Here is a 126,217-nt window from a genome sequence, read left to right on the forward strand (position 1 = left end):
CAGTCTCTTGGGGGGAATAAGTTACAGTAATGAAATGGCACTCTAAATTAAGCACTATGCTAGCTACAGTATGTACTTAGCCTACATGGATTGGCGACACATCTGTGAAAGTACTACTCTCGTTGACTAAAGACAAATGTATCTGTCAATTTCCTGTAGTTGCAGGTGAAACCATTACCACAACCTCATTGATAAGATGCTTCTGTTTCTCCACCAATTCTGTGGAAGAGTCACTGAAAGTTGCAGCTGTCAAGATGAGGCAGTGTACAGAGTTGCCTGTATTGGAGCTCCCCCTTCAGGAACAGCATATTGGGTATCTTCCATCAGATGAGGTGATAAGAAAACAAGCGTTCAAAATCTGGTGATGGTGTGAGAAGCCATGCTATGTCTGTCCAAACTGCCCAAAATCAGGTATGTATGTATGGTCAAGAGTGTGGAGCATGCAGTACTGACCACCAATGATCATTTGTGTTTGACTATGGTGGTGCATGTGTGATCACAGAGCAGTTAAGGTTGCTGTGGTGAGGAGAGGGTCAAAGGTGAATGTAGTAGAGGTAGTTTATTGACTCATAGCCTAGCTATGGGAGATTAATGACCTTGTTACCCTTCAGAAATTCCCTTTCAGATGTATCACTTATAAACTCAGCAAAAAAAGAAACGTCCCATTTTCAGGACCCTGTCTTTCAAAGATAATAGTAAACAGTGTTTAAACCCCATTGTAAAGGGTTTAAACACTGTTCACCATGCGCGTTCAATGAACCATAAACAATTAATGAACATGTACCTGTGGAATGGTCGTTAAGACACTAACAGCTTACAGACGATAGGCAATTAAGGTCACAGTTATGAACACTTAGGACACTAAAGAGGCCTTTCTACTGACTCTGAAAAACACCAAAAGAAAGATGCCCAGGGTCCCTGCTCATCTGTGTGAACGTGCCTTAGGCATGCTGCAAGGAGGCATGAGGACTGCAGATGCAGCCAGGGCAATAAATTGCAATGTCCGTACTGTGAGACGCCTTAGACAGCACTATAGGGAGACAGGACGGACAGCTGATTGTCCTCGCAGTGGCAGACCGAGTGTAAAAACACCTGAACAGGAATGGCAGTTTTCTGCCATGGCCAGGGAAGAGCCCGGATCTTAATCCCATTGAGCACGTCTGGGACCTGTTGGATTGGAGGGTGAGGGATAGGGCCATCCCCTCCCCCCAGAAATGTCCAGGAACTTGCAGGTGCCTTGCTGGAAGAGTGGGGTAACATCTCACAGCAAGAACTGGCAAACTTGGAGCAGTCCATGAGGAGGAGATGCACTGTGGTACTTAATGCAGCTGATGGCCACACCAGATACTAACTGTTACATTTGATTTTGACACCCCCTTTGTTCAGGGACACATCATTCCATTTCTGTTAGTCACATGTCTGTGGAACGTGTTCATTTTATGTTTCAGTTGTTGAATCTTATGTTCGTAAAAATATTTACATATGTTAAGTTTGCTGAAAATAAACGCAGTTGTCAGTGAGAGGACGTTTATTTTTTTCTGAGTTTAGTAGAGGTAGTGCATTGACTCATAGCCTAGCTATGGGAGATTAATAACCTTGTTACCCTTCAGAAATTCCCTTTCAGATGTATCACTTATAACTGAAATATCAAAATAATCAGACAATTTGACTATTTAGGATATTGAACATATGCTCCCCAACAAGTTAGCTTTAAGGAAGCATGCAAAAATAACAGGATTCACAAGTTCAGTTGTATGATGTGTTTTTCCCCCCTCTGTGAAGAATTCTGTATTTATAACGTCATTTTGTCACGCGTTCTTTGAAGGCGGCAGCGAGTGCACTTATGCCTTCCTTTGTTAGGGTGAGTTGGCAATTTCCTCAGAGATGGAGCAACTGCAGGCAGCCTTTTTTCTTGGATAATGTCCCTGACACCTGGACCTAACTGCTGTTTCCATTTGCTCACAGTCTGGAGTCGGTGGTAAGATACATGTCATAAGTCTCCTGCCACCCAAGAGTCACTCGCTGCTGTTCTTCAACAGCAGCACACTCTCTCGACAGTCTACAGGACACAGAGGTCTGGGGGGAGGGTATTATTATCTAGAAACTTCTGTCCACCTGCACAAGAAATAACCGAAAAGAGAGTACTGAAGACGTCTTAGTCCCCCTAAATGGGCTCTCCTGCCGTTCTTTTTGTGCTTGTGTGATCCAGGCCTTACAGTGGCTCCTAACATGGAACATGACATGACAATCTAGTTACAGCGTTCCATGGCAGTGAGCTGAAAAGGGTGTTTATTGCGGAGATCTGACAGAAGCATTCTACATTGTAATTCATCTGTTGATTTTGACCTACAGATCCCATCGTGATCATGAATTATGTGTTCCATTTATTCAGCTGTTATTCCTCTGGCTTCACAAAAGTCACTAGACACCTAGGAAAGTAAAAGCAATTTTGCAACCCTGCAGCCATAATGAAAATATCAATCAATTAAACTGAAGAAAAAAAAACATGCATGAAAAATCCTTCTATGCAATCTGAAAACCTGCATGATAATAGCTATGCAGTTCAACCAGCACAATATCACTATCATTATTCATGTAACATGATTGTCATCATTACTACTCTAATTCCTCCAGCCCTGGCAGAAGAGGGCATTGTGGGGGCTGAGGGCCCATCTGTGTGCGGTCTTCAGATAAAGTGATGTAGTGCTGGGGTCTGGACAGACAGGACCAAGGAAGGGCTGTGGCTCTGTGTTGCTCAATGTGGCATGGCACTCAGGGCACTTCAACCCCCATTCCCTCCTTACAGGTACCCGACAGCCCACCACCGTGCGCTACTCATTTACTGCTACACTGGTTTTCATAATTAGCGCCGCAAGGCCTCATTAAATCCGCTCTAATGAATAAATATTGTATTTCATAGCCTGATTACCAGATCAGCTCAATGCTTGCACGTCGTAAACAATTATTTCCCTAAATATTCATCACCTCAAAGTGGATGATCATTGGTATTTAATACCAGTATTTTCAAGTGCATCTTTATTATGCTAATAATAGATTTTTAAAGATTTGTTTCTGGGGGAGAAAAAGATGATCCAAAAAATATGAAAATGTAAATGTAGGGAACAGAGATGATAACCTAAACACAGCATCACTGTATGGATTTGTGGAGAACTGTTTAAAGCAGTAAAACGTGCTTCTTTCTTTGCACATCTCCAGATGTCTACATTTATAAACCGAGGATGCTATTCAGACCAAATCTGTGGCATGCCTTGATCAGCTTATGTGAAACGGCCTCCAAGATTTGTCCAATGTCAACGCAAGCCAGAGCCATTTTCTACTGCATATGACAGAAGGCAATGGACTACTACATACTTGTGACCAAACATGTATCCTTTCGTAACCCAGCAGGACAAGCTTCCAACTGTTTTCCAAATATTGAACAAAGCAGCGCACTCCGAATTAGAGTAGCTACTCCTGTAATAAGAGAAAGTCTTTCGCCGAACACTCAAGCATTGACTGAAATGTCAAAATGTAAAGTGTCAGTGTTAATGAGAGCATGCTCACTGGATACGGTGCAGGTCAAATGCAGTACATTTTCAAAGGCTTAATAGCAATGAACCACCAAAGATTCACCGCACATTTCCTGTGTGGTACCACACTACTGAAGAGAAAATACAGGCAATAACTTCTTTGCTACTTCGAGTGACAACTGAGAATATTACTATTTGCACTGTAAAACATAGCTGGAAAATGAAAGGAGAGAAAGAGGAGAGCGAGAAAGTGCTTTAATAGAATTGATTTACAGGTATGAGATTCCCATTATACACTGCTAATTGTTTCCACACCATTAGTGACAGTTATCTAATGAAGGATATAACCAGGCACTGTCAGATATCACAGTTCCTCTCAGCCCGGGGGGGGGTCAATGGCTCACTGTGTCCTCTCCACCCCAGGGGCATTGTGGGACAGTGACAGACTACCAAATAGTCAAGAGTAACCGTGACAACATTTTTGACTTTCCAGCAGCTGAGACTAAAACAGCAGATAAGCCTTATTGAAGTTAAAAGCTCATTTTCTTACAGAAAAATTTATGAATCTTGAGTACAATTACCGTAGAGCCCAACTAGCCCTTACACATTTGATATATATATATTTGGGTTTATAACAACTTGCAGGTTAAAAGTGAGATCACAAGCAAACACAACTATAAACATTGAAGATATTCATCATAACAGTATAAACAGTGAGGAAGACTCATCAAATTACGTCGCGTAATTGATGGTAAAACTTTATACATTTAAAACAATGTAAGACAAGAAATACAGAATCAGGAACAATAGAAGAATGAACTGTTTTGCATTATGGAATATAGAGATATTTAACACAACGCTTGTCAGTCAGGTCCAGAATCAGGTGACGCCCTCCGTGGTTTACTGGCTCTCGTCCATTTCCTTTTTAAGGCTGCAGAGAGAGAGAGAGCCATGTTTGACTTCCCAACACAGTAGCAATCACAGTCCTTATACGATTGAAGCGCTTCAGCGGAAAGAACATTTACCTTTTTAAGTAGGCATGGGCGTTGTCATAGCCGTGGTATTTAGCCAGGTAGACCAGGACTCCAGTGGCACAGCGACCCTCTCTGGCTCTACAGAAGCTGCAGTTGCAGATCCCCCTGCATGTCGGACACTCCCACTCCTGCAACATACGAAGGCGAGTTCAACCAAGACTGCACAACAGTCAAAGAATGGGTCACCGGTTGATGGCTTGGGAGTAGAACAGTGCAGTACTTACAGGATCCAACAGGGCATCTCGGACCTCCTCTCCGTAGCGGTTACGGAGACATGGGCCACAGAACTGACCCCTCACCCCCACACACTCCGGGTTACGGCAGTTGGTCTTGGTGTCGATCGTCTTCTGGCGGCACTGGTGGCAAGTGGATCCCTAGGTCAAGCAAATCAGAGGGGTGAATTTGCTGAACATGGCAATACGAATGTGAAACCTTGCGTTTGAGAACCACTGTAGGAGAATGGGAACTTACAGTGGAGCTGTTGTACACCTTCTCCCGCACATTGTTGGCGATCAGATCCAGCTCCATCTGGGAGATGTCCTCCACAGGCCGCACCACATGAGGAATAGCTAGCCCCGAGCTGTAGTTACGCCGATGAGGCGCCTTCTATAAACACATTCACAAATATATCAACCGAACGGGCAATTCCTGGAGTTCAGATTCACTATTGTTGAACGGACAGATCAGGAAACATCAAAATATTTAACTTTACAACAAGGGTATCGGTGTGCCACTCACCGCCTCATCCACTTCCTCATAGTAGCGGCTCCTGCGCACCAGGTTGAACTTGTCCTCCTCTTCCTCTGGAGGAGGGCTGGGGGGGCCATCCACCAGGGTGCGGGAGCGAGTGTGGGGCCGAGAGGTGCGTTCAGGGTTCCTCCTACGGGGTCCTGAGGCTCCCAGAGACTGGCGGGGGGCACGGCGAGGCTAGAGGAAATTAAATCATACCCAATCAAATACAAAACAAAACATGATAGCTAGATATCAAGTCAAATCTTCAGTTTCCTGATATGCGTTTTATAGTACAGCCTCATCCTCCATCTTGTCCCACTTACCGTATTCATCATAGGCAGGGATGATCTTCTGGGGAAGCCAGGTATTTTGTTGAGTTCTGCCATCAGCTTTGCAAGCTGAACAAAATATTTCAAAAAGAAAAAAATGAGCACTCAAATGTCACTCAGCAGGCAACTGCCAGAATGACTCCTGTGAATGAGCCCGTCCTACCATTGCTTTGTTCTCCTTAATGTTAAGCGCTCTCTTGTCCATGAAGTTGCCTCCCTCCTTGGAGTCAGACTCTTTTTTGGGCTGTTTAGAGGGCTCTGCTGCAGTAGTCTTCTGGGTGGCCCTCCTGGTGGGGAACTTCATGGCCACCTTCAGGGTCTGGGACCGACGGCCCTTCCGCCGTGGCCCCAACGACTCCTCCGAGTCAGAGTCCACTCTCTGAAACACACGAGCAACATTCTGAAAGGTTATTGTTTATAGTAGCCACCATTGTGTAATAAAAAAAAATTAAGCTGGTAATATCAAGATTTTTTTTTATATTTTCTAAATTTAAAAATAATCACCATGGCACTCATTTTACTGCTGAAAGCATTCTCGAACCCAGTGAGAGACTCTTCCTCCGAGCTGGCCTCAAACACCTTGGCTCTCTCCGCCACCTTCTTAGCTTCTCTGAAGCTACTTTTCTGCACAAAGTGAAACCACAAACTTCAGTTTCATTAACAACTAACTCACTAAAATGAGTGAATATGGTAAAACGTTAATTCTACCTGGGTGGAAACGTAACAATTCGGCTTACCGTGTTGGCAAAGCCACCGTCCGAGCCAAAACTATCACAGCTGTCATCTGAGGAGGAAGAGGATGTCTCCATGGGTACGTTACGGAAGCTCCGCAAACTCATCCTGGTGGAAGGAGGCTGGGGGGCCTGCTGGAGCGACAAGCGGAAAAGGTTAGGAAAAACTGGATGACCATAGACAAACACTGTGTACTATTGGTTTTAGAAACTGCCTGTACACTGCTGCCCTCCTAGACAGGGAGAGAAGCAGCAATACCTACGGTGGTAGGGGTGTGACTGCAAGATTCATTCCGGACACCACAAGGTAAGTCAGCTAACGTAGAGCTATATCACGGCTAACACAAATGGATCTTACAAGGTCAATGAAGTTAGCTATAGAAAAAGGAGTTGCTAGCTACAGTAGCCAAGTAAGATTCACTCACGTTGATTTAGGATACAACCAACATTTGAAATGAAAACTTGTCAGGATAAAATATTAATCTGAGTAGCCAAATCTGTGGTGTAACTAGTTAGTAGCCACTGAAATGGTTGATTAAAAACTAGTTAACGTTACTTAATATATATTTTTAAACTGTTTAGATTCACACATGGTAGCTAGTTAGCGAAGCAGGATACTTGATTTGAAGCAAAGGCAAAGCAACGGTTGCATTGCAACTCCAACGAGACTGCAGGCAGTCTGCAGCAGCTTTTGCGGGAAGTATGCAACAGCTTGACTAAAATGTGAGCAAGAAAAGTTAACGTTAGCTAGCTACAAGTTTACCACAGGAGAATTGTAGGTTGCTATCATTCTCTGCAGCTATCTAGAAGTACCCTGTAACTTTGATATAGCTATTATATGTAATTATACATTCCTTACCCTGGAGCGAGATGGACTCATTTTGTTTTCTTTAAAAAGTTTTCTGCAAAGAAAGTCAATCTAAACTCGTGTTCACGCTTCTTCAGTCCTTTAATGAATGCAGAGAAACACCTCCAGACTTGCAGATGGGGCAGAGAAATTTCCCGCGCAGGAAAACGTCCTAAAAGGTATATAAATTTTTTATATTTTTAAATACGAGCTAAAAGGAAAATGGAACACACAAATCTGCGACAACAAATTAGTAAACATATTTTTAAATGCGGCTGTTCAACACATTTTTATTTTACAAATATTTGAAAATACTATGTCATATACTGATCCACCAACTTGTAACCTTTCAAGTACTACGCCCTGGCGCGAAATCATAGCGTAGAACTGTGCATAAAGGGGCGGGTTTATAGAAAACTCCCGCGTCCTTGCCACCAGGTGTGGTGGTCGTGTTCTTGGATAATAAGAGAATCGTATGAACTTCATATATGTTTCTTTAAAAAAAAACTCTACATATAGTTAAAACCTATATAAAACATATATTACGTACATTAACTTTTCTATATTGTAATAAAAGGCACAATTATCTCTCATAAATAGAAATATTACAACAATGTAGTCAATACAATTTACAATAGCCTTATATAAAACAGTTCACATATACAACTACACATTATATGTAGGCTTACATGTTAAATATAAAAGATATGTGAGTGCATACAGTACAATTCAGAATTCAGCCCTAAAAGACTGAATTGTGTGCATTCCCTAAATCACAATTCTCACAAGCTCAAATGACTCCTAAAAAGATCCCTGGAGAGAACGTTTAAAAATGTATATTTTTGAAGTAGTGTGAAGGATAATTTTCAAAGTAAACCTGCTGTCCAGTCTATTCAGACATGTAAACAGTTTCAAACAGCAAATGATCCTCAGCTTCGACCACTACAGCCACCTCTACCCCCTCTCCTCGGTCTTCCTCTGACCTGTTTATTGTCCTGTCGCGGTAACCTTTTCTGGCGCTCCACTTTGATCCATCCCCCCTCACTGACTTTAGCCCCCTCTTGCTCTGTACTGGGGTTTTCCACTGCTGGTGATATGCCCGGTATCACCCTGGGCCGGTTCTGAGCTACTACACTGCAACTATGGGACCGAGGCCTCCCTGTTTGCTGTGAGGTTCTGCCATACTTATTCTGGTTGAAGTTTCCCCTTGTATTAGACCATGCACCTCTGTTGTGGCCCCCTGTCACAGTCAATGAGTTTTTAAAGTAGCTGCTGTGCCTGCGGTAACCTTGCACTGCCCCAGCACTGAGCGGGCGTTCACGCTCCAATGCGCTCTCTGAGGTGGTGCTGGAGGGGCTGCTGCCCTTTGACCCCAGGTAGAGGGGGGAGAGCATGGCGGACAGGCCGGTGGTGGGGGATGAGCTGCGGGAGCACCAGGGAGAGAGGGAGCTGCGGTTGGGAGACCTCCGCACTGCTGCAGCGTAGGAAGAGGCCTGGTCTCCATACGCAGAGAGGAACTGAGACAGGGTGCAGGTCTCTGAGCCACCGGTGGGGGTCCGGGCACCATGCTGCTCTGCTGCTGACTGGTTCTTCAGCTGCCTCTGTCTCAGATTGTACATCCATCTGGGATCCACATCTGGAACAAGAAAGAACATCTACTGGTAGGATCGGCTACATAGAAGTGCTCATACGTTTGTTAATTCTGTATTTAAGACAGTTTTAAATGCACCACGTGTCAATTAAATCTGCATCCAAAGCACAATAGAAAGAAAAGTTGACCTTTTGAGTCTGATCTGCTTCTGGGGTTCCCTTCCATGTTCAACTGGGTTGTTTCTATCAGCAGCTCCACAGTCTTGATCTCATCTCGTCCACCGGTGGGGTTCCACATCACTGCATGGCTATATCGCGTAGACCTTGGTGATCTCACATCATTCTAGTGGCAAGTGTAGGGACACAACAGTCACTGTAGGCGATTTTAAACATCAGATCACATTTACACGTCAAATTAAATTCAATGTATTTTTTTTACGTACCATACAGTACACTGTGAACCTACATTTTACTGTAGAATTTTTATGATTGGTAATGACTAGCCTAAAGGTGGTGTAGTATAGGCCTATGTAGTGCAATGGTTAGGTCATTGTAGGACTGTCTCCCTGTAGGATATGTTTTGAATGACTCACCTCATAATTAACAATGCAGTCAACAACCTGATTGTCCCGTAGTCCAACTACCCATTTGTCCATCACAAATGGGGGCTGCAAGGAAATAGTTTGATAAATGGTAATTAATCATCATACATAAGCTAGCTAGCACTGTGCATCTTCAACACTGCAATGACATCAATTCAAGGAATAATGACATTTATCTTGAGATACAAAGAGGGACTTTAAATGTCATAACATTTAGCAAAAGGGTACGCTCCTTCAATGGTCATAAAAACCTTCAACAAAGAAATGTAAAGGACAAGTGACTGTTGATTTTAAGTCCGGATGCCCTTTCAGCACATGGCATGGCGTAATGCTTATGATCACACACCTTGGTCATCTTCAGGACATCCACATCCTGTCTGTTGGCATCAAAGGTCACATCCTTGATGTACGTTATTGCAACTTCATCTCCGTCAAGTTCCATGTACATTTTCCATTTGCAGTCCTAAAAAAGAGAGATTGTAGGTCTTACAGTATATTTATTTATCCCTGGCTGGCTCCAAACTGTTGCTTTCTGCAAAAAAATATATAAAATAGAACTGCTGTCAGTTGAGAACCTAACTTCATTTTTTCCTAAACCAACAGCACAGCCTAGAGGTAGTTCCTTAGAACTGAACATTTCTGTAATGTGAATGTATATGAAATTCTGATCAAATTTGACAGAAGGACAAGTTATGTTATACTTTTAGATTTGAATTCTGCTTTCACCTAGTATCCTGTGTGAGTTGCGTTCAATTAAGACATAATGTTTGAATATTGAGTGCTTTCCCCACACTTTTTTTTTGATGTGCTCTCAGAATCACAGAGGATGGCATGTCTCTTGAATTATCATAGCATGAAGGATGACCTAACAAGTGGTCAAACATGAATAATAATAATGAGAATATTAACAACCTATGCTTGCAAAGACATTTATTTTACTTCAGGGGTAAACATAAGTTGCTATGGTAGATATCTAGTATTATTTCCTGTAGTGGATATGGTTTGCAGAATCTTGACACATGGTGCTATTTTTTGTGAAAAAATACAGTGTAATGCTAATATTATTCCAGTTAACTGAAAGTAAACTCAGTATTTCAATATTTTCTGCTCAATGGACATAGGGATCAAATCCTCACTAGGAAATACAAATCTGAGCAAACCCCAACGCCATACTCCTTCTGAATATTGCATGCTGACAAAGCAGTAATGATTTTGCCATCCCCAAAAGCCAGCCATGAAGCCACAGGTCACTGCTTAACCACACAGGGTTCACGGTGTGGACCAATCTATTGTGTGGAAGGATCACAGAAGAAGACATCAAAGAAGTGCCACTAACACACTCGTCTGAGGAGCCTCAGCCCACTCCTGCACCGTCCCCAGGGGCTGGCCGGGGCTCAAAGGGGGAGCAAGTGTGAGGAAGGCTCTGGCTCCGAGACACACCAGGCAGCGGCCCTGTGTCGGCCCTGGCCAGTCGCACCAGGGCCCCCAGGTCCACGCTGGTCTAATCACTCCAGCAGAAACAATGTCTGATAATGATGCCCAAGACCGGAGTGCGTCTGCTCTAATGACAACTCATACATAATTCAGCACCTTTCTCTTGGCTGCGCGGTGATATCCTCATTAGTAGGGGACCCTCAGTGGTTGTCAGATGGTGGCCGCACAATCGCAGGCCCTCATTTTGTCTTTGAGAAGTGCAGCTGCTACCATGACACCGCCAGCAAAGAGAGGCGGGAAAAAAGCAGTGCGGGGTTTGTTTTATTTAGTGCAAAAAAAATCTTCCAGTTTGTAAAAACAAGGCTGACACAGAACCTGACACCAGGCAGGGGAAAATAATTAGCTCTCATTTTCTCAGCCTCCTGTTTCCTTCTCCCTGCTGTGTTTTCTACCCACTAAAGCACCACATGTCAGAAGAAATGGGAGGCAATTAGCAGGCTCGTTTCAGCCCCGCCGAACTCACTGAAAGGGGACTATTTATGATGGGACAATGAACAGCTGAAAGATTAAATAACATTTGCCTTTTAAAAAGAAAATGACTTCTGGCTAAATGGGCAATTTTTTTTATGAAATTCAAAAAGCAAGTGGAGAAGCAGCCTCTCTCCAACGTTTGAGACCCTAACAAAGGACGATGAGCAAGTGGGGGTGGATGGGATTATATGAAATATTTATTAATCTGTTTCTCTTGTAAGGATATGTCTTGAAGGCAAAGCAAGCTCAGTGAAACAGTGGTCAGTGTTTGCTTGAGTTTGATGGGGAACATATGGGCATCTTTACCTAGAGAAACAGCATCTTGAAGATGAGCATTTCCATCTTGACATACCAGTTTCAATCTTATCTGACAACAAGTTTGCTATGACTATATGCATTTGAACCAAACCAGAACTGAGACTAAATTATTTTACAGATACATTTGAAAACGCAGGGACAAAATATCAACAACAACAAAAAAGTCCCAAGACATCTTGGTTATTTGTCATATAATATTTTCAGTGTCCATTGAAAACCTACCGAGTGACCTGTTCCTGCTTTCCAGTGGTACCCAAACACCAGCTCCAGATTAACAATCTTCCTCCTCTCCTCCTCCTCCTCCTCCGCCCACGCATCCTGGGGAACAGAGATTTCCAGACGGTACATATTGTAACAGTAAACAATGACAACCATTTCATAACATTAAAGAGAAAGGACATACAGTACCTTCATTAGTGGAGGGAAGTGGAAGAGCCCAATGTAGTCATTGGTTAGCTTCTCAATTTCACTCTGTTGGAGAAAGCATGTTATACATAGACTTCAAACGTCAAAATAATTTGTATGAGCATATTGCTCAATTTCAATAATTATACCACACGGACACATTGTGAAATGGCTGGCGAGTTCATGCTAGTGTGAAAGGTAATATGGTACCTTGAGGTGCATGATGTGACCTTTGGACCTGACCCCCAGGTCTCGCATGTCTGTTTCCGTGAGCAGCAGCAGCCTCTTGCCAGTGATGTGGTTTTCCTTAAACAGATCACCATACAGCTGCATGCCATATGCCCCCTCTTCTGAGAACACGGGGAAAACAAATGCAAATTAAAACACATACACGCCAAAACGATGGGTATATTCATTTGAACATACCTACAGTATAAGAAATCTATATGGTGACTTTGAACATACCTGCCCCAAATATCTGCTGCATCCAAAAGTACTGTGGGGATGGAATTGGAAAAGCATTACTATTCATAGTCAATGGAGGCATAAATGGTCAAGTAAACTAAATAAGTAAATCGATTGATACGTGTTGATACTGACCACATGTTCCTCTGTCCAGGAATGAATATGAAGGTTGGGAAGGAGCTGTGAAAAAAAGAAAAAAGAAGAAGACAAAACTGAATGAGCACTAGGGAATACTGCTCTAATGTCACGTAGTACAAATGTGCACAGCTCAAAGAAAGAAATGCTGCCTATTCTTCATGTTTGGACTCTGACACAGATTTTGCATTCATGTGTGCAAGTAAATCATTATGAACATCGGTGCATTACATACAGTATACATTATATACAGGCTTACTTCATTCCAAGACATGTTTACCATGTCTTATAGCAATGGTTTTTGCAGCTAGTATTCTGCAATCAAGATGACTGGGTCCTAAAATGTCTAGAAACTAAAATGTGTCCAATGCCCATCTGACTGGTCTTTCATGATGCATTTTTAAAGAGAAATCATTTACTGTTCATTAAGTATAAACAGGCAGAAAGTAGCCAGACAAAATGCAAATTTCATCATTATGATCACGAGGCTGCTATGTGGTGGCAGAAACGATGCACCGGGAGAATTGAGGGGAAGATGACTAAATTAATTACTAATCGGAGCATTCTCTATTTGCTTCCCACGGAATCGTATAACAGCCCAGAGCCTGAGATGAATGGCAATCTCAACAGATCGCATTCAAAAGAGGGCCGTTTTAGAATTAGCGCGATACACTTCTTTGCAGCCTCCGTCTGAAGTCCCTCGCCCCCAGCTGCATTTTTCGTCTACTCCAGTGGTATGGTTCGGAAGTAATCACATAAAAAAAACACCACCCCTACACTACTGCCACAGTTCCATAACAGATTTTGCCTAATTAAAGTGACATAATATCGCGATTACAGGAGTCATATTGTATGTCACAAATTACTTCAAATCGTTTAATAAAATCCTTAGCATACTGTTGACAAACGGAAACAGATCTTAATTGATGACAGGAGGGGAAGGATGGGGGGATATCAGTAGAAATTGCTCAGCCTTTGGGATTCCTTTGGCGGGGAAGAGGAGTTCAGTAGTTCACACAACTCTGCCCCCATGTGGAATGGGAGTATACTGTAGCAAGTTGATTACACTATAGAGGCGGAAAAGCATTGGAAACCTGTTGGCTCGTGGCTACACCACAAATTCAACATGACTTTGTCAATCCCCCGCAGGGGCAATTAAGCAGACATTGTCCGTAAGTGTAACATATACAATACAAATTGATGTTCTGCGCCAAGTATGAGTGGTGCCCAGTTAGCTAATGATAGAAGTCACACCATTGATTATATATTTATTTGAAACCTTGAGGACTAATGTGTGAACATGGGTCTAATGCAAATCAATTAAAATGGAATATGACTGATTTCAGGTCTTACATGTTAAAAACAGTTATTCCAGACCACATCTGAAGTTATATTTCTAACACCAGTCACATTTTCTTTATTTTCTCCCAGCACAAAATGTTTCTTATTGTCTTGGCCACATTTGGAATTTTGTGGCTAACAAACCTTTGTTGTGACATTATTGTAACGTTTTTGAATTAGTTGTTAGTTTCAAGGTAACAACAACAACAAAAAACTGGGAAAACCAAGAGGAAATGTGAGAAGACAAAGATTGAGGATGATAGTGGGAGAATGGCATCCCTTAAGAGGGCAAGAATGAGATGAATGTTAGGAGAAGTACAGCATTACCATAACGAGACACATACATATACAGAGGAGGAATGGAGGGAAAAAGAGAGGCAGAGGAGGTCAAAGAGAGAGACGGAGGAAGAGGGTGAGCTCGAGTCAGGTAAACACTTTGGGGGGGAAAAGGGAGATGGTTTGTCAAAAGAATGGCAGAAAGTGGAAGCAGTGTGAGACCTACGCCAGATTGAAGACAGGAGGAGAAATGGAAGTGAGTGAGTGTGAATTATCAGAGGTGGCAGGTGTGGTGAAGTCCTCGGAGCCTGAGGCTTGCACTGATGGTCAGGATAAAGACGAGTCTATGACTGTAGGAGGGATATTTTTGGAGGAAGTGGACCGCTGCCTTTTGTCTGATCCATTTGTGGTTTCAGTGTGTGAAAAATGTGTTTGGTACTGTGGAATCGGTGAAGGTAACCCGAAGTGGTCTTGTGATAATTGTTTGTGTTTCTGCTGGTCAGAGGGAGCAGAGGCTTCGCGCCAAACTAATTGGGACAATAGATGTGACTTGAATTGCTCCCAAGAAAAGGGCGCCATTGAAAGGAGCGATTACTGGGGTAGCAGTAAATGTGAAGGTTGACCAACTGAAGGGGAAGATTCCCAGTGTTTGTGATGCTCGTCGTTTGGTGCAACACAGACAAGGTGGCGTGGGTGCTGAAGCAGAAGAGTCACTGGCTGTTCTTTAGAGTTTTCATGTTGAGTCTCTGCCCAACAAAGTGAGGTTAGGATATTTTAGTTCTCGCAAAAGCTTGTTACAGGTTGTTACGTTGTAACAGGTGTCAAGCTTATGTGCATGTGGCAGCAGTGTGTAGGAGGGAGGGTCCTTGGTGTGAGCAGTGTGCAGAAGGGCATGAGACAAAGGAACGTGTAACATTGGGGAAAAAAGCTGTATGTGTTGATTGTAGGAGTGCCCATGGAGCTGGGGATCAGAAGTGTCCAGGGTTACAGTAGAGCAGAAGGTGTCGTATGCTGAGGTAGTGAAGAAAGTTGAGGAAGATGGGTCAAAGGGGAGGGATCCTGACAGGATTTGTGTGAGTAGTAGATCTGTATCAGTACAGAGGGATTGGCCAAAATATGATATATGCGTCAGTAAGAGTTGCCGGGTTCAAGGGTTTGTTGAGTGGTAGTGTGTATCGTCCTTTCAGGATGTTGGCCTGAGGTAGGACTAGAAATGTTTAAATAGTGGAGTAGGGTGGTTGGGTTTTAATGAGAGTAGGGTATTTTAAATGCATTTGACTTTTTCAAGCAAAGTATAAGGGAGTTATACTACAGTCTAGTTGGTGGCGGTAATGCAACATTTACTGGATGCCAACCGCCGTTAAACCTCATCGAAGAAGAAGGAAATGTAAGAAAACAGAGAGAGTAAAGAACCAAAGCAGGAAGTTTAATGAGAAAATGTTTATTGAAAAACAAGGAACAGTAGAGGTTGCAGGAAAATATGTTCATGTCAAACAGCAGTCTGTCTAATAGTGTCTCTTTAATGGTGTGCCATAACTCTATCGGAATAATCCAAGGAATTGGACTAATCCAAGGTGCTGAAGTTTGCATAGATCATATTGCAACTCTGGGTATTCGATGTCCTGAAAATACCTTACAAAGTGGTTGACTTTCACATCAGGAGGTGTATCGGTTGGTTATTGTCTATGTCAATGGATGGGTTTCGGAGTGACTAGGTTTAAGAACTACACAACAGAATACAAAAACATACATCAACTAAGTAGAAATAGGTGGAACCTGTAGGGCCAGAGTCAGACAGAAATATCCTCCATATTGGATATGTTTAGAAGAGATGAGGTCCCATATGACCATAAATAGCAGAATTTACAGGGCATTTGGTGATGGCACTTGTTAATGTGAGCTTCAATAGGCTCAGTTTGGGTATGGTTAAACACACTTTTGTCAGTGGTCAAAACTGTTGGTGCAGATGCATACATGTTTAGCTGAAAGATAATCATTAGCTTAGAGAAGCCATCTAAAGAGTATTTCATATCATCTCTCCAAAGAGATACTGTTATTACTTCCTAAATAATTGAATGAAAGGCCAACCTACCACTGAATAACAGAGTTAGTGGAATAAAGGTCCTTAATAGTTGCCTTTTGTCTATGAGAACTTACCCCTGTCAAGGTGTTGTAGTCTAAGGTACTCCTCACAAACATCCTGATTATATGCATCTATAACATGCAGCTGTCAACCAGCACGCGAAGCGAGACTACACAAACACCTGTAGTGCACTTTTCACCAATAAGCCATGGTATGCGGGCCTGAAATCCAAATATTCCAAACACTGTATATACAGAAAAAGAGCACAGGAAGTCTGTAGTTTAACATGGATATCGGGAAACTTTTTCTCTCTCTCCTGCTGACATGAGTCAGGGTCAGCTGAGGGACACAACATGTACATTCTCGTCCTGGTGAGAGACTCAATCAGAGCAACTGCACTCCACCACATTCAGAACAAATTGGCCAATCTTAATGTCAGCAAAATGTCATAAAAGCTTTGCCTCCTCAATGCAAGTTGCTCACATGATGCTTTACAGCATGGCACTATACATCCAGTACATTAGGCATTAATGACATCCATGTGAGCCATGTAGGAGGAAGGTTTCTAATACATTGTGTTCATACGGTGAGAACATCTCTGTGCTACAACAAGTATTGTATCTTTGGATATGCTTTATTGTTTTTCAAAAGAACGTGTGAAAAATGGATTGTTCCAACAACAAAAACAGTCAAGGAATAAAAAGCTATTAGTAATGAATGATCTAATGTTTGAAGATGGCTTCCATAACACCATTAATGTGAAAAGGAATATGCATGGGAGCTTGCTGCAAGACCACAGTTTAGACACAGGCCAAAGTGATTGATGGACAGATGTTACGGATGTTACCAATCAGGTTGCTCTAATCACTGTCGTCTGACATCCCCAAGGCCATGTTGATTTTGCGGCCCTCTCTGACACTGCTGGACTTGGAAGAGTTCTGCTTGGCCTGCATGTTGCCCTGCATGCCAGAGTGCAGGACGGAGCCCCCCATGTCCAAGGCAAACATGTCCCCAAAGCCCTTCATCATGGCCTGCAGACTCATCCCCTCCACCTCCCCGTTACTGGAGGATGTGATCTGACACGTCATCTCCGAACTGTTCGACTCCTCCGTCTTAGACTCATAGAACGACTCAGTGCTAATCTGAGCCGCCACGGGTAGGAACAGCAGAGAAGGAAAGATGGGGGAGAGAGGAAAGGAAGGGAAGAAGAGGGAGGAAAAGAGGACGGGAAAGAAAAGGAGGGAAGGAAATCAGTCTTTGACCACACACTGTACACCAAGACGAATGATTAAATGTGTTTTGTTTTTATACCCATTATAAAAAGGTGACTGTCAAACACTAGAAGAGTAGAGTTGAGAGATATAGTAAATTGGATTATCAGAGAAGGTTGGACTGAAACAATTGGAGTCTACAGGACAGATTAAGTTAGGAGAAAGGGAGAAAACAAAGAGATAGCTAACACGGTAACATCTCTCAGGATGACAGTACTGATTCTTACCCAAAATACATCAGTGCATGTATCAATTTAAACTAATGTCAAATTGATGCCAAGGCAAAGCACTATAAGACATTCCCAATGCATGGCTGTAGAATGCAATTATACAATGGACAAAACAAAGTATTAGTGCTACAATGTGGAAGTGCGGTAAACAAATCCAACCAACACATCCAACTAGAAAGGCAATATTTAGGTTAAATGTGTTGCATGCCAAAGCAATAACAGAAACAGGAGGCCAAGGCTGAGTGGGGTGTCCCTTTGAAAGCTTCACATAGAAAGGGTATTATAGGCAAATACACACAAGCAGCGATGCGTGACAACATTGGCATTACCAACGTTACAATCACACTGACCTCTAATTATCACCGATGGCCAATGGGGGCTCAGTGACATAGTTCCACACAGAGTAGCACCATGAGCTAATACCTCTACTCAACACAACAGCCCATCGGTGAGACTCAAGTGAGCCTAGCCAGAGCCTTATTTTTATATTTTCCCTCCATTCCAGACTGAAATCTGAAGTAAACTGAATTATTTGCTTCCTCTTGTGACCAATAACACAGGCCGTGACACATGGACCAACACAGTGAAGGTGGTGCTAAGCTGGGGTGCTGTTCATGTTCAGGGACGAGACGGTGTGTGGGGGTTGTGTTGAGAGACCTACCGGGGTGTTGGACTGCTCGATGAGCTTGCGCTCCCACATCTTCAGGCGACGTTCTCTCTCCTTCAGTTCCTGCTCTTTGGTGCTCAGATCCCTCTCCAACTTCTTCAGTCTCTCGAGTGTGGCCTCGATCTCACAGCTAAAGTAACAGACAACATAGGGATGCGTTTCAGTGGCGTCAGTTTAGATAAACCGAGGGTATGGCAAAGTGAGGTGGGGTGTGCGAAGTTGAAGCTCATTTGCTGCATTTATAGAGATTTAAAAACGCTCAAATGTTATTTGGAGAACAGCAAAAACAAAATGACCCCAGCAATTAATTATTATTCGCAATATTAGGTTAAAAGGTCTGTGGAACGGCGTTTACAATGTCAACCACTACTCAACTCCCACTCATCATTAATTGACACATTTACTTGTGGAACGGCGCATACAGTGCAACATGAAATAGATGCATAATTCACTCTATCAATTCACAAGCAGGCCGACTTCAAATGCAGACATCAATGTGAAAGTTAACTAGTGCATACAACAGCTGACCGCGGAAGCAAACTATGCAAGATAAATCCTACACACGCATTGAAATAAAAAAGGCATAGGTCTACATCAAATGACTTATTTACAATCGTCAAGGACACATGAAGACAAACAAACTCGTTCAAAGAATGTCAAAAATGACAAAAGCCCCTTTACATGTCAGTGTCAAACCTATGCGTTTCGTGTAGTCAAATTTTCTTCTGATTGCCCCGTAATGTGGGCGCCCAAGCTAGTTTTTTTTGCATTTCTCTGTCTGCATTATTCGCCAGGGAAGGGAAAGCATTGTATCAACAAGGCTGCTCAGAGAATATTGAAACGTTGTGTGTCAACAAGGCGGCTCCGAAATATTAATACAGCCAACGAGGGGGCGGTCCGCAAAAAAGTTTCCCCGGGCCATTTTCGTCTCCTTCTGAAATCATTGTGTTGCCTACAAAGCAGTTGCGATATCTGACTGCTCATTATGTCAACAACAAAAAACAGCCCTACAGCTACACTATAGCCAGTACTTGACGTGGACTGAAATAGGTGCCGGTACTGTTTAGGAGCTCCACAACATTTTTGAGTTAATATTCTATAAGACGTGCAGGACCTCTAGCAGTAGAAGCACAACTTAGCAATATTTAATGACGTTTTGCAAGCATGATTGAACTGTTAGAATATCTCATTTTAATTCAGGAAGGTGGACAAACTAGACAGAGGTGGGAATGCATTATATCAGAGACAGGTAGGGATTACGAATGAAGGCTGAAGATGATGATGTAGGCCTAAGTAGTCATTCATGATTTGCATTATCTGAATATTAGCATTCTGTCACTTCATGAAAATGCACATTTGGCATAAACAGGGCATGTATTTTGGGCAGATGCTCTAAATAGCAAGTTGTTCAATTGTGTCTATTTTCATACATGAAACCAAAATTGCACTAGCCTACTGGGCAAATGAATGAAAATATCAATTAGGCCTAGAGCTATCACAACCTATATTTTAATATCAATAATATACACTGAACAAAAATATAAAACGCAACAAGTGTTGGTCCCATGTTTCATGAGCTGAAATAAAGGATCCCAGAAATGTTGCATATGCACAAAAAGCTTATTTCTATAAACTTATATGCAGAACTTTGTTTACATCCATGCTATTATTATTTCTCCTTTGCCAAGACAATCCATCCACCCAACAGGTGTGGCTTTTCAAGAAGCTTATAAAACAGCATGATCATTACACAGGTGCATCTTGTGCTGGGGACAATAAAAGGCCACTCTAAAATGTGCAGTTTTGTCACACAACACAATGCCACAGATGTCTCCCCTAAACAGATGCATATCTGTACTTCCAGTCATGTAGAATCCATAGATTAGGGCCTAATGATTTTATTTAAATTGACTGATTTCCTTATATGAACTGTAACTCAGTAAAATCTTTGAAATTGTTGCATGTTGCATTTATATTTTTGTTCAGTATAGGTTTTGGTTGCGGATGATCACCAAAAAGGAGGGCTCCCTCAACTCCCAATTCCCAATTCAAATAATCCCTGTTTATCAGATTACAGCAAGGTTTAAAAGCACGAGTTCAATGCAAACTCACACTCTCTGCTTTCTAAAAGTGAGAGAAAAGCCTGCAGGCTGGCAGCTGCTCTCCGAGAGATGTTCAGCATGGTTCTAAAGCCATCCAGCCACCCAATACGCTAAACAGCCATTGGGATTTAAGTCTACTTTTTTGTTGTTGTTGCCTACTTTATATTTTTGGTCTTGAGCTAAGGTATGACACCCCTGATGTGTTTAGTAACCAACATCATCCACCTCAACACTTATAATACTGGTGTTAAACTGTTGATTTGAGGTACTTGTGCTTAACTCAGATTCCAACACATATCTCTCCCTGACATCCATGAAATATACACAAGAGTTCAAAGTTATGCATGTGTTTCTCAAGTTTGGATTCTGCCCTTTTAGTGACAGCTCTAAGGCCACAGACAGTGGAGGAACACTTACCTTCCAGTGTGTTTGCTAATGCGGTTCACACACTGAGTGGTCGGGTCTGCTTTGCCCAGCAGGTGGGGCTGTGTGGTGCACCATGGGTAGCCATGCTGAGTCAGAGGCCAAGACAATCGGCTCCCAAAGTAACTATTTATAAACAGGCACGTGACACAGACAGGAACTCCTGCCCTGTTCCTGCATCCTCCCACACTCCCTCCCATCCCCTCAAAGACTTTCCACTAATACTTGAAACTTCCCTCATAATTGATTCTCTTGCTTGTCGCTTTCCTGACAAACACACTCTGTATTTCTAGTCCTATCCTGCTCATTTACAGGTTTTCTAATACCTCTCACATTTCCTCCCCCAGCACTCTAACCCTTTCTTTTCCTCCCCAACTAACTTCCCCTCTCTGCTCCTCCTCCCTGATCTAGACAGGTGCCAGAGAAACAGCGAAAAGAGGAGTCCCTTCATGCTCTACCCATTTGCAAACTGCCTTAATATAGACTGCAACAAGAGCCCTCTGAGCCATTGTTACAGAGCAGTGAGCAGCTTCTAACTGACACTATTACACAAATGAGTGCATTGATAGCTAATGAGACAGACAGCCACTGTTCACTGGACTAACAGTCTGATAAAAGAGAAGAAACATAGCATGAGGCCAGATTTAATATAGCCAACACCAGGAGCCATTTGTCAGCGGAGGCTACCGAGGGGAGAACGGCTCATAATAATGGCCAGAACAGAGCAAATGGAATGGCATCAAACACCTGGAAACTATGTGTCTGATGTATTTGATACCATTCCACTGATTCCGCTCCAGTCATCACCACGAGCCCATTCTCCCCAATTAAGGTGCCACCAACCTCCTGAGATGCAAATACAGGACACCTACTCATAGTTTTACTTTTTTTCAAGTGCCAGAATTGACAATACCATTGAACCTTCATCAGTGGGACACTTACTTATTATAATAATTTGTTGGGTGCTTATATATGTACAAGTTTGTATTGTAGACATGTGAATTGGAAGAGTGGGGTTGCGGCTAGGGTCAGCCAATACCAATGGTGACACTGGAGAAATTAGGGTTAAGAGGCCTTGCTCAAGGGCACGTCAACAGATTTTTAAAATCTTCTCGGCTCTGGGATTCGAACAAGTGACCTTTCGGTTCTGGCCCAACGCTCTAACTGCCTGCTACCCTGAGAAACTATAACACATCGCTCCTGCAACCTGTTTGCCTCTGATGCAAGAGGAGCTCAGGCCGCACCACTCTACTCTTCTCCCGTTTCTTACTAGCTAGCGACTACGACTGTACTTGGTGTGCAACATTTCCCTCACTCTAACACACATGCTCTTGATCGACTCTCACTACTGAGCTGCTCACCTGCTTGGACACGTCTCTATGAAGAGTTGTGAGCGTAGAAAAGCCCAGAGAGAGAGAAATCAGTAGCAGCTGACACCCAGGCTGTGCTGAACATCACTAATCCTCCAGCTGCTCATGCAGGCCAATTAAACACTTGGACTTGAAAAAGATGTTGATTATTTTTTAGACCTTATGGGTATAGAGAGGAAGGAGATCCAGATGGGGGATTCTTTAGATATTTGATGCCTTTATGTTATCAGTGCAATTATAAAAGATCTGTATGCACACTCCCAAAAATCCCTTCAGACATTTAGTGGCCCACAAAAGCAGCACTTGCGCATAGATGGGCCTATTGATTTGAAACAGTTCTGGCGTATCCTTAGAATATAGCGGTGTTGGTCTAGAAGAGATGGAGAGGATTGCAGTCGTACAGTATGATCTCAGTACCTCCATTCTGCCTTGTTGTGTAGGAAGGAGTTGCACTGCTCTGGAAGCTTGCTGTCATTGGACATGGTCTCCAAGGTTGTAAGGATAAGTTTGAACATGGGTCTTTCCTGGGTGGAAATGAAACAAAACAGTTTGATATTCATAAGCAGACATGTAGTATATCTATCTACTCAAGACTATTGGACTGGCCTTGTAACTGTATGTAACATAACATTACTCTTTAGTATTATCCATTGTAGTACTGACTTGTGTGTACTGTGCACAGTGGCTATGTGTGAGTATGCACAGTTGAAGTCGGAAGTTGTACATACACTTAGGTTGGAGTCATTAAAACTAGTTTTTCAACCACTCCACAAATTTATTGTAAACAAACTATAGTTTTGGCAAGTCGGTTAGGACATCTACTTTGTTCATGACACAAGTCATTCTTCCAACAATTGTTTACAGACAGATTATTTGACTTATAATTCACTATATCACAATTTCAGTGGGTCAGAAGTTTACAAACACTAAGTTGACTGTGCCTTTAAACGGCTTGGAAAATTCCAGAAAATGATGTCATGGCTTTAGAAGCTTCTGATGGACTAATTGACATCATTTGAGTCAATTGGAGGTGTACCTGTGGATGTATTTCAAGGCCTACCTTCAAACTCAGTGCCTATTTGCTTGACATCATGGGAAAATCAAAATAAATCAGCCAAGACGTCAGAAAAAAATTGTAGACCTCCACAAGTCTGGTTCATCCTTGGGAGCAATTTCCAAACGCCTTTAGGTACCACGTTCCTCTGTACAAACAACAGCACGCAAGTATAAACACCATGGGACCACGCAGCCGTCATACCGTTCAGGAAGGAGACGCGTTCTGTCTCCTAGAGATGAACATACTTTGGTGCGAAAAGTGCAAATCAATCCCAGAACAACAGAACAAGGACCCTGTGAAAATGCTGGAGGAAACAGGTACAAAAGTATCTATATCCAATGTAAAACAGAGTCCCATATCGACATAACCTAAAAGGCAACTCAGCAAGAAAGAAGTCATTGCTCCAAAACCGCCATAAAAAAAATCCAGATTACGTTTTGCAACTGCACATATGGACAAAGATCATACTTTTTGGAGAAATGTCCTCTGGTCTGATGAAACAAAAATATAACTTTTTGGCCATAATGACCATCGCTATGTTTGGAGGAAAAAGGGGGAGGCTTGCAAGCCGAAGAACACCATCCCAATCGTGTAGCACGGACGTGGCAGCATCATGTTGTGGGGGTGCTTTGCTGCAGGAGGGACTGGTGCACTTCACAAAATAGATGGCATCATGAGAGAGGAAAATGATGTGGATATATTGAAGCAACATCTCAAGACATCAGTCAGGAAGTTGAAGCTTGGTCACAAATGGGTCTTGCAAATGGGTCTTCCAAATGGACAATGACCCCAAGCATACTTCCAAAGTTGTGGAAAAATGGCTTAAGGACAACAAAGTCCAAGGTATTGGAGTGGCCATCACAAAGCCCTGACCTCAATCCTACAGAAAATGTGTGGGCAGAACTGAAAAAGCGTGTGCGAGCAAGGATGCCTACAAACCTGACTCAGTTACATCAGCTATGTTGGGAGGAATGGGCCAAAATTCACCCAACTTATTGTGGGAAGCTTGTGGAAGGCTACCCAAAACGTTTGACCCAAGTTAAACAATTTAAAGGCAATGCTACCAAATACTAATTGAGTGTATTTAAACATCTGACCCACTGGGAATGTCATGAAAGAAATAAAAGCTAAAATAAATGATTCTCTCTACTATAATTCTGACTTTTCACATTCTTAAAATAAAGTGGTGATCCTAACTGACCTAAGACAAGGAATTCTTACTCGGCTTAAATGTCAGGAATTGTGGAACACTGAGTTGAAATGTATTTGGCTAAGGTGTATGTAAATTTCCAACTTCAACTGTATGTGTGCGATAGCATAGAATTACATATAATTCAATAGGATCTCTGTGTGCGTGACAATGTGGGTATGTGTGAGGACGTCGTACCTTGGGATCAGTCACCCAGCACTTCCTCATCAGCTCAGCGAAACTGTCTGGGCAGCTACTGGGAATGGTTAACCTCTGGAACAGACAGACACAGACACACACACAATCACTAAAAGGATTGCAGTCATCTCAGCTTTCAGTTCCGAGGTCAGAATATGAATTTAGAGCATGTCAGGAGGCAGGTCAAATATACGGATGACTTATGTGACTGGAGACCTGGTGAGTGAGACATGCAAGAGATGTCCATATAGTCAACAAGCTTATCACCTCCGTTCTGAGAATGCGGATATTGCATGAGTGGGATCAATTGGCTTTGGCCCATATGACGATCCCCCAACTTAGTTATACTAGTGTGTGATGACTGAAATGATTCCTGTATAGATACACTCGCTCATTAAGAAAAACTGTCAGGAATCTGTCTCTTCACAAAATCTATTAGCATAGATAGAGGAAGCTACAGTACATCTACAGTCAATCTGTTCCTATAAGACTGCATAATGAGGAAAAAGGAAGTGCAGCTGTACCTCACTCTTCTCCACCACCAGCCAGGCGACTTGTAAACCCTCCAAGCCTTTAAAGGGAATCTCCCGGGTTAGCATCTCCCACAGAACCTGACACAGGGAAACGAGAAGGGTCATGGTCAGTCAATGAGCAAATGCATCTAGGTCTTTCTATAAACTAGGGTACCAGAGGATTTCCTACACTGGATAACTTATTACAGCTGATGATAAGTCATTGATAATAATCTGCCAATTTTCTTCATGTCATTACATTAAGATCAGTGTCGGTCGGTGTCGTTTAAGATGAGGGAGGACGATTATTTTTTTTATGAGCATGGCCTTATTTCTATTACAGCATATTGGATGACAGTCATTCACATTCCATTCACCCAGCTCAATGTACTATCGATAGGTTCAGGCTACTTCATGATACTCAAATGTTCCCTATACCCATCATGAGGTTGCTACAACCTCGCTTATGAATTACATTTTTGTAGGTGCACAGTTCGAGATAAATTTGAGTAATCAAGGTCAGACAGTAACACATTCAATACCACCTTGCACACTCTTTCCTGCATGTAGATGATCTATAATTCCTTCTCGTATATACAGTATGCGCTCTCCTCTCAACTTTTCCCTTCGCTTGTGGACTTCAGTGCACAACACATCAGCTGTCTGTGACCAGGCAAAAAAAACTTGCCAAACCAAACCTTCATATCATAACCGCTAACCTCTACACACAGCCTACACCATTGTCACAATGTTAGCTAACGCTATAGTCAAAATAGCTAATAGAACTAACGCATTAGTAAACTTTCTACAATCATGCAGTATAGTGTACAGTCAGCAAGCAGTTTAGCTTACTTTGACTTGGAAGAATTCCAGTGTTGGATAGCCAAAGCCAGCTAGCTAACATAATGTAGCATCCCTCTCCGAGTGTTTGAGTAGGCTAAACTAGCTAGCTGCATTCACTAAGGGAAAGTTAAAAAGAAAAATACAAGGAAATCTCTCTCTCTTGCTTCTCTATCATTTTTGAAGAAGTTAATTTGTTAAAAAATGTTCAACTATTCTCTGTCTCTCTCGAGTAAACTACTCAGCGCATTTTATGCACTGAAGTGCTAGCTAGCTATAGTTTATGATCTCAGTACTAGATTCATTCTCTGATCCTTTGATTGGGTGGACAACATCTCAGTTCATGCTGCAAAAATTCTGATAGGTTGAAGACCGTCTTCTGGAATTTGACATAATTACTGTGTAAGTCTATGGAAGGGGGTGAGAACCATGAACCTCCTAGGTTTTTGTATTGAAGTCAATATACCCAGAGGAGGACGGAAACTATCTGTCTTCCGGCTACACCATGGTGCTACCCTACAGAGTGCTGTTAAGGCTATTGTAGATCTTTATTGCAAAACAGTGAGTTTTAATTAATTATTTGGTGACATGTAAACATATTTTGTATAGGTCTATCTAAAATGGATAACTTTATTAATGTTTCACCATTTTTATTTTTATGAAATTCACTGAGGAGGATGGTCCTCTGAGGGATAATAGCTATTTTCAATCAAATTCAAGAGTTCATTGAAATGTTTTATGCTTTATTATGGTTGGTGTCTTGACAAATGTGTTCAAAATCCTGCGACATAAAACATAACTTTTCTGTCCTTGCATTTATGGCAGTGTAAATTGTCGTTATATCATATATTAATCATTAATCAGTTAAAATAGACATTGAACTTGAACTCTGTAGAATCCTGGATCTAACTCTCAGGGTGTTGCACCACGCTGTTGCGGTAAAACCACGTGCGGTTATTATGAGGACGACATCTAATGTTGGCTTCACCTTGGCTTTCCATACAAATCCTTCCATTAAAAAAAGGAACCTGGTTTTTGGTCACTTTCTCATGATAAAAACAGCGATGGTGAGATTCAAATGGTGAGATTAATGCTACCGCTGTTCATGTGCGCCTGCATCGACCACATAGGATACAGAAAAATCCCCATGCATCCAATCCATTTAGTCAGGCAATGTCCACATTATTCTCACATACTGTATTTTAGAATGTAGTAATAATTGAAATACCAATGTATTGGCAAGGCCTAAAAAATACATTATTCTTAAAGTGGTAATGGCCTACTTTATTGACACTTTTTGGGGGGAGCGGGGTTCTACATCAGGCCCTGTATTATGTACAATTATTTAAATGTTACAATTGTATAAACAATTGTACAACTGTGGTCATTGAAAATTGCAATTAAGTGCTTGAAAAAGTCCCTGAAAGTCTTTGAATTTGACTTGTCAATGTCTGTATGAACCCTGCTGAAAGGATGTATAATCCTCGGCCTATTTTGTTGAATACTATAGGTGGAGATATGGGCCAATTTGCAAATATTCACTTGTATTCCTCCAAGTGCACATGTGGAATGCATGAAAGTCCTTTTTATTTTTGTTCAAACCATTCTGAAATGTTTATCCAATGTCACACACCGGCCCCATTATTTATAGAAAGACCCATCTATGTTAGACCTGCATGTTAGACCTCAGGCCCTGCTCTTTGTTCACTGACTATTTATGTCACTCAGGAGTCAGGCCCTTGACTGGCTGGGTGACTCAGAGCGTCCCCTATATGCTCTGTCACTCTACACTTCACACCTTCTCCATCGCCATGCAGGAATGTAGCGAGCAGTCGCACACGCAGACAGGCAGATACACAAACAGCCACGCACGGCCATGCAGACACACACACACACACACACACTGAAATATGCCCAGGCTTCAAACTCTCTACTCAGGGATGAAAGATGATAGAAATTAGGCAGAAAACGTATGGAACTGCTGCTAGCACTTCTACAAAAGGTCAATAATGCCGCTCCCGACTACTTTTCCAGTGGTAGTAATGAAGGCATGAAAATGTCATCTCTGAAAAGTCTGTTTTTTCAAGTGCTAGGTACTGGTTGATTGACAGTCTACTCTCAGCCATGCAGTTGCAACAGTGACATTAGAGCTTTTTCTTAACCATACTTGTTCTTTGGCTTCCTCTACAAACGAAGCAACTTCCTTACCAAGCTGATTCAGTCCCAAGTCAAACAAGTCTCTCTCTGATGGTTTCTGTACTAAATAAAAGTCTATGTATGAGCCAATACATATGAACATCACAAGCAGATTGTCTTGCAGAATCAGCTGGAGAAAAATAGCCCAGTCTCAGTAACTATTGGATTGAGTATGAACAGCTGATCTGTGGTCAGTGTGTGTCCTATGTGTTGGTCACTCACCACGCCGTAGGAATAGGTGTCACAGGTCTCAGACACGGGCAGGCTCTGGATGACCTCCGGGGCCATCCAGGGGAACGTGCCTACCAGGGACATGTGTGTGGTGTGGGAGTGGAACCGGGACGCCCCAAAATCACAGATCTACACAGGGAAACAGATACCGGTGAAGGTCCGGGTTTTAGCAAGAGTTGGGAGAAAAAGGTTTTGGGTAAAACCAGTATGCAAACGTATGATCCCATGTATTCAGCAATGTGCAAACAAATGTACCTTAAGAACTCTGTCTGCCGTCACAACCACTGCAATAGAAAACATGTCTGTCAAGTCAGGAAAAATATGTATATTCAGGTTTCTTCTAATTCAGTTTATGTAATATTTGCCTCTGGCTCTATCCGTTAGACCAGTGGTGTCTTTTGTATAGACTCAGACACATAACAGAAGGCTAGATGATGAAGATGAATCTGAAATCTTACCATTCCTGGACTTCAGGTCTCTGTGGATAACCTTGACTGGGGCCTCTGAGTGTAAATAGTGCATGCCTGATGGGGAAATAAAGCACATTTCCTCTGACCAATCAACGGGCAACCAGGCTGATATAAACAAGTCTGTGTTCATCTGTGCTCTCCTCAATGCCTCATCCATGCCTTCCTCACAATGTCCATTACTTATGTAAACTAAGGACACAGATTAATCACATGTAGGCCTTCGTGTTTTGACTTCACTTGTTCTCAATGAGACCGTATTGTTCTCAATGAGTTGGAATAGACCCCGAGCGTACATATCTGAAATATATTCTACTGCTGAGTTGCTAACGAGCCAAAACAAATGTGGAATCTCAGTCCGTGTTTAAGTTAAGTCAAATGGCTTTGCAAAAATTTGACAAGAACACGTACCCTTGCATGTTTTAAAGGATCTAAGACAATGAATCATGACTGTACCTTTGGCAATCTCCATGGCCCAAGTCATGACATGTTCCTGGTCCATCTTCTCACTCTCTGCACTGGACAGGTAGTCATACAGGGATCCTCCACTGGCATAATCTGTGGTGAAAACACATACCATTATAAGACTCCCAAAAAGCATTTACATTGCTCTGCACTATCAAATATGTCTTTATACTATAGTTAAAGGTCCAATGCAGCCGTTTTCATCTCAATATCAAATCATATCTGGGTAACAATTAAGTACCTTACTGTGATTGTTTTCAATTAAAATTGTCAAAAATAAACAAAAATAGCTTTTCAGCAAAGAGCAATTACTCAAGGAAGAATTCTGCTCGGACTGTATTGGAGTGGTCTGAGTGGGGAGGGGAAAACTGAAAACGAGCTGAAATTTCAGGCAGTCTTTTAGAACAGCTCTTAAATGCTGACCAAACCGGCGGCATTACGTCTGCATAACCAGGCGCTAAAATATAACTTGGTTCTAGTTTAGATGCTTGACGTGCTGCAAGTCCCGCCCCTGGGTGATTGAAAGAGGAACAAGGTCCACACTTCAGCCCAGTTTATGACGGTAATTCACCTTAAAGTTGGTTGCCAACCACCATATAAACTGAACAAAAATATAAACAGATATGCATCTGTTGGTCACAGATACCTTAAAAATAAGGTAGGGGCGTGGACCAGAAAACCATCTGGTGTGACCTGATTTGCCTCATGCAGCGTGACAAATTTCCTATGCATAGAGTTAATCAGGCTGTTGATTGTGACCTGTAGAATGTTATCCCACTCCTCTTCAAAGGCTGTGCGAAGTTGCTGGATATTGGCAGGAACTGGAACACGCTGCCGTACATGTCAATCTAGAGCATCCCTCCCATGTCTGGGAGTATGCAGGCCATGGAAGAACTGGGACATTTTCAGCATCCAGGAATTGTGTACAGATCTTTGCGACATAGGGCCGTGCATTATCATGCTGAAATATGAGGTGATGGCGGCGGATGAATGGCACGACAAAGGGCCTCAGAATTTTGTCACGGTATCTCTGTGCTTTCAAATTGCCATCAATAAAATGCAATTGTGTTCGTTGTGTGTATCTTATGCCTGCCCCCATAACATAACCCCACTGCCACCATGGGGCACTCTGTTCACAATGTTGACATCTGCAAACCACCATACACGCCGTCTGCCATCTGCCCGGTACAGTTGAAACCGGGATTCATCCGTGAATAGCACACTTCACCAGTGTACCAGTGGCCATCGAAGGTGAGCATTTGCCTTCTGAAATCTGTTACGACGACGAACTGCAGTCAGGTCAAGACCCTGGTGAGGATGATGAGCATGAAGATGAGCTTCTCTAAAACGGTTTCTGACAGTGTGCAGAAATCCTTCAGTTGTTCTATCCCACAGTTTCATCAGCTGTCTAGGTGGCTCATCTCAGATCATCCAGCAGGTGAAGAAACCGGACGTGGGGGCCGTGGGCTGGTGTGATTACACATGTTCTGCGGTTGTGAGGCCGATTGAATGTAGTGCCATATTCTCTAAAACAATGTTGGAGGCAGCTTATGGTAGAGAAATAAACAAATTCTCTAGCAACAGCTCTGGTGGATATTCCTGCAGTCAGCATGCCAATTGCACGCTCCCTCAAAACTTGAGGCATCTGTGGCATTGTGTTGTGTGACAAACCTGCACATTTTAGAGTGGCCTTTTATTGTCCCCGGCACAAGGTGCACCTGTGTAAGGATCATGCTGTTAAATCAGCTTCTTGATATGCCACACCTGCCAGGTAGATGGATTGTCTTGGCAAAGGAGAAATGCTTACTAACAGGGATGTAAACAAATTTGTGTACAGAATTTGAGCAATATAAGCTTTTTGTGCATATGGAACATTTCTGGGATCTTATTTCAGCTCATGAAACATGGTACCAACACTTTACATGTTGCATTTATATTTTTATTCAGTATACATTTCTTTGATTGTTTATACTGTACGTTATATACAGTGCCTTCAGAAAGTATTCACACCCATTTACTTTTTCCAAATGTTGCTGTGTTATAGCCTGAATTTAAAATGGATTAAATTGAGATGTATTGTTACTGGCCTACACACAATATCCCATAATGTCAAAGTGGAATTACATTTTTTGAAAATGTATAAAAAACTGTCTTGAGTTAATAAGTATTCAACCCCTTTGTTTTATGGCACGCCTAAATAAGTTCAGAAGTAAAAATGTGCTTAACAAGTCACATAATCTGTTGTATGGAGAGGAAGGAAACCACTCAAGAGATTTTAAGATTAGGCCAATGGTGACTTTTTAAAACAGTTTGAGTTTAATGGCTGTGACAGGAGAAAAGTGAGGATGGATCAACAACATCGTAGTTACACCACAAAACTAACCTAATTGACAGAGTGAAAAGAAGGAAGCCTGTACAGAATAAAAAGTAACAAGGCACTAAAGTAATACTGCAAAAAATGTGGCAAAGAAATTCACTTTTTGTTCTGAATACAAAGTTTTATGTTTGGGGCAAATCCAATACACACACATTACTGAGTACCATTCTCCATATTTTCAAGCATAGTGTTGGGTGCATCATGTTATGGGTATGCTTGTAAGGACTAGAGAGTTTTTCAGGTTAAAAAAATAAACGGAATGGCGCTAAGCACAGACAAAATCGCTCAGCACAGAGGAAAACCTGGTTCAGTCTGCTTTCTACCAGACACTGGTAGATGAATTCACCTTTCAGCAGGACAATAATCTAAAACACAAGTCCAAATCTACACGGGAGTTGCTTACCAAGAAGCCAGTGAATGTTCCTGAGTGGCTGAGTAAGGGTTCAACTTAAATCTACTTGAAAATCTATGGCAAGACCTGAAAATGGTTATCTACACTCTTAGAAAAAAGGGTTCTAAAAGGGTTCTTCAGCTGTCATCATAGGAGAACCCTTTTTAATATAAGGTAGAAACCTTTTTGGTTCCAGGCAGAACTTTTTGGGGTTCCATGTAGAACCCTCTGGGGCAAAGGTTCTGCATGGAACCCAATAGCCAAATAACCTTTTTAGGTTCTAGATAGCGCCTTTCTAAGTGTAGCAATGATCAACAACCAATTTGACAGAGCTTGAAGAATTTTGAAAAGATTAATGGGCAAGTGTTGCACAATCCAGGTGTGGAAAGCTCTTAGAGAAAGAGACTCACAGCTGTCATCGCTGCCAAATGTGCATCTACAAAGTACTGACTCAGGGGTGTGAATACTTATGTAAATGAGATATTTCTGTATTGCATTTTCAATATATTTCCTAAAAAAAAAATCAAAACATTTGTTATGGGGTATTGTGTAAAAATCACAAAATGTGGAATAAGTCAAGGGGTATGAATACTTTCCAAAGGCACTGTACATAGTCTTAGCAAGAGTTTTGGCAGCAAGTTGAACCTATTATAATATTTAGCTACCTACGTTAGTTTAGCTAGCTAGCTAGCGGTCTCAGCCTCCTAGTTTCCTAAATGACAGTTGCCAAAGAATCTAGTGTAGGCAATAAAAAATGTCAGTAAAACCAGCTCTAGCTTAGTTTACAAGAAAGACTGATGTTTATTTTCTACAGGAAAATGTATTTTATGCACACGTAGTGTACAGCAGCAGCGAAAAACGGAAACAGTCATTTCCAGAGAGTTCCCTGCAATTTCCCCCCCCTTGTGCGAGAGAAAGGCCTATACAGGGCAGACACTTGCTCGTTAGCTAATGATAGGATGTAGCCAGCTTGCTTTCAATAACGTTAAACTTGAACTGGCTAGGTAACGTTAGCTAGCCAACTCATTTAAACTCAGACAAAAATATAATAACTAACCGGGATTTGCAAGTTAGGTAGCCAGCTAGCATTCGGGGGCTTCGTTTGCTAACCCAAAAACAACATGCCTGTTCTTATAAAAGTGTGTGTATGTTCTAGGGCAAAAATAAATGAAGGATTGTGATTATCTACTAAATATATAGCTATGGCAGCATAGCAAAACGTATCAGCAAGCATTCAGCAACGTACACAGCTGGTTGCATAGTAACAGCATCCGCGTCACCAGCCTGAATCTATTCGGTAGTTGCAGTGCCTGTTTTAGCATAAAAAGTAATTTTTTAAAATATTTTTTTCTCGCTATATGTTTATAGTGTGATTATATTTGATTTCCTTCACAGGCTATGTACAAAACCTGATGGATTTGTTTTTTAGCAGCGTCATGGGAACCCCCCTACCATATCAGGAATTGTTACAGAAGGCCGGTGGCAGTGGCTGGATACCAGTCCCGCTTCAGAGTAATGGAGGACACTTGAATCGGGTTGGTCACATTTGATCTGGTCAATTGTCAAATTACTATGTCCTGGAATTCACCTAACCACCTGTGTCTTGTATGTTGTAAGGATGTGCCCCCTTCCACTGTGCCAATGGACTACTCCTGAGCCAGAGTGAGTAATGCCAACCAGTCAGTGCCATGCTGGCATGTGTCCCTTGTGAATTAGTAGAGAATCAGGAACTCTGACTGGCTATGTTCAACCGTATAGTTACTGTTGGCTTCCATGACTGTGAGCGACAGTCTTTCTCTATCTCTCTCCCTCTGTGAAACCGGAGCTGTGTCGGATATAGGAGCCGAAGCCAGGCTCCTTCATGACTAGTATCTGTGATGAGAGAGGTCTGGAGCAAACAGGTCAGAGAACACCATATACCCTACAGGAAGGTATAATATTTGCACATTGTTATTTTAGCAGAATACTCCTAATATACTTAAGGAACAATGGTTTCTTAAGTATTATGTTAAGTATGATTTTTTTCTCTACATGGAACTGTTACACTTGAAAGGTATAAAAAATACTTTTTTTCAAAATAGGGCTACTTAATGTTAGATCCCTCACTTCGAAGGCAGTTTGTCAATTAACTAATCACTGATCATAATCTTGATGTGATTGGCCTGACTGAAACATGGCTTAAGCCTGATGAATTTACTGTGTTAAATGAGACCTCTCCTCCTGGTTACACTAGTGACCATATCCGCATATCTGTGCATCCCGCAAAGGCAGAGTTATTGCTAACATTTACGATAGCAAATGTCAATTTACCACAACAAAAATGACTGCGTTTTTTTAGATATCACAACCTCTTTCAATAATGACAGGAATGGAAGTCTTTATTTCAGTGAGATTGCTAAAACGAACACGGCCATGTTTAGTTTTGCCCAACCTAGATTGAGGCACAGACATGGTCTCAATGGGGATAGCTGAGCTGACTACATTGACTATGCTAGTGAAGAAAGTCCACTAAGCTGTCTGAAAGCAGTTTGCAACCAGCGATTGAATTGTGAGTGCTGTAGAGCAGAGCTTCTCGTCAGGAAATCTATGCAGCGTACTCAATCACTTTTTATAGCTACTGTTTACAGGCCTCCTGGGCCGTATACAGAGTTCCTCACTGAGTGCCCTAAATTCCTATCGGACTTGTAGTCATGGCAGATAACAGGAAGGCCTGTACATTCACATTTTGGGTGACTTTAATATTTCATATGGAAAAGTCCACAGACCCTCTCCAAAAGGCTTTTGGAGCCATCAACGACTCAGTGGGTTTTGTCCAACATGTTTACGGACCTACTCATTGCCACAGTCATCCCCCTGGATCTATTTTCTACACAGTGGAATAATTATTTTGGATCTAAAAGGTTTTTCCTCATAATCCTGGACTCACAGACCACCATCTTATTACGTTTGCAATAGCAACAAATAATCTGCTCAGAGTACAAAAATCAGTTAACCACCTAATCTGAGGATCTAAATGTAACATTGTAATACCTTAGTGTAATACAATCCAAAAATGTATTTTTGATACTGTCGCAAAGCTAACAAAAAAGCAGCATTCTCCAAGAGAGGATGCCTTTCACTTCAGCTGTGATGAATTCATAAACTTCTTCGACAAAAAGATCATGATCATTAGAAAGCAAATTACGGACTCCTCGTTGAATCTGCATATTTCTCCAAAGCTCAGTTGTCCTGAGTCTGCACAAATCAGCCAGGACCTCGGATCAATGGAGATGCTCAAGTTTTTTTATCCTACATTTTATTTGTCACATCCGCTGAATACAACAGGTGTAGACTTTACAGTGAAATACTTACAAGACCTTAACACTTATTTTTTCTTAACTGCATTGTTGGTTAAGTCAAAAATAGATAAGTTTAAAAATTTTAAAATAACAGCAAAAAATAACTAAAGAGCTGCAGGAAAATAACAATAGCGAGGCTATATACACGGGGTACTGGTACAGAGTCAATGTGGGGGCACCGGTTAGTCGAGGTAATACGTACATGCAGGTAGAGTTAGTGACTATGCATAGATAATAAACAGAGAGTAGCAGCACCGTAAAAGAGGGGGTGGGGGGCAATGAAAATAGTCTGGGGAGCCATTTTATTAGCTGTTCAGAAGTCTTATGGCTTGCGGGTAGAAGCTGTTAAGATGTCTTTTGGACCTAGACTTGCCATGCGGTAGCGGAGAGGACAGTCTGACTAAGGTGGCTGGAGTCTGACAATTTTTAGGGCCTTCCTCTGACACCGCCTGGTATAGAGGTCCTGGATGGCACGAAGCTTGGCCCCAGTGACGTACTGGGCCGTACGCACTACCCTCTGTTCTGCCTTGCGGTCGAGCAAGGCATTGCCATACCAGACAGTGTTGTAACCTGCCAGGATGCTCTCGATGATGCAGCTGTAGAACCTTTTGAGGATCTGAGAACCCATGCCAAATCTTTTCAGTCTCCTGAGGTGGAATAGGTTGTCATGCCCTCTTCACGACTGTCTTGGTGTGTTTGGACCATGATATAGCTTGTTGGTGATGTGATCTTGACACATTCATGAAAATAGTCATGGCCTCTAAACCTTCAAGCTGCATACTGGACCATATTCAAACTAAACTACTGAAAGAGCTACTTCCTGTGCTTGGCCCTCCCATATTGAACATAATAAATGGCTCCCTATACACTGGATGTGTACCAAACTCACTAAAAGTGAGTAATAAAGCCTCTCTTGAAAAAGCCAAACCTTGACCCAGAACATGTTAAAACCTATCGGTCTATGGTGAATCTCCCATTCCTCTCAACATTTTTTGAAAAAGCTGTTGCGCAGTAACCCACTACCTTCCCGAAGACAAATAATGTATATGAAACGCTTTGGTCTGGTTTTAGACCCCATCATAGCACTGAGACTGCACTCGTGAAGGTGGTAAATTACCTTTTAAATGGCGTCAGACCAAGGCTCTGCATCTGTCCTCATACTCCTAGACCTTAGTGTTGCTTTTGACACCATTGATCACCACATTCTTTTGGAGAGATTGGAAACCTTAATTGGTCTACGGGGACAAGTTCTTGGCTGGTTTAGATCTGATCTGTCGGACAAATCAATTGTAAGTTTCGGTGTTCTTCAAGGTTCCATTTCAGGATCACTATTGTTTTCACTATATATTTTACCTCTTGGTGATGTCATCAGAAACGCAATGTTAACTTTCATTGCTATGCAGACACACAGCTGTGCATTTCGATGGAACATGGTGAAGCCCCAAAATTGCCTACCCTGGAAGTCTGTTTTTTAGACATAAGGAAGTGGATGGTGGCAAATGTTTACTTTTGCAAATCTGAACATTTGCAGAAAAACTGATCCATGCTTTTGTCACTTCTAGGTTAGACTACTGCAATGCTCTACTCTCCGGCTACCCGGACAAAGCACTAAATAAGCTTCAGTTTGTGCTAAACACGGCTGCTAGAATCTTGACTAGAACCAAAACATCTGATCATATTACACCAGTGCTAGCCTCTCTACACTGGCTTCCTGTTAAGGCTAAGGCTAAATTCAAGATTTCACTGCTAACCTACAAAGCATTACATGGGCTTGCTCCTACCTATTTCTCCAATTCTGTCCTGCTGTACATACAGTGCCTTGCGAAAGTATTCGGCCCCCTTGAACTTTGCGACCTTTTGCCACATTTCAGGCTTCAAATATAAAGATATAAAACTGTATTTTTTGTGAAGAATCAACAACAAGTGGGACACAATCATGAAGTGGAACGACATTTATTGGATATTTCAAACTTTTTTAACAAATCAAAAACTGAAAAATTGGGCGTGCAAAATTATTCAGCCCCCTTAAGTTAATACTTTGTAGCGCCACCTTTTGCTGCGATTACAGCTGTAAGTCGCTTGGGGTATGTCTATCAGTTTTGCACATCGAGAGACTGAAATTCTTTCCCATTCCTCCTTGCAAAACAGCTCGAGCTCAGTGAGGTTGGATGGAGAGCATTTGTGAACAGCAGTTTTCAGTTCTTTCCACAGATTCTCGATTGGATTCAGGTCTGGACTTCAACTTGGCCATTCTAACACCTGGATATGTTTATTTTTGAACCATTCCATTGTAGATTTTGCTTTATGTTTTGGATCATTGTCTTGTTGGAAGACAAATCTCCGTCCCAGTCTCAGGTCTTTTGCAGACTCCATCAGGTTTTCTTCCAGAATGGTCCTGTATTTGGCTCCATCCATCTTCCCATCAATTTTAACCATTTTCCCTGTCCCTGCTGAAGAAAAGCAGGCCCAAACCATGATGCTGCCACCACCATGTTTGACAGTGGGTATGGTGTGTTCAGGGTGATGGGCTGTGTTGCTTTTACGCCAAACATAATGTTTTTGCCAAAAAGTTCAATTTTGGTTTTATCTGACCAGAGCACCTTCTTCCACATGTTTGGTGTCTCCCCCAGGTGGCTTGTGGCAAACTTTAAACAACACTTTTTATGGATATCTTTAAGAAATGGCTTTCTTCTTGCCACTCTTCCATAAAGGCCAGATTTGTGCAATATACGACTGATTGTTGTCCTATGGACAGAGTCTCCCATCTCCCACTCCCATTTTCAAGTCTTGCCATAGATTTTCAAACCGATATAAGTCAAACTGTAACGAGGCAACTCTGGATCATTCAATGTTGTCTTGGTAAGCAACTACAGTGTATATTTGGCCTTCTGTTTTAGGTTATTGTCCTGCTCAAGGGTAAATTAGTCTCCCGGTGTCTGTTGGAAAGCAGACTGAACCAGGTTGTCCTATAGGATTTTGCCTGTGCTTAGCTCTAATCCGTTTCTTTTTATCAAAAAGAACTCCCTAGTCCTTGCTAAAGACAAGCATACACATAACATGAAGCCACCACCATGCTTGAAAATATGAAGAGTGGTGTGTTGTGTTGGATTTTCCCCAAACATAACACTGTCTTCAGGACATAAAAGTTCATTTCTTTGCCAAATCTGTTTTCAGTTTTACTTCAGGGCCTTATTGCAAACAGGATGCATGTTTTGGAAAAGTTTTATTCTGTACAAGTATAGAAGTTCCGGCACCTACAGAGATGGCCGCCTCGCTTCGCGTTCCTAGGAAACTATGCAGTATTTTTTTTTTTTACGTGTTACTTCTTAAGTTGGTACCCCAGGTAATCTTAGATTTTATTACATACAGTCGTGAGGAGCTATTGGATAAGAGCAACATCAACTCGCCAACATTACGACCAAGAATACATATTTTCCGATGCGGATCCTCTGTTTTGCCCACCACCCAGGACAATGGATCAGATCCCCGCCGGTGAACCAAAACATCGACGCCGTAAAAGGGGCAGACGATGCGGTCTTCTGGTCAGGCTCCAGAGACGGGCTCATCGCACACCGCTCCCGAGCATACTACTCGCCAATGTCCAGTCTCTTGACAACAAGGTAGTTGAAATCCGAGCAAGGGTAGCATTCCAGAGAGACATAAGCGACTGTAACGTTCTTTGCTTCATGGAAACATGGCTCACTCAAGACACACTATCGGAGTCGGTACAGATCAAATCAAATCAATTTATATAGCCCTTCATACATCAGATGATATCTCAAAGTGCTGTACAGAAACCCAGCCTAAAACCCCAAACAGCAAGCAATGCAGGTGTAGAAGCACTGTGGCTAGGAAAAACTCCCTAGAAAGGCCAAAATCTAGGAAGAAACCTAGAGGAACCAGGCTATGAGGGGTGGCCAGTCCTCTTCTGGCTGTGCCGAGTGGAGATTATAACAGAACATGGCCAAGATGTTCAAATGTTCATAAATGACCAGCATGGCTGGTTTCTTCTTCAGCCAGCTGGTTTCTTCACACATCGCGCCGACAGAAACAAGCATCTTTCTGGTAAGAAGAAGGGCGGGGGGGTATGCCTTATGATTAACGAGACGTGGTGTGATCATAACAACATACAGGAACTCAAGTCCTTCTGTTCACCTGACTTAGAATTCCTCACAATCAAATGTTGACCGCATTATATACAAAGAACATTCTCTACGATTATAATCACAGCCGCGTATATTCCCCCCCAAGCAGACACATCGACGGCCCTGAACGAACTTCATTTGACTCCATGTAAAATGGAAACCACATATCCCGAGGCTGCATTCATTGTAGCTGGGGATTTTAACAAGGCTAATCTGAAAACAGGACTCCCTAAATTCTATCAGCATATCGATTGTGCAACCAGGGCTGGTAAAACCCTGGATCATTGTTATTCTAACTTCCGCGACACATATAAGGCCCTCCCCCGCTCTCCTTTCGGAAAAGCTGACCACGACTACATTTGATTGCTTCCAGCTTATAGACAGAAACTAAAACAGGAAGCTGTGGATTGATGGCAGCATTCCACTGCGCGAACCACTTCTTTTAATCAGCACAAGGTGACCGGAAACATGACCGAATACAAACAGTGTAGCTATTCCCTCCGCAAGGCAATCATACAAGCTAAGCGTCAGTATAGAAACAACGTAGAGTCGCAATTCAACGGCTCAGACACGAGAGGTATGTGGCAGGGTCTACAGTCAATCACGGATTACAAAAAGAAAACCAGCCCCGTCGTGGACCAGGATGACTTGCTCCCAGACAGACTAAACATCTTCTTCGCTCGCTTTGAGGACAATACTGTGCCACTGACACAGCCGCTACCAAAACCTGCGGACTCTCCTTCACTGCAGCCGACGTGAGTAAAACATTTAAACGTGTTAACCCTCGCAAGGCTGCAGGCCCAGACGGCATCCCCAGCCGCGTCCTCAGAGCATGCGCAGACCAGCTGGCTGGTGTGTTTACGGACATATTCAATCAATCCTTATCCCAGTCTACTCTTCCCACATGCTTCACGAGGGCCAGCATTGTTCCTGTTCCCAAGAAAGCTAAGGCAACTGAGCTAAACGACTACCGCCCCGTAGCACTCACTTCCGTCATCATGAAGTGCTTTGAGAGACTAGTCAAGGACCATATCACCTCCACCCTACCTGACACCCTAGACCCACTCCAATTTGCTTACCACCCCAATAGGTCCACAGACGACGCAATCGCAACCACACTGCACACTGCCCTAACCCATCTGGACAAGAGGAATATCTATGTGAGAATGCTGTTCCTCGACTACAGCTCAGAATTTAACACCATCGTACCCGCCAAACTCGTCATCATGCTCAAGACCCTAGGTCTCGACCCCGCCCTGTGCAACTGGGTACTGGACTTCCTGACGGGCCGCCCCAGGTGGTGAGGGTAGGTAACAACATCTCCACCACGCTGATCCTCAACACTGGAGCCCTCTCCTGTACTCCCTGTTCACCCACGACTGCGTGGCCATGCACGCCTTCAACTCAATCATCAAGTTTGCAGACGACACTACAGTGGTAGGCTTGATTACCAACAACGACGAGACGGCCTACAGGGAGGAGGTGAGGGCCCTCGGAGTGTGGTGTCAGGAAAATAACCTCACACTCAACGTCAAAAAAACAAAGGAGATGATCGTGGACTTCAGGAGGGAGCACCCCCCTATCCACATCGATGGGACAGTAGTGGAGAGGGTATTAAGTTAAGCTCCTCGGCATACACATCACGGACAAACTGAATTGATCCACCCACACAGACAGTGTGGTCAAGAAGGCGCAGCAGCGCCTCTTCAACCTCAGGAGGCTGAAGAAATTTGGCTTGTCACCAAAAGCACTCACAAACTTTTACAGGTGCACAATCGAGAGCATCCCGGTGGGCCACCTGATACGGCAACTGCTCCATCCACAACCGTAAGGCTCTCCAGAGGGTAGTGAGGTCTGCACAACTCATCACTGGGGGCAAACTACCTGCCCTCCAGGACACCTATACCACCCGATGTCACAGGAAGGCCATAAAGATCATCAAGGACAACAACCACCCGAGCCACTGCCTGTTCACCCCGCTATCATCCAGAAGGCGAGGTCAGTACAGGTGCATCAAAGCAGGGACCGAGAGACTGAAAAACAGCTTCTATCTCAAGGCCATCAGACTGTTAAACAGCCACCACTAACATTGACTAGCTGCTGCCAACATACTGACTCAACTCCAGCTACTTTAATAATGTTAAGATGGATGTAAAAAATGTTTCACTCGCCACTTTTAAACAATGCCACTTCATATAATGTTTACATACCCTACATTACTCATCTCATATGTATATATTGTACTCTATACCATCTGCTGCATCTTGCCATCTTGATGTAATACATGTATCACTAGCCACTTTAAACAATGCCACTTTTATATGTGGACATAACCTACATTACTCATCTCATATGTATATACTGTACTCGATACCATCTACTGCATCTTGCCTATGCCATTCTGTACCATCACTCATTCATATATTATTATGTACATATTCTTCATTCCTTTACACGTGTGTATAAGGTAGTTGTTGTGGAATTGTTAGGTTAGATTACTCGTTGGTTATTACTGCATTGTCGGAACTAGAAGCACAAGCATTTCGCTACACTCGCATTAACATCTGCTAACCATGTGTATGTGACAAATAACATTTGATTTGATGTCATTTAGGTTAGTATTGTGGAGGAACTACAATGTTGTTGATCCATCCTCAGTTTTCTTCTATCACAGCCATTAAACTCTAACTGTTTTAAAGTCACCATTGGCCTCATTGTGAAATCCCTGAGTGGTTTCTTTCCTCTCTGGCAACTGAGTTAGGAAGGACAGCTGTATCTTTGTATTGACTAGGTGTATTGATATACTATCCACAGTGTAATTAATAACTTCACCACCATTTGGGGCATAAAATCATCAAAGCTCTGCAAATTTTGTTGTGAGGATACAGAATCAATAGACCATTTATTTTGGTATTGCCCTCAGGTAGCCTGTTTCTGGTCTCAGGTTCAGGAATGGCTGAAAATGCATAGCATTGATCTAAAATTGACCCTAGAAATAGTACTGTTAGGAGATCTGGAGAGACCGGGTCAGTCAATTACTAATACTCTTAGTAAAAGTATTTATCTTCAACACGCAATCTGTAGATTCTATTCGATTAGATAGATTGAAATTGTATGTTAAACATTATAGCTTAGTTGAAAGATGTGTTGCGTAGAAACACGAAGTGGGTGGCCAGCAGAGATACATGAGATGGTCTGAGTGAAGCTGAGGGTTGGTATGTGGAATTGGAGACAAGTGGGAGTGGAGTTGCTGTGTGAGAGAGAGAATGATGGTCAAAAGATAGAGAAAAACAAGTCAAAATAAAACGTAATAAAAGTACATTTGAATGACATTAAGTGGCAGTGTTTTTACAACTAATGCCGGTTTGCCTGAGGCTGATGCCGTGCAGGTGTTTGTACACATGCATATACACACACTCTCATTAAAATAAATACATACAAGAACACACACATACATGCAATAGTGCTGTTATGATTTCAGTTGTCCTTGATGTCCTTTGTTTTAAATGTATTATTTTGTTTTAATTTTTTGTATTGTTGTTTTGTATTTTTTTCTCTTTAGTTCATTATCTTGGTTGTTGGTGCATTGGGATTCATTGTATTTTTATTTTCTTTCTTCTGGGGGGAGGGGGGTGGACTGTGGGAGGGGTCTTGAATGGTTGAGGGACAGTTATTGGAGAACTGTGGGGGGTGTCACGCCCTGACTTTAGAGATCCTTATTTATTCTCTATGTTTGGTTAGGTCAGGGTGTGACTCGGGTGGGAGAATCTATGTTTTCTATTTCTTTGTTGTTTTTGCCAAGTGTGGTTCCCAATCAGAGGCAGCTGTCTATCGTTGTCTCTGATTGGGGATCATATATAAGTTGTGATTTTCCATTTGGGTTTTTGGGGAGTTCTTTTCTGTTTAGCTGTTTTGTTGCCTGACAGAACTGTGCGCTTTCGTTTTTTCTACTTTGTTATTATGTTGCGGTGTTCAGTTTAAAAAAAATCATGAACACCGTGGTCTCCTTCTTTAACCCATGAGAGCCGTTACATTGGGAAAAAGGAAACTATGACAATATTTTATGTCACTATCATGCACAAGCACCCTCACACATAAGGATGGCTCTGTTGCGGAAAGACTGATACATGTTTGATAGTGTCTTGATGCTGTATTGTTTGTCCTTCATGTTCTAATACTTTAATGTTACCCCCTCGTGTTTTTGTAATAAATAATAATTTAAAATTAAAAAACAAAATAACTTTGCCATGCTCAAAGTGATATTCAACGTAGGCTTTTTTCTTCTTCTATCTACCCATTTACCAATAGGTGCCCTTCTTTCGAGGCATTGGAAAACCTCCCTGATCTTTGTGGTTGAATCTGTTTGAAATTCACTGTTCGACAGAGGGACCTTACATATAACTGTATGTGTGGGGAACAGAGAAGGTAGTCATTAAAAAATCATGTTAAAACACATATTGCACACAGAGTGAGTCCATATAACTTATTATGTGACTTGTTAAGCACATTTATACTCTTGAACTAATTTAGGCTTGCCATAACAAAAGGGTTGAATACTTATTGACTTAAGACATTTCAGCTTTTCATTTTCTATTAATTATTAACATTTCTAAGAACATTAATTCCACTTTTATACTATGAGGTATGTATGTAAACTTCAGACTTCAACTGTGCATATATATAAATAAAACTCCCAGTCATTTATTGGGTAAAACAACCCACTAAATTACTGGGAGTTTATATACAGTTGATGTCGGAAGTTTACATACACCTTAGCCAAGTACATTTAAACTCCGTTTTCCACAATTCCTGACATTTAATCCCTGTAAAAAATTCCATCTCTTAGGTCAGTTAGGATCACCACTTTATTTTGAAGAATGTGATATGTCAGAATAATAGTAGAGCTATGCTAGCTAACTGCTGTCAGCTTGGTTAAACACATGGTCAGCGCAGGTTTTAGCCTACACATAAAACTGAATTAGCTGACCATCTTAAGATGGCAAGTCAGTCAGGAGAGGAGAAGCCCTGAACATCGATCTCATAGCAAAGCTAGCTTAGCTTACATCACTATACTCACTACTGGCCTTGGTGTGATTGAATGGCAAAGACACACCTAAGAAACACCCACATCAGACCGACACACACTCATGACCGCTAGCATTTCTTAATGAACATTGATGGAAAACAAGGCCAAATCAGGAAATGCAGTCACCCTATAAACTATCAATGTCAAAACTATATCCCTGTAAAAACTATTTTTCTATCATGTTCAAGAAGAATCAGACCATATTACTCCAATGAATACTTTCCCCAGACCAGTAGTGAAGGGAAACACACGAACATAGCAATAACAGAAGCATCATGTGGAAGTAGGATGCTTTGATAGTCCATGCAACACCACCGTATAAAAAGGCCACAAGCACTGCCAATAATCATTGTTAAATCATTAAGACACTTCGGTACCGGGGAGACACAGAGACAGACAGACACACAGCTCTCCTGTCGCTCCATGAACTATAGAGTGGCCTCACCTGACAAAGACAGATGGCTAACATTTACATTATCTGATATCAACTAGACTAGTGGGAGTCTGATGTTTGCACAACATACATTCCTATCTCACCACAGATAATAGTGCAAACAAGAATCACGGTTAAGGGAAGGAACCAGGCCTGTACTTGTAATTAATAATATGAATTGACCTGACCATATTATGCCCTAATATAAATCCAGGAAGGATGTAGGTTATAGATCTAATCATTTACATTATGTGGTTTAGAAATGAACTCCAAGACCTCTTACAGATTTCATTGTGGTCTTAAGGGTTACTCTCAACCCCAATTTCAGCCTTTGCCCAACCCCTTAAAAAAAATGTATTCAGGTGTGAATTGCTCATAAATATTAATTTTGGGGGTGGGTAAATGTAGTTGTACCTGTTCCCAACACTTCCTCACTAAAGCATACTTACCAGAAGTCCACTGGCACTATAATAATAATAATAAAACTACAGTATGTGCATCATTAGCAAATGTGGCTCTGGACAGGTAGCTCACAGTGTCACGTCGGTATGAAGAGATCGGGAGACAGGCGCAGGAATGCGTAATAGGGTTTTTATTACCCAAATTACAGCGTGCCGTATAAAGGCCCCCGGGTCGAAGACCAAACAAACACGTATACAAAACATAGGGTAGAAACCCAAACAAAAGAGTGAGGAGTACCTTGAATAAATACACAATCGCACAATGATTATCACATTGGACAAGACAAGGAATCATCTGCACAATATACGAGCCACGAAAGCCAAAACAATATAGCACAGATACTCACACAAACCAACGGACATTGGAACAATAATCGACAGGACAATGGTAAACAAAGGGCACACTTATACAATTACTAATCAAAGGGAATAGGGACCAGGTGTGCGTAATGACAGTTCCGGAGGGATCCGTGACAGGTAAGTTCCTGACATCTATTGCCACTTGCCAACACAATCTCACACTTAATTCGTGCAAATATGTACAAAAAGTATTTCAGCGGAATTTGTGTGTTTAATGCATTTTTGTGTGGCTTAGTTCGTGTGAAAAGACACATTTTTGTTTGACTTAATTCGTAGGAAAAAAATGTTTGGGGGCAAACTTCGGAACAATCTATTGAATGTTATTAGAGCAATGCATGATGGGCAATGGTTTTCTACACTATCATAGTAGGCTTACTTTTTTAAATTATTTTTTTATTAATGTCAATACTGTTTTCTATGCTTGTTTTCTGTTTAACACTTTGGGACACTGGTACACTTGCAGTCAGAGAGGCCCTTTTTTCATGTAGGCAACAGTAGGCCTACACAATTTTCTTCATAACGCATTTAATACAAGGCTACACTTTTTGTTACACCATTTCTTTCATAATGCATTTTATACAAGGCTATGTTGAATTTTATGAGGGTTTCCAGATTGGAGAATATATAAACTACTGTTCAGAAGATTGCGGTTACTTAGAAATGTCCTTGTTTTTGAATTATTTTTTTTGTCCATTAAAAAAATAATAAACAATAGTATGCAAGTATAACACCATGGGACCACGCAGCCATCATACCGCTCAGGAAGGAGACGCGTTCTGTCTCCTAGAGATGAACATACGTTGGTGCGAAAAGTGAAAATCAATCCCAGAACAACAGCAAAGGACCTTGTGAAGATGCTGAAGGAAACAGGTACAAAAGTATCTACATCCACAGTAAAACGAGTCCTATGTCGACATAACCTGAAAGGCCGCTCAGCAAGGAAGAAGCCACTGCTCCAAAACCACCATAAAAAAATCCAGACTACGGTTTGCAACTGCAAAATAGGGACAAAGATCGTACTTTTTGGAGAAATGTCTTCTGGTCTGATGAAACACAAATATAACTGTTTGGCCATAATGACCATCGTTATGTTTGGAGGAAAAAGGGGAGGCTTGCAAGCCAAAGAACACCATCCCAGCCGTGAAGCACGGGGGTGGCAGCATCATGTTGTGGGGGTGCTTTGCGGCAGGAGGGACTGGTGCGCTTCACAAAATAGATGGCTTCATGAGAAAGGAAAATGATGTGGATATATTGAAGCTTAATGTCAAAACATCAGTCAGGAAGTTAAAGTTTGGTCACAAATGGGTCGTCCAAATGGACAATGACCCCAAGCATACTTCCAAAGTTGTGGCAAAATGGCTTAAGGACAAGAAAGTCAAGGTATTGGAGTGGCCATCACAAAGACCTGACCTCAAACCTATAGAAGATTTGGGGCAGCACTGAAAAAGCGTGTGCGAGCAAGGAGGCCTTACAAACCAGACTCAGTTACACCAGCTCTGTCAGGAGGAATGGGCCAAATTTCACCCAACTTATTGTGGGAAGCTTGCGGAAGGCTATCTGAAACATTTGACCCAGGTTAAACAATTGAAAGGCAACGCTACCAAATACTAATTGAGTGTATGTAACTACTCCAAGTCTCAGAGCGAGTGACATTTGAAACGCTATTAGCGCGCACCCCGCTAACTAGCTTACCATTTCACATCGGTTACACCAGCCATTAGGCTTGAAGTCATAAACAGCGCTGTGCTTGCAAAGAGCTGCTGGCAAAATGCACGAAAGCGCTGTTTGAATGAATGCTTACGAGCCTGCTGCTGCCTACCACCGCTCAGTCAGACTGCTCTATCAAATCATAGACTTAATTATAACATAACACACAGAAATACGAGCCTTTGGTCATTAACATGGTTGAATCTGGAAACTATCATTTTGAAAACGAAATGTTTATTATTTCAGTGAAATACGGAACCGTCCGGTATTTTATCTAATGGGTGGCATCCCTAAGTCTAAATAGTCTTGTTACATTGCACAACCTTCAATGTTATGTCATAATTACGTAAAATTCTGGCAAATTAGTTTGCAATAAGCCAGGCTTCCCAAACTGTTGCATATATCTTGACTCCGCGTGCAATGAACGCAAGAGAAGTGACAATTTCACCTGGTTAATATTGCCTGCTAACCTGGATTTCTTTTAGCTAAATATGCAGGTTTAAAAATATATACTTCTGTGTATTGATTTTAAGAAAGGCATTGGTGTTTATGGTTAGGTACAGTCGTCCAACGATTGTGCTTTTTCGCAAATGCGCTCTTGTTAAATCATCCCCAAGCGTTGCATTGATTAAATGCAACGCAGGACACGCTAGATAAACTAGTAATATCATCAACCATGTGTAGTTATAACTAGTGATTATGATTTATTGTTTTTTATAAGATAAGTTGCCTTGGTTTCTACTGCATTCGCGTAACAGGCAGTCTCCTCGTGGAGTGCAATGAGAGGCAGGTGGTTAGAGCGTTGGAATAGTTAACTGTAAGGTTGCAAGTTTGGATCCCATGAGCTGACAAGGTGAAAATCTGTCGTTCTGCCCCTGAACAAGGCAGTTAACCCACCGTTCCTAGGCCGTCATTGAAAATAAGAATGTGTTCTAAAATGACTTGCCTAGTTAAATAAAAAGGTATCATTTTTGTAAACGTTTTTTTTTTTTTTTTTTTTTTTTTTTAAATCGGCAAAAATCGGTGCCCAAAAATACAGATTTCCGATTGTTATGCAAACTCATTATAGTTGCAAAATCCATGCTTCTACACCTGCATTGCTTGCTGTTTGGTGTTTTAGGCTGGGTTTCTGTACAGCATTTTGAGATATCAGTTGATGTACGAAGGGCTATATAAATAAATTTGATTTTGATTTGAGCTCCAATAACTTTCAAAATATTGTTCCGAAGTTTCCCCCCCAAAATTTTTTATTTTCCAATGAATGTAGTCGCACAAAGAGTTGTGTATTTTCCTAAGAATTAAGTCACACAAAAATGTGTGTATTTTCAAAGGAACTAAAAACACACATAATCTGCTGAAATATTTTTGTATATATTTGCACAAATTGAGTGTGAGATTGTGATGCAACTAGCAGTGTAAGTTCAAATCCCCCATGGTGCGCAAAATAAATCTTTGAAATGTGGACTCACATTTAATAAGGTATTCACATTTATTGCGGTATTGTGTTGGGAAGAAAAGTGCAATCATCACCTTGAAAATGAAGATCAGGGGCTCAATTCAATCCAACCCACATTGCAGTATATAAGCAGTAGCTTTTTATCCAATGGTCAAATTAACTCACATATTTGTCTTGGGTACTGTATAAAAACTACACTACACTCTTAAAAAAAGGTGCTATCTAGAACCTAAAAGGGTCTTGGAAGAACCATTTTTGGTTCCAGGCAGAACCCTTTTGGTTCCAGGTAGAACCCTTATGGGTTCCATGTACAACCCTTTCCAAAGAGAGAAACCTCAAACCTACAAATTTTCCATGTATGACCTCAAAAGGGTTCTACCTGGAACCAAAAACAGTTCTAACTGGAACCAAAAAGAGTGATCTTATGCGAACAGCTGGAGAACCATTTTGGAACCCTTTTTTCTAAGAGTGGCAAATTTTTAGATAAAAGCAGTTCAGGAAGTTGTATTATCATACAAAGTGTTGCTGTCCATCACAGTATAGCCCCCTCAAAGTGAGTATGAATCCTAAACTCAAAGGAATAACGATATAAGGTGTTATGACATAAAAAACATTTGCTTTCCTGCAGTAAATGTAGGTAGTTATTGACAAACACGATGCCACGTGGGTCAGCCGAGACAAATGTAATCTCCTGATAGACATTGTTTGTTAGATAGCTGAGACACCAGCTCCTGATATATGAGCAGACAGGAGAAATGTATAACTGAGCTGATGAATGTGGAAATGGCATGATCAGAATGGTCATAAAACACTTTCCTTCATCTGGTGCTAATTAGATTCTGCTTTGATAAATAGCGACAGCAGCTCCTTGACAACCAGCCGACCCAGTGTTTCCTTTGGATATTGCGGTGTGTGTGTGTGTGTGTGGGGGGGGGTGTATAAGAACTGAAAAGCTCAGTTCTGGTGACCTTTTAAAATAACATTCTAATCCAAAGCCGACACCATGTAAAATGTAATTTCCACCGCTAGAAATGAGCCCAATATCATATTGGTAAAATGATTTGTTAAAGTCATTTTGGACCATGCATATTATCAGGTATGCTATTAGCAATAAGCATTATCATCAGTAGCCCAACTGATGCAGCATGGTGGCTATAAATATAAAGGCTGAAGCATGGGGCTGCCTATCTACATTTAGCCCATCAGGCTAATCATTAGCCAGATCTCAAATGTGATCTTTTAAATAGTTAGCATCCTATTGATTGATTTTATGTCCCAAAAAACTTGCATAAACAGTGAATATAATATAATGGGGTAATCCGCCACCTGGTATAACACCCCCCTGCCTGTACTTTTTACAGAAACCACATGTCACCCTGGTTGCCACTACTCTTGCTGAAACAAAAAATGTAATCTGTCTCATCACAATGTTTTAAGTCACTCCAAGAAAATTATTTTACCCAAAGTTACCCTACAATTGACCCGTGTTACATATAGCCCCACTCTCCCCTGTGCACTCACAGTGCATTGCTGAGAAGTAACCTGCTTAACCATGCAGCTGCTAAAGTCTCTGGGTCTAAAATGGTGCAGTTGGCACATATTTAGGGGTTGAGAAATATATCAATCGGGAATGGAAAGCTGGGAGCCCCCTCTTTTTAATAAAGGCCATTAAAACTGCTGTTTTCATAAATTGCAATAATTGTTGTGCATTGACTGCTTGTCAGAATCATGTTTCCATCCCTACGGCACTCGTAACTTGAATGCACCTCGAGATGAATATTTATCTAGCATAGAACACACAACAACAAGGTAACTATATAAACTATTATACTATGGGGTAGTCTGATTTTTTTATTCATTACTCCTTTTGTTTGCAGAGGAAAAGGGCTGTTCTATTATCTTCAAAGTGCGCTTCGGCAGAAATATTGTTTTATGTTCCTTTTTGTTTTGGCGAGGCGGCAATGGTTTTGTCATGGAGCAGAGCCACAGCAAAACGACTGCAACGGAAACACTGAGCCAACCCCATCTCTCGCACCCATGTAACACTGGCTGGAGGTTGTGAAATGTAAAGTCGGAGAACACTGAACGATTTGAACATTACTGCCTCGTAGCGACTAAAAGGCAAATATGACTGTATTATAAGACATAAACAGACAGAGGAAACATCAAAGGGGCATCTGTTTTCCTGTCCGAGCAACACCTGATTTTAACAAAGATATTTCCCAATTCCTCAATCCATGAAGTCGCACAATGCTTATACAATGTGATTCCCTTTCTTTTTTCCCAACTGGAGCTGTGTGTTTCCATACAACAACATTCCATAATCTATGGGATAAGAGCAGGAGCAGGTGGAGTAAGCATGGGACATGGGAAAGAGTACATGTAGTTAAATGTCATTTGTGGAAATCATCCTAAAAGTAGTGGTTGGACACTTCCAAAATAACCTGATTGCTTATGTCATTGTGAGGCCAAACTGCAAAAACTTAAAGGAAAACACCACTTTTGTTTGTTTCATTAGTCCACTGTTGATACAGTCCCAACATGTTTTTCATGTCAGCAATCAAGTTTTCAAGATATATAGCTTTCAAAACAGAGTTGACACATCATCACTTTCTGCATTTTGAAAGTTCTATATCTTGAAAATTGTGTTCATGAAACAAATACCAAAATATTGTTTTTGAGAGTTATTGTCCTTCAAGCTTGCCAAAAGAAAACTAGTTATAGAGAACAAAGATAGAATCATGTCTGAGGCAAGGCTGCAAGTAAGAGATGAAAGGTGAAAATCCACAAAGTATAACTCAATACAGTAAATATATACCTAGTGAGCACTATTTCTATCAACGGCAGTGTCATTCACCACTCAGTGGCTGAAAAGTTCATAGCTAACATCCTAACCATGGGAGTATTGAGTCGGCCAATGACTGCCATGTGATGTGATACTCAGAATATGCGCAGGGAGGAGTTTCTCATACCACAGGGTGAGGACTGTCACATGGTATGAACTCTAAAAACATCTCAGTCGCTAACATTAACAAAAAGCCAGCAACATGTAATCTTACTGAACCATAAAGCCATCTACTAACTAATGTGTTAATATAGACCACAGCACCATTCAGTTCTAAGCAAACAAAATAGCTGTGAAACAAGTATGAACAGATGGTGTTTGTTGGTTTTCCATTAACCCGATAGATATAAATGTGGTCTGAATCTCCTGAGGAGATAATAGCTGTGGTTACTATTGCATGACAAACTAGCAAGATTAGGGTTGTCGAGACTTACCAGTGACGATTCCATAGTTGGGTGCTTCAAGGATCGCCCCATAAAACTGAATGATGTTCCGATGGCTTAGTACACTGAGGATTTCAGCCTGAACAGGGGACACACCGGCAAACATAGAATTCACAAACAAAACAGACTGAATATACAATGCCTTCAGAAAGTATTCACACCCCTCGACTTTTTCCAAATGTTGTTGTGTTACAGTCGGAATTTTAAATGGATTAAATTGAGCAGGGAGGTTTTCCAATGCCTCAAAAAGAAGGGCACCTATTGGTAGATGGGTAAAAAAAATAAAAAGCAGACGTTGAATATCCCTTTGAGCATGGTGAAGTTATTAGTTTCACTTTGATTGGTGTATCAATCAAACCAGTAACTAAAAAGATACAGGTGTCCTTCCTAACTCAGTTGCCGGAGAGGAAGGAAACCGCTCAGAGATATTACCATGAGGCCAATGAGGACTTTAAAACAGTTAGAGTTTAATGGCTGTGAGGCTGGATCAACAACATTGTAGTTACTCCACAATACAAACCTAATTGACAGAGTGATAAGAAGGCAGCCTGTACAGGATAAAAAATATTCCAAAATATGTATTCTGTTTGCAACAAGGCATTAAAGTAATTCTGCCAAAAAATGTGGCAAAGAAAATTAAGCAATTCACTTTTTGTCCTGAATTCAAAGTGTTATGTTCAGGGCAAATCCAATACAACACATTACTGAGTACCAATCACCATATTTTCAAGCTTTGTGGTGGCTCCATCATGTTATGGGTATGCTTGTAATTGTTAAGGACTGGGGAGGTTTTCAGGATAAAAAAAAGACATGGAATGGAGCTAAGCACAGGCAAAATCCTACAGGAAAACCTGGTTCATTCTGCTTTCCACCAGACACTGGGAGAGGAATTCACCTTTCAGCAGGACAATAACCGAAAACACAAAGCCAAATCTACACTGTAGTTGCTTACCAAGAAGACAGTGAATGTTGCTGACTGGCCAAGTTACAGTTGACTCAAATCGGTTTGAAAATCTATGGCGACTGAAAATAGTTGTCTAGCAATGCTCTCCATTCAATTTGACAGACCTTGAAGAATTTTGAAAAGAATAATGGGCAAATATTGGACAATCCAGATGTGAAAAACTCTTAAAGAATAACCCGGAAAGACTCACAGCTGTAATCACTGCAAAAGGTGATTCTAACATGTATTGACTAAGTTGTGTGAATATTTATGTACATTTATTTGTATTTCATTTTCAATTTATTTGCAAACATGTATTCACTTTGTCATTATGGGGTAATGTGTGTAGATGGGTGAATTTTTTAAATATTTAATACATTTTGAATTCAGGCTGTAATATTACAATATGTGGAATAAATCACTGGGGTATGAATACTTTCTGAAGGCACTGTAGCTGACATCTAAATTGTGTAGAATTGTGTAGGATATCAGTAAAAATATTTCTGCAGGCCCCAAAATAGGCATATTAAATAGAATAAGTATGAAAAGGTACACCATATATACAAAAGTATGTGGACACCCCTTCAAATTAGTGGATTCGGCTATTTCAGCCCGTTGCTGACAGGTGTACAAAATCACAGAGCCATGCAATCTCCATAGACAAACATTGGCAGTAGAATGGCCTCACTGAAGAGCTCAGTGACTTTCAACGTGGCACAGTCATAGCATGCCACCTTACCAACAAATCAGTTTGACAAATCTCTGCCCTGCTAGAGCTGCCCCGTCAACTGTAGTTGCTGTTATTGTGAAGAGGAAATGTCTAGGAGCAACAACGGCTCAGCTGAAAAGTGGTAGGCCACACAAGCTCACAGAACGAAACCGATGAGGGCTGAAGCTCGTAGTGCGTAAAAATAATCTGTCTTCAGTTGCAACTCTCACTACAGAGTTCCAAACTGCTTCTGGAAGCAATGACAGCACAGGAACTGTTCGTCGGAAGCTTCATGAAATGGGTTTCCATGGCCGGGCAGCACCACACAAGCCTAAGATCACCATGCGCAATGGCAAGCGTTAGCTGGGGAGGCGTGAAACTCGCCGCCATTGGACTCTGGAGCTGTGGAAAGCCTTCTCTGGAGTGATGAATCACACTTCACCATCTGGGTTTGGCGGATGCCAGGACAACGCTACCTGGCCCAATACATAGTGAACACTGTAAAGTTTGGTGGAGGAGGAATAATGGTCTGGGGCTGTCTTTCATGGTTCAGTCTAGGCCCCTTAATCTTAAGGCTACAGCTTACAATGACATTTTAGACGATTCTGTGCTTCCAACTTTGTGGCGACAGTTTGAGGAAGGCCCTTTCCTGTTTCAGCATGACAATGCTCCCATGCACAAAGCAAGGTCCATACAGAAATGGTTTGTCGAGATCGGTGTGGAAGAACTTGACTGGCCTGCACAGAGCCCTGACCTCAACCCCATCAAACACCTTTGGGATGAATTGGAATACCGACTGCGAGCCAGGCCTAATCGCCCAACAGCAGTGCCTGACCTCACTAATGCTCTTGTGGCTGAATGGAAGCAAGTCCCCACAGCGCTGTTCCAACATCTAGTGGAAAGCCTTCCCAGATGAGTGGAGGCTGTTATAGCAGCAAAGGGGGGGACCAACTCCATATCAATGCCCATGATTTCGGAATGAGATGTTTGACGAGCAGGTGCCCACATACCTTTGGTCATGTAGTGTACATCAGATGTATTTTTGTCACTTACAAGAAATCTCCAGAATCAGAATCATCCATTCTTTAATTGGGCCTAATATGATCCCTCATTTTGCAATAGTCGTTCTTTAAAGCATACAGCATGTGAAATTCTGTGCACAAAGCGAGGGGGAGTATAATGACTATGACTGATGGGTACCAAAAGTCACCACAACCCACTAAACGGGGTAGCAATTAAAATGATTACTACACCGACAATTAAAAAGTATATGAAAAGCCTCGGCAATTAGGACTCCTACCTCATTTTCGATCTTGAGCAGCTTTTTCACCGCCACCTCTTTGTCCTGAGGGATCCACCTGGCTCGGTACACGCTCCCGAAGCTGCCGCCGCCGCAGTTCTCGTAGAAGTGGATGTCATCAAACTTGATTTGCACGAAAGAGGCACTGAGAGGCAACATCTCATAATAACACTCAGCCCCAACTCAACGTCTGTCTGGAGGACCACAGGGTAGGAGATAGTGGAGGAGGAAAAATAAGCACAGAGCTCACTAAAAAGCAGTTAAGAACCGATGCTCAAATCTGTCATAGGCTTGTCCCCCCCCCCCAAAAAAAACCTCTGATTCCTCAAAGTAAAAGTCCTGCACCAGTGACACAACTGAGAGCAGCTGTACACTTGAGCAGACCATTAGAGTGTGTGACTGGGAAGCTGGATGTGCTGCTAACAGTACCCCAGGGAGGCCTCCGTGTCATTGGCTATGTCTGCCCGGAGTGGCACCGTGATATCCCTGATCTCAGCCAGTGATTTACGGGACATTCAACGAGCCCGCCTGTCCCAGACCTACGCCACACAGTCACCAGTAAGCACGAAGTGAGTGTCCCAGGATCCTCTGCTTGTATAAGGACTATGGATGGCATCCCTGGCATGCATTCTCCCTCTACTGTGATCACTAAGCACAAAATACGCACGGCCAAAGTCACCGACTGTTCCAGTAGAGTCTAGAGTGGTCTGTACAGTACATGTAAGGCTACAAAGCTAGACACAGCAGAGCTCTTAAAGGGATTGCATCCTCTAGTCTCCCATGAATCACTGCAAACTTTTCATGACACACTATCACTACACACTTTTTTATTTAAACAAACCCAAAAGGTGCTACACACCTCTAAATCTATATTCAAAGAACAGGGACCATGTCTTCCTAATGTATATAAATGAAAGTGCGATAATAGGTAGAGGGGACGCCAAACCAACTTTTTGCCCACAGACAACAATTAACGCACACTTTCCTTTGTTTTTAAATATCAACCCAAGTGCATCTTGTAAAGAAAGAATCCCTTCATTACAGGAAATTGTAGCTCGGATATTGTTCAGAAGTTTCCCATTTACAGCTCAGCAATTATGGCTTTTAAGAGGCTGCTACCTGGACCTAAATCAGGATTGCTATCCAGCTCAGCAGGAAATGCCTCCATTGTCACAGAGGGGAGCCAATTCTCTCTACTGATTTACGGCTATTGATGCTATACTTAGCTTCACACCAATCTTTTCAGTACATGAGCAGCTCCGAAATTTTCGGTAGACACGTAAGCCCGAAGGGTTACAGGGTTATTGGAGCTCGTTTTTGCCTGTCCTCACTGGAAAGTCAACACTCTGCCACAGACATTAAAATTATGGACCAATACCCATGTGAACATATACAGGCAAGTGGATACCTGCCAGAGCTCTACAGATGAAAATGTAAAAATGTAGCAGAAATAATCCAAATGTATTGCGTTAACCTCGTCTGCTTGACCCATTCATATCAACCCGGTGGCGGATATGATTACATACTGTCCCCCATCAGGAAGTACAAACTTCAGCTCCAGAGTTTAAACTACCACCCGAAACAAATCTAAATAGAAGTCTCACTGCTGTTACTTACATGATCAAAATGTCTCCAGGCATTTACAGTAAATAATTCAACCAGGAAATGGTCTATTTGTATGTATGCAGTTTAGACTGCATACATACACCACACACAAAATATGTATAGACAAGTGTAAATTGTGTTGAATATAATTTTGCAAGATTAAGTCACTTCAGTAGCTCAGGATCAACAGGAGTTTAAAGGCAAGAATACCAATGTCCTCGATAACACGCCTGTTGCAATGACACGCATGAGACCAATGCTTTTGCCAAACAGACAACTGTAAAACAATGGAATTTGTTATTCACAACTTTCAAAAAAGTATGTAATTGAAAACATGTAATGGCGTGTAGGCCTACTCACTGAAACATAATGCAATATTAGTACATAGCCTACCTTTGAATTTTCCAACAAATACTAGAAACATTCAGTTTGACAGATCCAATGGGTAGCTTAACTTCTGCAGGTAAACATAGAACTACTGTAAAGAACCCACTTTCCTGGAAACCGGGCGTGACGTTTATGATTTCCCCACACCGGGATTTCTAGTTACACAACTTCTTCCTTGACTTGGGCTGAGTGCTGAACGCTGTAGAGAAATAGCCATAGACATTAAAACCAGGGAAGTATCCCAACATTTTTCAAAGAGCTTCACAAATTCTGATGACAACAGCGCCACTCAATGGGTAAAACCGGTACACCTCCAACGACACCATTAAAATGAAGTAGCAGTCTATGTTATAACAACCAACACCCGCATTAATAGGGAATTGAATTCATTTTCCTATTATCAAAAGATAATACTATGACAGCATAAAAGTGTATTGCTACTGTAAATATTTTTTCAGCTCAGCTCATAATTAGTTATTATACTAACTAATTATCAAAATAATCAATGAACAATCAAATGGACAGCAGATACATCGAATTCATTTTTAATATTTACAGAATATACATGGCTAAAATGTTTGCAGAAAACGGTTACCTTAGAGACTTTCAAAGAGGAACGTGCTCACATACTGTACATCCCAGCTCAACATCTCAAATCATTGCATGCTGAGGCCATAATAGATATATGAACACATTGTACAACATGTGTAATAAAAAAAGCATCAAATCTGATTTAGAAAAAAGATTGGAAACAACATTGAATATCAGGATTTGGAATTTAGGAGGTTAGAGAGTGAACTAAGAGCCAATGTTCTCACCTGGAAAAGTTATCTGTTTAACATAAACCTCACAGATTATTGTACAACAATCAAATGGATGATTATTTCCAAACGATAATTCACTTTATAGATTGTGTCCTTTTCGTGGGGCTGGTGACCTCAAAGAATTATATAGAGCTTCAGGGACATGAGAATAAGATGAACTTGAAAATACTTGAAATTTAAAGCAGAGTGACTGCTGCCCATTGATAACAAAAATGAAAACGATACACAAAGGAAAACAAGCAGCAGAAATGATACTGACATTTGAAATACAGTTGAAGGTGGAGCCGATGAACTCTGCAGCTGCAGCTTACTTGACTAAACTGCATGTACAATAATGTGATGTTCCATGTAGCAAAGTGGATATGTGTGTGTACTGGTGCAACATATAAAGCAAGCTTATTGTTGGCAGTAGAGCAGCAGCATGTGACATGTCCCGTGTCTGTCCAAGCTTCAGGTCCTGCGTGGTTCCAGTCTGTGGGAGAACTGGGATAGTGTTCTCTGGTTGTCAATCACAGTCAGCTGGCGCACATAGCTCCTCACGTCCAGGTGGTTCTTACTGGTCTGAGATGGTTCGGCACCTGAGAGACGATGGGAAAGCGAAATACCACCTTCCTTATAAACCGTGTCCTGTATGCCCAAGCACTTAGAAACCTTCCCAGTCAAGTGAAGACTTAAAGACGGCTATGTTTACTTACTGAATGGCAGACTTCTGCAGTATCTCACTATTCTCACTGTGTTAGCGATCATTCGCTGAAAAACAAAAAAAACAAAAATAGATGTTACCATTATGAATTTAGACTTCCAATATAATATCATGTCAAAATCAATATCCTCAGGGAGGGCCTTACCATTTTCTCAAAATTGACCAAACTGTCAATGAACGTCTTGTTTCCATCATGAGTGAAAGTCATGTCTGGAAAGATAATAGCAATATGATTGCACACATAGAACATAGACAAAAGAATAAGGATTGGAATTGACAAGAGCAAACACTATAGAAGCTAGATACACTGTGTCCCAGGCTGACACTCCAAAAAGAGATCAAAACTTGCTGATAATAACTTCTTTACACAATAGGTAAGAATCAATAGGTAAGAAAATGGGTAAAACAACATGGAGGGTCATGTAGACGGTGGGAGAGAGCTGTGTTGGGTAAAACAACATGGAGGGTCATGTAGACGGTGGGAGAGAGCTGTGTTGGGTAAAACAACATGGAGGGTCATGTAGACGGTGGGAGAGAGCTGTGTTGGGTAAAACAACATGGAGGGTCATGTAGACGGTGGGAGAGAGCTGTGTTGGGTAAAACAACATGGAGGGTCATGTAGACGGTGGGAGAGAGCTGTGTTGGGTAAAACAACATGGAGGGTCATGTAGACGGTGGGAGAGAGCTGTGTTGGGTAAAACAACATGGAGGGTCATGTAGACGGTGAGAGAGAGCTGTGTTGGGTAAAACAACATGGAGGGTCATGTAGACGGTGAGAGAGAGCTGTGTTGGGTAAAACAACATGGAGGGTCATGTAGACGGTGGGAGAGAGCTGTGTTGGGTAAAACAACATGGAGGGTCATGTAGACGGTGGGAGAGAGCTGTGTTGGGTAAAACAACATGGAGGGTCATGTAGACGGTGGGAGAGAGCTGTGTTGGGTAAAACAACATGGAGGGTCATGTAGACGGTGTGAGAGACCTGTGTTGGGTAAAACAACATGGAGGGTCATGTAGACGGTGGGAGAGAGCTGTGTTGGGTAAAACAACATGGAGGGTCATGTAGACGGTGGGAGAGAGCTGTGTTGGGTAAAACAACATGGAGGGTCATGTAGACGGTGGGAGAGAGCTGTGTTGGGTAAAACAACATGGAGGGTCATGTAGACGGTGGGAGAGAGCTGTGTTGGGTAAAACAACATGGAGGGTCATGTAGACGGTGAGAGAGAGCTGTGTTGGGCTGCACTGACCTTTGATTAGCAGCGGCATGAAGGGAATGATGGGCGGGTCCAGCTTGGCCACAGTGAGCCGGTACGCCCGGTGGTTCCTGGACGGGTCCTGTGGAAATACTCACACTGTTCTGAGATCTGCCACAACCATGTTAAGTGGGCACATCACAGTCACAGCCAAGGGTGGTGCAGCTCAATACATACATTGTTAGATGACAAATGACCATGCAAGAATGTGACGTTTCAATTAAATATTTGAATAAATTGGAGCTTTAGAAAGCAAGGCTAGAGACTATGTGAGTGGATGAATGGTTGATATGGGACTAAAAATAGTTTAGGGTACTCACCATTAAGCTTTCAAATTCGCTGTAAAACTTCTTAAATTTGCTGGGTAGTTTCTGTCAACACAAGTAACAGGGAATTGAAATCATATTCTTGGGCAGATGACACATTTGAGTGTTGTTGGACAGACAGATGCACAATGTCAGACAGACACACAGTGAGAGACACACAGTGAGAGACACACAGAGTGACAGACACACAGTGACAGACAGACAGTGACAGAGACAGTGACAGACAGTGACAGACAGACAGACAGAGAGAGTGACACAGACAGAGAGAGTGACACAGACAGAGAGAGTGACAGACAGACAGACAGACAGTGACAGACAGAGTGACAGACAGACAGAGTGACAGACAGAGACAGACAGAGTGACAGACAGACAGAGTGACACAGACAGACAGACAGACACAGTGACAGAGACAGTGACAGAGAGTGACAGACAGACAGACAGTGACAGACAGAGTGACAGTGACAGACAGACAGACAGAGACAGACAGAGTGACAGACAGACAGTGACAGACAGTGACAGAGACAGACAGTGACAGACAGACAGACAGTGACAGAGTGACAGTGACAGAGTGACAGACAGAGACAGAGTGACAGACAGACAGACAGACAGTGACAGACAGAGAGTGACAGACAGTGACAGACAGAGACAGACAGAGTGACAGACACAGACAGACAGACAGACAGTGACAGACAGACAGACAGAGAGTGACAGACACAGACAGACAGAGAGTGACAGACACAGACAGACAGAGAGTGACAGACAGACAGACAGACAGACAGACAGACAGAGACAGACAGACAGACAGACAGAGAGTGACAGACAGACACAGTGACACAGTGACAGACAGACACAGTGACACAGACAGAGTGACACAGACAGAGTGACAGAGTGACACAGACAGAGTGACAGACAGAGTGACACAGACACAGTGACAGAGTGACAGACAGTGACAGAGAGAGTGACACAGACACAGTGACAGAGTGACAGACAGTGACAGAGAGAGTGACAGACAGTGTCAGAGACAGAGTGACAGACTCAGTGAGAGTGACAGACACAGTGACAGAGACAGAGAGAAAAACACAGTGACAGACAGAGTGACAGACAGACAGAGAGAGACAGTGACAGACAGACAGTGACAGTGAGACAGAGTGACAGACACACAGTGAGACAGAGTGACAGACACAGACAGTGAGACAGAGTGACAGACACACAGACAGAGACAGAGTGACAGACACAGTGACAGAGACAGAGTGAAAAACACAGTGACAGACAGAGTGACACAGTGAGACAGAGTGACAGACACACAGTGAGACAGAGTGACAGACACACAGTGAGACAGAGTGACAGACACACAGTGAGACAGAGTGACAGACACACAGTGAGACAGAGTGACAGACACACAGTGAGACAGACAGACACACAGTGAGACAGACAGACACACAGTGAGACAGACAGACACACAGTGAGACAGACAGACACACAGTGAGACAGACAGACACACAGTGAGACAGACAGACACACAGTGAGACAGACAGACACACAGTGAGACACCCACCTCCCATGTCTGACTCAGTCTGCTCACGGCTGGGTTACTCATGCCCATGATAATAGAGAAGAAGGAGTTGAGGTTCTTATACTCCTTACAGCTGTTACAGAGAGAAAGTAGTCCAGAGATGTATCAGTATCAGGTAACATGTTACGTGTGACTAATTTAAGTCATCACAGGGGGTCATGAAGGAAACACTTGTCATTACCAAAATGATACATGTACAGGTCATTCGGAAAGTATTCAGACCCCGTCCCCTTTTCCACATTTTGTTACGTTACAGCAACTTTGTTAAGTTACAAATTGATCAAAGAAAAATAAATCTCAATCTACATACAATACCCCATAATTACAAAGCAAAAACTTGTTTGAGACAGACAGACACACAGTGAGACAGACAGACATTTATACACAGTGAGACAGACAAAATTTAAACAGAACAGACAGACACACAGTTATTTGCGTAAGTATTAAGACCCTTTAGTATGAGACTCAAAATTGAGCTTAGGTGCATCCTGTTTCCATTGATCCTACTTGAGATGTTTCTACAACTTGATTGGAGTCCACCTGTGGTAAATTCAATTGATTGAACATGATTTTGAAAGTCACACATCTGTCTATATAAGGTCCCACAGTTGACAGTGCATGTCAGAGCAAACACCAAGCCATGAGGTCGAAGGAAGTGTCCGTAGAGTTCTGAGACAGGATTGTGTCGAGGCACAGATCTGGGGAAGGGTACCAAAACATTTATGCAGCATTGAAGGTCCCCAAGAACACAGTGACCTCCATCATTCTTAAAAGGAAGAAGTTTGGAACCACCAAGACTCTTCCTAGTGCTGGCCACCCGGCCAAACTGGGCTCAGGGGAGAAGGGCCTTGGTCAGGGAGGTGACCAAGAACCCGATGTGAATGGAATTGTTATGTTTAAATGAATGATTAGAATATTCCACCCTGAAACCATATAATTGTATGAAATTGATTAGAATCATACCTTTATTATCTGATGGGTTTGTTTAGGTTTAGCCAGTAAAAGTATAATTAATGATGTGTGTAGTTTTAGTCAGAATTAGGGTAAAACAATATATCTTTATAGTATCTTAAACACAGACTGTCTGAGCAGAATTCGGTGCCAAACTTGCTAGGGGCCTCAGAGATTTGGGAGAGGGCAGTGAGTACTCCCTGTCTTGAGGGAGGACAGGGAGTGCTTCTCACGGTCCCTAATCTTTGTCGACTGGGTATTGACACACTATGTGCGTAGGATACTTACTGTTCGTGTGGAAGTATGTGCACCGCTATAAAATGGATGACTTTGTATTGTGGACTTCAGAACGTTCTCGTGAATAAACATTCGACTATTGTAGGCTGGGCCTCTGTCTGTTTTCATTTCAACCAGTATCTTACAAATTCTGGGTTGCAGACTGAGTAGTTAATTTAAGTTCAGTTTATGAACATTGAGAACATAATTCTCGCAACAGATGGTCACTCTGACAGAGCTCCAGAGTTCCTCTGTGGAGATGGGAGAACCTTCCAGAAGGACAACCATCTCTGCAGCACTCTACCAATCAGGCCTTTATGGTAGAGTGGCCAGATGGAAGACACTCCTCAGTAAAAGGCACATGACAGCCCGCTTGGAATTTGTCAAAAGGCACGTAAAGCGCACTCCGACCATGAGAAACAAGTTTCTCTGGTCTGATGAAACCAAGATTGAACTCTTTGGGCTGAATGCCAAGTGTCACATCTAGAGGAAACCTGACACCATCCCTACGGTGAAGCATGGTTGTGGCAGCATCATGCTGTGGGGATGTTTTTCAGCAGCAGGGACTGGGAGACTAGTCAGGATCGAGGGAAAGATGAATGGAGCAAAGTACAGAGAGATCCTTGATGAAAACCGTCTCCAGAGCGCTCAGGACCTCAGACTGCGGCGAAGGTTCACCTTCTAACAGGACAACGACCCAAAGCACACAGCCAAGACAATGCAAGAGTGGCTTCGGGACAAGTCTCTGAATGTCCTTGAGCCTCCAGTCAGACCCCGGACTTGAACCCAAAGCCACTCCTGCATTGAACCCGAAGCCATCACTGGAGAAACCTGAAAATAGCTGAGCAGCAACGGTCCCCATCCAACCTGACAGAGTTTGAGAGGTTCTGCAGAGAAGAATGGGAGAAACTGCCCAAATACACGTCTGCCAAGCTTGTAGCATCATAACCAAGAAAACTTGAGTCTGTAATCATTGCCAAAGGTGCTTCAATAAAGTACTGAGTAAAGGGTCTAAATACTTATGAAAATGCAATATTTCCAACATTTCTAAAAAGCTATTTTTGCTTTGTCATTATGTGGTATTGTGTGTGGAATGATAAGCGAAAACTATTTAATCAACTTTAGAATAAGGCTGTAATGTAACCGAATGCACCGTACATTCAGCCATTCACACATTTGTTAATATTGACACTTAAACCTTTCCTTTAGGGATTGATTGGGTTGGTTGACTGCATCCTACAGCTAAGTGACACAGGTATGCAATTCTACTACTACAGCTCTGCAGTCAGGGGAGACCGTGTGCGCGCAAATGTGCATGCATGAACGAGAGGGCGACAAGGCAAGGGCCACTCACTGGGCAGCGATCTTGATGAACTTCTTGAGCAGCTGAACACGCTTGCTGAGCTGAGCACACAGACAGATCTCCGTGATCACCCACAGCTGGATCTCATTGAACCTCCTGAGGAACAGGTCCATGTTGGCCGTAGTCTTCTTGAAGTTCTTCCTCCCAAATGTATAGTAGATCAGCTCATGCTGTAGTACAGGGCAAGAGAGAAAGTCAATGACCGTGTCCCTGATAGTGATACATTATAATGGAAACTATATTGGTTTAATAGCTTATAGTTGCCATCTAGAATCTTCTGGAGAAACCTTTTTGGTTCCAGGTATATCGTTTTTGGATTCCATGTAAAACCCTTTCTTCAGAGTGTCCCAAAAGGGTTCTACCTGGAACCAAAAATAGTTCCACCTCCTATGGGGATAGCCAAATAGTGTAGGAAGACATAGCCTGCACCCAGAATGGCACACTATTCCCCATAGGGCAGGGGTCGAAAGTAGTGCACAAAACATGTATAGGGAACAGGGTGCCATTTAGGTCGCAACCATAAAATCAAGTCATTCCTCATTGGTCTGAGGCACCTCATGTACACAGTGGAAGAGTTCCCAGTCGTAGAGAGTCATCTGGTAGGCCAGGTCTTTAGAGCTCATCAACTCAAAGCTGCCCAGGGAGCCTGTGGAGGGTCCTTCCTGCTCTGGTAAGGGCATCTGAAATATTGCGCAAATATAATATACTGTATAATTTACAGTTGTCTGTATATCATTCTTCATCATACAATTCACACTGATATGAAATACAGGACTGTTTTGATAGCTACCATGACAGTTATACAACTATAACAAGTCGAATTGCAACAGTAGCCTCAGGCCAGTGAACATATGTCAGTAAATTAAAACAAATATATTCCATTAGAGAAACACAACATGAGACGCAACATGCTTCATAGTAAAAGCTGCATGAGATGTAGCTTGTAGGAAAACCTCTGGGAATTAGTTGGGTGGGTCTGAATGCTTGTTTTTCTGCATTGTTAATTTGTTGGGCAATATGTTTTTCTGGGGGGTATTTACACACCAATGAATCCAGTTGATCCCTGGGACAGACAAATAGACGGCCGTTGATGCTGAGTGTGGAGAAGACGGAAATATCGTTGGGTTTTAGCACCACTTTATCTGAGGGAAAACAAACCAGCGATAATTAAACCATGATCCTATTAAATACAGTAGATTAGCATATTATTAGGGTCTGTTCTGAAGTCGCATAACAAGGGTAAGGAAAAGATGGCGCTGCAGTGGATATCGACCGTTTTACGGGCTCCCGACCAACTCAAACCAAATCTTATTAGCCACATGGGCCGAATACAACAGTGAAATGCTTACTTATGAGCCCCTAACCAACGATGCAGTTTAAAAAAAAACTACAGATAAGAATAAGAGATAAAAGTAACAAGAGCGGCATTAAAGAGCAGCAGCAAAATAACAATTGCGAGACTACAGAGTCAATGGGCGGGGACCGGTTAGTTGAGGTAGTATGTACATGTAGGTAGAGTTATTAAAGTGACTATGCATAGATGACAACAGAGAGTAGCAGTGGTGTAAAGAGGGGGGAGGGGGCAATGCAAATAGTCTGGGTAGCCATTTGATTAGCTGTTCAGGAATCTTATGGCTCGGGGGTAGAAGATGTTTCGAAGCCTCTTGGACCGAGACTTGGCGCTCCGGTACCACTTGCCGTGCGGAACAGTCTATGACTAGGGTGGCTGGAGTCCGACAATTTTTAGGGCCCTCTGACACCGCCTGGTATAGAGGTCCTGGATGGCAGGAAGCTTGGCCCCAGTGATGTACTGCGCCGTTCGCACTACCCTCTGTAGTGCCTTGCGATCAGAGGCCGAGCAGTTGCCATACCAGGCAGTGACGCAACCAGTTCTCGATGGTGCAGCTGTAGAAACTTTTGAGGATCTGAGGACCCATGCCAAATCTTTTCAGTCTCCTGAGGGGAATATATTTCACCGTGCCCTCTTCACAACGGTCTTGGTGTGCTTGGACCATGTTAGTTTGTTGGTGATGTGGACACCAAGGAACTCTCAACCTGCTCCACTGCAGCTCCGTCGATGAGAAAGTGGGCGTGCTCGGTCCTCTTTTTCCTGTAGTCCACAATCATCTCCTTTGTCTTCATCACGTTGAGGGAGAGGTTGTTGTCCTGGCACCACACGGCCAGGTCTCTGACCTCCTCCCTATAGGCTGTCTCATCGTTGTTGGTGATCAGGCCTACCACTGTTGTGTCATCGGCAAACTTAATGATGGTGTTGGAGTCGTGCCTGGCCGTGCAGTCATAAGTGAACAGGGAGTACAGGAGGGGACTGAGCACGCACCCCTGAGGGGCCCCTGTGTTGAGGATCAGCGTGGTGGATGTGTTGTTACCTACCCTTACCACTTGGGGGTGGCCGGTCAGGAAGTCCAGGATCCAGTTGCAGAGGGAGGTGTTTGGTCCCAGGGTCCTTCGCTTATTGATGAGCTTTGAGGGCACTATGGCGTTGAACGCTGAGCTGTAGTTAATGAAAAGCATTCTCACATAGGTGTTCCTTTTGTCCAGGTGGGAAAGGGCAGTGTGGAGTGCAATAAAGATTGCATCATCTGTGGACCTGTTGGAGCGGTATGCAAATTGGAGTGGTCTAGGGTTTTCTGGGATGATGGTGTTTATGTGAGCCATGACCAGCCTTTCAAAGCACTTCATGGCTACAGACGTGAATGCTACGGGTGTAAGATGGCACCGGAGCAGACGTTTACGTTCCCCCAGCAAATTGTGTTTTTTGTTGATTTATTTGCGTTGTTTGTAACTTATTGTTTTTACATATTTTGTACATAATGTTGCCGCTACCATCTCTTATGACCGGAAATAACTTCTAGACATCAGGACCGCGATTACTAACCACGGCTTGGTAGAATCCTTTTTCTCCTTTCACGACTCAGACGAGCCCGACGTGAAGGATATACTGCTTCCTCGGGAACAGGCCTCGATCCCCATGATCTGCGTGAAGAGGGGGCCGAGGGGCCGAAGGGCGGGCTGCCTTCCGAGAATTCATAGGCTATCGAATAAACCCCCACTTCCCTCCATTCTGCAAGCAAACATGCAATCCTTGGAGAATAAAATCGACGAGTTACGCCGAAGATTAAACTTTCAACGGGACACCACAGTCAGAGGCTGGCACTAAGACAGCATTGAACGAGCTGTATTCGGCCGTAAGCAAACAAGAAAACGCTCACCCAGAGGCGGCGCTCCTAGTAGCCGGGGACTTTAATGCAGGGAAACTTCAACATTCACAAGGCCGCCAGGACGTGTACTGCTGGCATGCGCTGAACAACTGGCAAGTGTCTTCACTGACATTTTCAATCTCTCCCTGTCTGAGACTGTAATACCAATATGTTTTAAGCAGACCACCATAGTCCCTGTGCCTAAGAACGCCAACATAGCCTGTCTAAATGACTATCACCCCGTATAACTCACATCTGTAGCCATGAAATGCTTTGAAAGGCTGGTCAATAGCTCACATCAACACCATCATCCTAAACACCTTGCACCCACTCCAAGTCACATACCGCCCCAACAGTTCCACAGATTACGCACTCTATTGCACTGCCCTTTCCCACTTGGATAAAAGGAGCGCCTATGCGCGAATGCTGTTCATTGACTACAGCTCAGTGTTCAACATCATAGTGCCATCCAAGCACATCAATAAGCTCAGGACCCTGGGACTAAACACCTCCCTCTGCAATTGGATCCTGGACTTCCAGACGGGGTGCCCCCTGGTTTGGAGAGTATTTAACAACACATCTGCCACATTGACCATGAACACGGGGGTACCTCAGTGTCCACAACGACAGGACTGTAATGAAGCGGGTCGAGAGCTTCAAGTTCCTCGGTGTCCACATCACTAAGGAATTAACATGGTCCACACTAACCAACACAGTCGTGAAGAAGGCACAACAACACCTCTTCTGAAAAGAATTGGGCCCTCAGATCCTCAAAAAGTTTTACAGCTGCACCACTGAGAGCATCTTGACTGGCTGCATCAACGCTTGGTATGGAAACTGCTTGGCAGCTACCCCCAAGCCATAATACTGCTGAATAGTTAATCAAATGGCTACCCGGACTATTTGCATGGAACCTTTTTTGCACCGACTCTCTTCCACTGACTCTACACACGCTCACTGGACTCACAAAACACACACACATATTGACGCCACACACACACACACTTTCCCACTCTTCACATACACTGCTGCAACTATGTTAATTTTCAATCCTGATTGCCTCGTCACTTTTACCCCTAGTCGTCCTCTAACTTTATTATCAAAGAAAATTGTCATAAATACTATGAAGAGGATGCACTCATGATAGCATTAGAACTGGCAATATTGCATTGATCATGACAGACGGGGGCATCCATCTTCCTCTGAATCCTCAGCAGAGAACTGGGCCCAGATTCTTAGCAGCAAAACAAATGCTAGTAAATAACAGATTTGTGGGCAATATGATTAGGATCTCAGAGACAAAGGAGCAGTGCTTCTGGCTTTATATTACTACTTGGTACGGGTGAAGCGCAGGTCAAACATAGGCCAGAGAAAGAGGTGGATCAGTACACCCTGGCAGAGACACTGGAATATCCATACAGCAAGTCCCAGCCGATGGCGGCAACATGCCGGTGTAGAATCTTATGAGTTGAAGCAAGTTTGCAGCAATATTGCCCCGACCTTTTCTCTATGCTGCAGGCCATGGCCCTCCTGTCCCTATACTGAGTATACACCGGGTAACTGAAACAGACCAATCCAGCACCAACACCCAATCATTTCTCGTAAATCAGGCCTGATTAATGAGCTTCATAGCATCTGTAAATAGCAGGCCATGTGTGGAAAGACTGTCAACCACCATCGTTTGATTAGCGTATAGCTGTGGCCCTTTTCACCTCCGGCCGAACTGAGGTTGACCAGGAGAAGGTCCTCCGCTGACCCCAGCTTGTCGGCCACTGCGCTGATGACCTCGCTGACCGAGGCGGCCATGGGGACCCGGATGGTGGTGTAGGTGTGGTCGCTGCAGTACACTTTGAACAGGACTGCATGGGGAGAGAGCACAGAGCACAATGCAGGCCCCTTAACATTTAGGGTTGAAGGATGGGTACTGGGAAGACAGATCAAAGGCCAAGCGCATCAGCCTTGTCATGGTAGAGGTTCAAAACAGATTAGAAAACACTGTGTCACTCCTGGCTGCAAGGCCAAAAGGCTCATGACTGCTACACTGTGCTTTTCTATAGCTTATAGCTAGCTCTCTTCGAATGCATATCCTGCATGTTTTCACACATACACACAGTATATATATAGATTTTTGAATTTTCATTGTTGGACATAAAAGACTGTAAAAAGACTGTGATTTTAATTTGGGAAATCTGTTCCCAAGTATCTCCACGCATATTAGAGAGACACGTGATCATCAAACAATATAAACAAAGGTTTGAAATGATTGTTTTAGTCAAATATTAGATATATTTGGCCAGTTGGAAAACCCTGCACTATGCCATACTTACTCTCATCATTACTCTTGATGGCCTGTCGTTTCTGCAGCTTCTCATCCACCATGCTGAACTGCCTCAACAGGATTTTGTGCTAGAACAGAACAGACAGAAGTGGGTTGGTTCAGAAGTGTGTTGGTTCAACAACATGACAACAAAACCATGGGTGGGAGTAGGATGTAGCTTGGGGAAATGTAGCTCAGGCTGCCAATGAAAACAAAAGCACAGAACAGAACTGCAGTGCTTGGGTCATAGCTGGGTGACATACCTTTTGTTGAGAGGATCTGGCGTCATCAGAGCTGAGAAGGCAAACAAAGTGAGATTACATCATGCTAAAGCCGAGGACACTAAAGACAAGTACAACGCAGTAACAATGCATTCACACACTTACTTGTTTTTAACGATCTTCTCTAACTCTGGGAGTTGATCTTTCAGAGCAGGAATCACCCTGGCATCATCAGATACAGACACAAAGAACTCCTGCAGCACACAACACACTCTCAATGGAGGAGAGATTAATGAGCCCAAACTAATTTGGATTATCAAATGACAAATCACTTATACTATTACAGCAAACAGTATATTTTTAAGCAACAAGCTGAATAAGAGTGCCTATTAATAAAAGGTTTGTGAGGAAGACACTGGTTACCTCTGCAATGGCAACCTATTCTCTTCATAGGGCACTTGTTTTGACCAGGGCCCTATGCCCTATATAGGGAATAGGGTGGGACTTGGTATGCATCCACTGACCTCTAGGAAGGCGAGGGAGGCATCCTCCTCCTGCAGGTGGTCTCCATGTACTGAGGCCCACTGCAGCACCAGCCTGATTACCCTCCTCTTGTTGTTCAGGGTATAGTCAAGACACTCCTGTTCTGAGCCCTGGGACGCCTCAGCATGGTAGGTGCAGGGCAGTTAAGGACAGAAACACGTCTGCGCTACATCATCTTCACTGACTCACATCTAGTCCAGGGGCCGTTTGTAGCAAGCGTCTCAGAGTAGAGGTTCTGATTCAGGATCCATGTTGCAATTTAAGTCACAATGAATATGATTATTTGGACAGGGCGGACCGGATCCTAGATTCTACTCTGCAATATTTAATACATAGAAGGGATACTGATTCTCATCAGTAGAAATACACACAAAACATACAGTAATTATTTGCTATTTTCAGTGACTGAAAGGATATTGGGCCATGAGCACCGGACACAGCTGACTGTTAGGGATGAAGACACAGTGCATGAGCACAAAGTCGTCCAGAGCTGGATCTGGGCAGACAGACAGACAGAAAAAGAGAGACACAGACAGAAAGAGAGAGAAAGAGAGAGAGAGAAGAGAGAGAGAAAAAGAGAGGGGGGAACCTGTGATGTCAGATGAAAGGATGCCAGACCAGGCCAGCAAGCTGACAGTACTACAGGCCTGATCACACATGGCTGCTGGCTCGGTCACCGCAGATGGCTGGGACATGAAAGCAGCCAGGAGTTCAAGCATAATTAGATCAGCCCTGTGATGCGCTGCTAATTATAAACATGAACAAACAGGTCAGCAGCAGCATGGAGGCCGGATGCTCGCTCTCTCTCTCTCTGATGATACAGAGGAGACAATCTAAGCACGCCATGACGAACACAACACATTAATCTACATTACAGTCTAATCAAATCTTATTTGTCACATGCGCCGAATACAACAAATGTAAGTAAGCACTTCACTGTAAGGTCTACAAGACCTTAACCAACAATGCAGTTAATAAAATTGCCCAAAAAGTAAGAGATAAGAATAAGAAATAATTAAAGAGCAGCAGTAAATAACAATAGCAGGGGGTACAAATACAGAGTCAATGTGTCAATGTGCGGGAACAGGGCACCACCGGTTAGTTGAGGTAGTATATACATGTAGGTAGAGTTATTAAAGTGACTATGCATAGATGACAACAGAGAGTAGCAGTGGTGTAAAGAGGGGGGAGGGGGCAATGCAAATAGTCTGGGTAGCCATTTGATTAGCTGTTCAGGAATCTTATGGCTCGGGGGTAGAAGATGTTTCGAAGCCTCTTGGATCTAGACTTGGCGCTCCGGTACCGCTTGCTGTGTGGTAGCAGTGAAAACAGTCTATGATTAGGGTGGATTGAGTCTGACAATTTTTAGGGCCTTCCTCTGACACCGCCTGCTATAGAGGTCCTGGGTGGCAGGAAGCTTGGCACTGGTGATGTACTGGGCCGTACGCACTACCCTCTGTAGTGCCTTGCGGTCGGAGGCCGAGCAGTTGCCATACCAGGCAGTGATGCAACCAGTCAGGATGTTCTCGATGGTGCAGCTGTAGAAACTTTTGAGGATCTGAGGACCCATGCCAAATCTTTTCAGTCTCCTGAGGGGTAATAGGTTTTGTCGTGCCCTCTTCCCAACTGTCGTGGTGTGCTTGGACCATGTTAGGTTGTTGGTGATGATGTGGATGCCGAGTTCTCAACCTGCTCCACTGCAGTCACGTTGATGAGAATGGGGGTGTGCTCGGTCCTCCTTTTCCTGTAGTCCACAATCATCTCCCTTTGTCTTCATCACATTGAGGGAGAGGTTGTTGTCCTGGCACCACACGGCCAGGTCTCTGACCTCCTCCCTATAGGCTGTCTCATCGTTGTTGGTGATCAGGCCTACCACTGTTGTGTCATCGGCAAACTTAATGATGGTGTTGGAGTCGTGCCTGGCTGTACAGTCATGAGTGAACATGGAGTATGGGAGGGACTGAGCACGCACCCCAGAGGGGCCCCCCGTGTTGAGGATCAGCTTGGCGGATGTGTTGTTACCTACCCTTCCCACCTGGGAGCAGCCCGTCAGTAAGTCCAGGATTCAGTTACAGAGGGAGGTGTTTAGTCCCAGGATCCTTAGCTTATTGATGAGCTTTGAGGGCACTATGGTGTTGAACGCTGAGCTGTAGTCAATGAATAGCATTCTCAGATAGGTGTTCCTTTTGTCCAGGTGGGAAAGGGCAGTGTGGAGTACAATACTGATTGCATCATCTGTGGATCTGTTGGTGCAGTATGCAAATTGTAGTGGGTCTAGAGTTTCTGGGATAATGGTATTGATGTGAGTCATGACCAGCCTTTCAAAGCATTTCATGGCTACAGACGTGAGTCTTACATCGGCTGCGGAGAGCGTTATCACACAATTGTCCGGAACAGCTGATGCTCTCATGCATGGTTCAGTGTTGCTTGCCTCAAAGCGAGCATAAACGTTATTTAGCTCATCTGGTAGGCTCGTGTCACTGGGCAGCTCTCGGCTGTGCTTCCCTTTGTAGTCTGTAATAGTTTGCAAAATCTGCCATAGCCGACGAGCATCGGAGCAGGTGTAGTACGATTCAATCTTAGGCCTGTACTGACGCTTTGCCTATTTGATAGTTCAGAGGGCATAGCGGGATTTCTTGAAAGCGGCAGCTCTACCCTTTAGCTCAGTGTGAATGTTGCCTGTAATCCATGGCTTCTGGTTGGGGTATGTACGTACAGTCACTGTGGGAACGACATCCTCGATGCACTTATTGATAAAGTCAGTGACTGATGTGGTGTACTCCTCAATGCCATCAGAACCGGAACATATTCAAGTCTGTGATAGCAAAACAGTCATATAGTTTAACATCTGCTTCATCTGACCACTTTTTTATAGACCGAATCCCTGGTGCTTCCTGCTTTAATCTTTGCTTGTAAGCAGGAGGATAGAGTTATGGTCAGATTTGCCAAATGGAGGGCGAGAGAGAGCTTTGTAAGTGTCTCTGTGTGTGGAGTGGTCTTGAATTTTTTCACCCCTCAGGTTGCACATTTAACTTTCTGACAGAAATTAGGTAAAACTGATTTAAGTTTCCCTGCATTAAAGTCCCCGGCCACTAGGAACACTGCCTCTGGATGAGCAATTTCCTGTTTGCTTATGGCGGAATACAGCTCATTGAGTGCGGTTTTAGTGCCAGCCTCGGTCTGTGGTGGTATGTAGACAGCTACAAAAAATACAGATGAAGACTCTCTAGGTAGATAGTGTGTCCAACAGCTTATCATGAGATACTCTACCTCAGGTGAGCAAAACCCTGAGACTTCCTTAGATAGTGAGTATAATCCGTCAGTTGTATGTTAGTAATGTCATCGTTCAGCCACGACTCGGTGAAACATAAGATATTACAGTTTTTTATGTCCCGTTGGTAGGATCTGTGTGCTTTCAGTTCGTCCCATTTATTTTCCAGCGATTGAACGTTAGCTAGCAGAACGGAAGGCAAGGGCAGATTAGCCATTCGTTGCCTGATCCTCACAAGGCATCCTGATATCTTTCTGCAAAACCTAAGTTTTCTTTTCCAGCGAATCACAGGGATCTGGGCCTGATTGGGTGTTACGAAACATGTTACGAACAACGCGAAAAAACTAACAAAATAGCATGGTTGGTTAATTAATTAAGAGCCAATAAGACAGCAGCTTTAAAAAATATAAAATAAATAAATAAATATATATATATATATATATATATATATATATATATATATATATATATATATATATATATATATATATATATATATATATATATATATATATACACACACACACATACATACAGTGGGGCAAAAAAGTATTTAGTCAGCCACCAATTGTGCAAGTTCTCCCACTTAAAAAGATGAGGCCTGCAATTTATCACCATAGGTACACTTCAACTAAGACAGACAAAATGAAAAAAAAAATCCAGAAAATCACATTATAGGATTTTTAATGAATTTATTTGCAAATTATGGTGGAAAATAAGTATTTGTTCACCTACAAACAAGCAAGATTTCTGGCTCTCAGACCTATAACTTCTTCTTTAAGAGGCTCCTCTGTCCTCCACTCATTACCTGTATTAATGGCACCTGTTTGAACTTGTTATCAGTATAAAAGACACCTGTCCACAACCTCAAACAGTCACACTCCAAACTCCACTATGGCCAAGACCAAAGAGCTGTCAAAATTGTTGACCTGCACCAGGCTGGGAAGACTGAATCTGCAATAGGTAAACAGCTTGGTTTGAATAAATCAACTGTGGGAGCAATTATTAGGAAATGGAAGACATACAAGACCACTGATAATCTCCCTCGATTTGGGGCTCCACGCAAGATCTCACCCCGTGGGGTCAAAATGATCACAAGAACGGTGAGCAAAAATCCCAGAACCACACTGGGGGACCTAGTGAATGACCTGCAGAGAGCGGGGACCAAAGTAACAAAGCCTATCATCAGTAACACACTACGCCGCCAGGGACTCAAATCCTGCAGTGCCAGACGTGTCCAGGCCCATCTGAGGTTTGCTAGAGAGCATTTGGATGATCCAGAAGAAGATTGGGAGAATGTCATATGGTCAGATGAAACCAAAATAGAACTTTTTGGTAAAAACTTAACTTGTCGTATTTGGAGGACAAAGAATGCTGAGTTGCATCCAAAGAACACCATACCTACTGTGAAGCATGGGGGTGGAAACATCATGCTTTGGGACTGTTTTTCTGCAAAGGGACCAGGACAACTGATCCGTGTAAAGGAAAGAATGAATGGGGCCATGTATCATGAGATTGAGTGAAAACCTCCTTCCATCATCAGCAAGGGTATTGAAGAGGAAACGTAGCTGGGTCTTTCAGCATGACAATGATCCCAAACACACCACCCGGGCAACGAAGGAGTGGCTTCGTAAGAAGCATTTCATGGTCCTGGAGTGGCCTAGCCAGTCTACAGATCTCAACCCCATAGAAAATCTTTGGAGGGAGTTGAAAGTCCGTGTTGCCCAGCAACAGCCCCAAAACATCACTGCTCTAGAGGAGATCTGCATGGAGGAATGGGCCAAAATACCAGCAACAGTGTGTGAAAACCTTGTGAAGACTTACAGAAAACGTTTGACATCTGTCATTGCCAACAAAGGGTATATAACAAAGTATTGAGATAAACTTTTGTTATTGACCTAATACTTATTTTCCACCATAATTTGCAAATAAATTCATTAAAAATCCTACAATGTGATTTTCTGGATTTTGTTCTCTCATTTTGTCTGTCATAGTTGAAGTGTACCTTATGATGAAAATTACAGGCCTCATCTTTTTAAGTGGGAGAACTTGCACAATTGGTGGCTGACAATACTTTTTTGCCCCACTGTATATATATATATTAATAAAAATAAATATCACAAGGTTGAAATATTTGTCATTGAAAATAAGAATTTGTTCTTAAAAAAAATGGTCCCTACACAGTGGTGAGAGATGTTATTGGAGTGACAGAGTGCACTACTACTCTACCTGATTCGTTAAGGTGAGAGTCCAGTCGCATCATTTCCAGAAAGTGCTCCAGAATCTTCTCCGGTGTCCCGGACATCACAGTGTATCTGGAATGGCAGTGTCAATCAATCACCTACTAATCAAGACAAGTTTACTGCTAGTGCTCACTACTGTTCCTATGCCACACTTCAATGACCTGTGTCCTCTCAATACCTGGCTGTGATTACTACATTAGATAACAATCCTCAAACAACAGTCAAAGAGGTCCTGACCACCGCTGTAGGTTTTAGGGGGATGGCTGGGTGAGAAAGGGTGTGGAAGCCTCTCCATAGGTACAACACATGAAGAGACCACCACTCGACCATAAGAATCAACACGCTACAAGCCAGGCTTGTTGTGATTGGCTAGGGAAAGGGAGAGAGAGGATGAGGCGTGTCTGTCCCAAATGGGACCCTATTCCCCATAGGGCCCTGGTAAAAAGAAAGTAGGGAAAAGGATGCCGTTTGGCATGCAGGCGGTGTGTGCCAGGCACTCCACAGGGGAAGGAGAGGAGCTTGACACCCTCACACTCTTCATATGTGACTGGCGCTGTAGTTGATTAGAGGCCTACTCTGGCAGAGTGATTGTGACCCGCGGGGCCTGCCTTCTCCCCGGGAGCCCATCTCTCAGTCATTACCATTAATGTGTCTCTCTCCATTACTGCAGCCGCGGTCACTGACAGCAGCTGCCATTAAGACTAGCTAGTAGCTAGCAGACGTCTGCAGCCTTGTAGCCTCAGTCTTGGCTTTACAATAGAACTTCTGCCCCCGGCAACCAGATCCGCACTACTATGCACTCTTTAGCCGAGGGTAGCTCACAAACCCACCCACTTTTTACACTCTGTGCAAATTTTCAAGAGTCTCTCACACTAACCTCACTCCCTGTTATGAATCTAACGTCAAGAGACATTATCACACACATGACCAGCCCTACAGGAGAGAGTATCTCACACACCCACAGTCCCCTTTAACTTCCTAGTGAACTCTACCTCTACTGAACAGTGCTGCTACAGAAAGCAGTTCAATCATATTGTGAGGGGATGACTGGGTCAGACAGATAGAGAGTTAGCTCAGTACTTATAGTGTGAGGAGGTGGCTGTGGTGGTGGTGGAGCCATGGGTGGAGGCCTGGCTGCTGGGGCTCTTCTCCAGGACCAGAACATCCTGATAATGCTCTTTCAAACGCACCGTGTTGGCCTCTACATCCTGGACACACACAATTGATCATTATGTCATCATAAATCATTGTACTGTTGTTATGTTTTATTATGTGTTGGCCTCCACATCCTGGACACACACAATTGATCATTATGTCATTATAAATCATTGTACTGTTTATTATGAAATGACATGCCATTCCTAATGACTACAAGTGGTTGTTATCTGGATGTTAAGTTTTTGAAAATGAATAAATACATTTCCGACTGAATAGTACCGTAGCAAATCCTGCAGAGTAGACCATCCCCCAAAATGGCTAGGATGACTTCTCTCTCCGACTCTAGTGGCATCTGGTAGTTAACATGGAGGCTACACTACATTACATCATCCCATCAGAACTATGGTACTGTAAGCATGGTGGATTAGTCTGCTAGTACAACTGACAGGGAGACTGGGCGGTCAGCATTTTGACTGAGGCGGAGTCGCAAATGGCACCCTATTGTCTATGTAGTGCACTACTTTTGACCAGGATGTGCAGTTTATAGGGAATAGGGTGTCGTTTGGGAAGCAGACTATGTGGCCCAGAAGCCCATCAGTCCAAAGCCAACAGGAGATTTACAGAGGAGGAGGACTCAATGAGCCGCATACAAAGGGTCTGTCTCTGTGGATCACACAGATGTCCATCATCCATCCGCTTTTCAGTAGACACAATCAAGACCCTGATGTCCTATCAAAGTCCAATGCAAGCTGCACGTGGGCGGAGCTAAACAATAGGCTGTGGAGGGAGAATGTAGAGAGACTGATAGCCCAGACGCAGGCAGATGTCGATATTGATCTAGTATTGATGGTTGCATCTTACAATCCAACCGTATTGTATGCAGCCGGTAATACACTCGTATCCCCTGTGGACCGGTTCGTCCTGCGGACCGGTTCGTCCTGCGGACCGGTTCGTCCTGTGGACCGGTTCGTCCTGTGGACCGGTTCGTACTTAAAACATTCTCCACTCAGGCTGCAAAGGCGACGATTTCCTCCTGAACTAAACTCAGCAACAATAAAAAAATGGCCCTTTTTTATTACCCTGTCTTTCAAAGATAATTCAAAAAAATATATATTTTTGCAAATCCAAATAACTTCACAGATCTCCATTGTAAAGGGTTTAAACACTGTTTACCATGCTTATTCAATGAACCATTACCAATTGGGGCAGCAGGGTAGCCTAGTGGTTAGAGCGTTGGACTAGTTACCAAAAGGTTGCAAGTTCGAATCCCCGAGCTGACAAGGTACAAATCTGTCGTTCTGCCCCTGAACAGGCAGTTAACCCACTGTTCCTAGGCCGTCATTGAAAATAAGAATTTGTTCTTAACTGACTTGCCTAGTAAAATAAAGGTAAAATAAAAAATAAAAAATATTAATGAACGTGGAACGGTCGTTAAGACACTAACAGCTTACAGACGGTAGGCAATTAAGGTCACAGTTATGAAAACTTAGGACACTAAAGAGGCCTTTCTACGGACTCTGAAACAAAACTAAAGAAAGATGCCCAGGGTCCCTGCTCATCTGCATGAATATTCTTTTGGCATGCTGCAAAGAGGCCTGAGGACTGCAGGTGTGGCCAGGGCAATAAATTGAAATGTCCGTACTGTGAGACGCCTAAGATAGGGAGACAGGACAGACAGCTGATCGTCCTCGCAGTTGCAGACCAAGTGTAACAACACCCGCACAGGATCGGTACATCCAAACATCACACAGGTACAGGATGGCAACAACTGCCCGAGTTACACCAGGAAAGCACAATCCCTCCATCAGTGCTCAGTCTGTCCGCAATAGGCTGAGAGAGGCTGGACTGAGGGCTTGTAGGCCTGTTGTCTGGTGAAGACCTGCCTTACATCACCGGCAACAACGTTGCCTATGGGCACAAACACACCTTCGCTGGACTGAAAAAAAAGTGCTCTTCACTGACGAGTCGCGGTTTTGTCTCACCGGGGGTGATGGTCGGATTCGCGTTTATCGTCTAAGGAGTGAGCGTTACACCGAGGCCTGTACTCTGGAGCAGGATTGATTTGGAGGTGGAGGGTCCATCATGGTCTGGGGAGGTGTGTCACAGCATCATTGGACTGAGCTTGTTGTCATTGCAGGCAATCTCAAAGCTGTATGTTACAGGGAAGACATCCTCTTTCCTCATGTGGTACCCTTCTTGCAGGCTCATCCTGACATGACCCTCTATCATGACAATGCCACCACCAGCTCGTTCTGTGTGTGATTTCCCGCAAGACAGGGATGTCAGTGTTCTGCCATGGCCAGCGAAGAGCCCGGACCTCAATCCCATTGAGCACGTCTGGGACCTGTTGGACCGGAGGGTGAGGGCTAGGGCCATTCCCCCCCAGAAATGTCCGGGAACTAGCAGGTGCCTTGGTGGAAGGGTGGGGTAATATCTCGCAGCAAGAACTGGCAAATCTAGTGCAGTCCATGAGGAGGAGATGCACTGCAGTACTTAATGCAGCTGGTGGCCACACCAGATACTGACTGTTACTTTTGATTTTGGACCCCCCCTCCTTTTTGTTCAGGGACACATTATTCAATCTGTTAGTCACATGTCTGTGGAACTTGTTCAGTTGTTGAATCTTGTTATGTTCAAACAAATATTTACACGTTAAGTTTGCTGAAAATAAACGCAGTTGACAGTGAGAGGACGTTTCTTTTTTTGATGAGTTTAGATTTATTGACAAGAAGAAGGAAAAAAACTGGGGGAAATATGCATGCTTTCTTTATGGCTAATGCTACTTCCTGATGTTGCACCCAGCATAGAGAATGCTGCAGCCTGATTGGCTGAACGCGATACGCAACATCCGGAACTAGCATTCCTTCCTAGGCATTAACCACTTTAGCATGGTGGTGGAAAATGGTGTTTCATAAAGAAAGTATGCATATTTTTTCCCCCACCTTCTCACCGTGAAATCTAGTTCTGGAACAAATTGATGCATTTGCAGCCTGAATGGAGAATGTAAGATACGAACTGGTCCACGGGGATATGAGTGTATTGCCAGCTGCATTCAAGTGTTTGGACGGCAAGATGGCAACGACTCAATATCGCCATCTGCTGGCCATTGGGCTAAGAGTCTGACAGTTGACAGTTTGGCTTTAGCGTTTATACCGTACCTCTCCTACATACAACGGACTCCATTGTCCCACGTAGTTGATAGTAGTCTATCTTTAAAACAATTATATGAAAATGGGGACTTGACTCTTAACTGGTACAACTGGTTAATATATGCATCATTCTGATGAACACCTCTCTTTGTAGGAGCTGCAATGTTGAATCCGAATCTCAAACAATAGAGGGAGACTACACCATTAATACAGACAAAGTGGAATTTCACTGAGCTTAGTGGACAGAGAGGTTGGGGGGGCCATGCCATCTCCTGTGAGGACAAAAAGGATTTCCCCAGATAACTCACTTTGAGGATCCGATTGAAGTCCTCCTTGTCCACACGTAGGAAGTGGCAGTTATCCTCTCGTAGGACAATGGAGGCGGCGCGGGGGGCATCGTTGACCAGAGCAAGCTTCCCAAAGTCATCTCCCTCATGCAGCGTGCAAACAACCCCCTATGTGAAACAGGACAAGAATAAGCAAACAAAGCCCTTAAAGAGCATAAGATGACAGCATACAATAGTTTTACATCTGCTATGTAATTTATCCACTCTCATATTTTCTATAATTGGCTGTAGTGATTAGCTGAATACTGATCAAATGGGGATGAGTCGTATGAGATGCCAGATTCAAATAACATTTGAACAATCTTTTTTTAAATCTTTTTTTTACCTTTCCATAAATGACAACGTTTACAGAGCCCTTTAGAATGATGTACCACGATGTGCCTTCCTCCCCTTGATTGAACACTGCAAGTGAAAATGATAACATATCAAAACGGATATTTATCCAACAAAACATTTCCAAGAATGCATCTCAATGCATTAACTTACAGAAACAACCACAAAGGATTTACTATTTAATCTGGGATTTTCTTTCTGCCTCCATATAGATGGTGCATTTATAAAATCAATGAATAGCGTGCAAAGTTGATCAAGTTAAAAAGGGGTTGAACTTTGGTCATGGAGGCAGTGTTAAACTACTTACACACGGTTCCTGCTTTGGCATGGGACTCAAAGATCAGGACTCTGGCTAACTCCTTCTTTACCTGTAGAAGCAGTGGGGGGAAACACAGCTAGGTTACAGGGTTGACATCATACAGTCAAGTAAAGTATTCAACCCCCTTGGCCTTTCTCCTATTTTGTTTCATTACAACCTGTAATTGAAATGGATTTTCATTTGGATTTCATGTGATGGACATACACAAAATTGTCCAAATTGGTGAAGTGAAATGAAAAAAATTCATAAAAAATGTAAATTGAAAAGTGGGCTATGAAGCCCCTAAATATGATTTGGTGCAACCAATTACGTTCAGAAGTTACATAATTAGTTAAATTAAGTCCACTTGTGTGCAATCTAAGTGTCACATGATCTGTCACATGATCGCAGTATATATACACCTGTTCTGAAAGGCCCCAGTGTCTGCCACACCACTAAGAAAGGGGCACCACCAAGCACTATGAAGACTAAGGAGCTCTCCAAACAGGTCAGGGACAAAGTAGTGGAGAAGTACAGATCAAGGTTGGGTTATAAAAAAATATCTGAAACTTTGAACATCCCACAAGGCACCATTAAATCCATTATGGAAAGAATATGGCACCACAACAAACCTGCCAAAAGAGGGCTACACACCAAAACTCACAGACCAAGCAAGGAGGGCATTCATCAGAGAGGCACCAAAGATACCAAAGATAACCCTGAAGATCCACAACGGAGACTGGAGTACCTGTCCATAGGACCACTTTAAGCCGTACACTCCACAGAGCTGGGTTTATGGAAGAGTGGCCAGAAAAAAGCCATTGCTTAAAGAAAAAAATAAGCAAACACGTTTGTTGTTTGCCAAAAGGCATACGGAAGAAGGTACTCTGGTCAGATGAGACTAAAACTGAGCTGTTTGGCTATAAAGGAAAATGCTATGTCTGGTGCAAACCCAACACCTCTCATCACCCCGAGAATACCATCCCCACAGTCTAGCATGGTGGTGGCAGCATCATGCTGTGGGGATGTTTTTCATCGACAAGGACTGGGAAACTGGTCAGAATTGAAAGATGGCACTAAATAAAGGGAAATTCTTGAAGGAAACCGGTCTCAGTCTTCCAGTAATTTGAGACTGGGACAGAGGTTCACCTTCCAGCAGGACAATGACGCTAAGCATACTGCTAAAGCAACACTCGAGTGGTTTAAAGGGAAATATTTAAATGTCTTGGAATGGCCTAGTCAAAGCCCAGACCTCAATCCAATTGAGAATCTGTGGTATGACTTAAAGATTGCTGTACACCAGCGGAACCCATCCAACTTGAAGGAGCTGGAGCAGTTTTGCCTTGAAGAATGGGCAAAAATCCCAGTGGCTAGATGTGCCAAGCTAATAGAGACATACCCCAAGAGACATGCAGCTGTAATTGCTGTAAAAGGTGGCTCTACAAAGTATTGACTTTGGGGGGGTGAATAGTTATGCATGCTCAAGTTCTGTATTTTTGTCTTGTTTGTTTCACAATAAAACATATTTTGCATCTTCAAAGTGGCAGTCAGGCTGTGTAAATCAAAATATACAAACCCCCCAAAATCTATTTTAATTCCAGGTTGTAAGGCAACAAAATAGGAAAAATGCCAGGGGGGTGAATACTTTCGCAAGCCACACTCCGACAATGAATTATGAATGTAACCGAATCTGTACTCACAGTGGTGGATAGGTGCGATAAGGCTTTTATATGGAGCAGCTCCTCATAAATTATCTCCAAATCATCTGCTGTCCTCTGTCTTGGCCTGGGGAAGGGGAAACATGCACCGATAAAACAAATCATTTTTAAACGTATTAACTTCAAACAGGACCTTCGCATCAGCTTTGCACTTTGCTTAGATATCTTATTTATCTTGCCTAACCCAAACTTTCCAGACCTGCATACATCATACCCGCAGGTGGCGATCTCTGTGATCTTACTGTTTCCTCAGGATCATGCGCATGTGTGCGTCAGGGCCTATTTGGGAGAGGAGGAGGAGGGTATCCTGCAGCTCCTCATCGCTCTCCCTGGCCTCCTTCTCACTGGGCAGGGGAGTGTCATCCTGCTCATCATCCAAGAAACGGTAGAACAGATACTTGTCCTGGAAGGTCAGCTCCTGGTCCACTGCAACCCCAACAAACAGAGAACACACAGTGTTTAGAGATGGACCGGCTTTCACATGCAGACAGACAGACAGAGAGGTTACTCTTAGTACCGTCTACTGGACTGTTCTGGCTCACCGTGGTTGAGAACTCCTTCCTCCAGCAGCACCTGCCACATGCCCACTGCTTGAATGCGAGAGCGAACACAGGAGCTCTGCTGCATCTGCCAGTCAACCAGCTCTGTTCCCACACAGCATTGCCTGGAAACATCACATCAGGAAAAAACAAACATAACCAATACACAAACCGACAGATGTACACGTACTGTGATATGAGTGTACCAGGTGTACATGGTAAAGGGGATAGTCCAACCCACCTGTATGTCTTCAGGTGGTACTTCCTGTCTCGGATGATGTGGGGAGCTCTGGAGAGGATGGCATCACGTAGAACCTTCCCTGCTCGCATGATCTTCTCAGATGGGACCTGTGGGGAGAAAATGGGCCTTATACTAGAGAGGCCAGGCCTTATAATAGAGGAGAGAAAAGGAGATCAATGGACAGACACAGATGAGATGGCCTCTATTTGTGTGATGGTCTTTACTACCCGAGAAATGGATTTAGGATGGATTTTGTCTGGGCTTTCTGTGAAGGATTTCTGAAAAGTAAAATGACATGACATTGACTGGGAAACGCGCACACACACACGTACACACGGAAACATCATGGATTTCAAAAACTCCCTAAAACACTTCTGCGAGCAGGCCTTTCTAATCGACCTGGCCTGGGTATCCTGGAAGGATATTGACCTCATCACGTCAGTAGAGGATGCCTGGTTGCTCTTTAAAAAGTGCTTTCCTCACCAGCTTAAATAAGCATGCCCCTTTCAAAAAATGTAGAACTAAGAACAGATATAGCCCTTGGTTCAACACAGACTTGACTGCCCAGCACAAAAACATCCTGTGGCGTACTGCACTAGCGTCAAATATTCCCCGCGATATGCAACTTTTCAATGAAGTCAGGAACCAATATACACAGTCAGTTAGGAAAGCAAAGGCTAGCTTTTTCAAACAGAAATTTGCATCCTGCAGCACTAATTTCAAAAAGTTTTGGGACACTAAAGTCCATCGAGAATAAGAGCACCTCCTCCCAGCTGCCCACTGCACTGAGGCTAGGAAACACGGTCATCATCGATAAATCCACAATGCACGAGAATTTCAATAAGCATTTCTCTACAGCTGTCCATGCTTTCCATCTGGCTACCCCAACCCCGGCCAACAGCTCTGCACCCCCCGCAACAACTGGCCCAGACCTCCCACGCTTCTCCCAAATCCAGATAGCTGATGTTCTGAAATAGCTGCAAAATCTGGGTCTCAACAAAATCTGGACCCTCTCTTAAATTATCCGCTACCATAGTTGCAACCCCTATTACTAGTCTGTTCAACCGCTCTTTTGTATCGTCAGATTCCTAAAGATTGGAAAGCTGCCGCGGTCATCCCCCTCTTCAAAGGGGGAGACACTCTAGACCAAAACGGTTACAGACCTATATCCATCCTGCCCTGCCTTCCTAAAGTTTTCGAAAGCCAAGTTAAACAGATCACCGCCCATTTCGAATCCCACCGCACCTTCTCTGCTATGCAATCCGGTTTCCGAGCTGGTCACGGGTGCACCTTAGCCACGCTCAAGGTCCTAAACGATATCATAACCACCATCAATAAAAAACAGTACTGTGCAGCAGTCTTCATCGACCTGGCCAAGGCGACTCTGTCAATCACCGCATTCTTATCGGCAGACTCAACAGCCTTGGTTTCTCTAATGACAGCCTCGCCTGGTTCACTCATGCTGCCAAACATACCCTCGTAAAACTGACTACCCTACCGATCCTCTGGCGATGTCATTTACAAAATAGCCTCCAACACTCTACTCAGAAAATTGGATGCAGTCTATCACAGTGCCATCCGTTTTGTCACTAAAGCCCCATATACTACCCACCACTGCGACCTGTATGCTCTCGTTGACTGGTCCTTGCTACATATTTGTCGCCAAACCCACTGGCTCCAGGTCATCCATAAGTCTTTGCTAGGTAAATCTCAGCCTCATCTCAGCTCACTGGTCACCATAGCAACACCCACCCGTAGCACACGCTCCAGCAGGTATATTTCACTGGTCATCCCCAAAGCCAACACCCCCATCACTGAAGTTGGAGACTTACATCTCCCTCACTAACTCCAGTGTTAATTGCTAAATTGTTATTACCTCGCCACTATGGCTTATTTATTGCCTTCCCTCCTTACTTCATTTGAACACACTGTACACTGATTTTCTTGAGTGTGTTTATCCCATGTGTAACTCTGTTGTTTTTGTCGCACTGATTTGCTTTATCTTGGCCAGGTCGCACTAGTAAATGAGAACTTGTTCTCAACTGTCCTACCTGGTTAAATAAAATAAAAAAATGGATTTCAAAATAAAAGAACAAAATGAAGGACAGGGATGATAAGAACATTTGAGATTGTATAACACACGATACAGACTTTAGTGAATGGCCGCAGTTCCCTCCCTATCAATGATGACAGAGATTAGGCCCGTGTGAAGATGTAGCCTTTAACCACTATCGACCAAGGGCATACTTTCAGATAAACCAAGGGTATGGCAAAATGACAGCTGTACAGACGCACTCTCCAAAAAGCCAGCCAGCCATACAAACAGCCTTCCCTCCCACTCATTCCCATGGTCCTAAAGTCAGCCTGCTAAACTGCATTTTCCTTTAAAAATCAGGATTGGAATGATTTCAGTAGCCCATTTTAAATGGTTGGTGTTGGGCCATACCCAATTGACAACCATATAAACAACCTCCACTGTCAACAGGGCCCTGTTAAATCGGAAGTTAAATCAACAGCTGGTGTCTGCTGTCTGTGCTTACATCCCAACCCTTGGACCCACAGCACAGAAACCACCTTGAACAAGTCATGTATGGATGTGTTATTCATGAGTTCTACAGCAGAGAAGAATCAAACTGACCTATACATACAGCAGCACTCTATACTACAAAGCGGACATGACAACGACTGTTCAAACTCTATAACACCTCCTTTCTAGCATAATTTCTCTCACAGCCAAGAACAATACTTACCTAGATGTTTAAAGGGATACTTCAGAATTTTGGAAATGAGGTCTAGTATGAAGGAAGTTAAGAGATAGTGTCGCAAGCCAATGCTAACTAGCATTAGCACAGTGACTGGAAGTCTATTTGTATCGGGGGTATAACTGAGCTCAAGTGCATCCCGTTTCCATTGATCACCCTTGAGATGTTTCTACAACTGGATTGTGGTAAATTCAATGGATTGGACATGATTTGGAAAGGCACACAACTGTCTATATAAAAGGTCCCACAGTTCACAGCGCATGTCAGAGCCAAACCAAGCCGTGAGGTCGAAGGAATTGTCCGTAGAGCCCCGTAGAGCCCCGGTTCCGGGTTGGAGCGAGCGGTCGCATCTACACTTCGGTCCGCAGGTAGTATAACTTTTCATTACATTTCATTATAGTACAACGGTTTGATTTGTCTAATCTTAGCAATTTCTTCTTAGCTAGCTACATAGCCGTCTTTGTATCAAAGATAATTGCGTAATTATCGTATTTCGTCGTCCTAACGTAGTCTACACTGCTTTCTGCCCAGCAGCTAGCTAACGTCCACTAGCACAGTAGCTAGCTAACGTCCACTAGCACTGTAGAAACTATTACACTCAACGACTCGATTAGTGTAGTGTTAGCTAGCTACATAGTTGTCTTTGCTGTCTTCGTTTCCAAGGTAATTGTGTAGTTTAGAGTGTGTAGACTTAGAGTGATTATCTTAATTTACCGAGGTTAGCTAGCCAGCTATTTGTCGTCCTTAACGTAGGAGTCACTGCTAGCTAGCTAGCTAGCCAACAGCTAGCCAACGTCTTCCGAATTGAACTTCAACAACCCGGTCAACATTCCGCCTCGCTCCACAGGTAGTATCACATTTTCATTTCACTTCATTACAGTACAACGGTTTGATTTGTTTGATCGTAGCTAGCTAGCTACATAGCCGTCTTTGTATCTAAGACAATTGTGTAGTCTGGAGCGATTTTCTAGGTTAGCTAGCCAGCTATTGTCGTTCTTTTAACGTAACGTTACGTAATCAACACTGCTAGCTAGCCCCCGAATAGCAGCACTGTAGAAACTATTACACTCGACGGAACGACTTGATTAGTGTAGTGTCAACAACGTAGCCACTGCCAGCTAGCCTACTCCAGCAGTACTGTATCATTTCAATCATTTTAGTCAATAAGATTCTTGCTACGTAAGCTTAACGTTCTGAACATTCGATAAGTGTAGTCCACTTGTCATTCCAATCTCCTTTGCATTAGCGTAGCCTCTTCTGTAGCCTGTCAACTATGTGTCTATCTATCCCTGTTCTCTCCTCTCTGCACAGACCATACAAACGCTCCACACCGCGTGGCCGCGGCCACCCTAATCTGGTGGTCCCAGCGCACACGACCCACGTGGAGTTCCAGGTCTCCGGTAGCCTCTGGAACTGCCGATCTGCGGCCAACAAGGCAGAGTTCATCTCAGCCTATGCCTCCCTCCAGTCCCTCGACTTCTTGGCACTGACGGAAACATGGATCACCACAGACAACACTGCTACTCCTACTGCTCTCTCTTCGTCCGCCCACGTGTTCTCGCACACCCCGAGAGCTTCTGGTCAGCGGGGTGGTGGCACCGGGATCCTCATCTCTCCCAAGTGGTCATTCTCTCTTTCTCCCCTTACCCATCTGTCTATCGCCTCCTTTGAATTCCATGCTGTCACAGTTACCAGCCCTTTCAAGCTTAACATCCTTATCATTTATCGCCCTCCAGGTTCCCTCGGAGAGTTCATCAATGAGCTCGATGCCTTGATAAGCTCCTTTCCTGAGGACGGCTCACCTCTCACAGTCCTGGGCGACTTCAACCTCCCCACGTCTACCTTTGACTCATTCCTCTCTGCCTCCTTCTTTCCACTCCTCTCCTCTTTTGACCTCACCCTCTCACCTTCCCCCCCTACTCACAAGGCAGGCAATACGCTCGACCTCATCTTTACTAGATGCTGTTCTTCCACTAACCTCATTGCAACTCCCCTCCAAGTCTCCGACCACTACCTTGTATCCTTTTCCCTCTCGCTCTCATCCAACACTTCCCACACTGCCCCTACTCGGATGGTATCGCGCCGTCCCAACCTTCGCTCTCTCTCCCCCGCTACTCTCTCCTCTTCCATCCTATCATCTCTTCCCTCTGCTCATACCTTCTCCAACCTATCTCCTGATTCTGCCTCCTCAACCCTCCTCTCTTCTCTTTCTGCATCCTTTGACTCTCTATGTCCCCTATCCTCCAGGCCGGCTCGGTCCTCCCCTCCCGCTCCGTGGCTCGACGACTCATTGCGAGCTCACAGAACAGTGCTCCGGGCAGCCGAGCAGAAATGGAGGAAAACTCGCCTCCCTGCGGACCTGGCATCCTTTCACTCCCTCCTCTCTACATTTTCCTCCTCTGTCTCTGCTGCTAAAGCCACTTTCTTCCACTCTAAATTCCAAGCATCTGCCTCTAACCCTAGGAAGCTCTTTGCCACCTTCTCCTCCCTCCTGAATCCTCCTCCCCCCCCCTCCTCCCTCTCTGCAGATGACTTCGTCAACCATTTTGAAAAGAAGGTCAACGACATCCGATCCTCGTTTGCTAAGTCAAACGACACCGCTGGTTCTGCTCACACTGCCCTACCCTGTGCTCTGACCTCTTTCTCCCCTCTCTCTCCAGATGAAATCTCGCTTCTTGTGACGGCCGGCCGCCCAACAACCTGCCCGCTTGACCCTATCCCCTCCTCTCTTCTCCAGACAATTTCCGGAGACCTTCTCCCTTACCTCACCTCGCTCATCAACTCATCCCTGACCGCTGGCTACGTCCCTTCCGTCTTCAAGAGAGCGAGAGTTGCACCCCTTCTGAAAAAAACTACACTCGATCCCTCCGATGTCAACAACTACAGACCAGTATCCCTTCTTTCTTTTCTCTCCAAAACTCTTGAACGTGCCGTCCTTGGCCAGCTCTCCCGCTATCTCTCTCAGAATGACCTTCTTGATCCAAATCAGTCAGGTTTCAAGACTAGTCATTCAACTGAGACTGCTCTTCTCTGTATCACGGAGGCGCTCCGCACTGCTAAAGCTAACTCTCTCTCCTCTGCTCTCATCCTTCTAGACCTATCGGCTGCCTTCGACACTGTGAACCATCAGATCCTCCTCTCCACCCTCTCCGAGTTGGGCATCTCCGGTGCGGCCCACGCTTGGATTGCGTCCTACCTGACAGGTCGCTCCTACCAGGTGGCGTGGCGAGAATCTGTCTCCTCGCCACGCGCTCTCACCACTGGTGTCCCCCAGGGCTCTGTTCTAGGCCCTCTCCTATTCTCGCTATACACCAAGTCACTTGGCTCTGTCATAACCTCACATGGTCTCTCCTATCATTGCTATGCAGACGACACACAATTAATCTTCTCCTTTCCCCCTTCTGATGACCAGGTGGCGAATCGCATCTCTGCATGTCTGGCAGACATATCAGTGTGGATGATGGATCACCACCTCAAGCTGAACCTCGGCAAGACGGAGCTGCTCTTCCTCCCGGGGAAGGACTGCCCGTTCCATGATCTCGCCATCACGGTTGACAACTCCATTGTTTCCTCCTCCCAGAGCGCTAAGAACCTTGGCGTGATCCTGGACAACACCCTGTCGTTCTCAACTAACATCAAGGCGGTGGCCCGTTCCTGTAGGTTCATGCTCTACAACATCTGCAGAGTACGCTCCTGCCTCACACAGGAAGCGGCGTAGGTCCTAATCCAGGCACTTGTCATCTCCCGTCTGGATTACTGCAACTCGCTGTTGGCTGGGCTCCCTGCCTGTGCCATTAAACCCCTACAACTCATCCAGAACGCCGCAGCCCGTCTGGTGTTCAACCTTCCCAAGTTCTCTCACGTCACCCCGCTCCTCCGCTCTCTCCACTGGCTTCCAGTTGAAGCTCGCATCCGCTACAAGACCATGGTGCTTGCCTACGGAGCTGTGAGGGGAACGGCACCGCAGTACCTCCAGGCTCTGATCAGGCCCTACACCCAAACAAGGGCACTGCGTTCATCCACCTCTGGCCTGCTCGCCTCCCTACCACTGAGGAAGTACAGTTCCCGCTCAGCCCAGTCAAAACTGTTCGCTGCTCTGGCCCCCAATGGTGGAACAAACTCCCTCACGACGCCAGGACAGCGGAGTCAATCACCACCTTCCGGAGACACCTGAAACCCCACCTCTTCAAGGAATACCTAGGATAGGATAAAGCAACCCTTCTCACCCCCCTTAAATGATTTAGATGCACTATTGTAAAGTGGCTGTTCCACTGATGTCAGAAGGTGAATTCACCAATTTGTAAGTCGCTCTGGATAAGAGCGTCTGCTAAATTACTTAAATGTAATGTAAATGTGAGAGGATTGTGTGGCGACACAGATCTGGGGAAGTGTATAAAATTAAAAACATTTTTTTTAAAAGAGTGTCTGCAGCTTTGAAGTTCCCCAAAAACAGTGGCCTCCATCGTTCTTAAATGGAACAAGTTTGGAACCAACAGGACTCTTCCTAGAGCTGGCTGCCCGGCCAAACTGAGCAGTCGGGGGAGAAGGGCCTTGTCGGGGAGGTGACCAAGAACCCGATGGTCACTCTGACAGAGCTCCAGAGTTCCTCTGTGGAGATGGGAGAACCTTCCAGAAAGACAACCATCTCTGTAGCACTCCACCAATCAGGCCTTTATGGTAGAGTGGCCAGACGGATGCCACTCCTCAGTAAAATGCACATGACAGCCCGCTTGGAATTTGCCAAAAGGTACGTAAAGCACTCTCGGACAATGAGAAATAAGTTTCTCTGCTCTGATGAAACCAAGATTGAACTATTTGGCCTGAATGCCAAGCGTCACATTTGGAGGAAACCTGGCACCTTCCCTACAGTGAAGCATGGTGGTGGCAGCATCATACTGTGGGGATGTTTTTCAGCAGCAGGGACCGGGAGACTTGTCAGGGTTGAGGCAAATATGAATGGAGCAAAGTACAGAGAGACCCTTGATGAAAGGGCGAGAGTTCACCTTCCAACAGGAAAACTACCCTATGCACACAGCCCAGACAACGCAGGAGTGGCTTCGGGACAAGTCTCTGAATGTCCTTGAGTCTTGAGTGGCCCAGACAGAGCCCGGACTTGAACCCGATCGGACATCTCTAGAGAGACCTGAAAATAGCTGTGCAGCGATGCCATCCAACCTGACAGCTTGAGAGGATCTGCAGAGAAGAATGGGAGAAACTCCCCAAATACAGGTGTGCCAAGCTTGTAGCTCATACCCAAGAAGACTCGAGGCTGTTTCAACAAAGTACTGAGTAAAGGGTCTGAATACTTATGTAAATGTGATTTCATTTTTTTATATATATATATATATATATATATATAAATTAGCAAACATTTCAACAACAAAAAACAACTGTTTTTGCTTTGTCATTATGGGGTGAAGATTTATTTAAAAAAATTTTTTTTGCCTTAATCAATTTCAGAATAAGGCTGTAACCTAAATAAATGTGGAAAAGGTCAAGCCGTCAGAATACTTTCCGAAGGCACTGCACATGAATTGCATAACAGTCACTGCATTTGTTGCTGTTGTTATGACTACAATATGTCGAGCCTTCGAGTTAGACAAATATTTACCAACAATTCAACCGCAGGGTGGGATTTGCTAAAAAACAACAACAAAATTACAATGATCATTGTAGTTATTTATAGTGCACATGTTTTGGCTGGTCTGGAGAAGAAAAAAAACAGGAACAAAGCCCAAGCCGTAATAAATCACGAAACCCCAGAGTAGCACCGTGTTATCTATATGGAGGTAAGGAAGTCACAACCGGGTTAAAGGTGGAACGGGAATTATTAAGGATATGCTGCACACCAACGGAAGCTTGGTCTCAGCTGTCGCCTTGTTTCTATTTAGTCAAACTTTAAACAAGCTCGACATTCCAAACTTATTTTGAGCATCTTCTAACTAAAGAGGATGTTGTTAGATCAGGGCCCACGAAAACAGCATGTAAATAGGAGTAAATAACCATCCCTTTACCACCCGCGGTCACTCTTCCATTCACAACAGTGTTCAATCTGGGTGATATTCACTTCACATAAAGTGGTTACTGATCTCTTTCACACAGATGAGTAAGCTGGTCATTTATGTGAGATTTTATCTCTGGGTTGCCAAGATCACATGGTTCCTGCCATAGTCACACAGTGCTTTTTTGAATGTCCACTATCATCATCATCCAAAAATCAATGTTGGATGGTGAAACTAAGTCATTCTGATATGTAATGATGAGGTCTCAGTTTTGCATTCAGGGATGTTCTACTGTACCTTACTCAGATGTTTAGAGATGGATCCAAAAGAGTTGTTGCTTATGTTCTCTTTGTCCGGCATTCCTGAGTGAAAATGTTTAAATGTGTAGTCAATCATCAGTAAAACATTAAGACCGAGTTGAAAGCCAATACATCACTACTTATTTCTCTGCCACAATTGGTGCATTTTCACAAATATACTTTGATGTTAATACATCATCTCAATGCGCTGTTGAATGTAGATATGTGTCAACTAAAATCTCCTTGGGGAGTGAGTGACATAACGTCATCAGTCGCCGAGGGAGATTTCTACAGTAAGAAGAGGGTGACGTTTCCCCCCCCCCTCAGGAAAAAAACACAATTAGTTATTACACTTCAAAACCTTTTCTGGAGGGGAAATAACCCCAATTCTTAGACATGACTTTCAGACTGCTGATATCACCTTTTTCCATAGTAAAAAGGTGAGAGGTAGGCCAGTAAGGAAGCATCGTAGATGGACATTACTGACTGTTGTCTTGTACTCACCGTCAGGGCTGGGTCCACCACTTTCCATAACTCCATAAGATGGGGCAAGCAGTCCAGCCATGCACTGACGATATCTCTACAGAGAGAGACAGAAGAGCAGTCTTCTTATTAGACATGGTAGAACAAGCCACAAGCCAAATCCTCAACACTACAAGGTTTATTATACAGTGTGTCGCTGCAATTCCATTCAAGATAACGATGTAATTCATTGTGAACCACAGTCACCTGTTTATGTCAGGTGGTAACCCGTGGAATCATTTGGATTGTAGTATTATGCATCTCTCCCCTATACTCGCGTCTCTTAATCAACGTGTCTATTGAGGACTATGTAAATACACAGCTGAGACTCCCAGCTGGCGGTTATGAGTATTCAGAAGCGTCACAACTGCTGCAGCCTCATTTAAATGATCCTTCATCTCACAAACCAGTGCATTTCAAAGGGCAGGAACAAAATACACGTTTCATGTCGCTTCATTTGAAGTAAAAGCCTATTGTTGTTGGCCACAGTAGCTGATGTGTATACAGGACAACATGCTTCCATAACTATAGTAAGGAATCGATGTGGGAAATAGGCAAATGTTCAACTACAGTATCTATGCTTTTCATGCCATATTTTACAAATGATGGCATCATTGGAGATGAGTAGATTCAGTCAGTGTGGCAAGAGTTGATCAAATACCCTTAACATGTAGTCTATACAGATTAAAAGGATTTACAACAGATTATACCAAGAATCAATCAAGACACACATTTATTTATATATTTATTTATACACACACTGCTCAAAAAAATAAAAGGGAACACTAAAATAACATCCTAGATCTGAATGAATGAAATATTCTTATTAAATACTTTTTTCTTTACATAGTTGAATGTGCTGACAACAGAATCACACAAAAATGATCAATGGAAATCAAATGTATCAACCCATGGAGGTCTGGATTTGGAGTCACACTCAAAATTAAAGTGGAAAACCACACTACAGGCTGAGCTAACTTTAATGTAATGTCCTTAAAACAAGTCAAAATGAGGCTCGGTAGTGTGTGTGGCCTCCACGTGCCTGTATGGCCTCCCTACAACGCCTGGGCATGCTCCTAATGAGGTGGCGGATGGTCTCCTGAGGGATCTCCTCCCAGACCTGGACTAAAGCATCCACCAACTCCTGGACAGTCTGTGGTGCAACGTGGCATTGGTGGATAGAGCGAGACATGATGTCCCAGATGTGCTCAATTAGATTCAGGTCTGGGGAACGGGCGGGCCAGTCCATAGCATTAATGCCTTACTCTTGCAGGAACTGCTGACACACTCCAGCCACATTAGGTTGAGCATTGTCTTGCATTAGGAGGAACCCAGGGCCAACCGCACCAGCATATGGTCTCACAAGGGGTCTGAGGATCTCATCTCGGTACCTAATGGCAGTCAGGCTACCTCTGGCGAGCACATGGAGGGCTGTGCGGCCTCCCAAAGAAATGCCACCCCACACCATGACTGACCCACCGCCAAACCGGTCATGCTGGAGGATGTTACAGGCAGCAGAACGTTCTCCACTGCGTCTCCAGACTCTGTCACGTGCTCAGTATGAACCTGCTTTCATCTGTGAAGAGCACAGGGCGCCACTGACGAATTTGCCAATCTTGTTGTTTTCTGGCAAATGCCAAACGTCTTGCACGGTGTTGGGCTGTAAGCACAACCCCCACATGTGGACGTCAGGCCCTCATACCACCCTCATGGAGTCTGTTTCTGACCGTTTGCGCAGACATTCATATTTTTGGCCTGCTGGAGGTCATTTTGCAGGGCTCTGGCATTGCTCCTCCTGCTCCTCCTTGCACAAAGGCAGAGGTAGCGGTCCTGCTGCTGGGTTGTTGCCCTCCTACGGCCTCCTCCACGTCTCCTGATGTACTGGCCTGTCTCCTGGTAGCGCCTCCATGCTCTGGACTCTATGCTGACAGACACAGCAAACCTTCTTGCCATATCCATCCTGGATGAGCTGCACTACCTGAGCCACTTGTGTGGGTTGTAGACTCAGTCTCATGCTACCACTAGAGTGAAGACACCGCCAGCATTCAAAAGTGACCAAAACATCAGCCAGGAAGCTTAGGAACTGAGAAGTGGTCTGTGGTCACCACCTGCAGAACCACTCCTTTATTGGGGGTGTCTTGCCAAATGCCTATAATTTTCACCTGTTGTCTATGCCATTTGCACAACAGCATGTGACATTTATTGTCAATCAGTGTTGCTTCCTAAGTGGACAGTTTGATTTCACAGAAGTGTGATTGACTTGGAGTTACATTGTGTTGTTTAAGTGTTCCCTTTATTTTTTTGAGCAGTATATATATATATATATATAAAATTCACAGGTGAAAAGAACACACACAACAAATGTTGAAGTCGCAAGCAGGACTACCTCACCACGTGACCATGAGCAACCATGGCCGACTCATGTCCGCTACACTTTCACATGTGCATTTTCACATTTTAAATGGGAATAAATGAAACATAAAAAAACATGTATTGCAGGATTTAATGTGAATAATCACAAATTTATAATTTGCTGTTTTGATTTCGTCCAAAACGTTAGCAAAATCAGGATAATTGTTAAACATGCTTTCTTTAACCTCAAAGTCAACTTGTTTTGACATTGTTGTTTTTAGCTGGATAGATTTTTATTTTTTACCTTTATTTAACCAGGCAAGTCAGTTAAGAACAAATTCTTATTTTCAATGACGGCCTAGGAACAGTGGGTTAACTGCCTGTTCAGGGGCAGAACGACAGATTTGTACCTTGTCAGCTCGGGGGTTTGAACTTGCAACCTTGCGTTTACTAGTACAACGCTCTAACCACTAGGCCACCCTGCTACCCTGTGAATGTTTTCAGTGTATTTTCAATGCTTTCAGACAATATGAATTATTTTTTTAAAGTCAGTGCTTTGAATGATGATGGTGAAACTATCAAACATTGTCAACTAAGTCATTATGATACGTACCATATTCTCACATGTATCAAATTTAGCAGCAGTAACACCCCCGAATGGATGGTTCAGAAATAATACATCTTTATTTTTAAGACACATGAATCGTTATACTCAGGTAAGCTAAGTTATCTTTTACAGAATGGCATTACAGAATTTGCAATTCCATATGTGGAAACATTGCTACTGGAACATGTTGACACCACCTTCACACATGTGAAGAGGATAACACTATTTCACCACCACATGTGAACTTGCAATTCCATCTGTGAAAGTTCGATTTTCACATGCGAATGTTTCTTACATGTGAAACTGCAATTTAGATTGTCACTGATTGTGATTGATTTTTACATGTGAACGTGCATATCCAAGTTTAACATGTGAACCCGCAAATTACACAACCTCAACCTCAAGTGAGGTGAAAAAATGTAGTTTTTTTCCCCCTCACATGTGCAAAGGTGGTGTTAACATGTGAACTCTAAATTGAATACATGTTAAATTATGGTTTCACATGTAAAATTTAAGCTCAAGGTGTGAAAACAGCTATTTCACATGTGAAAGTGCAAATTTGACATGTTTTTTTTTTGTAAGGGCACACACACACACACACACGAGAGGGAAGCATCCAAACCTCTGAAAATGTGTCTGGATCTCTTTACACTGCATTAATATCCAGCGTGTCGTCCCTCCCATCAGAGCACAGGAGCAGCTGGGTTCCTGTGGTTTTCTAGTGCACTGTAGATTAGGCCTCTCTCTATATGCTCATCAGACTCCTACTACTGGGCATCGCCTCGACCCATATCAGTCTGTGAGCGTTAGTGCACTCAGCCTACATGTAGAGAGCGATCCTCTGAGGAATCAGAGCATGACAATAAGGCCATAAGTGGCTTATACTGCAGCTGTGCCTTGCAGCATGGCTATTACATAAACAAACATTATACCCATGCCAACGTAAATGCCGTTTCTTAGCTCATGACAACGCAATATGGGCCTACAGGGGGTCAAAGGGCACATTAACAGGAATATCACTTCAATAATCCAAACATGCACGAAACCATGTGCATGTGTAATTCTATGTGAAGGGCTTCCCACATCAAGGAGAGTGTAGTAGAGTTATGCTTGTCTGGTAGAAATATAACAACCAGAATGTATAATCTTTCTGCTAACCTTTTATAGGCTGGTACTGTGCATTACTAGACCTTAGCTGCACAAAAACAAATCAAGAAGAGGGTCCTTTAGATTGACACTTTATGCAATTTCACTAATATTAACTGGATTGGCTAGTTACTTACTCAAGAATGCACTTCACAAAACCATTGTGATCAATCAAAGACGTCAAAATCCCTGAAATGGATTGCTGTTAAATCAATACCCTATACCAGCATGTGCTGAAGGGCTTCCAAAAGCAAGCATAATACAATGGGCTAAGAGCCTAAATGAAGGGTGGGACTCCGTAGAAGCTGGTTTTAGCATTTAGCAACATAGATGCTGCCTGACATCCCCTTTTTTAAAATCTTTTGGTCACTACAGACCTAATGAAAGTCCAATCTACAGAATCATTTGTTATCCGGATGGCAGTTGACGCCCAGAGGTCAAATTCTAAATTGAATTATACCCACAGCTAATCACTTTACGATCCCATAAGAGGCAAACAGCTTTTTCGCTCAATTAAGAAGCCTTTTGAAAATGGCTCAATGACCTCTGATTTTAGAAGCATTTCCCCTTAATGTAGTCCAAAACGCTAATTGACTCTGTGCTCTCTGCATGTTGCTGAAATATGAGCAAAAATGGTATCATAAACCATGAGACTATATACTGTATCGGCGTGCATTCAATCTTAGAACTGACCTTAATCATCACATTTGTCTGAAAAAGCCATTCCAGCAATTGGGTGCCTTCTGATTAGTGTAGCTTCACAACATTTTTTTATTTACATTTCTAGCTTATCGATTAGTAACAGGGTTGACGTGTTACTCGCTCTGTTTTCCAGCACAAAACACCAGAAAATTGTCAAAACGAGTAGAACCAGCTCACCTGCTTTTACACTGTGATATTTATCAGATGTTCAATGTTAATTTTGAAAAAAAGTTAACTTAATGTAACAGGGTCGACCTGAAAAAAAATAAGGGGCAGGTTGTTTTTTTCTTAAAACTCGTCACTAATCACATGAAATAAATAATACTCTTCAGAAATGACTGTCAAAAGCAACAAAATAACTAGGGCTTTACAATGGTGAAAACTTGGAGAAATGCTGCCTTTAGTAGATTAAAATCTTCCTAAGAAGAAGTCACAAAGGATGCTGAGAGGGACATGTCAAAAGGCTGACTTTGTTCATATTAAAAATCTGATTTATAGAATTTTCCACGTGGTTTATATTAAAGGGCACTTCATTTAATATAACAGGCTTTTAAAATTCTATATTTTTGCACAATTTCTACTTAAAATATTAAAAGGGATGCAGAAGGCACTCATTTCGTGGAACAATCTATATAACAGCATGCTTTTTCAGTTAATTATTCAATGAACATTAGTTTCCACAGAAATAAGCCTTCAGGATCAGTTACTGTAAACATGCCCACCGTTCTTTGTTGACAATTAAAGGGCTTGGGCTTGAGAGGAGCACTTAAACTGAGCAACAAATGAGCATTCAGTGCACAGGAGACGCCTCCAACACTTAAATGACCCTACTGAACCAATAAGTCTCTCCCCTGAGGGACTGGCTGGCTGAAGGAGAGAGGGTGGGGTGTGGAGAGACGGTGGGTGGGGTGTTGTTTTAGAAGGGTGTTGTTTTAGAAGGGTGTTGTTTTAGAAGGGTGTTGTTTTAGAAGGGTGTTGTTTTAGAAGGGTGTTGTTTTAGAAGGGTGTTGTTTTAGAAGGGTGTTGTTTTAGAAGGGTGTTGTTTTAGATGGGGATTAGTGCTGATGGCAGGAGTGTCAGCAAACACTCAATTTTCACAAAGCTACAGTCTCTCCCTGTGACCTACTGTACTCTGCACTTGCTTCTATAGGAAGCCGCTAGCTATACAAATGAGGAACAATCATACATTATCAATGATTCCTTTTGCCAGGGCAGCCGTATTATAGTCTATCCGAAACATGCTCGAATGAAACATTTTATATAGATATTACATCAAATATAATGTATATTTGATTGTTCTTCATCTGTGAAAATGAATTAATCAGCTGACGAAGACAGATAGATATTTATCCATCTCAGCCAATCTTACAATAGTACAGAGTTGTGGGACAACTGAAAAATAGACTGTTCTCGACAATGTAATCGACTCTTGTCCATTTCAATACTTTCTTGTCACGTGAACCCAGTCATTCTAAACTCAGCAAAAAAGAAAGGTCCTCTCGCTGTCAACTGCGTTTATTTTCAGCAAACTTAACATGTGTAAATATTTGTATGAACATAAGATTCAACAACAGACATAAACTGAACATGTTCCACAGACATGTGACTAACAGAAATGGAATAATGTGTCCCTGAACAAAGGGGGGGGTCAAAATCAAAAGTAACAGTCAGTGCCTGGTGGCCACTGCTGCATTAAGTACTGCAGTAAATCTCCTCCTCATGGGCTGCACTAGATTTGCCAGTTCTTGCTGCAAGATATTACCCCACCCTTCCACCAAGGCACCTGCTAGTTCCCGGACATTTCTGGGGGGGAATGGCCCTAGCCCTCACCCTCTGATCCAACAGGTCCCAGACGTGCTCAATGGGATTGAGATCCCGGCTCTTCGCTGGCCATGGCAGAACACTGACATTCTTGTCTTGCAGGAAATCACACACAGAATGAGCAGTATGGCTGGTGGCATTGTCATGCTGGAGGGTTATGTCAGGATGAGCCTGCAGGAAAGGTACCACATGAGGGAGGAGGGTGTCTTCCCTGTAACGGACAGTGTTGAGATTAGACAATAAACGCGAATCCGACCATCACCCCTGGTGAGACAAAACTGCAACTCGTAAGTGAAGAGCACTTTTTGCCAGTCCTGTCTGGTCCAGCGACGGTGGGTTTGTGCCCATAGGCGACGTTGTTATAACGCACAGTGCTGAGATTGCCTGCAATGACAACAAGCTCAGTCCGATGATGCTTTGACACACCTCCCCAGACCATGACGGACCCTCCACCTCGATCCTGCTCCAGAGTACAGGCCTCGGTGTAATGCTCATTCCTTCGACAATAAACGCAAATCTGACCATCACCCCTGGTGAGACAAAACCGCGACTCGTCAGTGAAGAGCACTTTTTGCCAGTCCTGTCTGGTCCAGCAACGGTGAGTTTGTGCCCATAGGCAACGTTGTTGCCGGTGATGTCTGGTGAGGACCTGCCTTTACAACAGGCCTACAAGCCCTCAGGCCAGCCTCTCTCAGCCCATTTTGGGCAGTCTGAGCACTGATGGAGGGATTGTTCATTCCTGGTTGAACTCGGGCAGTTGTTGTTGCCATCCTGTACCTGTCCCGCAGGTATGATGTTCGGATGTACCGATCTTGTGCAGGTGTTGTTACATGTGGTCTGCCCCTGCAAGTACGATCAGCTGTCCATCCTGTCTCCCTGTAACGCTGTCTTAGACATCTCACAGTACGGACATTGCAATTGGCCACATCTGCAGTCACCATGCCTCCTTGCAGCATGCCCAAGGCACGTTCATGCAGATGAGCAGGGACCCTGGGCATCTTAGTTTGTGTTTTTCAGAGTCCGTAGAAAGGCCTCTTTAGTGTCCTAAGTTTTCATAACCGTGACCTTAATTGCCTACCATCTGTAAGATGTTAGTGTCTTAACGATCGTTCCACAGGTGCATGTTCATTAATTGTTTATGGTTCATTGAAGAAGCAAGGGAAACAGTGTTCAAAACCTTTACAATGAACACCTGTGAAGTTATTTGGATTTTTACAAATTATCTTTGAAAGACCGGATCCTGAAAAAGGGACGTTTCTTTTTTTGATGAGTTTATTAGTTAGCCCAAATCCTATTAGCGGAGATTCAGCACTGTAATTACAATGAGCACTTTCAACTCACACGACTATATGTATAGTATCGTTTCATTTTTACACACACCAGTTACTGTAGAGTGATCAGAGTTGGAAAAACAACAATGGTCAAAGCTCTGTAGCATCTGTTGCAGGTAAAGTGGTCACAAAGGGCATGGCTGCTCAAGAAAACAGCATTTCAATATTTCATAACTGAACGATTACGTGGGAAGTTATGCACCTTTCAAAATGATTTTATTCTGTTTTGACCGCAAGTCTCATTCAGTCACACCAGATAGATATCAATTTTACTCGTATGAAAATGGGAGGCACTACACAACAAGACAACCATCAAACCGTGTGTGTGCAGAGATTTGACGCAATGTGATATGACAGGTCAACAGAGCTTCATTGATGGCCTGCCTGACACACCTAACACAGCATCAAAGGAAGTGTCCTAAATCACCATGTCAGATTGCCTAGCCGGCCCTACTGTATCACTTCACTGAGAGGTTGCCTGCCCCCTGTCCGTTAGAAGTAGTAATGAGGCTAAATCAGATGGAGGAGATGTAGGACTACATGCTAAACCTATCCATCCCACAGTGTTACACTGGTGCAAACATCAGCAGGTCGTTCAGAACTTGTTAGGAACTTGTTTTCACATTAAAGGGTCATTTGTTTGAATTATCTATAGCCAAATGTAAATTTAAAAAATCAAATGTTTCCTATTGGGTTAACATAGAAGGGTCACAGTCCCTGATGCCTTCACCAAAGCAGAGTCAACAGGTTTGGTAGTCACCATTCAAAGTAAAGGCAGTATATGGAGATAATCCCTGTCAAGAAGCCATTGAAGACAGTTTTACAACTAGGCAACAGCTAAAACAATGGCTTAAGTCAAATGCTTCACTCTTTAACTGATATTACTTTTACCAGATAATGAAACAGTTTGTGATCTCGTCATAGCAGTGAGCTTAGGAGGTTGTGATAAGAAGCATTGTTAGAGGGGATTTCCTTGGAGTTAATGGAAGGATTTAAAAGCATACACAGGGATTCTTTGGTGTTCTGTTCTCTGAACTGGAGGACATGTTAGGACCAGATCAGGAAGTTACGTGGGATTTGAATCTGAAAGAAGAATCGTGAATTACTGTGGTGGAGTGAATCCAATGCACAAACCCGGATTACACAAATAAAAGCTACTACTGTATCATATAGTGCCAAAATCTCTTCTATGCAATTAAATAAAGACCCAAGTATAAACACAGGCCCAAAGCACCCCATATCTATATAATAATACACTCATAATAACAGGAGTGAAACTATTCCTCTGAGACTCATCCTAAACATCACTTATCCCATCATACAAACCGAGGCTTTATCAACGCAATGACAGCGGTGTCTATTCTCTCTCTCTCTATGGGGGGAGGGGGGGTCAGGGCAGCTACTATCTGATTTGCCTCAACCACTCTGCTCCACCTCTCCAACCATTGTGGCTTCTCTATGTTACTAATTTTTTTACAAATGCATGTTTCAAATATACTAAAACACTTCTAAAATAACATCCATGTCAAAAACATACAGTAACATTTCTAAAATAATGCTGACATGCATTGAACATATCATACCAGTGATCATGGCATGGATCTACAGTAATATTGGATTTTAAAATCAAAGTCTAGAAATATGAAAATATAACAACTTGTCACTACTAAATTCACTGCTCATGTTCTCGCTCCTCCTCTGCACATTTTGCACTCTGAGCATCATTATGCATGGATGTTGTATGTTGAATAATTCATCCCAGATGACAGCACATACATCACACAAACTGCTGCCTGCTCTCAAGACATTTCCTTAACTAGTCCATACCCTCCACTGTCTGGCAGACTACATGCTGCTTGGAAAACTATTTGGGGAAGCAGCTTAAGGCTCTCAGCAAACAGACGTTTCATGCAAACTTTTCCAAAACATTCTAGTTTAAAGTTATAACTATAGTTATAAGTTAAGCACGCTTATCCTTGTGATGGGTTTCTGTAGAAGTCAAGAGACACATTATTCAAAATGTGCAATTTATTATAATGTATTAATTGTCTAAAAGTCTATCCCATTTCTAAACTCCACATTAGCATCACACAAAAGGTTTGATAAAGCAAGACTCACCTACGTGTTCCCAGTCAAGTTTTCTACAGTCCCAGTAGTAGAATCCCCCTACAGTCCCCCGTGTCAGAAACTGGTCTGAATTCCCTCACATCCCCCGGTTGTCAGTGTGGTCCAGTCCTGGTGCCCCAGCCTCCATCCCTCTCTCAGAGCAGAGTGAGTTGAACCCAGCCTGCCTGTGCCCAGTAGAGTCCCTGCCTCCCAGCCAGCTGATTTCCCCCCATGCAGCAGTTGCTAGGCGATCACTCCACCCCTCCAATCGCCGTGCACTCATGAGCGGACGCTCTCTCCGTTGCAGCGGCACACAGCGACACTACACGCAGCGCAGACACAGTTGGAACTTGCTCATGTGGTCCCAAAAGGCAGGGACATAGGGGGACTTTGCTCTATTAGTTAAACCATTAAGTTGTGTTTACACAGAACACAGATATGTATTTTAAGTGCTCCCCTGTCTTGATAATAATACAAAGTTAATAATGGAACAACGGTTTGGGAGAACACTCAGCATAGTCATACAATAGGGATGCCAACCATTTGTGTCATCTTCCATGTAGTAGCCTACCCTTCAGTGTTACACCTTCAACAGCACCCATGTCGCCATCTCCCAAGCAGGGCATTCGTGAAATGAATTATTCAAAATGGCATGTTCATACCTACAGTTGGAAGGAAATTAATCTGACAGTCTTGTTTTGGCCAGGCACACTGGGCCTACAGCAAGGTATTAGGTGACATTACATCCAGAACAAAGTAGAACGCCAACTGGAGTAATAGCTTTTTGGACTCAGCAATCGCTCTTGGCCTCAGATTCTCCAGGGGCGACAAGGAGCCATACAACAAACGTCCTTTTTGATGCCCGGAATACTTTCTCCTTTATTTAGTGAGTTCTGACCCTAAAAGGTTCCGTACATTCAGTACTCCGGCTTCTATTACTTCATTACATCAAGGACAGTGGGCAGATGGGATCTTTGACCTTCCAACTGGTTAGAGCCACACAGTCCTACAGCGTTTTAACTCTGGCCTTGTAGCCAAACAGAGAAATAAGTGTTTTTGACAACATTGTTACATGGGTAAATCCATTTGAATTCAATCACTTTTTTGACACTGCATCCTTTTTCCCTTAAAACAAAAACACTCCAGACATGTTTGCCCATGGAAGGAGTGTTCAGAAAGTGACTTTATGGACCTGAATGACAAAACATTCAAGAGATAAAAGGTACTCAAAAGGTGAACCGTTTTGCATACCCTACCATACCATGAGACATCCATATCTTCATCACTGGGAAAGAGAAATGGTTCCGTTTGATTATATTTAAAAGCTTACAAACAGGGTTGTCAAACTATTTTAGAATAATTCAGATTTTGTTTTCCATTTAAAAAAAGGGTCAATCTGCAGTTGCTTCATCCATTTAAAATGTACCCATTGATTTATGAAGAACTTCACTTATAAATGCCTCATGAGCTTCGTTCAACTGTCGTACCCCATCAGAACCCAAAATATAAGCTTGTTTCGCTCCAACGTTTATAAACGAAGTACAGTGTAAACAAACTATTTTAGCTTAAAAAAACATGCTTAAAAACACTAATTTTGATATCATGGATAGTCGGTCCATGTATCCATAGCTCTGTCCATGGATTTGAGAGTGGTTACATATCTCCAGCCCCATCGCTTCAGCTTTTTTACTGAAACAGGCATGGGGAGTACACTTTGTTATTGTTTCAACTGCTGATTGCGACTTTAAAAGTCAATTATCTAAAAACATGTGCACGCCGATTTCTGTTCATGTTCGCATGTGTTCTAGCTTAGACCGTATTTTACATACACTTTTTTGTGTGTGTTCCGCCCACCAATCGGTTGAGACACAACATGTTTATAAGCTTTTAAACTTATATCGATCTCATCCGTTTCTCTTTTCCAGTGATGAAAACATGGACGTTTCTTGTTATGGTAGGGTATGCAAAACGGGTCACAATTTGAGCACCTTGAATGTTTTGGCATTCAGGTGTTTTCAGCACTTCTACAATGGGCAAATACGTATGGAAGGTTAGATTTACCCAGGTTGTAAATATGTTAGTATCGGAGGGCTGACCACTGCAAAAAATGTATCAAAGAATAAAGTAATAATTGGACGACAATGGAGAAGGGCCAGCTTCACTCCGTGCCATAGAGGGAACTCCCCCCACTACTGCAGTGAGGTAGTAATAACGAATGCCAATTTATTGGTGTGACAGGGAGAACAGACCATAGCCCCAGGTTGTGAACAGTATTGCCAGTGTTGCATAACTGCTCAACTGCAGCCAAGTTAACCCTGAATCAGATAAAAGAGAGACAGTGAAATTGGAGAGAGGTGTCTGTGTGAAAGGGCCCCTCTGTCAGTTGGTTTGGAGTAAAATAGGGGGAGAGGCAAGGAGATGAGCAGGTGCAGATGGATGTGTGTTAGTGGAGAAGCTCTGGTAAATGTGGACACCTCATATCCAGCCTCTGAGCCGCGCAGGTCTGTCACGGCTGCTTTGGGGAAACAGAAGAATCATTAATTTATTGGAGAAAGATGACATATATAATCATAATTGTAAATCACAACTTGTTTTTGGTTTTCAATGGGCCAAAATTCACACTTTGACCGGTGACCCCCAAGCCTGGCCTGTCTAAATTGTTTTAGTACACTTTCAGTCAGCTTTAGACAAACGCTCTGGGAGGTTACAATAATGTGTTTGTAAAATATTGGGAACATGGCATGACGGGGAACACAAATCTCGACTTTGAACAGTTCTGTACAGACGTCGTTTGTGACAAAGTAATTTTTTAGATAAGGTTGGGTTACTTCCACATTTTCAGAGATAGTGCATGATGAATTGTGAAGTCCACAATGCAGTAAATAATGGACCATTGTGAATAAACAAAATGAATAAATCTATGTCCTGCATTTCTATTCTCCTCATGTAATAACAGTGCATGGATATTCATATTCACAAAGCCCCGACAACACCACTAAGTGCAAAAACAATTAAATGCAACCAAGAAAACAGAGAGTGCCAGATTTAGCAATTCTCCTCTCTATGCATCATCCACTAGAGAGTGAGTGAGTGAGTACATCTGATGGTGAATATACAGATGACGTAATCCCTTTGATCACTTATGGTTCCATCTGATTGAACAAAATCAGCCATGAAAAGCTGATTCTCTTCCAGGTTGAAATCCATTGTTCTAATGTTTATGCAACGGCTGCGAGAACGGATAAGGAGATAAACAGAAGTGTTGTTGATACAATAATCTCAGTGCTCTTTACTTGTGTATATATTCACTGTTCTCTGGGAAGGACTTAGGTCTGCTGGCATTTAGATGTAGTAAGAGTGCGCACACACACACACACACACACACACTTGCCACTGGTCTTACACTGCCTATGTATGTGGATGACTCCACACTTTACAGGTCAGCACCCAAAGCCAGTGAGCTTAAAGTGGTCGCCCACCACCCACCCACTGTCCTGCCTCCAACAGAGCCTCACCTCAACACTGCATGGGCTTGCCTGTCATGCACAAATGCTAACTAGGCATGCCTTTGAACACTGTCGCTCCACTACAGCACAGATGTACAGCGTATAATATCGCAGAAAAGTGGGCTACGATAAAATCCTGGGTATGAAAGTGAATCCTATGTGCACCACAAGCGAATGGAACAGAGACAGGGATCTGCTGGCTAGAGGCTACTGATCCAGATCGTGCTGTCGTGCAAGAAAGCAAAGCACAAATCACAATTGTGTTGTTTCATTCTCGATGACTGACGGAAGCAGAGAACAAAGTTTTGGGTAAATTGATGATCAGGTCATTGGTGCCTCAGAAAGTGTTCCTGTGTGTGTAGAACACAGCCCATGTCTGATCTGTTAAATAAACAAGCACATGCCTGCCTCTCCCAATAACATAAGCCAGACTCGGATGTGTAGAGCGGGAGCCATGCCTGATAGCAGTGACAGTTGACGTTGTTGTTGAAGGCGGGAGTCAGGGGAGTAGAGAAAACCAACATTTCATGTTCCAGCAAAATATCTGTGACTGCCACCACCTTCAGTGTCAAGCTGAGCGGGACAGTATATCAAACCATAATCACAAATGGTTTGTGTCCCATTCGCCTCAGCGTGAACAGATGCAGCGCTTTTGAAGAAGATTGACGGAGCAAGATGTTCAAATGGGGAGCAAAGGCCATCAGTAGAAATACTTGAATATAAAGTATTTGAAGCGAATATCCACGTACCGTCTGGACTTTTTTTGTGATGTTTTGAATTCAGAGACTGGATGAAAAGTATGTTCTGAATACTTGGCAGCCATTAATAAATAATACCCAGCAGTTTATTCAGGCTGTGCTGTTCTCAGCCTGTAGCGGTGTTGAGGCCAAGGGTTTCTGCAGGGAGAGAGATCTCAGATGTGTGGGTGGAGTTGTGTGTGTGTGTGTGTGTGTGTGTGTTCATGCGTGTCAAAGGCCCTCCCTTACCCTAAGCATCTTGTTCCTCTGGGGATGGACCTTGGGTTAGGACAACTCCGGTCAGCACCCTCCCTCCTTCCCTCCCTCTTCCTCGAACTACTACTCTTTGTTTCTTCAGACAAATCATTAAATTACAGCTAATACGCTGTTCAATCATTTTTAAGTCATTGCCTGAGGGAGACCATTTGCCTTTTAATGAGCTTTGTGATTGACTCAATCACAAAAAAAAAACACACACAATGTCAAGTCAGGTTGTCTATGCCTCTGGTAGTTAGTCTGCATTTATACAATCAATTACAGCACAGTACAGGAGTTATCGTAAACAGGCAGGGTATAAACAACTAAGAAAATGAAGAATTTATAAAGACCTGTGCTGCTAGTAACAGGATTTCAGGAGTACTTTCTGAATTGCGGCAAGGCAGACAGAAATAAATGGCCGCCCCTAGACCGTCTCAAACCAAGGCTCCACAGGAAAGCACAAGCAGGGCTGAATATTCCTATAACAAGATGTGTCTAGCACCTTGACACATAGGAGATTCTCAAAAGAACTGAAAGGGATGAACTCAAAATCGGTTTTCAATCTATGTTCTGTGCACGTGAGCAAAATGCTGAGTGACAGCATACAGTATAGGACCCAAAGTCGTATAGGCCCACACCACAGACACGCTGACAGCATAATTCATTTAAAGCTTGCCAACGGGAAAGCTCACAGGGTTCACTTTTGATTGCCGTTCAGTCATTCCCAGCTTGTCTGACATCGCTAACTCTGCATGTCAAGCAACAAAGTCATGATGGAGTGATGTTTTGCTGAACTCAAGGTCTGTCATTGGCATTGGCTGGAGTGGCTGGAGCAAATGAGATTGCTATCACTGAACACTATTTGCAGAAATTAAAGACATGCTCCGGTCCTTTGTGACTAAGAAAGTATTTTCAAACCTCCAGCTTCAGACTGGATGTGTCAATGTGTAGTTCATACATGATTAATATATTAGCAGAATTACTGTCTTACCTCAAGTAGCCACAAAATAGTCTTCTTGAAGCTGTGCCTACGCCATTTTCCCTAAATTTCCCGGAAAATGTAGGGAAAATGGCGTGGCACAGCTTCAAGTCGAGTTCTAGCCAATGAGCTGAGCTTAAGCCCCTCGCATTTTAGTGATAGCTAGCAAGAAGCCTCCCAGCGTTATCCAATGAGGTTGCAGGGCCGGGCCCAACAGCTCAGTGGACGAGAGAGAGAGAGAAAGAAAGAGGGATGAGAGAGAGGGATGAGAGAGAGAGAGAGACGGGGGAATGACGTGGTGCACATATCTGCACGTGACATAGTACGCAATTTTAGGGGACCACTTTTGGCTCATGAGTCTACTTTCAGAATTACTGGCTCAAAGGTATACAAAAGTACCAGATAATCTCTTTAAGCACGGAGCTGTGAGCTGCTACCTCCAATGACTAGGCTGCTTCAGTAATAGGAAAAAGTCAATGAAACACAAAACATTTACATCATAGCGGGGGAGATGCAGACACATCTCTAGACACTAAAGAATGTTCATAAAGAATGTTAAGACAATGCTCGTCCTAATATTTATATATCTTAATTCCATTCTTTTACTTTTAGAAGTGTGTGTATTGTTAGATACTACTGTACTGTTGGAGCTAGGAACACAAACAATTCGCTATACCTGCAATAAAGTCAGCTAAATATGTGTATGTGACCAATCAGATTTGATAACAGGCAAAATTGCTGTATGCCGAGACAAGCTGTTGTTTCACCATCACAAGCTTCCTTCCCATTTGAAAAGTTTGAACTCATCAAACAAGTAGATTCATCCGTAGATATCATTGTAAAGCGGAAATAGTTTGAAACGAACAGCCCGGAACATAACGACATAGTCATCCAAAGTCCTTAGCTGAAACCATCTTTAAATCAAACAGAAAGCTATATCGACGGTCATTATATCACTCAGTACTCATTTTATCCCTGCTCTAAAAAGCTAACTGCCACCGTGGGTATTAAATATTATCTGAAGACAGAACAAAAACATGCCACATCAGTGAAGCATGAGCAAATGTACAATGATGATGTTCCTGCCTGGCAGTTAAAAGCCTTTTTTGGTAGGCTCACCTCAGACCAACCTTTCAGAAGAGCTTATTCTCTGGATAGAGATAGTAGTATTTCCATGTGGTTGTCCACAGCCTAAACACAGTAGACTACATCCAGACAAGGCTCTGATTCCAGTTCAAGTGAGGAGGACCAGCGAGTAACATACAGTCCATAGCTTTAACACTAACAGCACCCCTGCCTGCCCTATGCTCTCAGAGGAAACCAGCTCTCTCACTCAGGAAGCTAGTGTAGTGGATCCACCAGGACAGACAGGGGCCTCTGGACAGTGTGGCACCTCCATCCCGGCCAACTCAGTCCTTAGTACCTTCCTGTACTGCTGGGAGGGTTGGAGGGTGGGGGTGGGGAGCTCAGTGGAGCAGGAAGGGACACAGTGGCAAGGGATATAGCTGTCTAACCTGCTGCGGAGACATTCAGATATCATTACTGCTCTTCAAAAAAATAATTTCCCATGGAATTATTATGCCCTGAGTACAAGGAACAATGTTTCACAGATATGGCAAAGAATCTTCGCAGGGGCACTATTTTTCCTAGACTAATTGGAGAGGAGAATGGCTCCAAATGTTGACTTAAATGATGAAGCGAGCGATCTAACCACAATTGTAAATGTATCCACACAACATGAAGAAGTGCACTGAATCTCTATAACACTGCACTTCCCCCTAGTGGTCAAAAGGTTTAATGAAACTTTAAACAGATGCTTCATTGAACTACCGCTAAAGAAATACTATCCCAATTAAAATATATTTTAAAAAAAAAAGGCTATTTCTTGCGGTCTACTTTAAGAATTAATGTGCTGCTCACGTGATCTATACACAGTGTATAAACACAAGTAAAAACCAATGCCTCAGAGACACACCTCAAAGGGTAAACAACTTACCAACAATTCTGCATGCTCACTTTTGCAGAGATCAAAGAAAATCCCAGAATATAGAACCCCCACAAAGCCTCATTATTTCCAGCGTGGGTATTATCAGTCCCCTGATACTTAACTACAGCTACTATCTAGGTAAGTCATACTGGATGGTGAATTGAAAGCGTGAATCCACAATAGTGAGGAGTACTGCAGAGGTGCTTACCTCCCACAGAGACTTGAACTCCCTCTGGTCAATGCGGAGGAGTTCACTGAATTCCCGGGTAACAATGGTGGCGTGACGAGGGGTGTTATCCAGGATCGACTCCCCAAATGCTGTCCCAATCCCCAGAGTGCAAATCGTAACCGCATCCTACAAGAGACACCAAAAAGCATCTCTTCTTGGATGGTTCCTCGTTGTTTTCAATAGGAGACAGGGGGGGAAGTAGGAAGGACTACTCTAATCAAATGTGTTTATTCCCTTTTAAAATGGGCCTCATTGATAGGCACTCAAAGTGCTAGGTACGGGCAGTGATCAGATCACACCCAACGGTGGGGCGCAATCTAGCAGCACTGAACACTTGCATTAGACAAAGGGCTTCTAAAATCACTCCAATCAACACAGTGCCAGGCAGACTTGGACATACAGGTCACTGGTAATGATAGGAAAAGACTCCTGGTGTTCCCAAGGTTAGCAATTTCAGATATAAATCATTGTGAAGTAGAGTGTCCTTTCTAGTTGACTCTTCAGATGAGCTCCAGGGTTAATGTGCATCTTAATCTCCTCATGCACATGCTACAGTGCAGTTCATCCTTTTTGACGTGAGAAGAGACTAATAGAACTAAAGGTAGGATTATTGGAAAGATTTTCACCCATCTCAGGCAATACATAAGGAATACCAATTATTTATTTTTTTGCAGGAAAGTGGACACACCACACTGATACGCCTATCTTATTTGGTATTTAACGATTGTATGACAAAAATATGAACATTAGCTATAGTACAATTTATTTTTGGAACCAACGAATCGATTGGATACAGGGGCAAGTGATTTAAATTGTAAAGAAAAGTAATTCACAGTAAGTCAGGGAAGTGGTTTTAATATGCCATTTCGTTTTGCAATCTTGTTCACTTGCAATCTTTTACGCCATCGACTGTTTATGGCATCTACTCAAATACTATTGCTTTTCATTAAAAGGGGTATAATTACAGGAATAGTCAACTGTTCTTACCTGATGATTTGCTGTCTCTGACACTTTGACAACAAGTGAGCCAAAGAGGACAGCATACCAGCTGGTACCAATATCTCCTTGACGATATACTAGAGTGAGCCAAAGAGGACAGCATACCAGCTGGTACCAATATCTCCTTGACGATATACTAGAGAAGAAAATACATGATGTGAGAACATATTTTTAGATATGCACAGAGTAAGAGTCTTGCTAACATACTGGTCTTTGAACATAATTGCAAGACTTACATGTGACGCCTCTCTCCACACAGGCATACCTGTTGTAGGAGGCTAGGGACAGGCATACCTGTTGTAGGAGGCTAGGGTGGAACCGCTCAAAGACCTTCACACATTTCAGCCTGGCCAGTATGATGTCGACATCTTCCCCAGAGCGCTCAACAGGTCTGAACGGAGAGGAAATATCCTATCAGTCAGCACAATATTAGAGAATTAGGGAAATAACCCTGTATGACGCGAGCTCCTGTCACCTTAAACATTCCACTCCGTTCATATCCCCTCGTTTAGTGCCAAAAAAACAGATTGCAAATGTCTGCTGATGTTTGTTCATGTTGCTAACGTTTTCAAGCATTTCCTATATCTGTATCGCTAAATGTGATTTTACGCCCTGATATGTTCAAATGTATTATATATTGGCCATTGATATTGAAACCAGTGAAAGGGATGAATTATTAAGTGAGAAATTCCTGTTAATTGATGAAATAGGCCTACCTGTTTAAGTGCATTTTGGAATATCCCAGATGGGTTTGGGCATTTAACCGGTTCAGGGTGCTCATTTTAAGGAGGGCTGGAGTGATATGTTGTCCCCGTGTTCTCTAAACCTTGTCCGGGGTTTGGCCGGTGTAGGCCGTCATTGTAAATAAGAACGTGTTCTTATCGGACTTGCCTAGTTAAATAAAGTTTAGATAAAAATGTCAGTGTTCGTCAAAGTCTTGTAAATATTAATGGATCCAGCACACCTTCTGCACGTGCAAATCACTACAAATATTTTCCACGTGATTCTGTCTGACTCCTGATGCTTCACATCCACTATCTTACCGTCACATTACTTTGTGGAGTCACTTTCCACAGTAAAAGCAGCAGAATATGTAATCGAGCTATAGCCTGGGGGTGAAGTGTGCAAAAAAACATTTGACACACTTTAAACTCTCTGACGTTGAGATAACTTCCCGGTACTGATCAAGTGTAACAAGATGCCTGAAGCAAAGTCAGAAAGATACTTCCTAAATGTGAGGACACGGTTGCATATTCAGCTATTCCCATTTCCTGTCATTCCCTTCCGAAACAGCGCCAAATTGTGTCACGTGAGTTAAAACTTTTCATCATGACATATTATGGCTGCTTATTCTGTACCCTACTAGCCAACCATGGTATCACATAATACATATTTGAGAGACTACCTGTCTTGATATTTGGTAGTGACATTTTTCTTCCTGTTACGTTAATGCAAGAGTAGAACAAGGAAAATATGAAATGCTATATTTAGCCATTCACATTGTATTTGCGCTTATATTTGGTAGGGAAAGTGACAGAGGAATTTACAATTATACAACCAAAATCTAGTCAAAAAGTCTGTGCTGTAAAATGTCAAATGTCTACATCATAAGGTGAGCCATGTTTGCCTGCAGGTGGCGATAAGCCACACCAAAAGCAACTCCTTTATTTTAAGCTGCACTGCCTAAAGTACCTAGTGCGCTCTACAGTGACAAAGGGACATTTACTGTGTAAACACATCTGGCAAGCGAGTCACACGGTCGTGTGGCTAATGCACTCTCTCAGATGGAGGTGAAAGTGCCGAATGGAGAGACCACTGAGGAGGTTTCCATGGCGCGCAGGGGCCTCTCTCCTTCCGGTCTCCTTCAGCCTTATCCACAACTCAGTAATCAGAGCAGCCGCCAGAGGGCCTGGAAAACCATGTCTGCCCCCGCCTTATCTCTCTGTGTTAGAAATAACCTTTCAGACAGGTAGCTTTGCATCCTGTTACCTTGGGCAAAGCTAGAATGGCAAGTTTAAAGCTCTTAGAGCAAATCAACAGTGAAACACCACGTCCTCCCACCTGTATCACCTGTGTTGATTGGAGTAATAGCTGATGCAATACATATCCTTTCTACTTTCCTGACAGGTTCCTCACCTTTACAATGCTGTTCCATCACATAGTCCAGGAGGTATTCCCTTACATTTACAAATCTCACTTGATTATAAGAATCAAATAAGTAATGTATTTCTGACCAAAGGTTATAATCTGCATGAAGAGTAGTGCAGTAGTAGTAGGAAATATTGATTTGTAAAGGGACGATCCCATGTGACCATCGTGGCGAGACCTGCTGTATCAGTCATAAATATAGTACGATCATTCAACGCTCAATGACTGATATTTCCATCTAAATCATTTACCCAGTAGTGCTCCCTAGTCACTCAACATACTTCACAGAGTGCACAAACAGTGGGGACCTTAGCAGTTTGTAAACTGGTTCTGGTCGATCTCCTTGTGACACTTGATGTAAACTACTGATATCTAGGAGGTGTATTCTAAAATCAAAATATTTATAGGATACTTTTTTGGCTATGAATTACAATTGGACATTTGGCAGGTTTCCAAAAACAATACAGACCTGGGAGTTTTTGCTAGTAAACAAACACTGTATAGTCCATAGCATCAAAACATGATTAAAACTACAATCTTTACATGATGGATGGTCAGTCCTTGCATCCGAAACTCTATGAATTTCAGAATGTTTATATATCTGCAGAACCATCCCTCAACTGTTCTCCAAAGGTAATGGAGAACGACCACATTTTAAAGCCAGACGTTTGTGGTGTGCAACTTTGCCTGATGACCAAGGTTGGATGAAAATCAGCTACAGTGGTGCCTTGACACCTGTCACCAGAGAGCTGGTATCAGTCAGCTGTTGGGGTTGATAGGGAGAGGAGATCAACCAAAGGGGAATATAAAGGTGAATGTAACAGAGGTCAAGTTCTGGATTGTCTGTCACCTTAATGACGATGAAAAACCTTACCTGAGACCTAAAGGCAGCTATTTCCTCTGGAAAGGAAGCTACTGTAGCTCGGATATGCGCAGACTTTGGAATAGGCTACAAAGCCATTATGACTATGGAGGTTGGATTGCAGTTGATTATACAAACACACTAAATACAAAGCAATGCAGACAAGCGATAAACAGCACAGGAGCTGTGAAGGCCAGTCACTACAGTGACAGCACTGCAGCAAAATGAGTGGAAGGAAACAGTCAAATGCTTTTATATCCACTGTAAGAGAATACCTGCAGTCTGCCCATGGGAGTGGAATAGTCGCTGTTGGAATTGCACACTGGTAGCTGTGGATCACAGGACAATTATGGTGCTATTCAATTGGCAACCCGAGAGAGATTCCGGGTTTTGTAATTTTGCAAAAATCACTCATTAACACTGATTTGAGTGAACCAGAGTACTCTGGTTGCCAACCATCTCTCTGATTGATTTGGAGAACCTCTTGCACTCTGTGCTCAGACATTCAGATGGAAATGAGCCACAGGAGCCCTACGGTAGCTAGCTGCGGGCTCTGTCACTCTCATTCAACACACTGACTACAACGCCGAAAAAAAGCAACTCAAGCCCAATTGGGTCTATGGTTTGGCAGCAGGGGAACGGTCCACACTCCTGCAGATGTCTCCCATATACAATATGCGAAGTCCAGACGGTGTGTGTGTGTGTGTGTGCTATACCCAGGGAGTCAAGAGGCAGCAGCTGCTGGAGACAGATGTGCCAAACAGCATGATTTAAATGGCCAGTCAGCACATCAGGGGAATTCTGTGCTGCAGTATATTAGTATGTTATGCAGGTAGGGGTATAGTGTGACATTTGAAGCTCCATACATTGAAGTCATGTAGCAGGAAGCGAAGACAGATAGGGAATAACATTCACTTATGCCTGCTCTAGTGTACTTTGGCTGTTATATTGGCCATAGAATGTATTTTTTTTGCAGTTCAAATACAGTTAAACTTTTATTACATTGTTTCTTGTCTTTCCCTTTAGAGTTGCCTTGGTAACAAACTGAGACATGGGAATGTAAAAGTAATGGCTATCTTATCTTGCCTCACTAGCTGTGGCAGTATTTTCCTGAATCCACTATGTGTTTACTAACAAGACTGTAATACATGTTTGAAAGTGCCATCCGATTACTGCTTTTAGTCCATAATGACCTCACTGAATTGGGAATAAAAACAATGTGGGGAACACAGTATACGTTGTTTAAAAGCTACTATTTTGACATGCGATTATCGTCACAGTGCTGATTTTATTTCGGAAAATGTCTGCTCTCACCTTTTGTTCACAGCCATTTACTTCTCTGTCAGAAGATGGCAGCATTCAGCGCACATCCTGTCCAGTAGCATCATGACATCCTTTCATTTCCAACTTTTGAATACTGTATACTTATCCAACTGCGTACAGGCCACAGCTCACATACCACTGTCAAGTTTGATCCACTGTTATAGAGATTGGGTCTATCTGCGGTGGTGACAAACCACAGTTTGTGTTAGTAAACTGGAATTGCCATCATCTGAAGAGAAGTCTGTTGCCATCACCATAGTTACACCCTCTCTTCTGGAGGTGGAATTTGGAATTGGTCAGCTGGATGGGGTCATATGAGCTTCTCCTGCTCAGGCTCAGGCATGCAGTGCCTGGACACAGCACACATTCCGCTAATACTGCATACCGCCAGCTGCAACATGCCACCATATGAAAGACACACCCTGACAATTAACACTACGCCACACTCCCTATAGGCTAAGAATTAGTGGCCACTGTCGACAAGTTTTTTTATTTTCAATAAGACATTTATCCACATTGTTACATATTATATACTATGTTTAAAATACAGTATAGACAGAGTCATGTAAAAAAAATATGGCTTAATGAATAACCCATGGATAACATAGTGAACTGCTGAGGACATACTGCGTTCAGAATTAATAGAATATATGATTTGATTAATGGAATGTACCATTAAAGTCTCAAAATATGGTACACATTTCCAGTCATGGAGTCAAAAATGGAAATCTGGATGAGGTCTGTGAAATTTGACTGATGGAATATAATATAATTTTCGGGCAGATATGAAACATTGAGGAAAATAATCAGTAAACACTTCAGAGATTTGATCTGTGAAGACCTCAGAGATTTGTATTACATGACTAAGAACTTTAACAGAAAACAGGCCATTTCAAAAATCGGTGGTGCTGGCATGGAAAGTAGTTAACTCTTGAGGGCCTCTGCTCAATGGGCTACGTTTACACAGGCAGTCCAATTGTGATTTTTTTAAACTAATTTGTCTTTTGACCAATCAGATCAGCTCTGAAAAATATCTAAAGTGATTGGTCAAAAGACCAATTAGTTGAAAAAAAATATCAGAATTGGGCTGCCTGTGTAAATGGCACCAAAGACAAGGATTGAGGCATATCTGGTTTCTTTTTTTGCCATAAGACTGTACATTATTGGCCTCCAGAGTGGCGCAGTGGTCTAAGGCAGTGCAAGCTGTGCCACTAGAGATCCTGGTTCGAGTCCAGGCTCTGTCGTAGCTGGTGTGCAAGGACTCGTGCCTGACAAGGTCCCTTGCCATCATTGGGGATTTCAGCCGAGCGTCGGGAGCGGTTCTGAACCATGCAAAGTCTTCCGTTAAGTTTTTCGGAAGAGGGCGCGGTAGGACGGATGTGCCGGGGGCCTGAGGATTCTCGGGGTCCATTTTGAGACCTCCGGATCAGCGACGCTGAACTGGAACATGGGTATCGCAGTGGTACGGAGAAAGCTAGCGATGTGGAGGGCTAGGTCTTTGTCTTTTATGGGCAAGGTCCTGGTCCTAAAGGTGGATGTGTGCCGTCTCTATAGTATTTGGGGTACAACTACCCATTGCCGGCTTGTCTGAGGAGGCCTCTAGTGAGGCTTGTGTTTCAGTTCATGTGGGGTGGCAGGTACGAGTGGGTCGCCAGGGCACGCATGCTCTGTCCCATCGGGGAGGGAGGTAGGGGGGGACCACATCTCCCCCTCAAGCTGGACTCAATTTTTGTTTCTTTCTTGTTAACGAAGCTTGCTCATCCAGTGATACACCCGTCCGGTTACCTCCTGCGGGTGTTCTTCTCGTATCAGGCGAGAAGCGTAATGGTGTGTTCTAACACGGGTCCTCGGGTGGAACAGCTGCTGTGTTGCCCGAGTAGGTTTAGATCACAGGCACCTGTACGAGGAGGTCAGACAGGCAGGGAGTCTGGTGCCTGTAGTGGGCATCTCGGCAGTGGTCTGGGAGGGAGTGCAGGTGCGGGGCCTGGACAAAAGGCTCAAGGACCTGAATTGGTTGAGCCTCCACAAGTGCTTGCCGGTACGTTCCATCATGTACCGGCATAGTTGGGCGCGATCCTCTACCTGTCCAAGATCCTCTTGTGGTAGGGAGGAGACTGTGCGCCATGCCTTTTGGGACTGTGCCTTTGCCGGAGTAGTATGGGCTAGAGCACGGGTGTTGTTAGGTTTGGTAAGAGGGGATTTTGTATTGACGCGGGCCAGGTTAGAGAGAGGTGTAGGGAGAGCGAGAGGGACGGATAGGAACAGGTTTCTGCTCTGGCTTCTCATGAGTCTCTTCAAACGGGGGCTGTGGGAAGCCAGGTAGAACATGGTGAAGACAGGGAGAGATTGGGGGGTGGAAGGGATAGTGAGGAGGGTGGAAGGAGATTTGAGGGGGAGGGAGGAGAGGAAGTGGGAGCAGCATGCTGCCCGGGAGGGGTGGAAGGGGTGTTTAGGGCTGGGTTTCATTTAGATTTGTAAGGGGATAGATTAGGGATGGGGAGATAGGGAAAGGTAGTTTGTAGGATGACGGGGAGGGAAGATGCTCCCCTGAGGTTTTGTTTTGGAGTTTTTGTTAAGTTAAATTAAAATACCATTATTGGAGTATGAATGAAAATTGAGTTATAAAGAACGAATGGTATTGAACGTAATAAATTATTTTTTCAAAAAATATATATATTTAGCTTTACATTCGTTTTGTTATTTTGTATAGTTTGTTTAGTGTTCGTCTTCATTAACAAATAGAAGATGTATTCATATCACGCTGCGCCTTGGTCTCCTCCATTCAACGAACGTGACACAAAAGGTATAAACTAGAAGTGACGAGCAGGGATTTGTAGTCTAGCATTGTCTAATTAGCATTTTCAAATCTGAGCATAAATAGACTAATATATTGATAAAAGTCACCTTGTCCAAGAGAGATTTGCATGCCCTTATTTGAAGTATTTCTAAAATTCCCTATGGGAAAAATAATTGATTGGAATAACAATTGGAACCATTTCCCTGTTTGACCGCTAGGTTTAATGGGCATTATGACACCTCTAATACGGTGTATCAAGACTAAGTGGGATGCTTTTTACATTGACGATCTTCTGTAACCTCTTTAGACATCTATCCAACATATTATAACAACCAATTATACATTTCTGAAATCCTCAAGATGTTTCCTAATCACACAAAAAAAAACAAATGTTGATATCATATTCACAGGAGGCATGACACGCCCATTTGCGTGCACTGAGTAAAAAACATGTTTTCAGTTTGGATTTGGTAGACAGCAGGATAGATAAACTGGGACACCATTATAGTCCTAATTGTACCCCAATGACAAATCAATTTGTTTGATTAGGAAGCATTGAGGATTTCAGAAATGCATCATGAGTTGGGCTAATATGTTGGATGCAAAAAGTCTCCCACGTTTTCTGAATTCACATTCTTAACTGACTTGCCTAGTTAAATAAAGGTTAAATAAAACGTCTTTAAAAAAAAAATCCTGTTCCACTTTAGCTACTCCATCATGCTGTTCTATTGAAACATAATATTGGCAACTTCATGTATTTTGATGCACCAATACACAGTATGCACATTTACATTACAATTTCGCACAGTGCATTATTTAACCTGACCTTTTTCTTCTTCCTGTTTTGATGTTATGTCACTGATCTTACCATGTGCTTTGCGGGGTGAGCTCCCTATTTGAAGCTTACCAGGACTGCAACCCTCTTTGATGTCACACATGAATGGATGTGATTTTTACAATGTGGTTTCTCTGCAAGGACTTAACAATAGTTGTGATTGCCTCGTCAGACCAAGCTGTCCCCGTTTGTATGATGTTTAAAAGCTCTAACAAAGGCTAAGATAATAAGAAACACTTTTCAATGAGAAAACAAAAATCCACTTTGGTTAAGAGAATTTAAAAAAACGTTTTTCAAAGATGTAGACTCAGACGCAATAGGCCTACTCGTGATCAAAAACAACCTACCTGTGTAGGTGGTTTGAAATCCGATACAAATCTAATTTAATTTGCACTCAAGTGGTTTTTAGACTGTTATTTGCCTTATCTTGTTGCCTACTAGCTACTCTGACAGTTTGACAAAAAAAAGTGGTAGCGAACCAGCTTGTTAATTGTTTACAAACAAATTTGTGAATTTGTTATGAAGATAAACTGCTACCTAGCTAGCCAGTTGACTGCTGTGGCTAGCCAAAAATTACTTGAAAGTTGGATCATCTTATTCTTAGAGGCTTTAAAAGTGTTCTTACACTATTGTTTTTAACATTCAAGGTTTTACTGACGGGGCCACAGTGTCTCAACCCCTCCTGTCTCAGCCTCCAGTTTTTATGCTGCAATAGTTTGTGTCGGGGGCTAGGGTGAGTCTGTTATATCTGGAGTATTTCACCTGTCTTTTCCGGTGTCCTGTGTGAATTTAAGTATGCTCTCTCTAATTCTCTCTCTTTTTCTCTGTCTCTCTCTCTCTTTCTTTCTCTCTCTCTTTCTCTCAGAGGACCTGAGCCCTAGGACCATGCCTCAGGACTACCTGGCCTGATGACTCCTTGCTGTCCCCAGTCCACTTGGTCGTGCTGCTACACCAGTTTCAACTGGTGCTGCGGCTATGGAACCCTTACCTGTTCACCAGACGTGCTACCTTGTCCCAAACCTGCTGTTTTCAACTCTCTAGAGACAGTAGGAGCGGTAGAGATACTCTGAATGATCGGCTATGAAAAGCCAGCTGACATTTACTCCTGAGGTGCTGACCTGTTGCACCCTCTACAACCACTGTGCTTATTATTATTTGACCCTGCTGGTCATCTATGAACATTTGAACATCTTGGCCACGGTCTGTTATAATCTCCACCTGGCACAGCCAACAGAGGACTGGCCACCCCTCATAGACTGCTTCCTCTCTAGGTTTCTCCCTAGGTTCTGGCCTTTCTAGGGAGTTTTTCCTAGCCACCGTGCTTCTACATCTGCATTGCTTGCTGTTTGGAGTTTTAGGCTGGGTTTCTGTACAGCACTTTGTGACATCAGCTAATGTAAGAAGAGCTTTATAAATTTGATTGATTGAACTGGGAAAAATCCATGGTGGGCATTGTTGTCACCCTACCTTGCCACATAACTTCTGAGTGATAGGAAGCATGAGCACCACCACCAATCAGCCGACACCACTGCACACATACAGTTGAAGTCGGAAGTTTACATACACTTAGGTTGCAGTCATTAAAACTAATTTTTCAACCACTCCACAAATTTCTTGTTAACAAACTATAGTTTTGGCAAGTCGGTTAGGACATCTACTTTGTGCATGACACAAGTAATTTTTACAACATTTGTTAACAGACAGATTATTTCACTGTATCATAATTCCAGTGGGTCGGAAGTTTACATACACTCAGTTGACTGTGCCTTTAAAGAGCTTGGAAAATTCTTGGAAAACTCCAGAAACAATGTCATGGCTTTAGAACCTTCTGATAGGCTAACTGACATAATTTGAGTCATTTGGAGGTGTACCTGTGGATGTATTTCAAGTCCTACCTTCAAACTCAGTGCCTCTTTGCTTCACATCATGGGAAAATCAAAAGAAATCAACCAAGACCTCAGAAAAAAATTGTAGACCTCCACAAGTCTGGTTCATCCTTGAGAGCAATTTCCAAATGCCTGACGGTACCGGCCGCCATACCGCTCAGGAAGGAGACGCTTTCTGTCTCCTAGAGATACTTTGGTGCGAAAAGTAGAAATCAATCCCAGAACAACAGCAAAGGACCTTGTGAAGATGCTGTAGGAAACAGGTACAAAAGTAACTTTATCCACAGTAAAACGAGTCCTATATCGACAACCTGAAAGGCCACTCAGCAAGGAAGAAGCCACTGCTCCAAAACCGCCATAAAAAAGCCAGACTACGGTTTGTAACTGAACTAGGGGACAAAGATCGTACTTTTTGGAGAAATGTCCTCTGGTCTGATGAAACAAAAATAGAACTGTTTGGCCATAATGACCATCGTTATGTTTGGAGAAAAAAGGGGAGGTGTCACACCCTGACCTTAGAGAGCATATTTATTTCCCTATATGGTTAGGTCAGGGTGTGATTTGGGTTGGCATTCTAGTTTGTCTGTTCTTTGTTGGCAGGTATGGTTCCCAATCAGAGGCAGCTGTCTATCGTTGACTCTGATTGGGAATCATACTTAGGCAGCCTTTTTTCCACATGTGTTTGTAGGTAATTATTTATGTTCTGTGAGTGTTTGTGTGTGCCACGGTTGCGTCACGGTCGGTTTCTGTTTATCTGTTTTTTTGTGAAGGTGTCACTCCGATTAAAGATGTAGAATTACATGCACATGGAGCAACATCTCAAGACATCAGTCAGGAAGTTAAAGCTAGGTAGCAAATGGGTCTTCCAAATGTACAATGACCCCAAGCATACTTCCAAAGTTGTGGCAAAATGGTTTAAGGACAACAAAGTCAAGGTATTGGAGTGGCCATCACAAAGGCAAAACTGAAAAAGTGTGTGCGAGCAAGGAGGCCTACAAACCTGACTCAGTTACACCAGCTCTGTCAGGAGGAATGGGCCAAAATTCACCCAACTTATGATGGGAAGCTTGTGGAAGGCTATCTGAAACATTTGACCCAAGTTAAACAATTTAAAGGCAATGGTAACAAATACTAATTGAGTGTATGTAAACATCTGAACCACTGGGAATGTGATGAAAGAAATAAAAGATTAAATAAACAATTCTCTCTACTATTATTCTAACATTTCACATTCTTAAAATAAATTGGTGATCCTAACTGACCTAAGACAAGGAATTTTTACTAGGATTAAATGTCAGGAATTGTGAAAAACTGAGTTTAAATGTATTTGGCTAAGGTGTATGTTAACTTCTGACCTCAACTGTACCCGTTGTTACAATGACAACTAGCGTAGCCTTGTCAGAAAGCGACTGCTGTCTGAACACACTCACATCCGATTTGGTCACTTATTTGGTCACTTATAATTTGGGCAGTCAGCTGTTTGGGCAGTCAGTAGTCCAAAACGGATTTGAGCATTAATGCCTGCAGTATGAACAAGGGTTTAGCCTATAGGAGATTCTGGAGCAGTGCCAAAGACAGTTTTCCACCACCATCAACAAAACATCAAATTATGGAATTTCTTGTGGAAGAACGATGTCGCATTCCTCCAATATAGTTCCAGATACTTGTAGAATCTATTCTAAGGCGCATTGAAGCTGTTCTGGCGGCTTGTGATAGCCCAACTCCCTAATAAGAAACTTTACGTTGGTGTTTATTTTGGCAGTTCCCTGTATATAGGCCTAGTGAAAAATGTGTTGCAGCTGTGCTATGATTCAAACATATATGTTGTGATTCCTGGCCCCTCAGAGGGCTGAACATCTTCATGATATCATGTAAGCTGTTCAAATTGTAGTATGATTTTAGAATGTTTTGTTGCCTGTACAATGTCCCGTCTTCCCTTGATTTGAAGGTACTGGTGCGTTCAGACATTGTTTGAGGTGTTGTCATGGGGACTGTGGGCCAATGGCCTGCTGGGATTTTACCCCTGGGAGGTATGCTGTCCCACTGGCTGCCTGTATGCCTTTCAGGGCCTAATGGCCCACCATTGCTCGGAGATAATCCAGTGAGTTTGTAATAGTAAACACACATGCAGAACACATGTGCACACACCGCATCATTTCAGATGCTAACTAGCATTCAGGCAGCTGCTTTGTTGCAGCTGGTATGTAGATGCCTTTCAAAGTTTCCTACTACTGAAAAAGGGCTACAACAAAGAGTATTTTTTTTTACATGTTTTAAAGGCTTCACACACAGTGGATCTACATGAGTTTTCACTGAAAAATAAGCCGAGCGCTAAATGTCAAGGGAAATCAAGTCAGTCATCGTTCTGTTTCATAATTCCGATCATTGAAACCTTTAACCCTTCACCTTGTTGAACCCACAACAAATCTCTTGACCACAATATAATGTATTTATAGAAATCAAATTAACTATTAAACCAGAAGCACATGTGAGTTTCTGCAAGAAGATTTATAAACCCTCATACATCAGATAACTATGTCCCAAATGGAATGTGAGAGCAGATTACTCCCCAGGAAATGCCTGAGGAGCAGAATTTCTCCAGTTAGACTGCAGAGATTGCTTCCCTAAATGTAGCTACTGCTAAGCTGTTTGTGTTAATTTCTATTTATGAATATGCTCTGACATGTTGACTGTGATGTAGCCTACTTGAGTAGTTACACAAAGGCTGTATTGAAGTAAACTCAGTTGAATCTGTCTACACCATCAGCGACCTACCATTAGCCACACTTTTTATATATGAATAAAAAATATATATGATTTGCGTAACTTAACTTCTACATTCAGTGCCTTCAGAAAGTATTCAGACCCCTTGACTTTTTCCACATTTTGTTATGTTACAGCCTTATTCTAAAATAGATTTTTTTTCTCAGCATTCTACACACAATACCCCATAATGAGTCAGAATAGTTTGTTAGACATTTTTGCACATTTTTAAAAAATAAAAAAATTACAACTTATTTACATAAGTATTCAGACCTTTTGCTATGAGACACGAAATTAAGTTCAGGTGCATCCTGTTTCCATTGATCATCCTTGATGTTTTTACAACTTGATTGGAGTGGTAAATTCCTGTGGTAAATTCAATTGATTGGACATGATTTGGAAAGGCACACACCTGTCTATGTAAGGTCCCACAGTTCACAGCAGATACCGAACCATGAGGTCGAAGGAATTGTCCGTAGAGCACGAGACAGGATTGTGTCGAGGCACAAGTCTCGGGAAGGGTACCAAAATATTTCTGCAGCATTGAAGAACACTGTGGCCTCCATCATTCTTAAATGGAAGAAGTTTGGAACCACCAAGACTATTCCTAGAGCTGGCCTCAACCGGGGGATAATTGTCTTGGTCAGGAGGTGACCAAGAACCCGATGGTCACTCTGACAGAGCTCTAGAATTCCTCTGTGGAGATGGTAGAACCTTCCAGAAGGACAACCATCTCTGCAGCACTCCACCAATCAGGCCTTTATTGTAGAGTGACCAGACGGGAAGCCACTTCTCACTAAAAGGCACCT

The 126,217-nt window shown here is 43.0% G+C and overlaps 3 protein-coding genes across 9 annotated transcripts; all 3 read right to left on the minus strand.

Moving 5' to 3' along the window:
* Positions 1-3,768: 3,768 nt before the first annotated feature.
* LOC135519525 (cell division cycle-associated protein 7-like) lies at positions 3,769-7,329 on the minus strand. 2 transcript variants are annotated; one of them, XM_064944757.1, is made up of 10 exons: positions 7,216-7,329; positions 6,363-6,488; positions 6,130-6,249; positions 5,789-6,004; positions 5,620-5,694; positions 5,303-5,491; positions 5,036-5,170; positions 4,789-4,938; positions 4,556-4,692; positions 3,769-4,461 (listed from the first exon to the last, which is right to left on the minus strand). In XM_064944757.1, exons 1-10 carry the CDS (start codon positions 7,234-7,236, stop codon positions 4,431-4,433), a joined length of 1,200 nt encoding a protein of 399 aa, XP_064800829.1. In that variant the 5' UTR covers positions 7,237-7,329; the 3' UTR covers positions 3,769-4,430. The 2 variants fall into 2 exon arrangements, with proteins under 2 accessions (XP_064800829.1, XP_064800828.1); XM_064944756.1 differs by having other exon boundaries at positions 6,363-6,491.
* Positions 7,287-57,782, minus strand: LOC135519523 (mitogen-activated protein kinase kinase kinase 20-like). 4 transcript variants are annotated; one of them, XM_064944753.1, is made up of 20 exons: positions 57,594-57,782; positions 55,596-55,789; positions 52,635-52,722; positions 29,593-29,694; positions 29,128-29,193; positions 28,925-28,953; positions 28,661-28,798; positions 25,415-25,501; positions 24,891-24,965; positions 22,864-22,970; positions 18,546-18,681; positions 12,684-12,728; positions 12,549-12,579; positions 12,294-12,430; positions 12,087-12,149; positions 11,901-11,996; positions 9,742-9,858; positions 9,387-9,461; positions 8,983-9,136; positions 7,287-8,839 (listed from the first exon to the last, which is right to left on the minus strand). In XM_064944753.1, the coding sequence occupies exons 2-20, from the start codon at positions 55,752-55,754 to the stop codon at positions 8,133-8,135; spliced, it is 2,412 nt and encodes an 803-aa protein (XP_064800825.1). In that variant the 5' UTR covers positions 55,755-55,789; positions 57,594-57,782; the 3' UTR covers positions 7,287-8,132. The 4 variants fall into 4 exon arrangements, with proteins under 4 accessions (XP_064800825.1, XP_064800823.1, XP_064800827.1 ...); XM_064944751.1 differs by having other exon boundaries at positions 12,294-12,433; XM_064944755.1 differs by lacking the exon at positions 57,594-57,782 and having other exon boundaries at positions 12,294-12,433; positions 55,596-55,791.
* Positions 57,783-58,116: 334 nt separating this feature from the next.
* On the minus strand, positions 58,117-110,839 carry LOC135519528 (rap guanine nucleotide exchange factor 4-like). Of its 3 annotated transcripts, none has more exons than XM_064944759.1 (27): positions 110,710-110,839; positions 94,017-94,092; positions 93,511-93,575; positions 84,450-84,556; positions 84,212-84,333; positions 83,912-84,095; positions 83,652-83,736; positions 81,961-82,021; positions 81,646-81,722; positions 81,282-81,428; positions 77,747-77,874; positions 76,653-76,738; positions 71,570-71,648; positions 71,134-71,284; positions 70,775-70,863; positions 70,652-70,682; positions 70,399-70,477; positions 69,784-69,930; positions 65,898-65,995; positions 65,408-65,533; positions 64,845-65,023; positions 62,246-62,336; positions 60,685-60,735; positions 60,359-60,446; positions 59,260-59,324; positions 59,107-59,161; positions 58,117-58,989 (listed from the first exon to the last, which is right to left on the minus strand). In XM_064944759.1, exons 2-27 carry the CDS (start codon positions 94,075-94,077, stop codon positions 58,862-58,864), a joined length of 2,580 nt encoding a protein of 859 aa, XP_064800831.1. In that variant the 5' UTR covers positions 94,078-94,092; positions 110,710-110,839; the 3' UTR covers positions 58,117-58,861. The 3 variants fall into 3 exon arrangements, with proteins under 3 accessions (XP_064800831.1, XP_064800832.1, XP_064800833.1); XM_064944760.1 differs by having other exon boundaries at positions 110,699-110,839; XM_064944761.1 differs by lacking the exons at positions 93,511-93,575; positions 110,710-110,839 and adding an exon at positions 89,327-89,349 and having other exon boundaries at positions 94,026-94,092.
* Between the last annotated feature and the right edge of the window lie 15,378 nt (positions 110,840-126,217).

The sequence above is a fragment of the Oncorhynchus masou genome, chromosome 29, assembly GCF_036934945.1.
Source record: "Oncorhynchus masou masou isolate Uvic2021 chromosome 29, UVic_Omas_1.1, whole genome shotgun sequence".
NCBI lineage: Eukaryota > Metazoa > Chordata > Actinopteri > Salmoniformes > Salmonidae > Oncorhynchus > Oncorhynchus masou.

What these genes read in the sequence shown, in the direction of transcription:
- LOC135519523 (XM_064944751.1), bottom strand. Translation starts at nt 55,754, where the DNA reads ATGTTGCCTCTCAGTGCCTCTTTCGTGCAAATCAAGTTTGATGACATC. An exon ending in CGGCAGACAGAGTTCTTAAG is followed by an intron (nt 28,799 to 28,924) that starts GTACATTTGTTT and finishes TTCCCTGTGTAG; the next exon opens with ATCTGTGATTTTGGGGCGTC. An exon ending in ATGTCCTGAAGATGACCAAG is followed by an intron (nt 9,462 to 9,741) that starts GTGTGTGATCAT and finishes ATTTCCTTGCAG; the next exon opens with CCCCCATTTGTGATGGACAA.
- LOC135519528 (XM_064944759.1), bottom strand. Translation starts at nt 94,077, where the DNA reads ATGGCTGGACTGCTTGCCCCATCTTATGGAGTTATGGAAAGTGGTGGA. An exon ending in GCCACCTCCTCACACTATAA is followed by an intron (nt 76,739 to 77,746) that starts GTACTGAGCTAA and finishes CTGCCATTCCAG; the next exon opens with ATACACTGTGATGTCCGGGA. An exon ending in GCGAATTTGAAAGCTTAATG is followed by an intron (nt 60,447 to 60,684) that starts GTGAGTACCCTA and finishes GTATTTCCACAG; the next exon opens with GACCCGTCCAGGAACCACCG.
- LOC135519525 (XM_064944756.1), bottom strand. Translation starts at nt 7,236, where the DNA reads ATGAGTCCATCTCGCTCCAGG. An exon ending in ACGGTGGCTTTGCCAACACG is followed by an intron (nt 6,250 to 6,362) that starts GTAAGCCGAATT and finishes CACTTTGTGCAG; the next exon opens with AAAAGTAGCTTCAGAGAAGC. An exon ending in GAGATGCCCTGTTGGATCCT is followed by an intron (nt 4,693 to 4,788) that starts GTAAGTACTGCA and finishes CGTATGTTGCAG; the next exon opens with GAGTGGGAGTGTCCGACATG.